This window comes from Humulus lupulus, chromosome 8 (genome assembly GCF_963169125.1).
Source record: "Humulus lupulus chromosome 8, drHumLupu1.1, whole genome shotgun sequence".
In the NCBI taxonomy this organism is placed as follows: domain Eukaryota; kingdom Viridiplantae; phylum Streptophyta; class Magnoliopsida; order Rosales; family Cannabaceae; genus Humulus; species Humulus lupulus.
In genome coordinates, this window is record NC_084800.1 from 1,730,911 (window position 1) to 1,863,911 (window position 133,001).

Sequence of the window (133,001 nt, forward strand, 5' to 3'; positions counted from 1 at the left end):
TGTAGTTATTTAGATCGTCATGCAAATTTTTAGAAAATTTTAAAATTTTGCAGTCTCAAAAACTAGATTCAAACATATTAGTATAAAAAAATTACTCACTCGTACAATAACCTATTTTTAAACTAATTTTCAGCATTATAAATTATTCAGAATTTTCTTAAAATTTGCAGATGCTTTAAATAACAATAATATACACAATCATAAAAGAAATCGCAACAAAAAGATTATTCACGAGTTAAGAACACAAAAAAATTTCGCCAATAAAATTATTTTTGAAACCTACCATAAAATTTTCCTATAATATATAATTAGTTTGGATATTAAAAAAAAATTACATTTGAAGAATTACGAGGTGAAACACACTAATTCTGCATGTAGAGGAAGGCTGTTTTAATAAGATAAATAAAATAATAAAAAAACAATATAAAAAGTTGATGTAAGAATAAAAAAAGATGAAGAGTATTAAGAAGTGTTGTTAAAAATAGCTTCTAATCTAGGGAATTTTTTATTAATAAGTATTTAATTTGTTTAATTGGCATATCACATGGTGGTCATTACCGTCGAACATTACCCACTAGAAGAGGAAAGACATAGTGATCACTAGTAAATGACACGTACTTTCCACATTTATTGATTTTCTTTTTGTGTCTTAATTTTTAATTGAAGCCTTACTTTTCTTAATGTGCAATAATATATATAAAGGATAAAAGACTCAACTTTTAGAGAAACTTAACAAATATTAAACTTTTTATTACTCTTATATATACATGTGTATGCTTTTGAATTCTAAAGTGGGGTAATCAATTCCATTGTAAAATTGATATTGTACGTCTAATTATCCATGGGCTATTAGCGAGTTGAGAGAGCATAATTATATCAGCCAAGTGGATGCCATGTACCCGGAGATTCTGTTACAAGATCATATCTCTTTAGCTCGAGATAACCAAAGGCTTAATGAGATTATTAAGGAGTCGAGTTAGAAGTATGGACACCACGAGCTAAGACTACGTCAAGCTCGGGGTACGAGCTTGAGTTGGCACCTCTGACCTTTTATAAAGTCAACCACGCAATGTAAACGTGCATATATCAGACATCACGTGTCTGATCCATCCCTGAATTCTCGGACACGCAGCATAAACGTGCGTGGTCAGGCACCCACGACTGGGTTAGGCCGTGCAGCCCATTATCCCCTTTCCTATTGATTATACCACACTTCATTGTCAGGTTTTAGGAATTAATCATGAATGTCACAGAAGTGACATGGTGGGTAAAAAGGTCACGGGATGACCTCCCTTGCCAACCCCCAGGTGCCCTCTCCCTATAAATATGGAGATCCTAGGAGTTGCAATGGGTTGGATTTTAATTTGTAAGGAAATACCCTGTAAAGAATATCAGAGATATATCAATAATATTGGCTGGTGGACTAGAAGGATTTTAACATTTGAATCACCTAAAAAAACATTCGTGTTATCATTTTACTTTGAGATCATTCATCTATTACGGTTCATTATTTAGCACTAATCCCACTCTTTATTCTATTAATTATCCGTTGCCGAAGAACCGCGTCAACGGATATAATTAACATAAATTAAGCATTATTTATGACTTTAGTTAATTAATTTATAAATAAATAATTATACGTGCACCAAAATATTACATATATTGTGTTTTTAAAATAATGGATTCTCAAAAGAATCCCCTGTTCTTCCATTAAATATTTTGCTTTTGTCTGGATACTCAGGTTCAAATACATATAGATTCGTTGTTTGCTTACTGGCTTCATATAATTCAGAAAATACTAGTTTTCTCGAGCTATTCGATAATGTCTATCTAACAACGAAATACTATCGATTTTGCATTAAAATTTCATCGAAACACCGCCTAAAAAGCATCTAAATTGCATCAAAACGATGCATTTTCAATGCAAAATTGATGCAATTTCGATGTTCTGTACTGAAATTTGACAAAAACTTTAGAGGTTCATATTTTTTTTCATTCAAATATGTGTTTCAGATGATTTTTTTTTTTAATTTTGGTATTTTGATGATTTTTTTTTAATTTTATCTTGTTCATATTTCTCATCAAAAGGTGTTATTCGATAATGTCTATCTAGTAACTCCCCGCTAACTCGAGCGAGCATTCAAATATCTGCCATGCATTCATTCGTGAAGGTACTCCTAATGAGAGGAAGACCATATCAACCGATATTCCATCTTGTAAATAAAGCATATCTTGTCCGAATAAATTTTTTGAAATGATACATTTATTTCCATGTCTTCCCGTTAAAATAAATTTAATTAGTTATTCATAAATTTTGTGGAGTATTTTATAATTTTTGCAAATATTTCATTCCACTTTATAAATATACATATCTCCTTATTGGATTGGCTAGATAGATAACACTAAAAATTTGTACTGCCTGCACCAAACTTTGCTTTTCCAAGTTGACTGAACTTTTTGCCACTGTAATTACATTTTATAACCATGATGTCATTTATTCACCTTTACAAAAAGCATATATGTTGATTCACTTTGCACTCTCACCCAACTTTATTTTTTTTATTTCCTTTCACAAAAAAGGAGGCACAGACTGAGATTCGAAAGCTTGATAAGAATATATAAATGAAAAAAGATGCTTGCGGCAAATTAAGATTGCATACGATCTTGTGCTTGGTTTTTTTTTTGGTTACTGGTTCTCTAGCTCACCACCTCATAATCTTTCCACATATACTAAAACATATAAATCAGCTTTTGAGAGTTTGTTTCTTTATATAGGATCTTTTATACACTAGCCATGAGCTTATGACCTATTAGGTCAGCTTTTAGACCAAGTCACAAAACACCCATCTCATATTTCTGTGCCACTTTGTGTTGTGCTTTGTTTTATTATTATTTTTCTACTTTCTGCATAGTTTCGAGAAAACTGCTTTTAAAGCATTCAAATGAGCATTATTAATGGGCATGGCCAAAATGGGTGCTTCCCAAAGTCATAATATATATTCAACTTTAATTTTTGACAATGTTGTCTATTGTTGGTAACGTTGTTTTTTTTTTTGTTGTTGTTATTTTTAGTTATAAATTATATTAATTAAATAAAATATTAAATTTTATATTTTTCCCAAAATTAGCATCGTAGCCAGCAATAACAACACTGGAGATGCTCTAAGAAAGCTTTGATTAATTTTTACAAGAAATTTGACCTTTTGTCTGAGAAGAGAAAATAACACAATTATTAGTGCTTTCTTTCCCTTCTTTTTATTCTTTGTTTACTCTTTTCGTCAAAGACATTAGTGTTTTGTTTGTTTGAGCAAAATTGCTTATTACTGATTTTTTATATATATATATAAAAAATTAATTTGACCTTACTAAAAAACGGGATTAGTTGTTTTTTCTAGCACATGATTCTAATTCTTTAGAAAATATTCCAATTTTAGTCAAATTATTATATATTGTAATTAATGCGTTGTGTGAGAAAGTAACTTTTGAAAACGAAATTTAATTAATACGTGGTATGCACAAAACCTAATTAACCACCTTTCACTTCACCACTGCTTTGAAATTATAAAGATTATTTAATTTTAAGCAAAGCTAGTGCCTTGCCTATCTATATTAGGCACTATCTAATATTAGAATCAAAAGCATAAGAATAAGAGTATTGTTAAGGGGCACACCACCCACTAATATGATATATTATTATTGTTTCAATTTAATATTGATTCTAGTATATTTTAATTAAAAATAGAATAAATAGAACTCAATATTTAATTGTACTAATTAATGCAAGGTGGTGTTGGGCATCATAAGTGTCCTATAACAATGCTCGTACGAACGATGATAGCCACACACTCAAAATATACGCAATGATATGACATGCATATTAAACAATTCAAAAATATTTAGAGTGAGACTCACTATTTTTATGCGTGGTTGAAGATACATGTCACATTATTGTGAGCATTTTCAGTGGATATAATCAATGAAATATATCTCGAAAATTAAGGGAAACTAGAACGGATAGTCCCCATAATTTGTTACACTCTTTATAAGGGTTAGTTTATAGTAGGGAAATTTCATGTTATATACATGATAACTTAGTGAAATTTTTTAATATGTCAACATAAGTTATTATCTCAAATATATGACAATTCAATTTTTTAGACAAAAATACCCCTAACATTCAAACAATAATTTTCTCTCTCAATCCGAACTCTCTCTCTCTCTCTTATTCTAATCTTGTAGATATCGAAAAAACACCAAAATTTAAAAAAAATAATTTGAAACACACATTTGAGTGAAAAATATGAACCTCCAAAGTTTTCGTCAAATTTCAGTGCAGAGCATCGAAATTGCATCAATTTTGCATCGAAAATCCATTGTTTTAATATAATTTAGATGTTTTTTTATGGTATTTCGATGAATTTTCGACGTAAAATTGATAGTGTTTTGATGCTCTTGTGATATAATCATGAAAACTTATTTTTTTGGCCAACGATACTTTTTTTATGCAAAATCGATAGTGTTTCGATATTGTTGCGATGCAATCATAAAAACTTTATTTTTAGCCAAAACGATGTTTTTTTGATGCAATTTCGATGTTCTGAACTGAAATTTAATGAAAATTTTGGAGGTTCATATTTTTTCACTCAAATATCGATTTCAGATGATTTTTTTTTTAATTTTAGTATTTTTTCGAGATCTACAAGATTAGAATGATGAAGAGAGTGAGAGAATGAGAGATTTTAGAGAGAGAGAAAATTGGTGTTTGAATATTAAGGGTATTTTTGTCTAAAAAACATAAATTGTCATATATTTGGGATAGAAACTAATATTAAGATATTAAAAACTTTTATTATGTTATCATGAATATAACATGAAATTTTCCTATTAGATAATGATATTAATGGTGAGCCCTCCAACTCTCGAACGATTGGTCCTTCTATAAACTGTTTTGCTTTCATTTTTCTGCCCTAGCCACCGTACCTCTATTAGTTAGCCTATATCATTACTCAGAGCATATAAGTTCTCCAAAATGATAAACAATGCTAAAAAATATTTTTTTATATAAAAGATATTTATATTAAATAGTTAACCAAATGTAATCCATGTCAAACTTGTTTAAAAGGGTAAAAATAATTTTTCAAAAGAGATGATGAATATAAACATATCAAATCATTTACAAGTAAACATTCTTAATTTTTTTTTTTTTTACAAAACTCCAACTCAAAATCTAATATTTAATATCATAAATTATATTTGTTTAGACACCTTGAATATCATAATTAATAATCATTTACAAGGCATGTAAATGGATTTTAAGAGAATTCTAAGTTGCTTTCTATTTTCTAGTTAAATTTTAGTTATTTTTGTCTAACACTATCTCAATTATGCCCCTTATTTAAGCTAACATAATTTTAATTATTATTCTTTACAAATATGAATATCTACTTTTTTTTATTAAATACCTCACAAAAAGATAAAATTGATTAAGAAAACTTGTGGAGCGTGGTTGTATTTGGTAAAATTTTATTTTTGAATTTTTTAAATACAAAAATAGAAATATTATTTTTATTTTTGTTTCTTTATTTTAAAAAAATAAAAATATATTTTGTAACTATTTTTGTTTTTAAAAACAAAAAATAATAAATGTGTTTGATAATTTTTATTTTTTGTTTAACAATATAAAATGAGGTATTGATTTGAAGAAGATAATATAAAAAATAAGTCAAAAACAATTTAAAAAAAATTAAAAGTGAAAAAATTTAATAAATTTTAATTAAAATTTTTAAAAATAATAAATAAAAATAAAGTAATCAAACACTATTTTATATTTAATTATTAAATTTTTAATTAATTAATTAAAAAATTATTTTTTAAAGTGTTACCAAAGGCCCCCGTTGCTTTTGAAAAGTCAATTGGATGGTCTAAACCAAGTAAGATTAAAAAATAAATAAACTTGATGCAGTGGTGGTTATGTCCAAGTTTCAATAATTGTGTTGTGATGAAATGTGATATTCGTTGCTTTAATTTGATCGCTTTCGCGTGCTAAGTCTCCGAAGACGCTCTCTGCACGAGAGGAAAGGAGTTATTAGTTAAGTTAGTTATACACGTGTCATTATATGTCTACACTTAAGTATATATTATAAGCTAGTTTGTTTAAAAAAAAAAATACAAATCCCCAAACACAAATAAATGGCCCAAGACACACAAAAAAACTAATAAAAAAATTGTAATATGAATAATCCAATAAAAATTCAAACCGTCAAATTATTATATTAGGTGGTTTGAGAATTATATCAATCTGCTTAAATAATTCGAATATATAGATTAATTTTTTTTCATTTATACATACATATATTACTAATATTATATGTAATATTAAATATTATTTTTAAAATTTTAACAATAAATTTAGAATGATATTTTAAAGGGTTTATATTTTTTTGGACCCTGTATTTTGTCTCATTACTTGTTTGCACTCTGTATTTTGAAAAATTACTTTTTGAACCATATGTTTTATAAATGATTAAAATAGAACTCTAAACTCAATTTTGATAAAGAAAAAATTAAATATAACAACATAGTTTTTAATCAGAATGATTTTATTTTTGTTCTGAATTATTAGTTTGGTAAATTATGTATGATTTTAGTTGAAAAAACATTGACCAAAATCAGATTTAGGGATCTATTTTAACTATTTTACAAAACACAGGGTCCAAAAGGTAATTTGTCAAAACACAGGGTCCAAACAGGTAATGAGAAAAAATACAGGGTCCAAAAAAGTATAAACCCTATTTTAAAATTTCAATTTAAAATAATATATTTTATTTTAGAAGTTTGTAGAATCTAATTAATTATTTGAACATTTAAAAAAAATTAAGGTTGGAACATCAAATGAGTTAATTTTTCTTTTTAATTTGATGGGTTAAAGTCAAATTTTTACATTAGCTTAATTAAAATACATTATAACCCAATCAAACCGACTAATAAACAACTCCGAGCTAGTTTTGTTAACATTGTCAATTTATGAATCATTATACACAAAATTTTCAAGAACTACTCAATCATCAAAAAAAAAATTATTTTATTTAGAAACAACGAACGTTTGAAAAAAAAAAGTTGAAGGTTTGACAACAACTTTTGTATCAGAAAATAGATTTTTGACAGATTTCTATATTTATTATTATATAGGAAAATAATTAATTATTGACTTACCACTATCACAAAAAAAAAAAAAAGAAATGGATGGAGTATTGGGTTCGGCTTTTTGGGATTCCCTGTCGTTAAAAAGATGTGTAATATGTAATTAATAATGGATGATCGAGGATACATGTATGTACCCCAACTTTGCCTGCCTTCAGTATATATATGATTTCACACGAAGAAAACTAGGGCAGAACAGAATGTCTCGTTATCATATCCATCGATTTTAGCTATCAATACAGCTACATGACACAATATATTATCATGTGAATTCTTCTCCAGCACGGGCTCCACTTTAAGAAAATTCCGAATAATTTATATTAACGGTAGAACTCTCAGTATTCTTGACCTGTAGATAGTTTTCGGCGCGATTTTTTTGTATGACTGTGTATATTATAGCTATTTAGAGCATCCTGTAAATTTTCAGAAAATTCTAAATAGTTTACAATACCGAAAACTAAATTCAAACATGTTGTTGCACGCGTGAATAATTTTTTTCATGCGCGTGGAAAATAACATACTTGAACCTAGTTTTCGGTATTGTAAATTATTCGGAATTTTCTGAAAATTTGCATGATACTCTAAATAGCTACAATATACACGGTCATACAAAAAAATCGCGCCGAAAATTGTCAACAGGTCGAGAACACTGAGAGCTCCACCGGTAAGGCTTAAAGTGAAGCCCCTATAGAAGAATTGTCATATATTATCCATATCCCATTTAAACCATCTCCAACCATATCACTAAATTTGTTGTTGACCAACACCAAATATGCCGTTATATATTTTTTTTCATTTCAACCACAACACAAAAAGTTATACAAAAAAAAAAAATTATTTATTATTATATTATTTTACTAATATACAACTCATAACACCATATATGGTGTTGCACTAACACCAAAACTAAAGAATTTTAGCACTACATTTTTTTTCCACTCCAACCACAAAACCAAAAAGTATATTCTTTATTATTAAATACTAATATAAAAAGCAAAATATTGTAGCTTGACAGCATAATAGTGGGATAAATGAAGTTGAGTTGGATATAATTTTGTGCCACTATATTTACTGTTTTGCAGTCCAGTTGGAGATGCCCTAAAAGCATCACAATTATTATATACAATTAATTATTTTAATAAAAATAAAACTATTAATTAATTACATGCAATAATACTATAGAATATTAAAATATCATATTACATGTGCTAAAATAAATATTACATTACAAGAAATTAAATCGAAAACATAACAGACATTTGAAAGGATTAATGAAATTATATTAATCCTACGAGTTAGTATATTCGTCCTACATGTGTTCAATTAATGCATTTCAAAGTTCAATATTATGATTATTGCTTTCAAATGTATGTTATTGCTTTCGGTTTGATTTTAAATTTTAATGTATGTTTAAGTTTCTAATGTTGTATTGTAATGTTTTATGTTTGATTTTAAGTTTGTAATGATATTTTATTGTATTTTGTTAGATGTTTCTTCAATTAATTTCAGTTTTAATCTTCATTTTGTTATAAGTATAAATATTAACTAAAAAGTTAAAAAATTATACAAAAATTTAATTGTAATTAAGAAAAAATTAATCACAACTTAACCCACTCAAAATAAACCAATTTCTAAACTTTATTAACATAAATAATATATATTTTTAAACATTATAAAATATAATATAATAATAATTATAATTATATATATGCTGTAACTACAGTGCCACTTCAAATACCACTGCATATATGCATATGCATATATTGGTGCTCGGTTGGAAATAACCTCATAAGATCACCTAAGATATATATCTCTTCTATATAAAAAAAAATGTAAATAACGAAAATTTGTTGTTTTAATAATTTTTTTATTAACTTTAACGATATATTATAAATATTTAAAGATATATATTTAGATATTTATTAATTATATTAATTTTAATTCAAATATAATAAAATATCGATATAATAATATTATATTAACATAAATTCAAATATTATAATATATTTAATAATTATATTAATATAAATTTAAATATTATAAAATATCATTATTATTATTATTATTATAATAATAATAATAATGATAATGTATTATTGTACTATAATAATTTGTTTTTAACCGTACATTGATTTTCATTATTATTAGTACTCAACTTTATTTGTTGTGTAATTCTGATGTAATATGACAATTCGAAACTAGTTTACTGTACTATATTGTGTTATTCAAGTAAATAATATCAATATAAAGAGCCGCGCGCATAGAATGCTGGTGAATTGCTTACATATGGTTTTGTGTACATCTATTATTAATATATAGATTATGCAAATTTTATGTTATTAACTATATTATTGTTTAAGTGGTAGTTTGGCATGCTGTGTGTGAAAAAATAGATGTAGTTGTGATTTAGGAAAAAACAGTTGTAGCTATGCTATAAGAAAAATTGTTAAATGTTTGATAAATTATAAATTTTAAAGTGTTGTGATTTAAAAAGTTGTATTACAGTGTTTGGTAAATTTGTTAAATATTAAAATACTAAAATAAATGTCATATTTATTTTATTACTAGATACAAGCAACGTGCATTATGCACGTTTGCTTAGTTTAGTTTGTAGAATTTATTAATTATTTTTATTAAATTTATATTAATGTCATATAAATTTTGAAATAAATATCATATTTTAATTAAATAATTTATTTATTTTTGTTTAAGTTTATGTTTCTTCTAGTTTTTGAATTTGGGAGTGACAACAAGAGATTATATATTATATCTTTAATGTAATATTAAATATTATAGGTGGATTTTAAATTTAAGTTGCTAGTATTTAAAAAAAAAGAATTTGTTGCTAATTCACGGTAGATTATATTATATGTTTAATATGATATTATTCTAATAAGTGAGTTTAAGTTTAATTAAATTTTATTTAAGTTATAAAATGTATGATTTTATTATTTTTAAATAATTATTATTATAAAATATCTCAAAAATATCATATTTTAATTTGTTTAATTATTTATTATTTTAAAATTATTATCATTGTAAAATATTTGAAAAATATTTTATTTTAATTTGTTTAATTATTTATTATTTTTAAATAATTATCATTGTAAAATATCTCAAAAATATCATATTTTAATTTATTTAATTATTTATTATTTATTATTTTAAAATAATTATCATTGTAAAATATCTCAAAAATATCATATTTTAATTTTATTTTATTTAAGTTTAAGTGTTTACAAACTACCGTTAGATATAAGAATATTCTGTTAAATATAAGAATATTCCGTTAAAGTTAACATTAAAATAATAAAAAACCGTTAAAACTAAGAATTTCCGTACACTTATTATATAGAAGATATATAACAGATTCACGTGTAATAATTATACTCAATAGATTTCAATATAAATATTGTAGTTACTTAAATATGTTAAAGTTATAATTATTTTATTTTTTATTTTTCTAAAACATGAAATTAATATGTGTTTGATAAATTATAATTTAAAAATACTATGAGATGCAAAAATAATATTATAATGTATAATAAACTCTATATTGAAGTGATTTGTTAATTTAAAATTACTAAAATAAAAAATATCTAATAAATATAAATTATAAAAATATTATTTGAAAAAAATAAAAAATTTAAATAGTATTTATTTTATTATCATATTAATTTTTTTATATATTTTTATTTTGAGTAATATATAATAAAAAAATATAACATCTAGATAAAAAAAGTACATTTATTGTAAAGATTTTTCAAAAAGTTACTTAAAAGAAAGCTAAAAGCAACTTCCTCGTAATTTTTTCAAAAAGTCTAAATATAGTTTTTTGAAAAAGCAAAATTTACCAAAAAATTTTCTATTATATAAATATATATGATGTCATTATATCTTCAATTTTTTTTTTAAGGTAGGACTCAAAATTTCAAGGAAAAATGATGAGTATAATATCTTATCGAAAAGTCATAATGACAAATTTTAAAGGATGACAGCAATAAAAACCATTCGACCAACATAAAAATGCAAACACGATAAAAATATGATCGGTCAACACCAACTACACTATTCGAAACAATAGGTAACAAAACAAAATTTTGATAGTTTCTACCAATACCAAGGAAACAATTCAAAATTAAACGGAACACAAATCAAACACCAAAATGACAAATCTCAAATTCTTTAAACACTTGAGTTTGAGTTTGAGATTCCCTTAATCTCAATCTTTCTCGATTAAAGTAAAATTCTTATACCAAACGGATAAACCCATCAAGAAAAAATTATTCTTTAGAATATATGGGAACAAATTCTAGAGACAAGTGAAAAGACAAATATGTAATAATCCATGTACTGAAATTTGTGGTTGGTTTTGGAAATTAGGTGGGGATGTGTCTGCATCATAATACTGTCGTCTTGATGTTTTTTCACTTGAGATATTTGAGGAGACATGTTCGTAGCAAGTGTGATGTCCAGAAGAGTTTCCATTGCTCAATTCTCTTTTTAGCTATTAAAAATAAAAATTATGTAGCAAAAGAAAAAAGAGTGGATAAACCACTCCTCATTGGTTCGTACAAACTATTTTCACTTTGTGCATGTGTGTGTGTAGAGCACTCATATTGGATAAGTTAAAATGTGTTATTATTTATAATATAGAGAAAAAATAGTTAAGTAGTCTTCTATTGGATGATGTAAAGTTATATTTTTTTACCTAAATGAATAGTATTTCTTTATATGTAGTGAAATACTATTCATCAAGCTATAAATATTTTATTATTTTTTTATAAACTTTTGTATATATATATGAGTGTGATACTATTATTTTAATTATTTTATTTCTTAAAATAAATAAAATATTTTTAAAAATATAATATATAAATAATGTAAAGAAGCAGATGTATGGTATAATGTAAAAGTTTTGAGATAAATTATAAAAATGTATGTTTTTGTGATATATTTTATACTACATTTTCTTTATAATATTTAGCTAAAACTCATAAAAACATATTCTATAAGCTCCTTTATACATATATTTATAATAGTTATGCACAAACTCCAATTAATCCATATCTACATTTACATAACATTTACATATCCTTTATATAATATTTTAATATTTTTTTATAACTTTTCTCTCTCTATTTAGTATATATATTTTTTTTTTTCTTTTTCAATTATTTTATTTTACTTTAAGTAATAAAATATGTTTAAAGATATAATATTTAAATGATGTAAAGAAATATATAGAGAATCTAATATATGGTATAATGTAAAACGTAAAATAGAAAAATGTGTATTTTGATGAGGTATTTTAAAAGACGGAGTAGAGCACCCAGTGTGAGTGCTCTTAGTGTGAAATATGGATAAAGTCCTCCTCACCAAGAATAAATGTCATTGTAACAAGAAAAGAAAGAGAGCCCATGTTGTCAGATTCTGGACCAAAAAAATCTTTATTCCAAATCCAAAACTTTTGTTGCTTTCACGTGTGTGAGTAGGAAACAACAAGAAAAGACTAAGGTGTCCCACCATGACTTTTTTTTGCACCCAAACAACTTAAAAATCACTCATATATTCCTCCCTAAACGCTATGAGATACTCTTCTGTCTAAGCCAACTGACCTGAGTTTCTGCTATAAGATGTGCTCAAGATTGAACTCCTTTACTTGATGGGAAAGATCACATTCACTCTTCCTCTTTTTCTTTTCTTTTCTTTTCTTTCTTTCATTTCCTCCAACTATAGCCCTTTATTTTGTGGAATCTCATTCGAGGCTATTGACAACCACAAACACTGAAATGTATGCACTTCCCTCTACCTTTATTTCCAAATTTATCAATAAAAATTCGAAAGAAAAGTGAAACTTTCCCATTATGTAATAAAGATTATTATTAAACAACAACCGTTCAATTACAACCTATGATGGGCCTAAAATGAGGTGCACTAATTTAACTTTAACTTTTGGTAAATTACATAACATACTAATTTTTGTTAAAAAAAATTGCATTTTTAGGGTCACTTTTTTTTCTTCAATTTTAAGATTTGAAGATAATTTTTACGGTTTTTTCTTATTTTTTGTGTTGTTTTTAGGTTTTTTTTTTGTGTTTTTGTTCATCCCAAAAGAGGGTGTTTTAATAATTATACTCGTAAGTACACGAATCGTTTCGGAATATAATGTTCATGTAAGTACGAGGTCGAACTCATGGGAGTTGACTAACATCAAAAGAAACTATTTCAAACAAAGCAAGAATATTCTAACCTAGTTCCAAATATTTGATGAGATTTTGTTTTAGAAAAAATAAAAGACAAGTAATAAAAAGATTTAAGATTAAATAGAAAAATAATTTTAAAATGAGATATGTAAAATAAGATTATTAAGATATTAGAATACACAAAATGCAAGTTCAATAGTATTTATAAGTATATTGATTCCCAAGTTTAGATATAGTTGAAATAAATCACACTATATTTTTTTCCAAAATACATTTTCTATTCAAGCACAAGTTACTTTAAAAAAGGTAGGATTTTTCTTCACTTATATAAGATATAATTTCTAAGCATTAGTTGTGTTACAACCTAATGAAACTACAAAAAATCAAAGAGATTATGTTTAGGCAAAATATGATACTTATGCTCTAAGAATTAGATGTGAACAATTTAATGAAAAACATTTAATCAAAGAATATCATATTTTTGCATAATGAATAACTAAGTGTAATATGCTTTAACAATCAATAATAGATGAAAAATGCATATCTTTGATAGAAAAATCCATAAATAATGTTGTGCAAATGGGAAATCAACATACAACAAAAAATACTATCTAGTTACATTTTGCTTCATCATCATCTTAATAACCTTTGAAAAAGATTAGAAACTCATAACTAAATAAAAATTACAAAATGACATACTTGACATGCTCTTCAAAAGATGAAAATGGTAGAGAAAATAGTGAAAAGAAGAGAGAAAAATATGTGTAGAAGATGTTGAAAAGATGAAGAAGAAGAGCTCCCCAAATGGTCTTACAAGACTCTATTTATAGGCAAAATATGGAGATTAAATTAATCAAATTAAAACAAATAAATTGATTAATTTAATTGTGTTGGGAAGTGGTAGGATAAATAGAGTAAATGTAAGAGTATTGGAAAGATGAAATGTTTGGTTGGGTAAAATATTAGTGAAAAGCTAGGGTAAAAAAAATGAATTAGGAATGTTTATTTAGGTAAGAAAAATAGGGAAGAGTGAATTGATATTTAAGTGAAAAATATTGGGAATGAAAAACATGCTTTTTGGCATTTTGGTGGCTATTTGACAGCTGGTTTAGACAGCTCTGGCATGTGGGCCAATGGGCTATGGGGCTGCTTTGTGTTGAAGAGGGAATTGGAGGAGCTCTTGGGCCCAAATGAGGCCTTGGTGGTTGACGCAGGCCCACGGCTGGCAGGAAGGCTGGCGTGATGATATATGCTGATTGGTCTTGCTGGTTGATGATTGGAGAACGTGAGTGGCGTTCTTGTTGACGAGGGAAACTTGATGCTACTGAATGGAGAGAAACCAGCTAGGAGACAAGGTCTTGGAATGGGCCTGGGCCTGGCGTGGGCCAAAGGCCGGAAACTTGGGTTTGATTGCAGAAATACTACTTTTATTTATTATTTTCCTCACTTTTTAAAGCCCAAAAATACCATAAATTCCCTACAAAATAAATATAAAATAAATCCTAATAAATTATTTTTAACTATAAAATAAATCAATTTAATTATTTGAAAATATTAATTATAACTTAATTTATATTTAACAATTAAGCTCAATAATACAACATTTTTTACCACTATCTTAACAATAATAATTCAAATAATTAACTACAAAATTTTACAACAAAATACTTATAAAAACACACAAAAGTATACAAAATCATGATAAGACCACTAAATTCTAAATTACTTAAAAACTTAATAAATCAATTAAAAACTCAAGAACTAAGCAACAATTAACACATAAAAAGTGGTAAAATAACTCTATTTTGTAGAGTTATCAGTTTTCACGTTCTTTTTAAGTTTTTTTAGTTGATATTTAGTTGGTCCAATGAATTGTTTTTCTTAAAAACTGTATTTTCGTAATTATGAAATTTTGAAAACTTGAGTGCATATTTTTTAAAGAAAAAAATATAAGAACCGTTAAAAAATAAAATAAAAAACCAAAGAAAAATATATATTTAAAAAAAAATCTCTCTTAACTTTTAACTTTTGCTGGCTTGGAATTTTCGTTCGGGTTTACACCAAGCCATTGCTAATGCTAAAACTCTCAAAAATTCCAAATCAGCTAGTAGTACTTTATCTCTTGTACCCAATTCTAATAGTGATTGATAATTATGAGCCCAATTCAAATTTATCTAATAAGATAATTTTTTATTTCTTGAAGCTCGATCTCTCCTTCTAGTTTCATCCATCCATATAGCCAAGATAAACCATATCAAGAACAAAAGAGGTTGCCCCACCTATGACCCATGAGAACATATTGAAATTGTTAGAACAGAATAGTTAGTTGGTTTTTAGTAACAACAAAAAAAGAAAAGAATAGTTAGTTGTTAATCTTGTTATTTTCTGTTTCTAATTCATTTAGCTTTTTCTGCTCATTTTCCCTCCTTTCCTCTTGTACTGTTCTACAATATAAATAATAAAGGCTTTGCTTCTGATCTCATTGATTAATCAGAGCCCTTTTACTTCAGTTTACGTTTGTTTTAACTCGTGTCATGATAGCCTTGCAAATATATGATTTTTTTTAAATTAAATTACGTGCAGGTATTTAAATTAAAAATTGTTCCAAGAAAAGAAAAAGTTGGATTGAAAAATAATTGCTTAGAGGCATAATTTGCATTGTCTCGTGATATTATACAAAATATGTTTGAATGTCAAGTGTAATTACATATCAATTACTATTATTAAGTTTGACAAAACAATTAATAATTACTATTTAAAAATTTAGTAATTACTCGTAATTGAGATACTTCAATTAACTATAATTACATAATTACAGTGTAATTACTCAGTTAAACAAACATGCTTAATTTAATAATAATCTGGAATTACAATCAATTATAATCAACTTTATTACATATAAATATATATTACTTTTATGTTTTAATGTGTTTGTGTTTAAATACAATTCAATATAGTATTTTATTTTACATGGTATTTCATCAATTAAAAACTTTTTTCTAGTATGTATGATTAACCAAAGAGATAATAATTATCAAGTGTCGAATCTGTCTCACATTGTAATTTCTACTTCGAATGCAAATGCAAACAAGACTATATGATGGTATACACACAATTTTCAAAATAATAGAACAAATCCACAAGGAGATAAGTGGTTGCTGAGCTGATTTTTCACCGTTGTAGAGCCTTGTCCATTTCCTAGCTCCCTAAGCCCAATTGTCAAAAATAAGTGGCTACCTTCCCTATAGCCACCCATCTAGTTCCTCACCAAGTTGCCAACCTTTTTCAACAAGCTACTCATCTCATCCAAATCTATCTAAAACACAAATTAATGAGTCAATAACCTTGATCACACGCACTAAACATGTGTTAAAATAGTACAATAGAAAGAATTGAACAAAACTTAACTATGCAAAAACAAATTGAAGGTTGTCGACGATTACCCTCGAGGCAAAATCTCAGGAATCCTTGGAAGCATTCTGATCACACGGTAGATGGCTTTGATTGTTTGGCAGCAAATAGGGTGGAAGGAACGATGGGACGAAGAATGCCAAACATAGACAGAGTAGCACCATGGCTGCAACCCACCAAGCTTTGTGTGGAATCCCCAACAATAGCTCGTCACAAACTAAAATAAATAGGATGTCAGTTAGAACGTAATTCACAACGTCCAACGCGTAACAAGAGAGAATATACCTCATGAAATATAGTAAGAACAAGGCATAGTAAATAGGAAACATGACAGAGAGAAAGTTGTAGTAAAAGCCAAGAGTTTATACTTTTTTAGACCCTGTGTTTTTTCTCATTACCTGTTTGGACCCTGTATTTTGACAAATTATTTTTTGGACCCTATGTTTTGTAAAATGTTTAAAATAGAACCCTAAACCTGATTTTGGTTAATGTTTTCTCAACTAAAATCATAAATAATTTAACAAACTAACAATTCAGAATAAAAATAAAATAATTCTGCTTAAAAACTGTATTGTTATATTAAATTTTTTCTTTATCAAAATTGAATTTAGGGTTCTATTTTAACAATTTTACAAAACATAGGATCCAAAAAGTAATTTGTTAAAACACAGAGTCTAAACAGGTAATGGAAAAAAACACAGGGTCCAAAAAGGTATAAACCCAAAAAACAATCATTTTCTTCTATAGATTTGGTTAATTCAGGTGATTGAACAAGTTGTTTTTCATTTCATCGCCAGAAATATAAGCAGGAAACTGAAAACAAACTCTTAGAGAATCCAATTTTTGGTCTGAAACAATTCTATCGCTCTACTTAATATAAGTAGAGATAAAAATTGAAAGGAACAATTGTTAAGCTGAAAACAAAGAATGAAGGTTAACAGTAAGAAAGCAGCTTGGTAAGAAATTATCTGTCAGAGAGACTGAACCATTTAACAGAAAGTACCTATGTTGAAAATGATGAACTCCCTCTCGGGAACATTCGGTTTAGCAACAAACCCCTCAGGTTCCACGGTCACCAAGATATTCATTCCATCCTGCAGATTCCAAAGGTTTAGATTTTTTATTGACATGACACATGAGATAATTCAATCTAATTTCCAAAAGGAATATTCAAACCTTTTTACTCAAGTCAAGACTCTCGGTCTTGAAAATAAGCTTTTCCGTGTTAAGCAATCTTCTATTTGTGTGTAGTGCCAAGTTTGCTGAGTCCTTCAGTTCTAAGGAAAAGCTGGCTGGTATCTATCAACAGATAAACCCCATTGAGAAAATCACTGACAGATTGTTGAATGCAGAAAAAGCAACAATACAGCGGCATGAAATACATACAGAAGCTGGGTATGATATCTTTACTTCGTACCACGTATAAGATTTAAGTCCTTGTAACTGATAAAGGCGAGAACCCGATTGAAGAGACAGTGTTTCCCTCCATAGTTCCTCCCCAACTTTCAGAATTTTGTTGTCAACCCTATACAATTATCAAGCAGTGAAATATTAACACAGATTGACTCGACCTCAGCATTGTTACATTCTAGCAATGATCAAAGAAAACATAACATACTTACGTATTTTCACAATTGCAAATTCGACCACTGATAAGGGAATAAAAGATATAGAGTGGAATGAACAAGTTAAGAGTTTGAATGAGACGCATCTTATACTGGACAAGCCAGCAGCCACCTCAAGTTCTTCACCTTGGATTTAAAAAGCTGCAAAATGGGGGGAATATGATTATAGTATTTGACATCTACGCTGCAACAGGAAGAATATAATGCCCTCTTGTTTATCCACGAAAATGGGGGGAAATATGGTCATTAAAGAAAGAACATAAAAAAAACCATAACATAAAGAACTTCCACTCATAACCCAATACATGTTTGTCAAAAACATTATTTGCATGAACATTGGCTATGGTTTTATAAGTGGCCAAGCACAATTATCCATAATAATATAATTTAGTCTGCTTAGAGTAACCAAATTATTATCTTACCAATTATATAAATAGCTATCAAACGGGGCTAAACAAAAATTCATATGGCTTTAACAGAATATGTTTTCAAAAATCTAAAACTTTAACAATGCCGGTTAATCAGTCATCCAAACTGAACAATTGCTTCTACTCAAAAAAAAAATCAACAATTGCTCCTTTACACAAAATTAATTCCCAAACAATGCAACAATTCAGCTCAATCTTTCGCATTTACAAACACATTACAAATGCAGAAAAATTATCTCATCAACAATTCTCTCATCAGTAACAAAAAAAACCCAAAATAAGAAAAACCAACTCCTAAAACAGAAATTCTGAGAATTCAATATGGCTATCAGCTCCTTGAACAAAAATTCTGAGATTGAAAGTGTTGAAGTAATACAATCTGATTTCAACCCTGGATGCTTTAAGAAACATTGAAAAGATTAATTATATTGTTTTAAATATGCCTACAGCATATCAATATTAAATCAGTACTTAGGCAAGATTCAAATTAGTATTCCTGCAAAAACTAAATAGCTACATATGTTTAAAGAAACAGAGATGAAAAACTAATTGTCCTTTACATAAACACAGAAAACTAAACTCGACACCGTGTATTATATTTAGATTTAGAAATAAATAAGAGTTTACAACTTAAAAAATATAGAAGAATTAAGAATAGAAATATTTAGAAGTACATAAAAAAAAAAAATTCTTAATTCCCGATAATAGTAAAAGACCTGAAAGATAAAATTCTTCTACAACCAAACAACCAGTTTGAATTTAATAAAACTTATAATCAGTCAAAGAATTTGGAATTAATATGAGTAGAGAAACAAACAAGCAAAAAAAACTGCACTTAACCTCTACCAAAACCAAAATCAAACTTCAAATGAATAACCCATATGATCCAAAACATCAAAAAACTTGTTCATTTTACGAACAACATTAACAGACCACAACTAAAACATATACAAAGAAAACCAAAATTTGTCAAAAAAAAAATTAAGCATACTCATATTTACAAAATCACGATAAGAGCAAGCCTGATTAAGAACAAAAAAATGCAGATCAAATCATGCACAAAAATACAAATGCAAACCCCTTAACGTTTTCCATTGAATAGAAACAACAAACATCAAACAATCAATACCATCAAACCCTTGACAGGAAGAGAAAATATACAAATACCTTGTCTAAAATAGAACTCGCCACCAAAGCCGAGCAAGATTACTTCGAGGACCGATGGAGAGAGTAGCGGAGTCAGGAGGAGATAGATAGAGATAGTTCAGAGGTGAGGGAGATACGAAGTGGAAACGAGACGATTGGGATCTGAAATTTGATTTAGATAGAATGTGGGCTTGGGCTTGTTATTTTTGTTTGAGGAAATTACATCTTTTATAAGTTTTTTTAACAAGTTTATAAAAATATGGCTTTTTCAAAAGAACTTGACTTATTTTATGGCTTTTTTTTTTAATTTTTAATTTTTTGTATTTAGTTTCTCACCGTATGAAAATTAATTTATGTCGTAGTTTTACTCTTAATTAAGTTTATTTAAATTAGAAGACTATTTTAGTAATTTAAATATTTTTTATTTGATTATTTTTATATTAGTTTCATTATATAATATTGACTTAGTATTTTAAAAAGGGAATTTAATCTACTTTTTGTTTTTATATTGTTTAATGTTTATTTTTCATAATTTAATATTATGATTCAAAATCACAAATACATTTTTAATTTACTATTTCTAATTTTTATCAATTCAACTTCTTTTCACGTCTTATTTCTCCTTTGGAGAAAGTTTCTTATTAAGTTAGCTCGCCTTTAACTCAAAATATATTATCATTTTTTATTATTGTACTTGTTTTTTACTATACATAAAAAAATTAAATCAATTTTTATGTTCTAACTTTATTTTTACATTTTTTTAAAAGTCATGGCTATTTTTTTCTTTGTTTAGGTTAAGTAACTAATAGCAATCACATTTTCATATTTGATATTTTTTTTAAATTTGGATGTTCCCATCAGAGTAACCATGTACCCATTCACGTTTCATATCAGATTTTTTTTTATTTTAATTTAAATGTTTACATCAGGGTAACTGGTTATTCATTCATGTTTTTTATATCTATTTTTTTTCTTTCTAAATTTGGATATTCCTATCAATGTTACTGGTTACTCATTCAACTTTTTATATCTATATTTTTTTCAAATTTGGATGTTCTCACTGTAGAACCTGGTTACCTATTCACATTTTCATCGAATTTTTTTTTAAAAATTTGAATGTTCTCATCACGGTAACTGGTTACTCATTCACGTTTTCTTATGTATTTTTTTTTCTTTCCCAATTTGGATGTTACTATCAGAGTTACTAGTTACCCATTCAAGTTTTCATATATATTTTTTTTCTAGATTTGGATGTTCCCATTAGGATAAGTGGTTATACATTCACATTTTCATATAATTGTTTTTTCTAGATTTGAATGTTCCTATCAGAGTAACTGGTTACTCATTCACGCTTTCATATTTTTATTATTTTTCTTTCCAAATTTGGATGTTCTTAAAAATGTTACAGTAAAAAGAAAAATACTAAAAAAATTGATTTGAATTAAAAATTATAAAAACAAATAATTATAATAATAATAATAATAATAAAAGGAAATAAATAATAAGAAAGTAAAATAATTATATAATGTTAAAATATGTGTGAAAAAAATAGAAGGAGAAAAGAATAAGTACAAAAAAGAAGATAAAATAGAAGGAAAAATGAAGAAAAAAACAAAACAAAAGAAATGATGAAGGAAACAAAATAGATGAATGAATAAAAATGAAAAGAAGAAGAAAAATAATGGAAAGAAAAATAATGAAAGGAAAAAATTGGTAGAAAAAAATGAAAAAAAGAAGGAAAAGAAGGTCCGTGTGAAAAAATACAAAAAAAAATGAAAGGAGAAAAGAATAAATACAAAAATGAAGAAAAATAGAAGGAAGAAAAGAAATAAAACTTAAAAAATATGAAAAAAAAATACAAATGAAAGAAAAAAAATAGATAAATGAATAAAAATTAAAAGAAGAAGAAGAAAAGAAAAACAGAAAGAAAAAAAAATGTTCGAAAAAATTAGTAGAAAAAAATAAAAAAAAATGAAAGAAAAAATAAGTTTCGGGAAAAAATCTGAAAAAAAATGAAGGAAAAGCAATTAAAAAAAATAATATTTATGATAAAAAATGTGGCATAATTATATATTTTTTCAAATTTATGAGAAAGAAAGTCTCATAAATATGAATTTCCAAATAAAAAAAGCATAAAAAATAAAAAAAATAAATGTCCATATTTTTGTAAAATAACATTTAAAAACCCATAAATATGAAAAAATTCCTTTTTGTTTTAGTACTCCACTAACTAAATTTAACAATCTTTAAAAAAACAATTTAATCAATTTTTTAAAAAATTAATTATTAATTGATTTCAGAAAATTATTCAATCAATACCAATTAATTGAGAAAATTAATATTACAATTTAATCAAACAATAATACCCTACTCATATATATATATATATATATTAAAATTATTTTTATGTTTCTAAAATTTTATAAAAATAAGCATAAAATATTACAGAATAAAGTTATTTCACTTTTGAAATAATTTTTTTCCAAAACCGTTTTAAAAAACAACAAATAATTTTATAAATTTTGTCAAAAAATATTTTATTAATAAAGTTTGCAATTTAATCAAACAATAATACCCTCTTTTCATATAGCTTAAAATTATTCTTGTGTTAATAATATTTTAGGCTGTTCCTGTTTAGGTTTAGACTACAAAATAACAACTTATTGCACAATAAGAAATCTTCTACCTTCATAAAAAGATTTCGGGTTGTTGCGAAAAACTTTTATTGGTGAATATCGGTTAAATATCAATACAACAAGCCTTAAAAAATTTCAAATTGCCAGATCCTAAACAATTTGCAATCCCAGACCACAAATCCCTAAACTAAAAATACACATATCAAAGAATCCCATACCCTAAACTAAATGCAAATATAAGACCATAAATCCACAATACAAAAAAAAAATAGAAAACTTCAAAAAAATGCATATATATACTTTCATTTTAATACAAATAATTAAATAGCAAATACATAATTAAATTTACACCAATTATTTAAAACAAAACTATTCTAAACTCTTGATTATAATTCAATTTTTTTAAGAAAAAGTAATGCATTTTTTTAAATGGAAAATACTATGATCCTTTTCTGAGCCCCTCGGAAACTCTAGTCACAACAAAAATCTAAGTACGAACTCGGAAATTAAACTTCAACTATTGGGTTCTCTAAACCCCGCTAACACGCTAGGGGAAATGTTCCTCGAGCCCCCAAACGAGTCCCCAAGACAGATCCCAAAATCTCACTTGAATGCACCAAAAATAATAAAGGTGGTATTTCAGGGCACCTGGCGCGGTCGCGCCCATAGAAAAATTGGGTTTTCTAAACCCCGCTAACACGCTAGGGGAAACGTTCCTCGAGCCCCCAAACGAGTCCCCAAGACAGATCCCAAAATCTCTCTTGAATGCACCAAAAATAATAAAGGTGGTGTTTCAGGGCACCTGACGCGGTCGCGCCTATAGAAAAATTGGGGTTTCTACGGCACTAGCGTGGTTGCGCTACGTCTCCATAAGCGCCAATCGCTCCCTATAAAACTCAAAATTTCCCCCTACGATTTCATAACTTCATTTTCGACCAAAGTAATTTTCGACCAAAGTGACTCAAAACCGACCCTAATATTGTGCCAAACCCAAAATTATGCACCAAACCCAATTCAACACTCCATATCACCATATAAGCACCCATTGAACATCAAATTCCCAACTACAAATTGGGATTTTAGGGTTCTTAACCCATTTTTCCCCTAAATCCGAAAATTCAAACACAAAACTCATGATTCTAGCAAAAATTCAAGCTTTAGATTAGTTTATAGACGAATCATATCTCTACTACATAAATCTACACACCCTAGAAGCATGAATTTCTAATTTAAACCCGAAATTCCCAAATTCAACTCAAGAACACACTAAGCAGAAAGAAGAACAAAGGAAGAGTTTATACCTCTTCTTGTGATTCAATTCTCTATTGTGGGGTGCTGCTAGTAGCTGCCAATTCCTCTTATGAGAGCTTGAATTCCCCTTAACTTTGGCAATTATTTAAGAATTTGGATCCTAGTCTTGGAAGCTTATGGTGAGGACAGTAAGAACAATCGAAGAAGGAGAGTGAATGGGCATGTTTGACATAGCTTTTACTTTTACTTTTATACATAAGAAAAAGAGAAGTAAAAGGTTGAGCTTTCTAATTCCTGTTTGTATTTATATTTTGAAAGAATTTTTTTCTTTGTTGAAAAACTTTTCAGAGTGTTTGGTATATACGGTATAAAAACACTGATAAAATTATTATCAAATTTAAGCATAAATATGTATATTTATAATAATAATAATAATAATAATATATTATGTCTGAACTCATTTGAAAATTAATTGTTCTTTTAAAGAAAAATATCTAATTACATACATATATAAATTAATAAATAAAAAATCATAAAAATATAAATGTAATTAACAAAAAATTTTAAATTAAATATTCAAATATAAAAATCTAAATGTAGTTAGAGAAAGAAATTATATATATAAAACAATAATAAGAAAAATAAAAACTAAAAAAACCGTACTTAGATTTGTTTAGAAAAATTAGATAGAATACTTTTTAAGAAAAAATAAATCGTATTATATAACTGTTTTCTTCACAATTTAGGAGAAAGATGTAATTTATTTTTTTGTTTTATAAAAAATAGGGGTAAAATAGGTATTATGAAAGATTCATTAAAATAAGAAAATAATTTCTCATGTTTTTTTAGAAGTCCTTCCTGAAAAAGCTGGTGAGTCAGTACTTCTCTTAAAAACTCTTCTAAATTCAAAAAGTTATTTTTATATTTCATCCAAACACTCCTAAAAGTAACTTTAAGACTTCAAAAGCTCTTCCAAAGCCATGCCAAACAGGGCCAATGTAAAGGAGAGAACGTGTGAGAGAAAGAGTCATTAGAATTGAACAACTACCACTAACCATAAGACCAAATGACCATTCTGCCCCTCCATCTAATTCCCTCTCTTTATTAACCTTAAGGGTGGTTTAGTCATTTTACACTAATACTAATCTTCCACTAATCTCCAAACTATCCACTAATGTCTTTAAATCATAAATATTCCATCAATTAATTTCATTTCACCACTATCCTTAAAATGTGAAAATCCCCATAATATCTCTAGGCTCGTCCCATGTCTGATATTTTTTTCCATTGTAACATTTCTACTACTATTGCTCGAAAGGACCCACTCATGTCAAAAATCACATATATCCCCATAATAATGTGGTCTCAATGCACATAGCACAAATACACTATTATTCATTTGTAGCCAAAATTAAATATCTAAAATACCCTTAACAATTTCTTTAAGTGAAAATATATCCTCTTATATAATATTTTATGCTTCAATTATTTATTTTTGTTATTATAATTATATTTCAGTTTTTAAATTTTAAATTTATATTATACGAATGATTTAAATAAAAAAATATTCAACACAAAAATTAATAACAAAAATAAAAAATAAACTTATAAATTATCAAATTTAAAATTATAAAATTGAAGATACCAAATGAAATCTACAATAATTAAAAAAACAACAACAATTACTATTACTATTACTATTACGACATAAACTAAAAACACTATTTAATAATGTGGAATATTATTAGATACTCAAAATATTATTAGATGTAATATTATGATTTTGATAATGCAATAATTTAAATTAAGTATAAATTTCAACATGTTTTGTATTTTTTTATTAATCGATATAAAATTATTTTTACTTAATTATTTTATTAATATTTATATAAAGCATTTAAAAGAATAATATATATTTTGAAGTATAAATTAAAATAATATTTGAAGTAATTACTGAAGATAAATAGTAATTTAAAGTAAAATAAGTAATAAAATTAATTTAAAATGAATTAGTGAATAGAGATGAACAAACTAAAAAATAATGAAAATGTAACAGAGAAGAAAAAAGCACCTACTTTGGTGATTGGAGATGGCCACATATTGCTTGCTCCTGGCAAGGGAGATGGATTGTAATTTTTACAAAATTAGCCTTTGTAGAAAGTAAACTACAAATACTTTATTAGAACATAAAGGGAAGAAAAAAAACTTCATTTTTATTATTATTAACTAAAAATGCATTTTTTTAAACAAAGAAAAGTACATAAAAATATTAAAATTTATTTTAGAATATCATGTTAAGGTGAAAAAAAAACCTAAAAGTATGTTAAGAAATCTTTACTGGAGAATGTTTACAATAGGTAATTGAATTATGAGTAAATTTAAAATAAACTCAAACATGAGTTGTTCCTTCCCAAACATTAACATAATATATAATGAAAATTTTCAAATTTACTATCAATGAATTTATGATTTAAAAAAGTAAACACAAATAATAATTTTGACACCGTTTTTCGTTAATTTAAATTTGAAGAACACTAAATAATATTTCAGAAAAGAAGAAAAGAACATTAAAATTTTACGTGGTGCAGCAGTTAAAATCTGTCTAATCCACGAGTAAATATTATTTATTCGTAATACTATCTCAAACCTTTCTCAGAGCAATTAAACAGAGTAATCTCAGTGTTAATTTGTATTTGAATACAAATGTAAATACCAGGCTATTTATAGACTTGGTTAGGAAAATATGTTCCGCAAATTCAGGGAAGTTACAATCAATTATTCAAATTTGAAATTAATGTAAATATATACATTAATTACATAATATCTCATGATAATTGAGATTTAATATCTTGTAACAATGAATCTCTAAGAAATAGGGATTTCCTAACGACTGTCATGCATGCATTGCTGATCTCGAATGCAAAGTTAACACGCTTTCAAGGTCGACCAAAACTTCGAGCTCGTTATTCCAGTTAGTCTCCTTCTCACCTTGCGGTTTCTTTGAACTCAGTCTTCGGAGACCAACGCCTTCGAACTTACAACTAAGGCTCGAATAATATCCACAAACGCCGAAGAAGATTCTTTATTTCGAGCTTGAAACTTAAAGTCGAACTTTTCAACTTGTGCTTGATCACCAACAACAACAAATAACAAACAACAACAAATAACAAGTGTTCAACCAATACTAGTTATTTTCGAGCTTAGCTCATTTGTTCATTCTCGTCGAAATTTGGATGCAACAAATAATATTGGAAAATAAGTTTGAAATGTTATCACTTCAATTTTACTTCCAATCCCTCCCTATTGCCATTCATATATATTCCTTTCCTTCATACATTCCATCCGTTTCTTCATCTACCAAATATAGCCTAAAAGATAAAACTTTATACAAGGGTCTTGGCATTTTGAAATTCTAGACTGCACAAAGTAATAAATTACTGGCAGCAGAGCCTAATCAATACAGACTAAGAATCTAGAAAACAAAATTTTGGTAAAGAAAATGTTAATCTCTATTTCAATCAGAATCTACTAGTCAGTGTCCTGAAATTTACATTTAATCTTAGAAAGCTATAGGAGGAGTGATATATAGACATAGAGAAGTTAAGGTTCAACGGCCACACCAGCTCTGAGTGCAAGGATCCTCGATCTTTCACAACAAAGACAACATAGCAACATTAGTAAATCTGTAAAATAATCTTAGCAACATAATTAAGGATCTTATAGGAAGAAAAGAAAGGAACACAAGCATACCAAGGAGTTAACTTGATTCAATAAGAAGCGGCCTAGCAGTATGGACTGTAAGGGGATTGAAATCTGATATATAAAAGAATGAAAAATAGTTGTAAGGGATGATAGATTCAGCATAGGTAAAAACTTGGGAGTTGAATTTAAAATAACTAAAATGTACCTAGTGGCTCCACCTCCAACCAATCTTGGGTGCAAATCAAAGCCTCTCGAGTATCTGGACTCAATGAACTTCGAGATTGATCAAGCAATCTACCACTAGTGCTGAATGCTAATTCGGAAGCAATTGTCGACATGGGAGTTCCAAGAACATCACGAGCCATCATGGATAAAATAGGGTACCTTGGGGTGTGGACCTTCCACCAGTTTAACACATTGAAATCACAATTCCGAGGAAACACTGGTTCCTCTAGATATTTATCCAAATCAGATATTGAACTCTGACTGCGAGAAGTTTCATGGAGGAACTTGTCAAAGCCCTTAAGTCTATCCCTTGTATCATTACTAATGCTAGGCAAGCTGCTGCCGGGCAAAGCAGAACCTTCATCAACCATGGTTGAGCAGATAGAGTATGCATTGAAAAGTTCCTTAATTCCATCAGACACTTCCTTGATTCGATCCAGAGCAGTACTACCGTAAATTTGGGAATAGTAATATTCCACCAGCCTCATCTTGAACCGGGGATCCAAAATTGCAGCTATAGCCAAAGCCAAACTACACTTGCTCCAATATTTATCGAACTTGGCTTTCATTTTCATTGCCATAGAGCTAAGAAAATCATCTGCACTCTTGCACCATCCAATTAATTGCATGTGTATATCACAAATTTCAGGAAAATAAATGTTTGCCGTAGGAGATTTGTTGCCAGAAATGACATTGGTGATTTCAACAAAGAGTTTCAAATAACCAGTGATGGAAAAGGTCCATTCCCATTCTTTGTCAGTTAGAGATGAATTATATGTAGGGTCATGCTCTTGCAAGATAGAAAAGGCAGCCCTGTACTCTAAGGCAGTTTCAAGCATGAGGTAAGTTGTGTTCCATCGAAGTGGACAATCAAGGAATAATCTCTTCTGACTGTCGATTCCAGCTTGTTGAGCCATATCATCAAACTTTCCTTGCGTGAGTTGTGAACTTCTAACAAACCTCACACTTCCTCGGATCTTCTGTATCACTTCTTCAAGAGCTTCCATCGAATCTTGAACGATTGAATTTAGAACATGGGCAGCAGAGCGGACATCAAATAGTTGACGGCCCAACAGTGGCCTGTTTTGAGAGATCTGGTCTTTAATCTTTAGAACAATTTCATCGTCAATGGAACAGTCATCAAATGTCAAGGCAAATAACTTACTGTCAATTTCCCAGTTGGTTAGACACTTAATAATCACTTCTGAGAGTAAGTCTTCTGTGTGAGAAGAATCAAGTGTGACAAAATTTGTAATCTTCTTTTGTAACTTCCAGTCTTGGTCAATATAATGTGCAGTTAAACACAAATACTCACCATTTTCAGCAGAAGACCACATTTCAACAGAAAGGTTAATTCTCCCATGAAACTTATTTATCATCTCAAACACCTTCTGTCTTTCTTTCCCATAAATTTCCATACAGCAATGTTGGACATCATTGTTTGGGACAACCTCAAACAGAGGTTGAAGATTCTTGACAAAAACTTGGAACCCAACATGATCAACCATGGCCATTGGGTAACCATGATATATAATCATACGGGCCAGATCAGATCGACTCCGTTCCTGGTCAAACTTGCTACTTCCAAGGTTAAAAATTTCATCTTTTCTCTGATCTTGGTCGAATTTTATCATAGCTGGCTTGATATAGTCATCTTTTCTCTGTGATTCGTCACAACTGATATTTGCAGGGCTAATGGTGCTATCTTTTTTCCTCCTTTTCGCTGCAAGTAGTTGGGACACATCAAAGTTAGATCTTTTCAGGCATCTCATCAAGTGGTTTCTCAGATGCGTGGTACCACTATTACTCGACCCACTGAGTCTCTTGTTACAGTGAACACAAACAGCATAACAAATGTCAGCCTTTCTAACCCTCTCAAAATGATTCCATACAACAGATGTCAATCTCTTTGGTTTTTTAGTAGCCGAATCATTTGATATTTCCATCGCATAAGCTGAAAGTTTACCAAATTCGCTCTGTCTGAACAAATTAAAATGAACCAAGTAAGACATAAAAACAAAGCATGAGTATGATCATATAAAATTAAATGAAGACTCTTCAGAACGTCATACTTTATTTCATAGTGAGTCTTCGATGTCTTGAACAACCAATAATCACTCACAATCAAAAAAACACCACAATCATGCTATACCCATGTGGAGAATTTTCACTTCAGGACCCCAAAACTAAAAAAATAAGACATTTTTAACTTTTTGGAAAACCAAACAAGTTACATTGGTACTCTCATAGATGTAAAACAGAAAAGTTCTTAATCTACACAAATTTTAAACTAAATATTTTTGCGCTTAAATCATTATATCTTTTTTTGTGGCACTTAATTCATTATATCTTGATCATGGACAATCATGAACAAAAACTGAATAATTTTTAAAATAAAATAAAATTCACCTAATTAAATCAAAGAAGAGCAAAATCCAGCTTCATCAAACTCGAAAATTCAACAAAATAAATCATGAAATTACATCAACAAATTCCAAGTAAAACGCTGACCCAGGAATGGAAAAGGGCTAAGAAGGGTATTGAATTGACAAGTAATTCGGAATTGGGTCTTACAGAGATTGTTGCAGAAGCTTAAAAAGCTTCAATTCGTTCTCGTGTCCGATCGGATGATCCGAGAAGGTTAGGGTTGGATTTTGAAGAACCGTGCGTGGATGGGTGAGGGACGAAACCCGATATGGGTTCGAGTTGAGCGAGGGAAACAATGGGTTAGATCCGATAAGCATGTGCCCACTACCCAAATTGGTTGGTTCTAACTTTGGGTGGGTCAACCCTAAACGCATGTTTAATTTTCGGACCTTTATTTTTTATTTTCTTTTTATCTCTTTTCTTTAAAAAAATAATAATAATATATTAACACCCGAAAGTTGATTAAGAGTCAAGACCACTTATTTTTATTAAAAATTAATATAAAATATATATCTTTAAACTTATGCTCACTTTTGTGTTCTTTTCTTTTTTTCATCTTTTTTATATTCTAAAAAATTCATATAAATCAAATATATTTTATATATTTGACAAAAAATATATACAAAATCTTGTCCAAATAAAAACAAAAAATTATAAAAAAAAACTGAAATTAACATACAAATTAAATGTAAAAATGTAAAAAAAAAATTGAAATAAAGTGTTAAGAGTAAATTTCAAAAAATAAATAAATTTGATATTTTTTAATAAATAAAGCCTATATATATATATATATTTTTTTTTTTTGACAAAAGCCTATATATATTATTAGAGTGCAAATAAAGTTATTCATTTTGGTGATTTAGTTTTTTAGAATTTTTGTTGACAAACAAGTCCTAAGTTTTAAAAAAAAACAACAGTAATAAAGTCCTATTAGTTAATCATTATAGCAAAATGTATATATTTTTTTGAAATAAAATTAATATATATTTATTTTTATACTAAGTTATATTTTGTATGTTTTTAAAAATTATGTAATTTTCGGAAAAATTAATCAGATAATGTTTTTATATAATAGTATTTTTTAAATAAGTAAATTCCATAATATTTATTAATAATCAAACTATAAGCATTATTTTTCAATTATTATAATTTTATTAATTATAAATATTTAAATAGGGAATATAACCAATTGTTAGCATGTGTTTTATCGAAATATAGATTTGACCAAACTGTCATCAATTATATATAATTAAGTAATTAAAATTTGAATTTGAAACTTATGTAATTAAGGAAATTTTGGTCATATTGAGAAAATTTAAGTCTAGGGTACCAAATATATATGATTTCAAATAACAGAGTATATTATTGTAAACATATGGTACTAAGTATGTATTTCGATAAAACACAAAATACCAAAATAAGTATTTACTATTTAAAACAATAGTTCATTGTAAATATTAATTTAGTTACAACAAAATAAAATAATTGAGATAAACAAACTGGGCAAGATAGATTCCTACGAAGTTAATATAGTTCACATGAAACAATTACATACGAGATAGATTCCTACTTTAAATTATTCCAAACAAATTGTTCAACTTTGTCCTAAGTATTTATGACAAGAATTATGGGGCTCCATCTAAAAACTAATTGGTGATTAGTGGAGTTACACATGTTCTTATTAATGATTCAATATTCTTAGACTTATTCCATGTGGGACACAATAGTCTAATATCTCACCTCAAGATGGTGACAATTTTTCGCTCACTAATCTTGAATCACCTGATCACAAGTGACCCATTTTTTTTCAGCTCGCTTATTATTTTGGATTTCAAGTGTCTTTTCGCACTATGCGGATCTCGTGCGGCTTGCCTCACTCTTTTGGATCGGTGTGGATCAAATGTCCGCTAGGGAATTAGTTCTTGATACCATGATAAGAATCATGAGGCTCCATCTAAAAATAAATTGGTGATTAGTGGAGTTACACATGTTCTTATTAATGGTACAATATTCTTACATTTATTCCATGTGTGACACAATAGTCTAATAGTTTATCATCTTCTAAGATTCAACTCTACAATCTACATATTATCTTAATCACCTTCCACATTCCACACTCCTAAAGACCTATTATATATATAATGAATTTTTGTGTGTGTCAATACTAAAAAAAATTGGAAGCAAACACCTTTTAGAAATTTAAAAAAAAATAATGCAAGATAAATGTTTATTTTAAAAAGAGTAAGATAATTTTTTATTAAAAAAAAAGCATATTTTAGAATGAAAATCATACATAATAATTAATTATTTTTTTTAGTAGCTTTCTTAAATTAATTTAAATAAATGTTGTTTCTTATAATATTAATTTAGAGAAATATTATGAATTTTTTTATAAAAAAATGACAAAGAAAATATTTATTAAACTATATTTCTAATATAATTTTTTACTTGTATTTTATTAATTTATTTTAGAGCACATATGGAATTTATATAACGTGAGGTATACTACTCATTTAATAAATCAACTTTCAATTTTGGATAATTAATTTATATACAAGTAACATTAAACCAAAAAAAAAAATATTTTATTTTGTTTGTGTTAAAACAAAGCTTTGTGGTGTTCCTTAAATTCTACAAAGAGGAGACGGTAATGGGGAACAATCTTGAGAGAAATATTGAAAAAATAATTAATTTTTATGAAATTACAAGTTCAACTAAAATTAATCTCAGATTCTAAACAATTTTGCTTCAGTGTTGGAGTTTCTTATTTTTCACATTTAAATAATTCTTTTGAAAGATAAGTTTGTTAATGAGAAAAATTGTGTCTTTTTATTAGGGGTGTTCATAAAACCGCACAAACCGTCCATACCGCACTATACCACACCGCAATTTACGGTTTAGAATCCTTCGCGGTGCTGTTGCGGTGTGTATTTTTGCCAAACCGCGCGGTGCGATGCAGTTTGCGGTTTTAAATTTTATAAATACGGTTCAAACTATACCACACTACATCATTATATATATTAACTTTTTTATATTACTTTTTTTTCAATTTTACTACATTTAAAGTTAATGCATAAATATTTATTTAGTATAATATAATATACACAATACCTATAAAGAAATATAATGTTTCATAGGATGATAACACATATTCTACTTCAATCTAAAGATATTCTTCATTAATTAAAATAATATTTACTTTTATATTATATTTTTTATTTATTATTAGTTTGTTATATTTTTATTGTTTTGCTTAAAGTTTATTAGCTTGTTGTACATTTAACTACTTTGTTAAACACTTTATGATTATGAGATTTATTATGAATATTTCTTAATTATAATATTTAATTGTTAAATTATTTAGCGATAGGTATAAACTGCCAAAACCGTACTGCACCACACTGCATTTTTGCGGTGCAATTTATGCGGTTTGAGGTCTATGCACTACGGGTTGCAGTTTGGAAAATTGTTCAAACCGCATATGCAGTGCGGTCAAAAAAATTTAAAAAAAACCGCACCAACCACACGAATACCCTTACTTTTTATATTAGAGTTGTTACAATAAGAACTTCCATTACACCCAAGAATTCATGTTAGATAACCATTAATATAATAATAGAGATATATAAAAATAAATAAGCAATAAAAATTTGATTTATGTTATTTATAAACCAACGAAAAATTATGCTAAAACCCTTAATAGTGAATTGGAGGAAATGGCTGTCGTTTTAGGAATGGGGATGTCGCACGATACTGGGGTGGAAGTGTGAGCTGGCCTGGTCGTATTTCAGGCCCAAAAACAACCAACTCCAAGCCCATTAGGGAGCGGTTATGAACTTATGTGGGTGGAAGCTACACTACACGAACATAGATTACAGAAGTACGAGTAGTAGAAGAAGTAAGCAGTAGTAATGGCGATGAGGAAATTGCTTCTGTTATTGAAACCGTTCGACATTTACCCAGTTTGGCAAACAGAAGGACTTTCTCGCCTCACTAATCCTCAGGTAGTTGTAAGTTTTTGCTTCGTGTTATTGATTTCCATCATGTGATCGCTGAAGCTTTAATCTAATTGACCAGTTTGGATAGTTTCCAATAATGGGTGATTAATACTATTATTATTATTATTTAAAATTTATTGTTTTTTTATTGCTGTTATTATAATTGTCTTTGTTGGTTCTTTGTGAAGCTTAATCTCTCCAAATGGTTTGAGTTTTAGTTTGGGGTCCAAATTTGCTTATGTGCGTTTTATTATGCATTCAGGGTGTTTGATAAAATGCCTACGAGAAGATGATTTTGTTGAATATTAGGAGTATATGAGCAGAGATTCCCAATCTTTTGGAAAAGTATCATTTAGGTCCTCAAACTTACTAAATTTGTATAGGTTATTTATGTTGTAGTTATTTATGATCCAGTTCTGTAAATCATTTTCTAATAGAATAGACTTATGTGATAATAATTTAGGAAGTTTGAGGATTTAAGTGATACAAAATCAATAGGATAACAAATAGGATACTTCATGACATACGAACGATAGAATAGCTCTATTTCGTAGGACCAGTTAAAAAATGAGAATCAACATCGAAACTTTAATATTCTATTTTGCTAACCTTTATGTTTTCTATTTTTCTTTTGAAGGAATTGCAGGTGTTGCGATACTTGGAAAACAGGCTTAAAGTGCACAAGGATGCCATAAACTTTTGTCAGGATGTTTTACGGAATAAGCCTGTTGAGTGGAAACCTATATTTCGTAACGAACTATCATACCCCATCCGCAATGTCGATTTGGTTATTACTGTTGGAGGTGATGGCACACTTTTACAGTCCAGCCATTTCATTGACGATTCTATTCCAGTTCTAGGAGTAAATTCTGACCCCACACAAGTTGAAGAGGTTAGATTTTTGCTTGTTTAACTAAGGACTTTAATTCTCTGTATTAGCCTTTACATAATATCTCTTTACTTGGGGGCAGACACCTTCCATTGGGGAAGCTTGTTACTGTACTTTTTTGTGGATAGGTGGAAGAGTGCAGCAATGAGTTTGATGCTACTAGAAGCACAGGCTACCTTTGCGCGGCAACCACCAACAATTTTGAACAAGTAAGGATACCTCAGCCACCAGTTTGCTATTGGAAAATTGAATCACACAAAAGTAATTTTTTTTCTCTTTTGTTAAAGGATGTGTATGAAAGAAGGCAAAACACTAATAAGAGAAGGATAAATTTAAGTGAGTGAAATGAAATAAACTTTTATGGGATTGGAAAGTTTATACTGAAATTTGTGTATAAACTTTTTTTGTGCACTAGAATTACAGGAAATGAGACAAGTAGAAGAAGTTTAGTAACTTTTGACTATGATTACCTCTACAAGCACTCACCAGTCATCACTTAGTACTATAATTCATATTTTGGCACATTCCTCCTGTTATGATGGTAAAGTAAAGAGCCAAGGCAACTTAGTGCAATGTAATATTGTTTTCAAAATTTCACTCCCTACTAAGTTGAAACACCCTAGGAAGACTGTGTTGTGAAATTCAACAAAGTTGTCCTGACATTTTAATGTCAATGTTCTTTTCGGCCCAAAACACAAATTTATTGTAGATTGGGACCTCATATTATATCTTTATAAACAATATACTTCTTCCAGGTTCTTGATAGCATCATCGATGGTCGAAGAGCTCCTTCTCAGTTATCAAGGATGTTGATAAGTGTAAACTCGCAGCAGCTATCTTCGTATGCCCTTAATGACATATTAATTGCCCATCCATGCCCTGCATCAGTTTCTCGGTTCTCCTTCAAGTAAGGTGTTTTCCATGTAACATTATATGAACATAAAAGCCGCGTTTAAACTTTCACTTTTGCAGATTAAATATGGTTCCCTTTTTACCAAAGGATGATCTTTTGTTCTCATCTCTTTATTCCATTTTCTGCAGAGTTAAAGGGAATGACCAATCATTTTCCCCCATGGTGCACTGTCGATCAAGCGGCCTTAGAGTTTCAACAGCTGCTGGATCAACGGCTGCAATGCTCTCGGCAGGTGGATTTCCTATGCGTATTTTATCAAACGATCTGCAATATAGGGTGAGAGAACCCATTTCCGCCGGGGAAATCTCGAGTTCAATGCATGGATTAGTAAAGTCAGATCAATCCATGGACTTGAAGTGGTTTTGTAAAGAGGGTATGATATACATCGACGGCTCGCATGTTTCCTACTCTATTACAAATGGGGATACCATTGAATTATCTTCCAAGGCCCCATCACTGAAGGTCTTCTTGCCCCACCATTTGTCACTGCAGACAACCGAGCCAGAACACTAAGGTTTTCTATATGCCGTAGATTTGGAAATTTTGTACATGCGAGCAGCGTATGTCAATATATGAGAAATTTTGTTTAGATGTTGGTACTCATAAAATATTTTTTATTGCATAGAAAAGATGCAAGAATTTGATTCTTGACCTCTAAACTATTGTCTCTTTGACATGTAAAGAATTTTACAAGGAAATCTCTGACGAACTGAGTGCTATTCTTTATGACATGTGATGTTGGTTGGTAGTGATAAACCTGATAAATAGAATCTAGTCTATGTACGTTCCGTTTATTTTCTTTACCAGCACCATATAATTGACTTTTGTGGACTTGTATAAACGATCTTTGAGATCACTCTTTTTCTTCATGAATCGACACATGTGCTTCTAAGTTTTTTTATTGACATGACAACCACGTGGGTCACACTCACAATGAGAGACCATCACTAAAGCAGATGGGGTTCATTGAAAGCTCTCGAGTACTGCGTATTGTGGTGTTTGCTTAAGAGCAACTCCAATAGGAGTTGCTAAAAAAAAAGAATGCCTGTAAGTCATGGTAGGGGTAGAGTGATGATGTGGAAGAGCTTAGTTTAGAAGAAAACTAGCAACGTTGTCACTGTTGGGCAACGTTGCTTTTATTTTTTTTTATTTGATTGGTTAACTTAATAAAAAAATGTTGATTTGACCATATTTAAGCATTCTTTTGAGCAACTCCCATTGGAGTTGCTCCAATAGACTAGTATTGACTGGCGATAGAATATTTGATTTGTTCGCGATTAGAAAACTGTATTTTTAAAAAGTGGGATTCTGAAATGAAAATCTGAATTTAGTGACTAAAAACATGTTTCTGAAAATGTGATTGGTTCAATGTCAGTAAATTTTTTGAGTTTAAAAAAATTAAATTTGTGATTGGTATTAAATTTGAAAATATAACAAAAATTAAAATAGGTGAGATTTTGGAAAATAATTTAACAAAATTTGAATTTGATTTTAAAAAACAAACTACCAATTAATAATTATAATCACTAATTATAATGCGTCTCGCTAATTTTAAAAATTTAAAAACATAAAATTGGATCAAGCAAACGACAACTGATCGCTCTGACATTCGCACTCAATCTTTATTTGCTACAAAGGTAATAATAAACGTTGGATCAGACTGTACCATCATTCAAATATCTACGAGGATAGAAGCCGTCATACCGTGGTTCACAAAAAAAAAAGCTACTGATTAGAGTTTCTGCGATCTGCCTTTTCAACACAATTACTTTTTGGGAAAAAGAAAGGTAGCAGTGTTATTTTTCACATGAAAAAAAGGATACATACTAAGTGGATGAAAAGTTGTTAAACTAGTTCATTAGTCTAGTGAACAGAAAATCTTCAACCTTGCTCCTACAACCTGAAAAACGAAGTCACGAAGATTTAGAAATTGAGTTGGTCAAATCAAGTTGGTAGAATTAAGTTTGTGGCTTACGTAAACAAATGTGCTCTGTTACGAGAGAGTTCAGGCCTCTTGATAGGGGAGAGTATCAAGTTCCTCAAAGTCATTGAGGGGTTTCCTGTTCCAGTTCCAAAAACAGAATGAGCACCAGCTCTTCTGTTTCCGCCATCGACTGGAACACCAGCTTGTTTTGCTGGTGAACCAACAGAGATATCAAAGGGACCAACGGAGTTTGAGCTATTCTGCCGTGCTGTCCATATATCCTCTCGAGGCCCTGGAGTTTGAGGCGTAACCCGCCAATCTGCAACAAATAAGTCAAATGGTTTTGGACATTTTTAAGCAAAGACAGGGTACTTAGTTTAGTGTCAAGACGGTGTTGACAAACCAAAAACTACAAGATTTTAAATTTTAAGTAATTTCTAGACCAATGTTTCTTTCCCTTATCAGCATGCTCTTGAGTATATTGTATAGTACTTTTGTAAACTTGGACATTAGGTCAGGTCTTAGGAAGTCTTCTGTAACTTTGAAGAGAAAAGAATTACCTCTTCTCGGACCTTCTCTGTTACTTGCAATGTTCGTTGGGTTGGAAAACAAATCATGTTCGTTTCTTGAATAAAAATTGTTTGCTGGTTGGATGGCAGATCTTTTCATAGACTCGTACTCACTTCTTAATTGATCATACAGTTCGTCTAATTTCCTCTTCTGTCTGAGGAATTTAATGACATAAAAACATCAGGGTTTTAAAAATGGAAGTGTTGAGCCTCAGGAAATGTTAAATACATACCGAGATTTTTCTGCAAATTTATCCTGGAGCTCCTGCTTGTCTTTAGATAAGCTCTCATTCTCTTGCTCCAGCATTTGGCACCTTTTTGCCATTTTCTGATATGCAGTGTGTACCTGCTCCAGTTTTTCTGTAAACTTTTCATGCATTGCTTCACATTTTTGCTTGCATTGAGCAACTAATCTGTTCATCTTGTACTGCATTTCCAAGTCCCTTTGCCCAACATAGAACATTATGCTTTTGTATGTAGCCTTCATCACTAGGATTGGTCAAGGAGTGTTTCCCGGCATCCTCTTGAAAAAAAAAACTATACTTTACTCAAGCCAGAAAACAAACCTAAATTGGTTTGATTAATTCCAGACAGAGCAGTTATAAAAGACATGCACCATATACCATCTCACTATTCTATCCAAGGAGAATAGTTTGTGCAATGCCATCAATATATTAATTTGAAAAAAAAAACAATAAACATTATCAGAATGCGGAAAGGATACATATCTGGGGATTCAATCCAGCGAGGGCCATCTGCAACATATGAAGTTCCAAAGATTAACGGCATAGCCAGTTAACAGAAGAAGAAGCGAGTTAAGAGTCAAGAACAGAGGACAAACTTCAGTATAAGTAACAAAAAAAATCCACTCAAGTACATGTCTTTATGAAAAGGAATAATACTTACGTTTATCCATTCATCAGTTGGATTGACATCCACAGGTTTCATAAGACTGCCACAGGTAAAGCAAGAATTAGTCAAGTCCATCAGAATTCCAGAAGTGCTGAATGCAGTCAAGGAAACATAGTGCGCATGACATATCTATTTTAGCATCCGAAGGCCATTAAAACAGAAGAATTTTCCTAATATGTATGGTAGCTAAATTCTTAAATATTTAATTTTGCTTGGAAACCCTTGAGGTCCAAGAAAAATGACCTAGAATTGTACAGACATGAAACATTTCATAAAAGACAAGAATCTTAAACATCATCATTACTACTCTTTTACCTCTTAGAGAGCACTTGATCACAAATAGGACATGCTCCATCGTTGCTGAGAATTTTGCTGGCATCTTCTGTGCCTTTTAGAATGCAAACTTTTATAGATCAATAAATAACCCAAGTTTCGACAAGGAAAAACGATGTACTTATAACAGTGAGGCAGAGTTTCTCTATGCATACATAAAACGTGACCACACGTGGTGGAAATGGCTCGCCCTTCCAACTCTCGCCAGCACGCATTGCATCTCATTTCAGCCTTTAAAGATTACCAACAATTCCATGGCATTGTGGGGCATACAAAAGCAGGGTAGCTTCACCAGAGATAAAATCAAAATAAAGCTCCGTCAAACTAAATGTGTCAATGACAAAGTGCAAATAATCAAAATATTAAATACAATAAAGTGATAAACAAATAACAATCAACAGATGGTACGGAAGTAATTCATTTAACACCCAGGCATGTGAGGATGGAGAAATTCATCAATTTGAAAAATATTTCACAATTAAGATATAGAAGTATTCAATTCATCAAACATCTATCCCGGTGTTAAAAGAAAAAAAAAAACTGAAACAATATAAAAACTGAAAATTCTCCTCAGAAGTGCAGTCATAAAACCTGAAATTGGATTCTAAAAAATTCAAGATTCCATTCATTCTTCTGAGTTTCCGTAAGTGCTTCGGTAAGTAGTGGTTGCAACAAAAGTTTCTTATCTAGATGAGTCAAAAAATACGATAACTTCACTATTGGAAGTCAAAGAAACTTTTCTAAGCTAAGAAAACAAAATAATTTAAAGATCAATAATGATATAACTTAAATCCGAAAGGAAAGAATAAATAAATCCATCATGTTCATTACGTAACGCATTTCCTTATGTTTCATTACCCTAAACATTAAAGAATATTTGTGCTTCATTTCAGGGATTTAAATGCATTTCCGTTTCTCAGCAACCAAACACATGAATTATCTCGTACACGTTTGATTAGAGTACCCGAAAAGTTAACCATAATCTAATTCTTCTCACCCAAACTATCGAGACAATATCTGAAAATTAAGCAAAAATTTAACAGATGAACACAAATGCGCAAAATGAAACTTAGTATCCATGATCTTCCATTACCTGAAATTTTCCGATTTATATCGTGTCCAGCAATTAGAGAGATCAATCTAGTAAGAAATAATGAAAGAACGTCGCAACGGAGCCGGCGATTTTCTTATTCTTCTCCGACTAAAAACAGAAAACGAAATTCGAATCAAAACAATGACAGAAAACGAAAAATTAAAGAGAGAGAGAGAACTCACAGTGAGATCAATGATCGAAACTTCAACAAATTGTTGGCGAATGGAGTCTGCAGAGAAAGAATAGCGAATTTCGTGAATGGAAGAAACCTAGCGCTTGGGGATGAATTTTCGCGGGAAAAGTCTTCTCCGAATTCTCGCGGCTGAACTGGAACTGTAACGACGGAAGTCGATTCGAATCAGTGATGCATGGCGGTAAAAACTACTGGTTTGGGCTTTAAAGCAACACACTATAGGTGGCCTGGCTTTTATTCAGACACGTCAGCTAAATATTATATTTTTTCTTTTTTTAATAAATATTTTTCTATTTTCAATAATTCGTATTAAATTAAAAAGAAAAGTTTATTACTATTATTTTGAACAATAAATAATGTCAATTATTATGAGTAATATTGAAAATAATGTTGATTCTTATGAGTAAAATTGAAACTCGAGTAGTTAAAAATGGATTAATAGTGCACCTTTTTGTGTAAGAGTCAAATTAGCTAATTTTTTAAAAATATAACTAAGAAGTTTTTCATTGATTGCTTTATTCTCGAATTATTTTGATTTATTTTACCTTCAAATTACAATACCCACACCAAATTTGGTCACATCTATATAATATTATTCATTATGTTAACTATATTTTATTATTTTCTCATTTTTTGACTTTTTGAACGTAAATTATAAAGTTGATTAAACTATGGATAAAATGCATGTTCAAGAGTGAAAATATATTAAAATATAAATTATGATTTAGTTTATTATTATAATAATAATGTTATAGGCAAATTTGGCTAATGCTATGTTATAATAATATATTTATGTTGTATATATTAGTTTAAGTTAATATATGGTTGAATAGTAAAATTTATAATATTTATATGATGTAGAAAATTATAGAGAATTTCATATATAGTATAATGTAAAAGTGTGAGGTAAAATAGAAAAAGTAGCGTTTTGGTGAGTTTTTTTTTAAGGGGAGTGCTCTTAGATAGTTATAACCTATAATCATGCCTGGTCTTGGGCACACGCAGGTAAAGCCTGTGTCTAGGGCCCCCACATAATGACGCTTAATTTTTAAAAAAAAATACTATTTGTTTATCTATACAAAGATCGAAATTTTTTGAAAAATATCATTTTATATATAATTTTTTTTTAAAATAACAAATTTTGTATAGGACTAGCTTCTACTTAGGCCTCACCTTGCTTATAATCCTAATTTTTTGTATAAGATGGTTGTATTTTGTAGTTGTAACAAACATCTTACCTAATTTTGATAAATTTCGAATAATTTCCAGTGTCGAAATCAATGTTTAAATATTTTATTGGATGCGTATATTAAAAACACTCACACTTGCAATATAAATATTTGAACCTTCTTTTCAATACATTAAATTATTTGAATTTTTTTAAAAATGAGTGGGATATTTGTTGTGCTAATAATGTTATATTATTGAGTAATGATATGTGCACCAAAAATATATACTCAAATATTACACACAATGATGTGATGTGGTAGTTTAGCCTAGCCGATTACATTTATTAAAACTGGACCCACTATTTTAAAATGTAATATTTATGTGCATATTTTGAGTGCACACATCATTACTTTATATTATTTCGATATAAAATGAAAGAAGGATGTGAGAGAACGCTTGAGAGGTATTTGCACTAATCTTTTATTATGATTTATATATTTTGCAATTAAATATTAACAATACGGTTAGACAATATGCTATGCATTATTGGATGTAACATATGTGGTGAATGTTTTTTTATGTATATTTGTGTATATTTTGCACAAGACTTTTTATTTATTTATCTATTTATTTATTTTTGCCTACAGTTTTGGTGTGAAAGCCAATTTGATATTCTAACTAATTAATTAGGAGTTATGTCTGAGTCACTTTTAAATATTTTATAAATAATTTTCTTTTATTGAATGTTTTCTTCAAGGTAATAGATCTTATATAATTTATCAAATTTATTTTTATAATTATTTACTGGAGAATAATTTTTAGGATTACCTTGTTCGAAAAATATAGAAATCAACTGTAGATAGTATTATATCGATCGATTGGAATTTAAATTAAAATTTTCATACAAAAACCATTTTTTTTTAAATTTACTATTTTTCAAGTTATAGATTTTTTTTATAAAAAAGAAAAAGTCGTGGCTTTGATCAAATTTATGTAAAATCCTACATTAACATGCCATGTTTGCATTTGTAAAAAAAAAAGCCAAAGTACAATTGCAAAATATAAGAGATTTTTTCTTAAATACATATTTTTTTTGTTTTTTGATTTTACTTTTTTAAGGTTCATTTTTTTCTTTAAAAAATACACACTCAAGTTTTAAAAAATATGATTTTTAAAGTTTCATAATTACGAAAATAAAAAACAACTTGAAAGTAACTCACTGAACCAACAAAAAAAACTAAAAAATAATATATATCACAACAACTAAACATAAAAACAACGTGGAAACAACATAAAAAAAAAAGACAAAATCGTAAAAATGTAAAAATTTCCTTAAAATTGGAAAAAATTAATATTTTATGTAAAAATCTCAAAATATAAAGCATATAAACAATATTAGACACAAACAAGAAAAGATTTTGTATTATAAAAGAATACGAGGTCAAATTTGATATCACTATTTGATAATGAGTTCGAGCATTAAATTTGGGTCGTGTTTAGTGAAATTTTTATTGTATTGCTGCAACAACGAAAATGTATTTCTATTCCAAAATAATCTTAAAAGTAAACTGAAATTATTATTTTGCCCAATTTTACATATTTTAAAAAATATTAATAGAAAAAGTAAACTAGGAATATTTTTGTCAATACATTACTTATTTTATTCCATTCCCACACCAAATTAAACATAATAAACTAAACATAATATCATTCTCATGCCATTACTATATTCTCAATATTTCCATTCCTCCGAACCAATTAGGTGGTTGATACAAACTTGATGGGCTTTTTTTTTACATAGTTTTTGCTTTTACTTTTAGAAGTAGAAGAAGTAAAGTAAAAATATAAAAAAAAAAAAAAATTAAAGGTCTTATTGGTTTGTGATTGGAAAATTGTATTTTCAAAAAGTGTGTTTCTAAAATAAAATTTGAATTTATAGTTTGAAAATATGATTGGTTAAATATCTTAAAACTGTTTTTGGGTTTTAAAAATCTGAATATGTAATTAGTATGGAATCTAAAAATAAAAAAATGATAGATTTGTAGGATTTTAGTATACAATGATTTGGAATCAGAGAAAATGTGATTTTCTTGTTTTTTATTTTATAACACAAAATTGGAATACTTATTTGAATTTTATTTTCAAAAACATCTTACCAATCACTTATTCTTGCAGGTTCCACTGTTTTCAAGTTTTTAAAATGATAAAATTAGATTTGGAGACTCTATCAATCACATTAGTTACTATTTGGATATTATAATTTTAAAGAGTGTTTAAAATAATAAAAATATATTTTTAAATTTGTATTTATTTACATTAAATGCAATAAAGATAAAATAGGAAGTCTATTATTAGAATATGAAATTACATTAAATCTTTTTTTTTAAAAAAAACTTTAAACAATTTCAAAATTGACCTAAATCCTCTAAAAAAAAGTAGCTTCGAAGATCTAGAAGAGCTTTGCTAATTAATCACGATTGATAAGTTAGAGAGACAATAAAGGTGAAGTAAATGCTTTGAGGATTTTAGAAGTAAATATAGAGCGTGAGACTTTAAACCTCAATCTTTTAGGTTTTTTTTTATATGGGGTTGGGTATGGTTAGGAGTATAGATTAACGAAACGTGAACTTAAGTAATTAAAATGTTCAAGATTACTATTAAATCAAGTTAAAAAATGAGGCCAATTTAAAAATAAATATTCTGAGTTATAAAAATAAAATTACTAAATATAGTTTAGTTTTGAAATTTCCATTCCTACCAAACATTGCCTAATTTTAAAGAGAACGTGGTGGTTGAGTCTTCTTTTATAAACAAATGACACCATTGCTCTTTACTAGTAGATCATTTTAGGCATCAATGAGTCAAATATGGGTTGTTGATCAAGTGGAGCTTAGGCTATTCGTAGTTGTGCATGGATTGTAGCCTACCGAGATAGATAAGTGATGAACCTGTATCCGAAGATCTGGCGCAAGTAGGGTTAGCTAAATAATTACTCTCGTGGCTAGCTAAATAATTGGCCTCCTAATGAGTTCCTAATCTAGTAGGGTTATAAGAGCATGCCCGTAAGCATACTCAGGCTGAGGAACAATTCATAAAGTTAAAAAGTAAAATTGTTTCTTTTGTTTATCTGCCAATTTTGATAATACTTTACTACTATGCCACGATTTTTTTTTTTTTGAATGATATATAAAATAATAAAAAAAATCGGGAAATAAAAGAAAAATGTAATGTGATTATGAAAAGGGAAATTTTACACTATATCTCCTATAACATACTTAATTTTTTTTAAATGACAACATAACTCTCTCTCCCAAAGATATGTCATTTCTAATTTTTTGGACAAAAACACCCCTAGCATTAAACACTCCCCTCCCAGCCGAAGTCTCTCATTTCTCTCCCAGCCGAAGTCTGTCATTTCTCTCTCAGTAGAAGCTCTCACTCTCGTCACATTCTCACCATCTCTCTCAGGCGTAACTCTCTCTCGTCATAGCCGCCGTCGCCACCTTCTTCTCCATCGCTGGCAATGGTAAGTCAGTTTTTGTAGTTTTTTTTTTTAAAATTGAATCGTAATGTATAAAATCGATGAAATAGGTTTGATTTTTAATCTTTATTCTACAAAAATGTAGCTTTAAATGGGTTTGATTCTATGTGCATCATGTTGGAAGATTATGTTTAAATTATACAAAAAATTTGTGGGTTGATGTTCATTCGATTCCACATCGATGCCATTTCGATGCTTCATCGATGGTAATTCGATGACATACAGTGCATGTGTAGATTTTTAAATTATTGAAAGTAGTTCATCGATGCGCAATCGATGCTCCATCGATAGTATTTCGATGGACCAATAAATGAAGGCAATAGTCCATCGATGCATAATCGATAGTATATTGATGTCATTTCAATGCTTGCATGATTTTCATTTTTTTTTTGTATAAAATCGATGAAATTTCGATGATATGTCGATGCTGACTTCGATGCAATTTCGATTATAGTTCGATGGTATTTCGATGCTTTCTTAGTTTTAGTTATATTTTGATAAATCTATTAATTTCGATGCTATGTCGATGTTATTTCGATGGTTGTAAGAGCACATTAATTTGATGGTGATGCATCGATGTTATGTCGATGCGATGTCGATGGCTTTTATATGTTATCTACTTGAAAGATATTCGATGCTCCATCGATGCTATTTCGATGGTATATCGATAGTATTTCGATGGCACATTGATAGTTTGTTTGTTTATTTGTAAGTGGTTTAGTTAGTTGTATATCGATGGCATTTCGATGGTATATCGATGTCATTTCGATGGAGTATTTCGATGGAACATCGATGATAACAACAGACTGAGTATTTTTTGTAAATTCAACTAATTCTCTATTTTTTGATATTTTGCAGATGCCACCCAAACATATCCCACCGCTTAAGATCCCTATAGAGGATCATTATGTCGGTCGTATGACCTATAGGGGTTCCGGGAGGTTAACAAAATTGAAGAAAATGTTTGAGGAGCATGGATTGTTGGGGAGGGTGAATGAGTCTGTTTTTGGACCATTCTTCACATCCTCTGTCTTTTCATTCTCTTGAGCATTGGTGCACACACTGCTTTTGTGGAAGGTGAAGTCTCCGCGTGGCGATGAGGTGCACTTCTTGATGGGCCCAAACTTATGTAAGTTTGGGGTGCACGAGTTTGCCATTATCACTGGCCTGAGCTGCTTCTGTCCACCACTTGCCGCTGACATTCAACCTCACCTTACTTCCTCCCGCCTAGTTGATACATATTTCAGTGTGGAACCCGAGAAATACATTAGGTTCAATATGTTGGAACGAGCTTTTAGTATGTGCGATGTACCTGATGATTTATACAAGCTCGATTTGGTTTACTTTGTGGAGGGGATACTATTGGCCGCTGATAACATCAATGCTATTTGGCGAGATTCATTGTCGATGGTCGAGGATTTATATTATTTTGAGAAGTATCCGTGGGGATCCCTTTCATTCGATACAACTATGAAGCAATTTAGTAGAGATATGAAAGCGATTGGTGCTACAATACATGGTAAGAAGGCGAAGAAGATCACCGAGGAGGAGTCTTCTAAGGGTGTTCAGGTGGAGGCAAAGTACACCTGCAAGGGGTATCCATCAGCCTTACAATATTGGGCATACGAGACAATTCTTGATTTGCAGAAGGAATACGCCAAGACCTGTGGATTCAAGTTCCCTAGGATGCGACAGTGGGAGAGCACAAGCCAGCCGAAACATTTGCATTTGAAGGATGTACTTGTGAGGAGACATGTAAGTTATATTAAATTTAAATAATTCAAGAACTTTTGAATTATACTAATCAACTTATGTCATTTCTAATTTGCTTGTTTTGTTTCCATTATAGCTCTCCTACATTTCTATCCTAAGGCCTTGACCAGACGAGCGAGAATTCTTCGGCAGCACCATATATAAGAGGACAGAGGGGGATGCTCCTAGGTATGCGATGCTACAGGATATGATCTAGCATGCACCAAAGGATGGAAGACCTTACGATCCTGAGGCAGAGGCTGCTGCGGTGGCTGCGATAGCTGTGGAGGCTGGCATATTTGTGGACGATGCCCCGACGGAGATTGCTCCAGATACTAGTGCAGAACCTACTTTTGCTCCTGGGGCTTATGAGGTTGTGTTGGGTGAGATGGCCAGACTATCAGGTGCGGTGGACGAGGTTAAGGCCACTCTAGGTATCGTCCTTAAGAATCAAGAAGTCATATTAGAGAAGCTGGCAACACTTGGTGGTATACCTACTCCTGCACCTACTCCAGCAGAGGATGTAGAGTACGACATTCTCCCCACATGTTACGAGCCTCCTGTTGTAGAAGTCGCACCTTCTCAGCTAGTGCAGATGGTCTTAAGTATGACTAATCCATGAGTTTTTACGTGTTTTAAAGAGATTAGATACTAATTGCTCCCGTTATAGGTAAGCGCACTAGACAGAGACCAGTAAAGTACGAGGACTATACTCCAGCAGCCAAGAAACCAAAGTTCAAGGACCCAGTTACGATCCATTCTTTAAAGGTGTTGGATCAAGATATGTTGACAACTTTTAACCGATGGGTACTCGGTGAGATTGACAACAGCAGACCGAGGAAGTTGGAATGTTGTGATGGCACCCCTGTTTGGTTCTTGAAGTTGAAGGTGGCAAAAGAATGATTGGCAGAAACTGTAAGTCTTTTATATTTGTAAGAACATTTATCTCATTTTAACAATCCACTATTCCTTAACGATACTCTATTTATTTCCAGCATTTCGACGCTGTGAATTATCTTATACGGAGACGTCTTTTTGAGTTGCCGAGGACGTACCCCGTGAAAGCCACCGTACTTGATTTATCATTTGCACAGTATATTCCTGCTATATATAAGGACTTCAAGAATAAAAGAAGGGCTTACCAATGGGATGAGGACATTCTTAATTTCGTGAAAGGAGATGCTAAAAAATACAAGAAGCCTTGGAGTGATTGCAACGAGGTCTACTTCCACTGTTGCTTGGAAAATCGTCATTGAGTCCTTTGCAAAATAAATTTCACTGATTGGATGATCACTGTATTTGACTCAGATCATTACAACTTTAGCCGTAATAAGTTGTCTGAGTTAATCGAGCATTGGACTAGGATGCTTCCATCTTTACTCAACGCTTCTGTTATATTTAAAGGACACCCCAAGTTGAAAATAGCTAGACTGAAGATCACCGTTCCAAACTTTGATTGGCGACGCATGTCCACTGATATTGTCCCACAGTCTAAAAGTAGGTATTTAGACATACTAACTTTAGATTTTCGTAACATTGTTCTCCTTTAAGTTTCAATACACTCACAAATGCGATTTCTTGGTTTCAGCGGAGATTGTGGCATATTCGCTATCAAACACTTGGAGTTTATTCTTGGAGACATTCCCTAATCATATGCCATCGACGACCACATTCAGTATTTCAGGGATAAATTATGCATCGACATTTTTTATGAGAATGTGTACCTTTGATGTTAGAAAATCTATTTTGATTTCTATATGTTAGAAAATTTATTTTGATTTCTCCTTACTTTTGTATATAAAAAATGTCATTTCGATGATACACAATAATATATTTCTCCTTAGTTATGTATATAAACAATGTCATTTCGATTGACAAAATCCATTAATACACAAATAAAAAGATTAACAAGGTCCATTAATACACAAATAAAGCAAACGCCAGGTCCTCAACTTCCCCAAATAAAAAGATTAATAGTACCCAAATAAAAAGTTTAACATTGATGCCATAAATTTCAAACACGAACTTTACAAGTTGCCCTATTATGGCCTAGACCTCCACAAGTGCTGCACTTGCGTTTTACAACCAATTTATCTCCATTGGAAGGATGGCCTTTTTTCTTAGGCCTACCTTGTTTCTTCTTTGGACGACCAATCGGGTTTTTTTACGCAGGTGTTCTCACTTTTATTGTCATAATGTCATGTGGAACAATCCATTCTTCCTCGTTACCAGTAGGATATATAGATTCTGTGTAAGATGATCTCCATGTCTCAATTTTATAGTAATCTGAACACAACAAATAAAAGTTCACCCCTCGCTTAAGGGATCCAGATAGTGCATGAGTGATAACTCTACAAAATAGAGTTATTTTACCACTTTTTATGTGCTAATTGTTGCTTAATTCTTGAGTTTTTAATTGATTTATTAAGTTTTTAAGTAATTTTGAATTTATTAGGTTTATTTTGATTTTCTATATTTTTGTGTGTTTTTTTATAGTTATTTTGTTGTAAAATATTGTAGTTAATTATTTGAATTATTGTTGTTTAGTTTGTGGTAAAAAAATGTTGTATTATTGAAATTAAATGTTAAATATAAATTATGTTATAATTGATATTTTCAAAGAATTAAATTGATTTATTTTATAATTGAAAATATTTTATTATGATTTATTTTGTATTTATTATGTAGGGAATTTATGGTATTTTTGCTCATGAAAAAAAAGCAAGAAAATGAGAGAAAAGTGGTATTTTTGGGAGAAAGCTAAGGAAGTAGGCCTTTTTCTTCAGCAGGCCCAAGGCCCAATGCCACAAAGCCCAACTCCTCCCAGCAATCATTTCTCCTCCAGCCACCACGTTCAAATCCCCTGCCATTTCTCCAAATGCCACCTGCCAGCCTCAAATCCAAACATCAACCTGCCTTCTTCAGCAATCAGCCAGCACGCCAAGCAGCCTCCAGCAGCTTCTCCACCTGGGCTGAACCAACAAGCCGGCCCACCTGCCCTACGCCAGGCATAGCAGCCACCAGCCCCTTGCACCCCAAGTGCCATAAAGCTGTCCAATTTTATTGAGCCCAACATTGTCCCTTTTGTCTAAAAATACCAACATTTTTACCCCACTTTTTACACATTTTACCCAAAAACATTATTATTACACCCTATAATTTACCCCTATTTGCCATATTATAATTAATTCAATTAATTTAATCAATTTAATTAATTTAAATTGATTATTTTAATTCCCATTTTTTGGCTATAAATAAGGGAGTTTGGTGTCCATTTGAGGGGGGAGGTTACTCTACACAAAGTTTCTACACATTCGAAAACCTCTCAATTCTCTTCATCTTCTTCTTCTTTTTATTTTTTTCTATGTATTTTTAGAGGAAAATTTGGGGGTTTCTCCTCCAAATTTTCCTATTTATGTTTGTAATTTTTAGTTTGTATTTGTTATTCTAGTTATGTGTTTCTAATCTTTTTAAGATTATTAAGGTGATGATGAAACAATGTGTAACTAGATAGTGTTTATTTTGTATCTTGATTTCCCATTTTGTGCAACAAAGTTTATGGAATTTTCTTCTTCATATATTTATTTCATCTTAAATATCTTGTATTTTAGATTGTTAGAACATATTTACACTTTGTTCTTCATTAGTGCATAAACATAATATTCTTTGTGTAAGATGTGTCATTAAATTGTACACATCCATGCTTAGAACAAAAATATTATGTTTTGCCTTATAAATAATGTTCATTGATTTATTTGTTATTTCATTAGATTGATTTACACTAAATGCTTTGAAATTAGAATTTAGAAAAGTGAAGAAAAATCCTATCTTTTTATAAGAAATTTGTGTTTAAAATTATAAATCTATTTAGAAAATGATAGTTTGATTTATTTTAACTATCACTAAAACTTGGGAATCAATATACTAATAAATATTATTAAACTTACATTTTGTGGATTCTAGTATCTTAATAATCTTTTCTTTTAACACTTATTTTCAACTCATTATTGCTTTATTTTTATTCTCTTAAATAGCTTTATTTTTCAATCTTTTATTTTATGTTCATAATATTAAAACTCATCAATCTTTGGAACTAGGTTAGAATTTATTACTTTTGATTTAAAATAGTTTTCTTTTTGATTTTAGACAACTCCTTTGGGTTCGACCTCGTGCTTACACGAAAACTATTCTATAAATACGATTCGTGCGCTTGCGAGTATAAATATTTAAACATACCCGATTTGGGTCCATCAATGAGCACATGGGATACCAATAATCTGAAACACGCCACATGTGCATGTCTTATTTAGGAGGTCGACTTCACCATTCAACTCACCATCTAACACATGAAACTCATGCCTCCCTATTGCATAAGGGATCAAGAATCGAGCTTTCTCAGTCATATCCACCAAATTTTTCTCATAGGTCGGTGCAAGAGTTGTAGTTGTCTTCTTGCTAGTTTCTCTCCTATCACAGAACCAAGACTGCAGTGTGAAGCGAATAAATTCGACGAATGTAGTTATCGGAAAGCTCCTAGCGTCCCGGGTCTTATTGTTGAAACTTTCAGCGTAATATGCCGCATTATACATCAACACATGACAATGATCAGTCTTAATTTAGCAACCACATTCATACTAATGTGGTGGTAGCAAGCACCGTGATAGGCATCGGGGAAAATAGTTTCCAAGGCATGTGCAGTACTTGCATGCTTGTCAGATACAAACGCCAGGTCCTCAACTTCCCCAATCGCTTCCTTTAGCTTTGACATGAAATACTTCCAATAATCATGATTCTCACTATCCACAATACCAAATGCAACTGGATATAGATGGTTATTTGCATCCAGCGCGACTGCACATAACATCTGTCCACCGTATTTTGTCTTTAAAAAAGTGTCGTCCACACATAACACAGGACAACATGTACGAAACCCTCTTCTACTAACTCTGAGTGAGAAAAAACAATATTTGAACCAATCCTCCTCAGTGACAAAATCTGTCAACGTCCCGGGATTTTTTTGTTGAAACATGAACAAGTACGATAGTAGCTTCTGGTAGGATGCTTCCAGTGTCCCTCTAACATAAGAAATAGTCTTCTCTCGACATCTCCAAGCTTTTCCATATGAAAACTCAATGCCATAATCATTCTTAATGTCTTCTCTTATGTTGTTTTACATGTACGCATTCGATCTAGTCTGATATTTTTTCTTTATGCAATGACCAATAACCCAAGGTGCTGCTTGGCAATGGCCTTTATGTCGGAGGTCAAGTGAGCAAGTGTGTTTATCGGTGAAACGAGTTATCTCGAACATATCAAATTTATGCATTCTCTTCCCCCTCAATCTCCACCCACAATTAGGATCCTTGCAAGTGATATACCAAACTTCAGTACCTGACTTCTTCACCACAACTCGAAGTTCTGCTTCATTGCACACAAGTGTGCATTCGTCTTCAACTCTAACATGTTCTCAAAATCCTTCCCAACTTCTATTACTCCACAACTCACTCCAGATAACGTGGGGATAACATAAGAAGGGCATGAGATATCTTCAGCAGTATATGCCGGAGAAATCCATCTATTTTTATCGTCTTGTGTAGTTGGACGATTGCTCTCTGAGCCAGCAGTCCTCCGTCCTTGGCTTTCTTGACGTCTTGGCAAGGGTCGTACATTTAAGTTATCTACTTGAACCACATGTATCATCAACAACTGATCCTCGGAGTTATCATCAGAGCTACTGCACCCCTCAACTCTTTCATCATCATCACCAAAATGGGCAACTGGATCGTCATTGACATAAGGCTCATACTCATACCCATCATCATGCAGGAGATTTGTTGGGGGGAAAAAAGTTTCATTATGACTAGGACCTCCCATGCATACACTTGGCCCAAGAGCTGTAGTTTGTGGAACAGCCGTGCAGGATTGATTATGGTTTTCCACATTAACACTTGCTCTAGGAGATGGATCAAGAAAAGCAATGTTCTTTGCAATCGAACTAACGCATAAAGGAACCCGATGTCTTAAGGACTTCGAATTGTCAAGAATAAGAGCACTAACTCCTTCATCATCTATGATTTCAATGGGATCTACGCTAAAATCATTGCATGTAAACGTCACTTCCGCCTTTAAGTCAAACAATAACCTATCCACTTTCAGCTTTGAATACAACTTCTCTAATAATTCTATGTAACCAACATCAATTGGTACATGTATTATAGTGTTCAAACCAGCTTTGAAATTCCATTTCTCTCCTTTCCGTTCCCAAACACTGTTGTAAGAAACAATTATATTAACTCTGGAACCTGCAAATTTACAAAAAAAAAACATAAGAAAATTATAACAATAAAGTGTAATCGATGAAGAATCGATGCCTATGAAAATCTACATTGCAATTCAACATCGATGACATTTCGATGCATAATCGTTGCTTATGGTTGCCATATGTACATGATTCCATTTCGATGGTATATCAATGCTGAACCAAATCAACATATATGACATTGATTCAGCATCAATATACCATTGATATTATATAGAGCATGACATCTAAATTATATGTTCGCCCCAACATTGAAATTGCATCGATGTACCATCGATATATCATCGATGCTGATGGTTGCCATATGTACGCGATTCCATTTCGATGGTATATCAATGCCATATCGACGCAGAACCAAATCAACATATATGGCATCGATTCAACATCGATATACCATTGATATTATATCGAAAATAACATCTAAATTAGATGTTCGCTCCAACATCGACATATAATCGATGTACCATCGACATACAATCGATGTACCATCGACATACAATCGATGTACCATCAAAAGGCTATCGATTTTGGAATGGCACCCACATATTTCCAGATCCGAAGAACATATCAAAAAATGCAGAAAAAATACCACACTCAACAACAGAACAGTTCGAATCTAATATCTAACGATGACATTTCAAATTCACAAGTAGATAAATGAAATGATACTTACCCATGATTTTTCTCTCAAAAAATGTCAAGAATGACAATTTCTTCACTTGACATGAAACTTCTAGATCCGAGCAGTACAATTTCTTCACCGGTTTGACTGTGAAAATCGACAATGGTTGCTGTGAAAATGGCGTAAATGATGGATGAGAGAGAGAGATAGAGAGAGAAAATGAGGGTATTTTTGTCCAAAATAAGGGAGGAGGCACATTAATGAGAGAATTTTCATGATGACATGTTAAAAAATTTAACTATATTTATGATGCATATAGTGTAAAATTTCCCTATGAAAATCACACTTTATCCATTCAATAATAGTTTATCAATATATTTGGGAAAGTGTGTTATATCTATATATTTATAAAAATAAATTGCATTTTTGCCTCCGAACTATGACCACTATATGATCGTACCCATGAATGATTCACGATGTTAAAAATTCCCCATGAACTATGCACGATACTTAAATACGAGTCTTCTGTTAGATTTCGTCCTAGGTGGATAACAGATTGATGATGTGTCATTTTGTTTGTTGATGTGACACTACCATGTGTAGAATAATTAACAATTTTGCCTCCCGAACTTTGACTGTTACCAAATAATACTCATTTTATTAAAAAAATTAATTTATTTTTCTAAAAATAATAATTAAATCCTTAAAAAATTAAATTTTAATTAATAACAAATGACTCATTTGTAGTTTTACTTTTTCTTTTATTTTACAATATAAAATAAATATATTTTAGAATGAAAATTTAAAATAAATACTAAAACAAAGAAAAAATATTAAATTAAAGAAGAAGACGAATGACGAATAACTAAAATAAATAAAAAAAACTTTTAATTTAAGAAAAGGAGGACGAAGGGAAACAAAACCTTGTTTTATGATTTATTTTTAATTTTTATTTTAAGATATATTTATTTTATATTGTAAAAGAAAATAAAAAGTGAAAAAAATGATTTGTTATTACTTAGGTTTTATATTTTTGAGTTTTTAAAAATTTATTTAATTAGTTTGAAACTTTTAGTATTGTTTATTTTCTTAATCTTTTAAAATAATTTATTTTTAAGGATATAATTATTATTTTTAAGAAAAAATATGAGGTTTTCTTAAAAAAAAATTAGTTTTAATAAAAATGGCACAATTTAGTAGTGGTTAAAGTTTGAGGGGTAAAATTGTTAATTATTCTACACATGACAGTGTTACATCAACAGTCAAAATACCACATCATCAATCTGTTAGCCACATATGATAAAATCTAATATTTCAATAACATGTATAATTTAAGAAGAATTTTTAATATCGTAAATTATTTAGAGGTACAATTATATAGTGATAATAGTTTCGAGTATAAAAATACTATTTATTTATAAAAGAATCATGATATATGCAATTAAAATTTAATATTTATTTACAAATTTTGGTTGGAGATATAATTGTTCTTTATAAAATTACAGTTGGAAATGAAAGCCACGGTTGAATTGAATGCGAACACCAAACCAAGGCAAGAGAATTGACTCCGCGTTTGGCGAAATGGGAAGCGGGTGGACCCTACTTCTACACCACCCTCGTAATAAGAGCGTGGCATCCACTGTCCAAAAAAGATATTTGTTTCCCGCGCCACGACAGACTGGAGAAGATGCCACGTAGACCACACCTTAATAGCCTCAAAAAAATATCAACAGTCCCAAATTTAACTTATTATTATTGGATTATTTCATGGTAGGGACTTTAAAAATAACAAACATTGACAGGTTCTCTTTTTAAATTTTATTTTTTATGTGTAAATAATTTTTGACATGATTTTTGTAATAATAATAATAATAATAATAATAATAATAATGTATATTACAGTTATTTAGAGTATTTTATAAAATTTTAAAAAATTTAGAATAATTTACATTAACAAAAATTAAATACATAAAAATATTAATCACGTGTGTAACAAATTTTTAATCTTATAAACTTTTAGAAAAATACTATAAATGATTTATATTTTTTTGGATACTGCGTTTTGTCTCATTACTTGTTTGGATCCTGTGTTTTGACAAATTACTTTTTTGATCATATATTTTGTAAAATAGTTAAAATATAACACTAAACTCAATTTTGATAAAGAAAAAATTGAATATAACAACATAGTTTTTAAGCAGAATAATTTTATTTTTGTTCTGAATTATTAATTTGGTAAATTATTTATAATTTTAGTTAAAAAAATATGACCAAAATCGAGTTTAAAATTATATTTTAACAATTTTACAAAATATAAAGTTCAAAAAAATTAATTTATTGAATCATATAATCTAATTAAATAATAAAAAAAAAATACAGGTACCGAAAATGACTGCAATATATACAGTATAATAAAATAGATCCGAAAACTTTTGTGGGGTTTGAGAACAAAAAAGAACTTTTTTTTTTGAACCCCGTAGAAATTTCCATTATTATTATTATTATGTACTAACTAGCGCACACTTCCGTGTAAGAAAATCACGCCCCTTTTTCTTTCTTTCTCGCTCCTCCTCCTCCTGATTTTAGAGAGAGAGACTACAACTGGATTCTTCTTCTTCTTTCTCTGTTCAGGATCTTTCAGAGAGGAAAAGAGACAAGGAAGTTAGGATCGAGGGGGGAATATGAAGATACAGTGCAACGTGTGTGAGGCGGCGGAGGCGAGCGTGCTGTGCTGCGCGGATGAGGCGGCGCTGTGCTGGGCTTGCGACGAGAAGGTTCACGCCGCCAACAAGCTCGCCAGTAAGCACCAGAGGGTTCCTCTTTCTACTTCTTCCTCTGACATGCCCAAATGCGATATCTGCCAGGTACCGATTGAAATTTGCAGTTTTAGTTTCGTATCAACAATTATTATTACTCTTACTGTTTTTTTGCAATTTGATCTGAACGATTCGAATTCTGATTAGTTTTTTTTAGCAAGTATTTTCTTATTTTTATGTGAGATTTTTACCAGAATTGAGTCCTTTTGAGAATAATATTTATAGAGATTAGCTGTGCGTGATGTTCCTTGGTTTCTGGAGAAATTAGGATTATGTGATTCTGCTGGGTGGCATTTCCATAATAAGTAGGAAACTAGAGGAACGCCATAATTTTTTTTTTAAAATATAATCAAGATTTTCCTGCATATATATATATATTGAATAATAGGAGAATAGTTATAGATTAGTGGTATTGTGTTCCTGAATTCTGGATAAATTATGATGAGAGGTCCTCTGGGTGAACTTTCAATTGTAAAAAAGAAAAAAAAAACTTATCACTAAATATCATATCATTTTTTTTATTAACATGTGGACCCCTTAGAAAAGTGCTAAAGGACACTCTAGAATGGTGCTGGCCTGGCCATCACTACTAATAAGGTGAAACTCACCTAAGAATTTAAGGGCTATTTGGTTGGGTGTAATGAAAATATTGAAATAGATTTTGTAATTAGAATATGAATAGGAATGGAATTAAATAAAATTTAATATGAATAAGAAAATTTAATTAACAAAAAAAATATTGCACACCTATTTTTTTTTTTTGGAATAGTTCCACCAAAATAGTAGAAAATCGTTCCATTTGATTGACATTTCAACCCTTTAGATTGAAACCAAACAAAAGAATTGTTTTCTATTTTAATTCCTTATTTTTGTCCAACCAAACATGATGGAGCCACTTGTATTAGTATGTGCCACGAGTATCTTTGAGCAACAATAGTTTATGTTGTTGTATGATTAAATAGTAAAACAAGCATGCCTTTTTTAGCTATATACGAGCTCCTCCTATGTGAGCGTTGCCTCAATGAGCTTCCAAAATGCGAGTGTCATCTCAACAAGTTCTTCCTTTGAGTTCCTCATGTGCGACCACAGGCTCCCAAAGTGTGTGGCATCTGAGCTCCTCTTGTGTGGGCATAGTCTCAATGAGCCCCCAAAGCGTGTGTCGTCTGAACAAGCTCTCGTACGAGCGTCATCTCAACAAGCTCTCAAAGTGCGAGTGTCATCTTAATGAAATCTTCCTACAAGCTCCTTATGCGTGAAAGCAAGCTCTTCCTACTAGCCCCTCATACGCAACCTTGAGCTCCTAAAGTGTGAGTGTCGTCTCAACGAGCTCCTCCTATGCGAGCGTCGTCTCAACGAGCTCTCAAAGTGTGAGTGTCATCTGAGCAATAAGAAGAAAGACTTCAAAAAATATCATAAAACTCATAAAATTCATAACAAGCAACACATAATTCTATAACAAATTAATGAAATTACTAGTTATAAGCCTTTAAATCATAAACTAAGTTCATTAAAGGTTCAAACGAAAAATCCTAATTAATAGATGAATGGTAGAATTAAAGTCTAAACATAAAGAAAGACATATTCCAACTCAAATGTCCAAGAACTCATCCCTATTGTTTGTTGGGACTTTCTGTAGAATAATCAAATTGTATAGCTTGACCATCATCTCCATCACTATTGGAGGGGCTGAGAATGTTAGTGTGTGAGATGAGGAGAGCGAGAGAGGGTGCTGAGGAAGATGAGAGGAGGGAGAGAGCGTAGTGAAGCTCCTGCAGTGAATGAAAAGAAAGAAGAGGGAAAGGTTTTTAAAATCCCATATGTGCCTTAAAAACAACCAGGGCTATGTAAAGTTGAAGGGTAAGAATAGAAGCCTACGCCTCACGGACTTGAGGCGTAAGCCTCACAGCAAACGTATGAAGCATTTTTGAATTACCTCGTCTCAAGGCGTATGCCGTGACCGTTTTTTAAAACCATGCTTCCTGCGCAAGCACGAGCCTCTTGTGCGACCAGACTAGATGCCCCACTCACAAAAGTGCAATTAGACCCCTTAAGAATGCAATCAAACTAAATGTCACACTTACAGAAGTGTTACCCCCTCATCAGGCCAGGCGAGCATAGGTGCGCGCAGACAGGTGTGTGCGTGCGCAGGCGCGCGCATCAGGCAGTTGCACGCGCATCAAGAGGTTAGCGCGCGCGCACATGGGCGCAGGCTTGGGTGGAACGGACACCACCGAGCCAAACAATTATTCCTTGGGCGCTTTATGGTGGAAAAGGAGCCTAGAGGGGTCTAGGATGGGAGGTTAAAAGGGCTTGATGATTTGAGCTTGGGAAGGTTTCCAAAAATGGAAATATGTCTCCCAAGAAAAAATCATATATGTTCCTGCCAGAGGGTTAAATCTCCAGAATCCTCCTTAGAGGGGGTGACCTTGGTGCCCCCAGGGGGGGTTCTTCGGCCAATGCCTAGGGACGGTGTCTAGGCCATTTTTAGGTGTTGCTAAGCTTTGGAAATGATGGGAAATCATGTGTTGGTATATTGGTGCCTTATGGCACCACGTGGGTTGGTGCGCACGCACCTGTGCGCGCGCGCGCGTCTGACTGGTGGCGTGCCCCTGGGCGTCCCCAAGGCGTCTGATGATGGTGTCCCTACGAACAGGTGCATTTGGGCAGTTTACATGACGGTTGCTAGGGAAGATCTGAGGACGATTCAAGTGGAGCGTCGCGACCCTTGGAGGAGATGCCAACAGTTGATGTCCCATGAGCTTGGAGCTGGTTGGTCCAGCAGACACCTAGGTGGTTGGGGTTGTCAACCATTGCCACTGTTGGCATGTTATTTATATGGCTTGGGCGCCTGAGGCATCAGGGTGTGATGTCCAGCGCAAGTAAACTTGTATTCTTTGTTATTTCTGAGTAATATACAAAGATGGGAGAGAGCTCCTGTAATTGTGGTGTGTGCCTTTACTTGTGTTCGTGCATGTTTATTTACCTGATACATGAGAGTGTGTGAGTTTGTGATCCGAGTATTGTTTGTGTGCGTTTGAGTGTTGGGTTGGCTGACTAAGTTGGGGAACTTAGGCCATCACAGGAAAAAAAATACATAGTATAGAGTGACCCTGTGACAACTGGTATCAGAGCCAGGTTTCGTGTTGGGAAACTAGCAACAATGGTGACAATGTCAAAATTGAGAGAAAGGGTGGAACGGCTTGAGGAGTGCGTTGGTGCCCCAGCGGAAGATACTGAAGTCAGTTTGTTCGTTCGTGGTGATGAGCATTCGGAGCAGCTGACTCTTCTGGGGAATGCTATCACGGACTTGCAGAAGGATGCCACTGAGAGGATCGGTGTTATCGGTCAGGCGATGACTGAGATGGAGAAGGATCTGTCCGAGAAGATCAAGACGTTGTCTGAGGACGTCTTAGTTCTTTCACGGTCTCTGAAGGACCGAGCCATGGCATTGGATGCGGATATGGCTTTGTTGAAGAGGGTTATGGCTAATCAGGGCTTTGAGTTTTCTGGTAGTTCCTCCATGGTCAAGGTTCCTGAACCGAAGACCTTTAATGGCAGTCGTGATTCAAAGGAATTAGAGAATTTCCTTTGGGATGTCGAACAATATTTCAGAGCCGCGAAGATTCCGGATTCTGAGAAAGTATCGATAACCAGCATGTATCTTCAAGGTGACGCCAAGTTATGGTGGCGCACTAGGATGGAGGATGATGCTAGCGCGGGCCGTCCCAAGATTGAGACATGGGATGTCTTGAAGAAGGAATTGAAAGATCAATTCCTCCCTTGCAACACAGCGTGGGTTGCGAGGGAGTCCCTCAAAAAGTTGAAGCACACGGGAACCGTAAGAGATTACGTTAAGGAATTTAGTTCCTTATTGCTGGATATTAAGAACATGTCCGAGGAGGACAAATTGTTCAACTTTCTATCAGGTCTTCAGCCTTGGGCATAGGCTGAACTGCGAAGGCAAGCGGTGACGGATCTACTCACTTCCATTGCTGCGGCCGAAAAGCTGGTAGATTTCGAATACACAGCCCAGACTTCGCAGGGGAATGCGAGCAAGAAGTCTAACAATGGTGGGAAGAAGAAGAAGAACAACAAACCCTCGGGTTCTCAGGGAGGACAGAGAAACGACGGGAAGAAGAAAGATGGTGGAGGAGGGAACGAACGGAATAGTTCCTCCAACACATCTGACAATCGTGGCAAAGGGAAAAATGGGGGCTGCTTTATCTGCCAAGGCCCACATTTTGCGAGGGAATGTCCATTAAGAGGCAAAGTGAACGCTATGGTTACCAAGGAGACTGGAACCGTGAGCCAAGAAGGACAACCCCGTATGAACCCTCTACAGTTGTTGAATGCTTTGACAGCGGGTCCGACTACCCAGTTCAAGGGATTGTTGTACGTTAAAGCTTTTGTCAACGGAAGGGAAGTGAAAGCCATGGTTGACTCTGGTGCGACGAATAATTTTGTTGCACACCGAGAGGCGGAGAGACTGGGTCTCGATGTTGTTCAGAGTTCCAATAAGTTGAAAGCTGTGAATTCAGAGGCAAAGCCGATCCAGGGTTCGGCTAGGATCACCTTGAAGGTTGGCTCATGGGAGACAGAGAGCAATCTAATGGTGGTGCCTCTTGATGACTTTGATCTGATCCTTGGAATTGAATTTCTGAGTGCGGCTAAAGCCATGGTGGCGCCGCATCTGCGTGGAGTGATGATATGCGACGAGGCCGTGTTTCGTCGACGCTGTTGCTGGGAACCAAAGTAGGGAGAAGGGTATTGAGCTGCAGTCGGCCAAGCAGTTCAAGTCAGGTTTGAAAAAGGGAAACAAAGCTTATGTCGCGGCGTTGATAGAGATCAAGCCAGACCAAGTTGTTGAAGTACCAGATTCTGTGGCTGAGGTATTGGCGGAGTATGCTGACGTGATGCCGCCTGAGTTACCAAGGGAATTACCACCAAGGAGAGCCATCGATCATAAAATCGAATTAGAACCAAGGACAAGGCCACCGGCCAAGGCCCCTTACCGGATGGGTCCGACAGAATTGGCTGAATTGAGAAAACAGTTGGATGACTTACTCGACGCGGGGTTGGTACAGCCATCCAAGGCTCCGTATGGTGCTCTAGTTCTTTTTCAAAGGAAGCAAGACGGATCGCTGCGTATGTGCGTGGATTACAGAGCTTTGAATAAAGTAACAGTGAAGAACAAATATCCAGTGCCGAATGCTGCAGATTTGTTCGATCGGTTATCTAAGGCCTCGTACTTCACAAAGCTAGACCTCAGATCGGGGTACTGGCAGGTCAGGATCACGCCGGGGGATGAGTCAAAGACTACGTGCGTGACGAGGTATGGCTCTTTTGAGTTTTTGGTTATGCCGTTTTGGCTGACCAATGCCCCGGCTACGTTTTGCAACCTTATGAATGATGTTCTGTATGAGTTTTTAGATCGTTTTGTGGTGGTTTATCTAAATGACATTGTTGTTTATAGCAATACTTTGGTAGAGCATGTGAGACACTTGAGGCAGGTGTTCTCGAAGTTGAAGGAATTCAAGTTGTATGTTAAGAAAGAGAAATGTGAGTTTTGCCGGCAGGAAGTCAAGTTCCTCGGGCATCGGGTTAGTAAGGGCAAGTTACGAATGGATGGAGATAAAATCAGGGCAATAGTTGATTGGGCCGCTCCGAAGAAAGTGGCAGAGTTACGGTCATTTTTGGGTTTGGCAAACTATTATCGGAAGTTCATCAAGGGGTATTCAAAGAAAGTGAGTCCTCTAACAGATCTTCTGAAGAAGGACAAGCAGTGGTGCTAGTCTGAAGAGTGTGCGGAAGCCTTTGAAAAGTTGAAGGTGGCAGTATCTTCAGAGCCTGTCCTTAGGCTCCCAGATTTTGAATTACCATTCGAAGTACACACTGATGCATCCGACAGAGCATTGGGTGGAGTATTGGTGCTAGAGGGTCACCCAGTTGCATTCGAGAGCAGGAAGCTAAAGGATGCAGAGCAAAGGTACTGTGCTCATGAGAAAGAGATGGCTGCAGTGGTACATTGCCTAGATGTCTGGCAACATTACTTGCTGGGAACGAGATTTACGGTGGTCACCGATAATGTGGCCAATACGTATTTCAAGAGTACTTGGCTGAGTTCGATTTTGTGTGGGTTCACAGACTCGGGAGGCAGAATCAGGTTGCTGATGCTCTGAGCCGAAAAGACGTGGAGACTTACATTGCGGCGTTGTCTCAGGTGGAGACAACCTTTCTTAGCCGGGTGAGGGAGCAGCCCCTGCTCGATTCTGAATACGCCAAGTTGAAAACTCAGGTCACCGAGGGGGTGGTGCGAAGATATTGGCTTGAAGACGGCTTGCTATACTCCAAGGGTAGCAGGTTGTTTGTTCCGAAAAGTGGGAGTTTAAGAACAGAACTGTTGCGGGAAACACACGATCCACAGTGGGCAGGGCACCCAGGTGTGGAGCGGATGATGGCTTTGTTAGCTAGGTCCTACTGTTGGCCTAAGATGGAGGAAGACGTAGAGACGTATGTCCGGACTTGTTTAGTTTGTCAGAAGGACAAGACTGAAAGGAAGAGAGAGGCAGGCTTGCTACAACCTCTGCCTATCCCGGAGCATCCGTGGCAAAGCATCAGTATGGATTTTATTGTGGGGTTTCCGAACATTGAGGGGATGAGATCGATTTTGGTTGTTGTCGATCGTTTTTCGAAATATGGTATTTTCATTCCCGCACCACATGCGTGTACAGCAGAGGTGGCTGCTGGTTTGATAATGAAGCATGTGGTGAAATACTTCGGTATTCCAGTTGATATCATCAGTGACAGAGATTCTCGGTTTACGGGAAGGTTTTGGACCACTTTGCTTAATATGTTGGGGTCAGATTTGAAGTTCTCCACTGCAAATCATCCCCAAATTGATGGTCAGACCGAGAGAATGAATCAACTGCTGGAAGAATACTTGAGACATTATGTTACTGCAAGCCAGAGGAACTGGGTGGAGTTGTTGGATGTGGCCCAATACTGCTACAACGTTCATCAGTCTTCGGCCACAGGGATGAGCCCTGCAGAACTAGTGTTTGGGAGACAGCCACTGACGCCGCATGAGGTGGCGAAGCAGAAATCTCAAGGTTCTTGTCCGGCTGCATATCGGTTTGCGAGAGATAGGACCGAGTTGTTGGAACTAGCGAGGGATAGTCTTGCCAAAGCTTCGAAGAGAATGAAGAAATACGCAGATCAGCGTAGGCGGGATGTTGAGTTTTCTGTTGGGGATAAGGTTTTGTTGAAACTTACACCCCAGATTTGGAAAAAGGTGACTAACAAGCGTTACCACAAAGGTTTGGTGCAGAAGTACGATGGGCCTTTCGAGATTGTGAAGAAAGTGGGAGCGGTGGCTTATAGGCTGAAGTTGCCAGAAAGATTTAAGGTACACCCTACATTTCATGTAAGTTTTCTGAAGAAGTTTCATGATGATGGTTCAGGTTCGAGGCAACAGGCAGTAAGAGCTCCTCCCACTGTGAGGAAGCAATTCGAGAAGGAAATTGAGCGGGTGCTTGAGCATAGAGTACTTGGTGCCAGCAAGAAGAATCAGAGGACGGAGTATCTGGTTCAATGGAAGGGCGAGGATGTAGCTGATGCTACTTGGGAGAAAGCAGTGTCCTTGTGGCAGTTCGAGGACCAGGTGAATGCGTATCTCCAAAACATCTCGACGAGGACGTCGAGTTCTTCTGGTGGGGGAGGTCTGTTACCCCCTCATCAGGCCAGGCGCGCATAGGTGCGCGCAGACAGGTGTGTGCGTGTGCAGGCGCGCGCGTCAGGAGGTTAGCGCGCGCGCACATGGGCGCAGGCTTGGGTGGAACAGACACCACCGAGCCAAACAATTATTCCTTGGGCGTTTTATGGTGGAAAAGGAGCCTAGAGGGGTCTAGGATGGGAGGTTAAAAGGGCTTGATGATTTGAGCTTGGGAAGGTTTCCAAAAATGGAAATATGTCTCCCAAGCAAAAATCATATATGTTCCTGCCAGAGGGTTAAATCTCCAGAATCCTCCTTAGAGGGGGTGACCTTGGTGCCCCCAGGGGGGGTCTTTGGCCAATGCCTAGGGACAGTGTCTAGGCCATTTTTAGGTGTTGCTAAGCTTCGGAAATGATGGGAAATCATGTGTTGGTATATTGGTGCCTTATGGCACCACGTGGGTTGGTGCGCGCGTCTGACTGGTGGCGTGCCCCTAGGCGTCCCCAAGGCGTCTGATGATGGTGTCCCTACGAACAGGTGCATTTGGGCAGTTTACATGACGGTTGCTAGGGAAGATCTGAGGACGATTCAAGTGGAGCGTCGCGACCCTTGGAGGAGATGCCAACAGTTGATGTCCCATGAGCTTGGAGCTGGTTGGTCCAGCAGACACCTAGGTGGTTGGGGTTGTCAACCATTGCCACTGTTGGCATGTTATTTATATGGCTTGGGCGCCTGAGGCATCAGGGTGTGATGTCCAGCGCAAGTACACTTGTATTCTTTGTTATTTGTGAGTAATATACAAAGTTGGGAGAGAGCTCCTGTAATTGTGGTGTGTGCCTTTACTTGTGTTCGTGCATGTTTATTTACCTGATACACGAGAGTGTGTGAGTTTGTGATCCGAGTATTGTTTGTGTGCGTTTGAGTGTTGGGTTGGCTGACTAAGTTGGGGAACTTAGGCCATCACAGGAAAAAAAAATACATAGTATAGAGTGACCCTGTGACAATAAGTGTGATCAGACCAAATGTCACAGGAGTGCAACCATACCGGATGCCACCATTTGTAATAGGAAGATTCTTCTTGGTGTACTATTACTCTAGAGAATTCTCTCTCAATAAGAGAACCGTGGACTGGGCCAAAGTTTGGACCGAACCATGTTAAAAAGATTAGTGCCAGTGTCCGTATTAGACTCCACCTATTGTGATGTACATAATGTTTTGTATGAGATGCCTTTCTTCCTTTTTTAATGGAGGGATCTGTTCTTGGTTCCTTGTATTTTAAGGCCGGTGTCTTTGGTCTACTCCTTATGGGCCATTATGTCTTTAGAAAATAAGATTTGAGATTGAGGAACATTGAAGCAATTCTGCTTGAAATAGGCAATTTGTAGGCCTCAAGGCCATTAACAAGTGAGATTTATGGCTTAGAGACTTGCAACCCAGACAGGATAGGCATAATAAGCTTTATCTAAGCTTCAAGATCTTACATTTCCTCAGGCAGTCCTTGGGTCATGCGTGCTGCTATGATGACATGTCCTTTCCACTTTTCATTTTCTTTGCAAATCTTTTATTCTTGCGTTTATATGTACTAGGTCATATAATTTTTATTCCTTTCTTTAAATTTTGTTGGAAGTGATGATCTTACGCTTCGTGATCCATTTATTCCATCAATTTTAACATTCAAAGAACATCAATTTTTTCATGGCTAAAAAAAGGAAAATCATTTTTGTTTTAATTTCCTACTTTTGCATTACTTCCTGATTGTTTATATATATAAATTGTTTAACATCAATTAAATTATGCCTTTTTTATTTTGGTCAACTTAAATAAATGCGCCATGTCTTTGCAGGATACAGTTGGATATTTCTTTTGTTTAGAGGACCGGGCTTTACTCTGCAGAAAATGTGATGTTGCCATACATACTGCGAATTCCTTTGTGTCCGGTCACCAAAGGTTCCTGCTCACTGGGGTGAAAGTTGCTCTAGAGGCAACTGAACCCGTTGAGTCCTCTTTAGGCAAGTCAGTTTCTGGGGGAAAAGGGCCCGAAAAAAAAAATTATCCTGTGTCAAAGAGTGAAACCCAAATTCCACCAGTTGGAGAATATAAGGCATCGACTGTCCATGTTGGCAGTGGCGTTCAAGATTTTACAGCACCAAAGATGTCATTTACTGGGGGTTCCACTGCTGAAAGCATTCCCCAATGGAACATAGATGAATATATTGGATTAACTGATTTCAATGAGAATTATGAGTTCTTGGGTAATGGGGGGACCTCCAAGGTATGCTTCTACTTTTTAGCGATAATTCAATTTTGAATACATTGGAAGAATGCTAATTTGGCTACCTTTGACTTGAGTATAGCCTACTGGTCATTAATGAGCGTCCTAGAGTGTATATGGGGAAGGGATCTTGTTTGTGTTTTTGTGGTTTCTCTCTCTCCCATATCCCCTCTGTTTGAAAAGATGGATTATAATTGTGTTACATTGTACTTTTACTTTGTTTATAAAGTCTAAATATACTATTCTTTAAGGTTGATTTATTAAGGGAGTGAAAATTTCTTGGTTGTCCAAGAACAAGGTGAAACATTGGGACAAAGTGGTTTGACAGTCATGTAATGAACCATAAAAGAACATTTAAACTTACAGTTGCTTTAGCAGGTTAAACTTTGAGGATAAAAGAACATTAAAACTTACAGTTGCTTTAGCAGGGTAAACTTTGAGGATAAAAGAACATTTAAACTTACAGTTGCTTTAGCAGGGTAAACTTGAGGCTGTTTGATTATGCTCCTCTTATAGGCATTTTTCGGTGATTAGGACAAGCCAATGCAGTCCTTAGTTACCTTTTTGCCCACAGGAAACCTTTGAGGCAAAATCCTTTATATGGTTCTGCACTAATAGGTGACACTCTTCTATGATCGCTTAAATTTTCAGGACACAGACTTTTGATTTACTTGTAACACAATAAGAATTGCTATATGTTTGAATTATCATTTCGGTGAAGCGTGGTTATATGCTTCTCAACTATGTTAGTTGTGAACGGACTTACTTATAGCCTTACAAGTTTAGGCAATCATATTCTTTACTTGTAATTGTTTTCATTTATCTGTATCTACAGTTGCACCCGTCAATAACTGTGTATTTCTTGTGATAAACTGTGCCAGGCTGATAGTGGTAAGCTTGGAGAGTCTGAGTCCCCAATTTTAAGGGCAGGCGAGGAGGAACTTGGCGATGATGAGTGCTTAGGTCAGGTACCAGATGCATCCTGGACAGTGCCACAGATGCCTTCCCCACCGACTGCCTCGGGGTTGTGCTGGCCTAGAAGTTCTTATAGTTCATCAGATTATGCTATATCTGTTCCTGATGTGAGCTACTCGCGGCTGCAAAATGCATCCTATTCTCAATCTAATGGTACTATCTCAAAACGTCAGAGGCAATTCTAAACACCGCTAAACGTTCCTTCTGAAGTTTAATTTTCGTAGGATTTGCTGAGCTGCAGTTTGGCCATTGCCTTTTTCTGCTTTTACTCGTGAAATCAAAGCAATTGGGATGGACAATATTCACGTGGTTTCCAGGAGAGGAGAATTTGTCATCTCACTTGCTATAAGCATATTCTAAGGTTCATGCATAAGTGTATACGTATTATCGTCTCACTTGTTTTTGTTTTTTGTTTTTTGTTTTTTAAATATATGAATTTGTTATCATATATAATTTCGTTGATGTATATATGTAATGTAGGGTGTCTTAGATATACATCGACATATTTATGTAGTGTAGGTCTTCACTTGGATAGGAAAGTACACTTTATTTTCTCATTCATTTTAGTGGAGATAGATTGCTTGTTGCTGTTATAATAAAAAAATATTTACTTTTGTATGTCTAATTCTGTACAACCATATTACAATGGCTAGATTTAAAATCGGTTAAAGGCCATAATCCTATCAAAAATCAAAATCAAAGGTTGGTAACTGAATCATGGTTCCCAAAGATAAAGTCCTCATTTTTCTATTTTTTTAAGAGTAGGTTTTGTTTTCAATAATGTTTATATATTATCCTGTATTTTAAAATCGTACATATTTTGTACCCTAAATTCAAATTTAATTAATAAAATCTTACCAATTTAATCAAACTGTCGTCAATTATGTAAGTTTCAAATTTAAATTTAATTACTTAATTACATATAACTGATGATAGTTTGATCATATTGACAAAATTTTATCTATCAAATCTGAGTTTAGAGTATCAAATATGTATAATTTTAAAATACATGGTACCATATGAGCATTATTGAAAACAGAGAGTACCAAAATGATACTTTGCAAAAACATAAGGTACCAAATGAGTAAATTTCTTTGTTTTAATTTCTTTTTGGGTCTTTTCCACTATATTTTCTTAATGAAAGAAATTATATAAGTAGTGTACGTTATTGTTATTATTATTATTATTATTATTTTCTCGCGTTTTCTTTTTTAAAGAAAGGTTATGTTTCTTCTGATATGATGCACAATCAGACCCAAAAGAGCCTGTTAAAGATTATGCATGGCCTACTTGTAGATTTTTTTAGCAAGAAGTGAACCCGAAAGATGGCTTGAAGAGGGGTATAAAGACTAAACAACGGAGGAAAATGCATGGACTTTCCTCATTCAATTCATAAAAAAAATTCATATATATGTGTAGAGTAGAGACATTCTTTAATGACATACTATTGTGAGTCACATAAAATGATATTTTTCAACAAATATGGCTAACATTTTAATTTTTGCAAGATGTTGTTATGTATGGCTATTCTCTTTCTTCTTTGGCTACTTCTTTAGTGCAACTTCCAGTATTAGAAGCTCTTTTGGCTTCTTTAAGAATAAGCTCCAAAAGCCTCTCATACATAGCAATGGCGGACTCTAGCATTTCAATTGCTCTGCTCCGATCCTTCTCTGCCACCGCCAATGTATCTTCCATTTCCATCGTTTCCTTCACATTTAAACAACCAACCCCTTCACTCCCAAACAACACATACTCATACCCAACTCCCATTCCAATCTCTTTCCCGCTTCTCATTCCCGAAGCCACCACTAAATCACTTATGCCCACTCTCATCTCATTCCCAAGACCCAAAACCACTTGCCCATTTTCAGATTCCCAGACCCAAACGTTCCCATCTTCAGAAGCCGAAACCAGATTCCTTCCATTGTTCACCATTGCCAAAGATACGATTGCTCCGTTATGATGATTCTGAGCCCATTTCACCAGCTCGTCCTCTGTTCCATTCCTGGGAGATTTTCTCTTCCCCATTCTGATTGAGCCTTTGTAGATTGACCCATCTGAGCCCGCGGCGTAAAATTCTGATTCCGATGGGTTTACAGTGATTCCCAGAATGGAGCAAGGGAAAACCACGGTCCTGAGATGGGTTCCTCGGATGAGGCTCCAAAATTTACAGGTTGAATCCATTGAGCATGAAATGATCTGGGAGTTGCATAATCTAGTACCGGAAAGAATGGCAGTGACTGAATCGGAATGAGCTGAAAACTTGTGGTGTGTTGAGTGGTTTGTAACTTCTTTTGCTGACCCCAGAAGTTGGAAGATTGGTGTGAGAACAATGGTGCCATCATCACTTCCTAAAAGGTAACTTGCAAATGTTACAAGGCTTTCCTTGCTAGCATTTTTGTCTTTTTGTTTACATACATGTGTAGTGTTTTGCCTCAATGCTTGCCAAGGCTTTACTTTGTAGTTTTGGTGCATAAAACAAATATAACTAAAGCTCTAGGACTCCCACTGAGGCGATCTTTTGCATATAGAAACAATAAGTGAAAACAACAAGGATGAAAGTCTGTGTAACCATTGGGTATCCTGATTTTGAATATTTAATGACTACTTCAAATATAGTACTCCCAAAGTTAGAGCCATTAAATTATTTTCAATGGAGATATGGTATTATTTTGTTCGATATTGATGCCTATTAAACTTTGACTTTATACTTTCGAATAAAAAGAGAATATATTGGACAATTTTATACTTTCAGTGTTTCTCGACCCGTGAACAGTTTTCGGCGCAATTTTTTTATGAATGTGCATATTGTAGCTATTTAGGGCCTCCTGTAAATTTTCAGAAAATTCCGAATAGTTTACAGTACTGAAAACTAGTTTCAAACATGTTTTCCACGCGCATAAAAAAAATTAGTCACGCGTGCAACATGTTTGAACTTAGTTTTCGATACTGTAAACTATTCAGAATTTTTTAAAAATTTGCAGGTGATTCTAAATAGCTACAATATATATGATCATAAAAAAAATCGTGCTGCACAGGTCGATAATACTGAGAGCCCTACCGGTAGAGCTTAAAGTAAAACCCCTGTAAGAAAATTCTTCGATGAAGATTTTCTCAGGACTCGAGAGACGTGTTTTTGTTTAAATTTAACAAAAATAATAAAGTACGTATATGTATGGAAGTATGCTATTCATGAATCATTTATTTATTTAAAGAAAAAACCCCTTTTTTCAGAGCTAATCAGAGACATGTATTAGCTCTAACCTGAGATGAGAAGTGAGCCATCTTCACTGATAGTAAGACAAGAAACTGGCCTATCATGAGCAGGAAGTGAGTTGAGGATATCCCCTGAAGCGACTGAGAGTGTATACACGCTGCCTGAAAGGCCACCAGCAAAGAGATAAGAACCATCCGGAGTAGCAGTAAGAGGGGCCACAAGTTCAGGGACAGGGAGCTTATGAAAAGCTGTAGAAGACCACCAGTTATAGAGATGAATTGAGCCAGAAGCAGTGATAGGAGAGATGTGGGATGCTGCAATGGAAGTCTTCCCGACGAGGGTGAGGCCTCGCCGAGGCGATCGGCTGGCAGAAAAGCGGGTTACAGCCGTGCCAGAGGAAGCTTCGTAGGCAATGATGGGGCCATCAGGAGAGCTTGTGAGAATGACTTCATGTGGGGAAGAAGTAGAAGTAGAAGAAGAAGAAGATGACATTTTTTTTTCAGTTTGGCTGCATGACAATGTTTAATAAAAGCATGGAATAAAAGGAAGAAAATAGTCTACAAGTGGTGGCAAAACGAGAGTTGCATGATTATGGTTGGTTTGTTCTTAAAAGGCGTTCAAAACAAGGTGTTTTCCTCATCTAAAAGATTTGGCTGCTTCTGTAATTCTGTTTTCACTAGAGGGCATTTTTTGTGTGACGCAACACTTGATCAGGTCCTGTTGTTTGGACATTTTCTGGGAAGGTTGTTGGATTGAATTTTCCTTGAATATCGAATCTTCTTTAGTTTGGTTGTCAAGAGATGCCTGGCACTAGTGGACAATTATATCTTTTGACTTTTGATAGTTGCTAAAGCAAATTACCATTCATTCTCAACGATTTCACAGAACCATCTTTTTATATAAAATAAATCTTAAATGGAAGTATAATTTTATAAAATTTAGAACAGTTATAAATATAGACATTTTTTTATACAAAAAGTCTCTTACAAATAATTTTATGAAACTATTTTTTTCCAAACTCTTTTCTCACCAAATTTACCTAAATGTAGTTAATCAATACTGAGATTATTTTACCACTTAAACATTCACCTTATCGAAAAAAATAGAGATGTTTCAGTGAATAAGTGGAACTTTTTTTACCATGACAGAGTGAAAAAAGAACAGAAAAAAGATTTACATTTATCTTGTATTATCAGTGTTGCACCGTTTTGACTAACATTGACAACTATGCTTTACAATGCCCTTAGTGCAATTCTTTAGTGACTGATTTCTTTAAGCACTTGTTGGCATTGGCACAGTGTCAAGACACCCGAAGTGATGCCCGCCGGGAATGGCCTAATAAAGGTTACATCCGCCAGTTTTGAAGGACAAATTGCTGCATCAACACTGCCAAAATGCTGCCCATTGATATGTTTATGACATTCACAGTGTCGTTGTTGAGCTGCAATGAAAAGATAAATAGAAGCGGCTTGTAAGACACTGAAACAGAGGCACACCACAAAAGTAAAGCTTATCTCATCAGATCCTAAACCCTTGTCAACCAGCAAAGCAAAAAAAGAGGGAGGGTGTTCTGCAACAAATTGCAGTACTGGCACCCAGTTGCAAAACCAGCAGCAAATATATACCTCAGTGCCAATGTTTCAATATCTCAATTGAGGCCAGCAACATGTTTAGTAATCCTGATTCAGGCTGCCCATATCAAACTATTACGCAGCCCCAAAAAATATACAAATTCATGCAAAAACCAACTAGTTCTTCTACCGCATGCGAACTGAATCAAAAAGTGATAGGACCAACAGAAAGCAATAGTCTTGACATGGTTGCTTACCCATCGAAATCCTTCCTTCTCTTGAAGCGCAGCACCAATTATGCTCTCGCCAAGATTAGCAATTTGGGATGCTATTACGCATATAACAGCTTCAGGTGCATTTATCTGTTCGAAAAGTAAATTACAACAGTGGAAAAAAATGTCAATGTAAACGATGAGAAAATGTCCAAAATAACACATAGGTGCAAAACAAACAACATTTATTCAGATAGAAGTTTGAATAAAGTAATGAGTACCTCACCAATGAGACAGCTAACAAATGCAAGAAGAATTGACGCTAAAAGTCCAGCAAAGGTTCCTTCAACACTAACAGCCCCTTCAGTACCTCTTGGAACTGCCTTAAATGTTGTAACTAGGTACCTGGACATGAAGCACAGCTTATAAAAATTGGAACTTTTATTTATCTAACATAAAAGCAAAGAACAAAACACGAGAAAGTATTGCCTTTAAAACAAACATTTATTGGTTATTAAAGCCCCTATTTTTTTTATAAATAAAAACAAATTTACTCAAATAAGCAAAAAAGCCATGATTTTACCATTTCTAATTTGAAATACTGATGAAAAAAAAGGATCAGATACAAGAAATTTAACTCTTAGCAACTTGGTAGAAACCATAACAAACAACCAATGAATGATATTTGATTTCAAAAGTTTTCACCTACGTGATACTTGGCGAATACGAGAGCTGAGGTAAATACTAATGAAATAGATGAAGACAATCCAAATCAACACTCACAAAAGCAGCAAAACATAACTTACGTTGTTTTGCCATATGCCTTTCCTATCTCACTTGAAACTGTGTCGCTTAACTTAGTACAGAAACTGGCAACAAACCCTAATTGCCAAAGTCGAGAATAAGCCACTCCCCCTACTCCAAATATTGAGAGAAAAGCACATATACAACCAGCAGTGCTGGAACCAACAACACTGCCAGGTCCTCGTCTTCCTTTCCTCTTCTCAGCGACTCCTTGAGCCTCCTTTTGTGCCATTTTCACCTTTGTTGCTGCTGTGCCCTGTTAGAACAGGTCACACAATTACAAATTAAGCAACTATTTGCTTGAATATTGGAGCCACTTAACAATTAATCCTAATATAACAAATTCTACATGAAGTGGGGAAGATAGGAGTGAACCAAATCTGATAGCAAAACAAATTAGATTGGCTGTGATCTAGAACTAAAATTACAACAAGTCAAAGTGCATGCAACAATAATTCTTAAATTAAATCGACGAGTCTTGGATCACCCACAAAGCCAATGAATGACTACAACCTACCTAAGATCTTCAAATTAACCATGATTCTCCAAAAATTATGAGATGCGTCAAATGCACGAAGGATCAATGATATTCTAAGCAATCAAATGAGTCAAGATTATAATTTAATCACTATCTGATATGAAGGGTTCAATTTTTAGAGTCTGATTTCCACATGGATTTTGCTATAAAATGGTTTCATGACAAACCGACCAGACAATCTTCCTAATTCGATCATTTACAATGCTGGTTGTCTTCACCCAAAAATTTAAAAAGCCAATGAAAATGACAAGTCCGTAATCAAATTATATAAACTATCAAAACCCACCAACCAACTGTTTTTATTAAATATAATATATACGTATAAAAATATGATTGTTTAGAAAAAAGGAGAAATCTTGCTTACAAGGACGAAGTATGTGGCGACAAGAAGGAAACCAGAGGAGCCAAAAGCGCGCCAAGTGAGAGTGCCGAGCAAGAAAGCAGCAGCAATGCCGGAAAGCGAGAGGCCAGTGACCAAAATCGGGGAACCCAAAACGAAGATGACGAAGTTGCTGAAAATGGCGGAGTGCCACGTAGGAGGGGAGGACTGAATAAGGTTGACTGCATCGGATAGGAGGGTTTGAAGGTTCAGCGCCCGGACCGTGGTCGACATCTTGAGTGGGGTGGCTGGCCTGTGATTGGGATTTGGATTTGGGGTTAGGGTTTTTCTGGAGGAGAAGAGCGAGGAATGTTGGAATTGGAATGAAGGAATTGGAGAGGGTTTGATGGGCATCAGCAGAAGACTTGACAAAGCCATTTTTAAATGTTTTACATTTGATTTTGAGTGTGATCTGTTATGCTTCTTAGTTAAGATATAGAAAAAGGGAAGAGGCTTATATAGAGGCACTACACATTTTCATTGAATTTTTTTTTTTCTAATTTAAAATTGATCAATTTTGCATAATTTTTTTTCCAAACTAAGCAAATAATTTTTTTTAACCTTAATGTGAAGATCCTAATTAAAGTTGTAAATTGATGATTACATTTCATATCATTTGGAGTGTGATGTTGGTTAGAGTTCCTAAACCTAAATTTAAGAGTCTAAGTAATAGATTAATCTAGGCTCTATTAAGGATGATTAAGACTTAACTAAAGTATTAGCTAGGCACTAACTTATCTAAATGTCTAGAATCATTTATTTTGCTTTGTTTTGACTTTTGAGGAAAGAAATATGCATAATTAAAGGTGGTGCTAATTTTTTTAATAAATATCTTTAATACATTCTAATTAAAAATACTATTGCAAATAACATTTTCAATCACACTATTCAATTACTAAATTATAATTGTGTATGAACCCTCTATGTTTGTAATGCATAATATATTAGTTACTATCAAAACGATATGTCTTTAATATATTTATGCATCTCTAGAAACCATAATTTTTAATAAAGTTTTTTTTTCTTTTTTTTTTCTCAATTGATGTAATTTGTATTTTTGACAAAAAAAACTTATTGATATTTATGTTTTTGTGGTAAACTATTCCTTAAAATTTAAAGATGATGTTAGGTAGATATTGTGAGTACACTTTTTAAATCATATAGTGGTAATTAACTTTAATTGTTTTAGTTAAATCATTATATTATATATACGGATTATCAATTTGAATACTTTTCACAAATATTTAAGAATTATTATCATAATTCAAATATATATAAAATTAGGACAATTCTTCTATAGGAGCTTCATTTTAAACCTTATTGGTGGGGCTCTCAGTGTTTCTCGACCCGTGAACAATTTTCGGCACGATTTTTTTTATGACTGTGTATATTGTAGCTATTTAGAGCATCCTGCAAATTTTCAGAAAATTCCAAATAGTTTACAGTACCGAAAACTAGGTTCAAACATATTGCTTTCCACACGCATAAAAAAAAATTATTCACGCGTGCAACAATATGTTTGAACTTAGTTTTCAGTACTGTAAACTATTCAAACTTTTCTAAAAATTTGCAAGAAGCTCTAAATAACTACAATATACACGGTCATAAAAAAAATCGCGCCGAAAACTGTTCACGGGTCGAGAATACTGAGAGCCCCATCGGTAGGGCTTAAAATGAAGCCCCTATAGAAGAATTCCCCTATAAAATTATCGGTTGCAAATAAAATTGTAGACTAGGCTACTCTAACTTTGGGGGAATCATGAATAAAAGCAAAAATCAATTGAAAAAGATAACATCAAAATTACAATGTATGGAGTAATGTAGATACATTTTTTTAACAAACGTATGAAAAAATCACTATGTTGAAAATCAACTATGTAATGTCTCAATTTCTCTAATAATGCTTAGTGTCTTGATTAGGGGTTTAAAAGGACAATAATTGAATTATTATGTGATCATATACATGATTATATGAATTATGTGAGTTATATTATAATATGACTATATTGGCATGTTTAAGTGTATTAAGCATGCATGTGAGCTCGTTTCTTATTAAAATTACATTTTCGTAATTTTGGCTAGTTGATGACATATTTAAATATATATATATATATGTGTGTGTGTGTGTGTTTTATGATTGAGACCACATTATTATGTGAATATATTTTGGTTATTCGGCACGAGACGATCCTAGGGAACAAGTTAGTAGTTTAGTCATAACGAGGTCAAATACTCGGCTTGGGGTGAGCCTATGGATATTTTGTAGATTTAGTACATTACTGGGATTTATCGGGTAATGGGAAATTATTTGGTGATTATTTGAGGATATTGGAATTAACAAAAAATTATGAGGCGTTAATTGTGATTAGCGAGAAGTGTGGCAAAAGATGATTTTGCCCTTAGTGGGCTTTGAGAGGAAAGTTTAGACCTAGGGGCATTTTAGTCTTTTCATGCCCATGGATAGACTTAGTCTATCAGAAACCTCAAAAGTAACCAGAAAACACACAAAAACACTCACTATTTTCCTTTCTCTCGTTACTCTCTCTCTTGTTCTTGTGCTTTGGCTCCAAGTGGAGATTTGGAGTGGCTTGCTGTTTTGAGGCTCAGATTGGATTAGAAACAGCTCAGGGGTCGTAATTCTTAGTTGAGGTAAGATTTAAACCCTGTTTTTGTTGAAATTTTGGTTTGGAGTTTTCTTGAGTTTTGGAACTCAAGGCTTGAATTTTGTATTTGGTGGATAGTTTGTTAAGTTTAAGGTTGGATTTTGATGTTTATAATGTATTGATGATGTTTTGGGACTCAATTATGGGTTTGGTACTGCTTTGGGTTGAATTTTGAGGGAATTGGTTTGGGGGAAATGTTTGAAAAATTGGGTTTACAAGGTCGCGTCACGGCCCTGTTCTTGGGGCATAGCAACCCTCATGAACTCAAAGGCCAAGACAGTTATCTGAACCGCCATGGCGCTGTGACACTTGGTGGGCTGCGCCCCGACGCGTGTCCAGTGAAATAGGGTCAGGGCTCTCTGACTTGAGGAGAGTCGCAACACTTAGTGAGGGGCACCGCAACTCAAATTGGGATTCCGGAAGTCTTTATTTACTCGATATTGATGGATATCGCTTATTATGGTTGTGATAGGGTACCACTAGGGCTCGATATGGGATCGTTGTAATGACCCAAATTTCCTAATAAGGTTTATGACCTTTATTAGGAGGCCAGGAGGGCCATAATTGATTTATTATGCCATTAAATGATTATATGCATGTTTATGTGAATTATATTATTATATGATGATAAATGCATGCATTTGGGTCCACTTTTAATTATAAGGGCATTTTGGTAATTTGGCCCGTTAAGGGCGTAATTGTGTATTTTCATGCATGTTGGTGAATTGTGAGTAAGACCACATTATATGTGGATTTGTTCGAGCTTTTTGGCATGAGACGATCTCGGAATGCAAGTTATCAGTTTGGTTATAACGGGGTTAATTTCGAGGCTCGGTGTGAGTCTCGGGGGTAATTTGGTGATTAGAACATTACCAAGAATTAAAGGGTAATAGGATATGATTTATTAGTATTTGAGAATATTGGGAATAACGAGAATTGGATGGTGTTAATTATGATTAACGAGATAGGTGGGAAATGACGATTTTGCCCTTGGTGGCTGTTAAGGGTTTTAAATAGGCTTGGAGGCATTTTGGTCTTTTGACCTTAAGATATATATGAACCATTAAAGCTGTAGAAGGCTGTAGAAAATAGAGCATCACCTTCACCTTCTCCCGATCATCATTTTCTCTTCTTTTTCTTTTGAATTTTGAAGCTTCTTTTGAGGAACCAAGCTAGGGAACCAAGCTTTGATGATCTAGAGTTATGTTCTACCGTTGAAGAGGATGTGATATTGAGATTGAGGTGAGTTTCTAGCCATTAAAACTCATGTTCTTGCTCTGTTTTTCTTATTGAGTTCAGTTGGTTTGAAAGTTGAGAATTCAATGGGGTTTTTGGCAAAGTTTGGTTAGGTCATGATGCCTAGGACATGTAAAATAGATATTTGGGTTCATTTGGGGGTTTGGATGGATTTTGGAAGCATGTTTTTCAGGTTGGAAATGGAAAACTCGAAGGAGGAAGAACCAGGGTTGTTTCAACCTAGTCTTAGCGCTGTAGCGCCCAAGGGAGGGCGCTACAGCGCTGTCCAGGGCCAGACTGCCCTGGTTGTAGCGTTGGGGCGCTAGGGGGGCAGCGCTACCCTATTTTTCCTTATGCATATTTTGGGCACTTTTGAGGGTTTTTGGCTTGGGGTTTCAATTCCTAAGGTTCGGGATCGAATCTACCAACCGTTTGAGTACAATTTGAGGTTTCAAGAGTGAGGTTTAGATCTTGAACCTTTTGTTGCTCATTTTCACTGATGGAAGTTATATTTGGTTATGAATGGGTGATCGCTAAGGGATTAAAGGATTGATCGTTCTCAAGAATCGTTCTTAACGTATTTCTCGCTCGAACCAGAGGTAAGAAAACTACACCCAGTATGTAATGCATGTGATGCATGAGAAACATGTGATTAGGGCATGACATGAATGTTGAATATGAGATTGTTCAGAGCTTGAGTCTCTCCATTTGTGCATGATCATAATTATGCTAGCGACTGTTAAGTAAGCATGCTGAATGCCTTACATTTGGATATTTGACATATGATATATGCCTGGTTGCATTGCTTACTTGTGAATGGCATTAACTCATTAATCAGAATTGGCAATGGTGTCAGTATTACTGTGAAGTTGTGACTTACTAGTCAAGTTCGGCAGTAGTACTGAGCACTGGTCGTATGGTATTGGCTTAAGAGTCAAGAACGGTTTTAGCGTGTTTAACACAAGTCGAAAAAGATTAGATCTAATCGACATAAGCATTGAATGACTCATCATGAGCATTAATGTTTGACTGACCTCAAGTTCGATGAAAACTAAAAGCGCTTGTCTAGTCTAATGGCTAGTCATCCAGAGCCAGGGCCAGGGCCAGGGCCAGAAAGCCCAGGTGACTGCATCGTCACATGGCTAAGGGTGCGGAACCCATGTTAGTGACTCACTCATTTGAGCCAGGGTCAGAAGGCCCAAGTGACTGTATCGTCACATGGCTAAGGGTGCGGAACCCTTGTTAGTGACTTACTCCTTAGTCACTCATCTGGTTTGAGGCTATAATCCCAACATGGTTATCAGAACCTCAAAGTGTTAATCACTCATCTGTTTTGGATTGACTTGATAGTCATCCATATAGGAGGGCAGGGCCCACAACCATCATTATTTGGACTTATTTGCATGCTTGAATATGGCTATTATTGCTAGGCATGCTTGTTATGATTTTGTAACATGTTATTACTATTTATGAGCATATTGAGTTTTATTGCTAAACTTCGGCTCACGGGTGCTATGTGGTGCAGGTAAAGGCAAAAGAAAGCTGGACCATCCTTGAGTTGGAGAGTGTATATATGCGGCTGCTCGACCGCCACGACCGAGGGTTTAAAGAGGAACTAGGGTTAAAACCTATTTTGCCGCTTAGGTCGGCTGGTTGTAAATCTTTTGTTGTAATTAACATTTGAATTATATTTTTGGGATCCCAATGTATATGGTAAACGTTTTAGTGAAACGTTGTATCTTAACCAAAATTTTTAACCCTAAACTGCTAATCATACTTAGTTACACGATTATGGCCAAATGACTCGATTAGTGAGTTTAGCACTGTTTAAAATGCTCACCGTAACGGTCCCTGGAGTTTAGGGCATTACAATTGTGCTCAAGGGTTGTTGTTAATTAACTTGTTCTTGGACCATAGGTAAGAAAACTACACCCAATACAATATATATGTGATTAGGGCTTGGCCTGGTTGTTAAATATGGATATGATTAGGGCTCAGGCCACTATGAATGTGCATGATTATGATTATGCATATGATTGTTTGATTAAGCGTGTTTGAATACTCTGTATCTGGATAATTGTTAAATGATGTATGCTTGTCTGCATTATCTGATTGAAAAGGCTTGACTTATAAGTCAAGGGAGGCAATAATGCGCTAAGTGCTGGTCGAAAGCATTGACTTATAAGTCAATGGCGGAAATAGTGGGCAGAGCGCATGCCGATATGGTTAGGCCTAATTAGGAGAGTGATATACGCTTGACCGACCTTATGGTCGCTTGGAAAATAAAGCGGCAGGTATGCTGGGCCAGCTTTAAGGCTGGTTATGCAGAGGATAGGGCAATGGACCCCAGGGTGACTCTATAATCCTATATCCTAGGGCAATGGGCTCTGGTGTGACTCTATGGTCATGTATCTAGGGCAACGGGCCACGGTGTGACAATGTAGTCACTTATCTGAATAAAATGCAAGCAAGAGTAGGGTTATTACGACTAGTCATGCTTATTATGATTATGTGATATGTTATTAACTGTAACGTCCCTAAGGTAGGGTACGTCTGCCACATACTCGTAATTCTAGGGTTTACGAGTATGTAAGGCACTTGACCAAAAGAATTAAATAAAATGATACGAAGAAATACAGAAAAATTTAAAACTTTTATATAAACTTATTAGAAGAAATTATTACACGTATGAATACTTTAAATTTAAGGCAGCCATATGAAAACTCTAAACCATTATTGCATTGCTACTGAGTCCGTGCTCCACAAGTTGCTCAACAGCTAAAGCCACACCTGGAAAAATGTTGGAAAATAACATAATGAGCTAACGCTCAGTAAGCAAATCTCATGCATACACATACACATGAATGTCGTGAGTTTGTAGTGCACATATACTAATATGCTGACTTATATACTTATGCATTTCATTTATTGCTCATGCACTTTCAAACTTTACTTTTATGCTCTTTCTTTTAGTTTCACATTTTTATGGGCCCAATATCACTTGTGCACACTGTTTGATTCAGCCAATGCCTGCAGGGCTTGTTACACATATCATATAGAATCCCATGGGTTCTCCTCCGGCTAGCCATCATCTCAGCTAGGCTCATCATAACACTCATTTCATCGTTGCCATAGCTGCCATACTTATTACACATATGGAGGAGAAAGACGGAAACATGGCAAACATATCTGAATGGTCAACTCTGACCTAGCCCACACTAGTGGGCAGCCACTATAAGTCTTATAGACTTCCGTCTTCTTTACTGAACTTACTTGATTGCTCCATCAAAACAGTGGCACCCTTTTTAAACATCTTATTATCACTTTGCTTAAGCCTTGTGTCATTAAAATGTTTAACTTTACATAAGACTTTTCAAGACATTTCATAACTTTTCTCATATTCATATGCATGGTCTTATATCACATAATAATGTATCACATAACTGTACATGCCATGCATACATGCTGATGCTGAAATGCCAATGTTCGTGTTCATGACTGATGTTGATGGTATTCAATCAAGGCATTGTATCACATCTCATATAACTCAAAACATCTTTAGTCATAATACATGAAGCTTTGGGTTGGTGGCGTTGTTATACCTTAACGTAGAGCTATGGCTCAGGTCTAAGGTTTCCAGCCTAAAAACTTAAACGCTTCATATATCATAACATATAACAAATCATGAACATAGAGTAATCCACATATCCATCAACATAAGAACACATACTTGCACATAATTCATATCATTCTTAACCAAGTAAGACATCTTTCACATATCACAGAATTCATCAAAGTCATATCACACAACACTATCATGATATTCATATAACCATTCTTCACATACTTATCATATGCATCATCATCATACCATACTTAACTCATCAGATGTACACAATCAATGTAGTCATGCATCTTACACTTAAGCACAAAAGGTGAGATTTACTTACCTTAGGTCCTTAGCTTATTTTAAAATTCCTCACCAAGAGTCAATCAATCAAATCCATACAAATCCTATTCAAGGCACATCATTTATTAAATTCTATCAAAATCATAAATATACACTATTGATAGTGTATATTAATAATACCAGAAACTATATAAATGATAATAATAAATTATTATCAATGTAATGCAATTAACTCTTCATATAAAACCATGCTTTAAACCTTGCTCATAAGATAATGTACCCTTATGATAATAATAATAATAATAATCCCAACAAAAATAATAATTATCGTCTATAATTAAACTTATTTCGATATTAATAACAAAATACTTCAATAGCAATACGTATATGGATGTATATATTCAAATAGTCATTTTATAAAAGAAATCATATTTTTAACATAAAGTTGTCATAATCAATATAATGATAATAATATAAATATAAATATTTATATTATTATTAATTAGTCATAATATCAATTCCAGTGATATAATAAATATACTTTCTCCAAACTGCACTGGTCTTACAAATATCAATAACTGTAAGAAACTAATATTTGATATTATTTTAATATTCAAATATTAATATACAATAATAATGGTTAGATAATAGGTTTACTATAAATCATACTTTTCATATATATATATATATATATATATATGAATCTGTATTCTTGATTTACTTAACAAAATAATAACAATAATAATTAAAATTACTTAATCATAATAATTTCCATATTAATATAAAATCAATTAAATATGTATTTTTATACTTTATTTAATATCTAATATTTTCTAGAAAATTAGACAGCACAACGGCTATAAAGTGGACAATTCCAAAATCAAAACCTGTATCAAAAATATATATAATCCCAGACAGCCAGTAAATTACAGAAAATATTCCATATATCAATAATATATAATTATATACCATAAATACACATAATAACAATTACTCTAATCAATCACAATTAAATCACAATATATAGGTTAAAGAAATTATACCAAAATGATCGGGTTCCACAATAAGTCAAACGATGATTTTCTGAGACTCAAAACGTACTTCGGAACCTCGAACACTAAGTTTCGACCGTCGGTCTACGGTGGATCGCGGTGGCTCGTGGTGGGCCCACCACCCAACTATGGTAGATGTAGGAACAAGTTATTGGGTTTTGAAGCCCACAACACGAGGAGCACGATGGTGGTGACGGATCGGCAAACGGATGCCCAAGGTGGCCGAATCGCAACTTTGAAGTCGCGGGGTGGCCGAACTTAAATCGAGTGGTTGAGGCGTTTAATCGGCGAGTGAGCTCTAGATTCCCGCGTGAGTCGATAGTTCGGAGGCCTCTGAATCCAACGGTCCGGCGCGTGGCTAAAAATGGTGGCCGGAAAGTACTCCTGCGTCGTCGGCAACAGTAATACGCAGAGGAGAGAGAGAGAGAGAGAGAGAGAGAGAGAGAGAGAGAGAGAGAGTTTCTGAGGAGAGAGAGAGAGTTTCTGAGGAGAGAGAGAGAGGGGCTCGGGTAAAATGAAAGGCTGAAGCCTTTTATTTTATTTTATTTTATTTATTTATTTATTTATTTTTAAAAATTACACTTGGACCCAAAATACTAAAATTCTTTTCAAATAAGCCCTTTAGCCAAACTTTCTTAATTTTATAAAAATCCCCAATTAAAATTATATGACATTTGGGTCCAATACTTGACTACTCAAGTTTCTCTTTCTTTAATCTCATTAAAAACATAAAATCATATTTTAAACACTATTTTTCCATTACTATTTCTTAAATTTGTAAAGTTGTACATTTTATGTATTAAAACTTTGATTTATAATAAATAAATGTATTATGAAAATGTTGGATATTACATTAACTGCCTATGAGCATGTTTAAGTTTTCTTGCTGAGCCTCGGCTCATAAGTGCTTTGTGGTGCAGGTAAGGGGAAAAATAAGTTGGACCAACCATGAGTTGGAGAGCTTCAGCGACGGCGTGTACATATGCGGCTGCTCGACCACCACGGTTGGGGTTTCTCGAAGGAACTAAGGTCAAACCCTATTTTACTGCTTAGGTCGGCTTGTTATAACTTTTTGAGTTGTAATTAACCTTTTAAATGTTATTTTGGGATCCCATGTATGGAATTAAACGTTTTAATGAAGTGGTTGATCATTTTGACCAAAATTTTTAACCTTAAACCGTTAATCACGTTTATGCCCAAAAGACTCGTTTACAGAGTCTAGCACTATTTAAATACACAATGTAACTATATTAGCTATTCAGGGCATTACAAACTAATTTGTTACAATAATTGTAAATAAGTAATTATATTTTAAAATTTTAAAATTATTTTATTTATCTTTCAATTTATTTTTTATCTTATTCCTTCAATGATTCTTATTTTTGTTGTATTAGATAACTTAATTAATTAATTGAAATTTATTAAAAAAAACAATTTCTTTTTAAAAAAATTGAATAAATTATATAAAGTGAAAATTTTTATTTCTATCTTTTGATTCGAATCAACTTCAGAAATGGTTGGTTTGGACTTATTCGGAACAAGTCTGGAACAAGTTAAACTTAAAAGGTCTGAATTTGATCTGAACAAGGTCTGAATTTGATCTGAACTTGGTCCAAACCTAGTCCGAACTAAGATTGAACTTCAGACATGTCCGAACAGGTTCACATCATGTCCAAAATTAGCCCGAACTATGTCCGAACTTAGTCCAAATTAAGTCCAAACTTAGTCTAAACTAGATCCGAACTTCAGACATGACCGAATAGGTTCTCACTATGTCCAAACTTGGTCCGAACTAAGTCCGAACTTGGTCCGAAGGATGTCCAAACCTGATCCCAGCATAAAAATTGCATATCACAAAAATCATATAACATTTTTCATCTCAACTTAAAAATCATATTATTTTGGCAAAGTGTCAACCCATAACACTTCCAAAAGCTAATATATACTGCTATATAAAACAACCATAATTTATAAACTACAATTACAATTACTCTTATCAACAACTTTCTTCCTTCAACTTTGAAAACTTCTCAAATAAAAAATAGTCATAATTTTATTTTCTTTTATTTTTTAAAACCCTTAAAAAAAATAATAAATAAAATAGCAAGAGGGCGAAAGTGAGCGGTAGTGTTTTGGCTCGGCAATCTTATCCGCTTTATCATCCGGCCAACACTATAACCCAAACTAAGAGAAAGACCAGAGACGAGAGAAAATGACGATACTCTCAGTCTCAGCTTCATCGTGTTCGTACATTTTACCATCGTCGTCTTCATCACTACCTTCGTCCTCAAGGCCCTCCTTCTCCCCTTCTTTCAACAGCTCTCAGACCCCTTTCCTTGGCTTCTCGGTGAGCCTTTCCAAAGGGCCTTGGCTCCCTACCACCTCCGCCATAGCCAAACTTCATCTAACTGGTGACAATGGGAGAAGGAGTTTACAGGTCCGTAGCCAGGAAATTTCTCGTGTTCCCCTTGACCAGCGCTGGATGTTCGATGAGGATGAAGCTGGTGGCCCTGTATGTTTTTTTTTTTTTTTAACTACTACACCGTCTTTCTTTTATGAATTACCTTTTTGTTTACTTAGAAAATGAAGATATGGGATTTTTTATGTCACATTCTGGACCCAGAAAGCGAATGTGACCTTAGCTAAGCAAAATGCATTTGAATTTTCTGGAATTCTGAAGCATTATAAAGAAAAATGGGTTTAAGTTATTAATTTTGTTTCTCATTTTTTAGGGGATTCAAAGTCATAATAACTGGTTGCCTATTCAATCATTATCGTCTAATACCATTTATTTGAAAGTAAATTGTACATGGTGTTATAATGTTCTATTTTTCTGAAAGTAACTTCTTTTAATAAAGTTCATTACCAGTCTGTAGGAAGGATTTGAACTTATGTGATGCTTTTAAACTTGCTTAAAAGGTTTCAGTTCTTTATGAGTGGAAACTGAAGGTGGAGAAGCACAATTAAGAAGATATAGTGCTGTTCTAATACTTTTTAATGTGGACCCTTTGCATAATTCACCTAAAGCTGAGATTTTGCAGCTCTTTTCTGCAAACTTGCTTCACTTAGATATGTTTTAAAAGAACCTCTCTTCCATTTGATGTTGCAGGACATTTGGAACAAGACTTGGTATCCGAAAGCAGTGGATCACATCAACACTGAAAAACCATGGTATATTGTTGATGCAACAGACAAAATTCTTGGGAGGCTAGCATCAACAATTGCAAATCACATCCGTGGGAAAAACTTGGCTACATATACTCCTAGTGTGGACATGGGGGCATTCGTTATTGTGGTAAGTAGTTTACTTAGTTATGTATGCATAGGTAATTTCTTCAAAATTACAGGGAATAAGTGTAAGCTGTGTCACAATTATTTCTTTGGAGTATATGAAATGATCAACACATACTTGTGGTGCTTGCATAGTGCTACATCTCATGAATTTCAGAATACTGTTCAGATGGATTGTGTGACTCCTGTAGCATCTCTCTCTCTCTTTTTATTAGCTTGTACTGTTATTGCTTTTAGTTTTTCCATTAAATAGCCGTAACCTCTAAGTTTAATCATTGTCATTAGCATTTGCTTATACTAAATACCATTTTTTAGCAACTAGAACTAGGTACTGGTTTCTCTTGACCAGAAGTAGATGCTGTGAAACAACTATTTTTTTCTTCTCATCCACAAACATAAGTGGATAGGTTTACATATTGATGCACATTTATTAGTATATCAATACGTCTATATATATTAGTAATGTCAAAGAGGATGAAATAATATTTTCGAGCTTGAACTACAGGTGAATGCAGAAAAAGTAGCTGTATCTGGAAAGAAACGAACCCAAAAGCTCTACAGAAGGCATTCAGGAAGACCTGGTGGTATGACTGTGGAAACTTTTGACCAGTTACAGCAGAGAATCCCAGAAAGAATTATTGAACATGCTGTTCGTGGAATGCTTCCCAAAGGGAGGGTGAGTTCCTAATCTAAGTCTGTCTATATTTGTTGTCGTAACTGATATGCATGTAGATAATCGGAAACACGCACTAATTATGGAAAGTTATTTTGTGTCTTTTACGGTTAGATTACTGAGTTTAAGATGAGGAATGTACTAAAATTTGGTAATTGGTGTTTTGTGTGATAAAAACTGGATGAGTTATGTGCTTTAAAGCAGTTACTTTTTCATGAAAGCCATTATTAAACCTCTGCAGTTTTAACTACCATCCTGCCACAAGAAATGAGATAGTCTTGCTTTGCAGTATTATGTAGTTTTGTTGAATGTATTATTTTGGGTTAAGCATAATCATAATTAATTTTGTGACCGTATAGTCTTGCCTTCATCCCATTACCTTAGGAAGGATAGTGCAGGAATTGTCAAATAGCTGCCCCTATTCAATTCTTAAGTGGATAATGGTTTGTGCAGCTTGGCAGAGCACTCTTCAACCACCTGAAGGTTTACAAGGGCCCAGATCATCCTCACGAGGCCCAGCAGCCTGTTGACTTGCCCATAAAGGACAAAAGAATACAGAAGCAAAGATAGACTTGAAGCAACAAGTCTAGAACAAGATTCAATGAACAGTACACTTTTAGCCCATGGAAGCAACGCCTTCGTGTTTTTGGTTACTGTCTTGAGTTTCATGCCTCAACTTACCATGTGGAAGCCTTTTGCTTATATTGTGTCCTGTTTGGTGATGCTTGTGTTATCATTCTATTTTCTTTCCTTCCATTGTCCAGCCAATTTGAGAAGATGCTTATTTTGTAGGTGTCAGCTACTTACCTGTATTTGTATTTTGATATGCAATTAATATTACAGCATCATTTAACTTATTCACTCAGCAATAAACATTTATGTTTGTGACTGTACTGGGGTATGAGGAGGCATTCCCGACCTTTTTTCGAATATTTATATCGGATTAAATCACTAAATTGGAAACGAATGCACCGATTGATCTAGTTTTTTATACTATGTTTAATGGCTACCTTTAGATCATGATTCTATTTAGTTTAAACTATTATTCTATTTTCATAAAAATTCTCAAACCAAAACCCGTTGCCTTACCACTTGGGTTATATGGATACGGTGCTTTACCCGTAGACGCTTCTCCAGCTCTCGCAAGAATTGTATGGGAGTCGTCCTCGGAGGGACTTCCCGAATGACCGGAGCCTCTTCCCTCATTTAATCAATGTTATTGTTAACTTGTACAGTTCACACTCTTTGGCTCTACCCATAATTATCCAGTAATAGGTCTTTCACAACCTTAAAAATGGCTCTTCAACAACTCTCATCTTTGCTTCCCAACCAGAAAGCAAAGTTCCCATTGTCTAAGAAGCTACTTGGACTGGCAATACGCCTTACCGATATTTTAGAAAAGAGAGTTTTTATCTAGCTCCAACATTTTTTTATCATTGACTAATCATGATCTAGACTCAAACATGTGAAGATTTGTTCTTCGGTGCTTGCCTTGCAGGTGTTAATGATCTCATTCCAACCAAGACCAGGACCAAGACCAAGACCAGGTTTAAGTTTTTGCTTTATTGGCATTTGAACAAAAGACAACTGTTTCACTGCCTAATTATGAGTTCAATTCTAACTGCTGAGCAAAACTGCATACAAGATTTCATTCCAAACATCAGGAACACCAGGTAGACACCAGTGGCTGCAGTCCACTGAGGTCTTGTTTATGGTACCATAGAGGGAAGGATGACCATCTTTTCTCAGCTGTGTGAGCAATGTAATGTCCAGCAAATAGACCTTCTTTCCAAGGGAACTTGTTACATTCTTTACAATGACTTCACCTGGGTGGGTAGGGCCTGGATACTCGGAACCCTTGACAGGTTGGGTTTGCCCTTGGCAATTCCTTGCCTTTGGATCACCCCATTCCGAGCCACTAAAAGAAGTGAATCCATCAATATACATGCTTATAAACAGAGATCAGCAAGCTAGTGTTGAATAACACAAGTAGAAGAAGGGCTCACTTGATATGAACAGCTGAAACTCCTTGGAAAAACACTCTAGTCCTTGAAGTGTCAATATTAGTATCGACCCATTTAGCCCATGTTGTTAAAGCTATTTTGAAAGCCAATAAACGATTCATTTCTTTCACTATCTTATCTCCCACTTGAAAATAATCCCATCTGCAACACCAAAATAATAAGACTGTTTAGTTATTGATTCCAAACTAACAAAAAAATTTGTAATGTCTGACAGTAAGTAAGAACAGGTATTGTTCAAGGGTATAAGAGTAAATTACTCATCATGAATAAGGATCATATGATAAAACTCACATGAGAAAGATATTGTGCTTCTCGATGCGTAAATGTATCACTATAGTTTCATATTGACATGAATGAGTGAATGATGGTTAGGCCCTACAACTAAGTTTTCACATACAACTCACATGAGTATTAGTAGCATCCTATATAGTTTATAGGGTTTTATATATTTTTTATATTGTGTTTTGTCTAATTATTATCTATTTGTATTCTGTGTTTGGACAAATTATTTTTTTGGATCTGTGTTTTGCAAAATGGTTAAAATAGATCCTTAAATCCAATTTTGATGAACAAAAAATTAAATATAACAACACAGTTGTTATACAACATGATTGGTTGTGTTTTTGTTATTAGTAGTTAGTTTGGTGAAATATTTGTGATTTTAGTTAAAAACTTTGATTAAAATTGAGTTTATAAGTCTATTTAAACTAATTTACAAAACACAAGATCTAAAAAGTAATTTGTCAAAATAAATGGTCAAACAGATAATGCAACAAAACACAAGTATAAAAAAGTATAATCTTATGAGTCTTTATGTCTTTAGTTTTTTAGTATAAAACGTACGTTTTAGTGCGACCAGTATGAGTCCACCAGTGATAAGTGTTGAAGATGACCGTGTCTACTTTCTTCCATTCTTTGCCGTAGCTGATGGAATCCAGCTTTAGCACTGTCCCTATTTTTTCTTGAACCAAATCTACCAGAAACCCATTTTTTTGAAACATAATTGACACATCGTATTCCTACATCACAAACAACAAAGTTGAAATTATGTAAAGATATTATGATTAAAATGATATGTAGTCTTAATTAACATTACAGATAGTCAGTCAAATAGTATACCGGAAATGAAAATGTGTGAAGCCAACCAGACTGAGTTAAGTTGTACTTAGAATTTGGGACTGCGGTGTAAAGCATGCATGTGAGTGACTGCCACATATTGTTACTGAGTGAGTCCCCAACAAACATTATTTTTTTCCCTCTGTTTCTCTCCAACATATCTCGACCATCAAACCTGAAGTAACAATTTTAATCTAATTTAATAGTGACATTCACACTAATATTTTTTTTTTAGAGAAATTGACAAGAATGAACTTTTTTTCTTTTAAGTAATTTTGTATTCTAACATCCTTTTGATAATTTTTTGTAAAATGTTATTCATATGAAAAATTCGATTATTTGTCTACTGAATTTTTTGACAAGATGTCTAAAATTGTCCGAAACCAAAATAGCTATAAAATATTGGTTATTTTAAAAGAAATGATACACTAATTACACACGAAACATGAAAATTGTAAAAACTTATCATACATTGATATAAATTCATAGTTTTGCAATAAAATCATTTTGTGCTTTACCAGTGTCAAAATCTGAGCTGAACTAAAAATCCATGCATGATGCACCCTTTGGCTTTGAGAAAATGGGATTTGAACAAGAGATTTTTATCATTACCATTCACTAAATATAAAAAGTAAAGAAAAAACTCATTGAAAAAGTTAAGACTAAGAGAATATATGTACATGTATATTATTATACCTTGGTAGATAACAATCCTTGGGTTTCCATATATATTTGAGGTAGTCCTTATCAGGTCTACCATTTTTGAGGCAATTGAAACCAATGAAGGGGCAGCTATTTTCATCATAAAGAGGAGAAGATGATGAGTTATCCAATACCCAACTCCCTTCAAAAAAGTCACAGTTCTGGCCATTTTCTTCAGAAGAAACTAGTTGCATGGCTGATAAGATTACCAGCACCACCACCATAGAACCAAACCACCAATATTCCATTGATGATAATGAGATTATTGCCTATAGCAAAACATAACAGCTTATTGGAATGTCTGATTTTTACAGTCTAATTCAATTTCAATGTATGTATACATACAATGTAAATTAATCAATCTTTAAGACAGAGAAAGAGAGAAAGATTTGGGAGCAATTACCAAGAATTTTTTGCTATATGATATATCCTCTTTTGGAAAGAGATTTTATAATATTCTAGTTTAGTTTCTATTAAGATAAAGTAAAATATCTCTGTGTTGTTGGTATATATGGAAATGTACTCATAGATTTTATGTTTTTCCAAAGAAAAGGACTAATTTGTCTGAGTAAAAGGATATGTATAACAAAGTTTAAAATAGGAAATATATTTTCACAGCCGGCAATAGTATATGTGGATGGACTCAAATTCAGTATATATTTTCTGTCTAATAATGTTCTACCAATAAAAAAAAAAAAACTTTTATTTAAAATTATAACGTATTTTGTTTTGCTGTTATTACTTCTCCACATTTTGTTTTTTAAATAAAATTATAACATTGATTTAAAGAATGTTGTTTTTGAATCAAAGAATAAATTTTTGTTGGGGAGTTTTTGTTGTTGTGATTTATTGGTCTCTTTATTCATTGGAATATGTTTGTTACTAAGATTTGTTGGCCCCTTGTATCCACAATCCATTGAAAAACACTGTAGAAGACATTAAAAAAAATTAACAATATAGAAAGGGAATGTAGAGAAGTTAACAGAACAGTTATAACTTATATGAGGTGAATGAGTTATTATTTTATATAATTTGATTTTTTTTTAATTGGCCCTGGGCCTAACTCCTAAGTCAATCTTCTTGTGAAAAATAATAATAATAATTATATATATTAATAAATAAATAATAATTTTTTAACAATGAAAGCAGGAGTGATTAATAGAAAAAAACCATTTCTACCAAAAAAAACATATAATGAATAAAATCTAAGACAGGAAATAATAAATAAATATTACACATGTTTTTTTCCTCCCTAAAGTAATACAAAAATAACTTTTTAAGACTTTAGGTAAATATTTAAATTATTATTTTAAATCTTTAATTCTATTTTTTTTTTTAAAAACTACACTTAGTACAATCTATTTTATTTTAATAGAATTAAGACTATTTTTTTTTCTTTGTTTTAAGTTAAGTTTTTTCAAATTCTTAAAATTATAAAACAAATTTTTTTATAAGAAATAATACAATATATAATATATAAGTAATTTTTTTTTTTATCAAGAAAAAGAAATTTTATTGATCAAACAGACAATACAACTGCAGGCCAGAGCTAAAGCTGCCCCTCAATTACAAGCTAGAAATAAATTGTATCTTGAGTATAGCTCTAGAAGACAAATTCTTGAATCTAAGATTAAGATCAAGAATCCTAGCTATTACAGAATTTTTAATCAGATTAACAACATAATAAATCGTGAGGCAACTGTTGTCAAAATAACATCTATTACGGGTATACCAGATGAAATATACTGAAGCAGCAAGAGCAGCTACAGTGACCCAGTCCCTAGAGCTTTTCCTGTCTGCAGACAACCAATTACACCATTCAGTAAAATTTGAGGGCCAACAGAGACCACATAACCACTCAAAAACATACTGAACCACTCTCTTTGAAAAGACACACTCAAAGAAAATATGAGAATGACTCTCTTCTTCAAGCTCATAGATCAGGCACACCAGAGAAGGAAGAGTTATGTGACAGTGATGCAAGAGATCTCTAGTGGGCAACTTTTGATGAAAAGATTGCCATAAAATGAATCTGTGTTTAGGCACTGAAATATTGCACCAGACAGATTTCATACTTGGGTTTGGCGTGCCAGGAAGAAACAAAAAATAAAGCCTGTTAAGATTCAATTTCCCCTGAATTGTAACTGATTCCAGAAGAGAAGTAGACAAAGATTTACTTATCTTGAGCAGTTTTTTCCAAAACCAACTTGAATCTTGGTGCAACCAATAATCCCAAATCTGAGTCCCTTTCAAGTAAATTCAGTTAACCCACTTACCCAAAGAAAATCCTGTTTAGAGGAAATAGCCCAGATAAATTTGGCAATCATTACTCTATTCCAAAGAGACCCCTCCTTGAAACCTAAACCTCCATGACTTTTTGGGCTATAGATTTGCTCCCAAGAAGTAAGATGAAACTTGCTCCTAGTACCTTTTCCTCCCCATAAAAACATTCTACAAAGGTGGTCAATCTCTCAAATGACACTCTGAGGTAAGTAAAAAATAATCATCCAATAGTTCCTAATGCCCAACAGAACAGTTTGAATCAGCTGGACACGCCCTGCATAGGAAAGGTTCCTGCTAGCCCAAACAAACAGTCTCTGTCTAATTTTCTTAACGATTAAATCACAATTCATTGCTTTCCATTTTGTTGGTCTCAAAGGCATACCAAGATAAGTCAAAGGAAACTCCCCTTCAGCCAGCTGAGAGAGATTCAGCAGAATACTTTTATCTGGGTCCGAAACACCACCAAAGTAAATTCTAGATTTATTTTTATTGATAACCATTCCTGAAGCAGAGGATAAAGCATCTAAGGTATGTTGAATAATCTAAATAGAGCTGGTATTAGCTTTACAAACAATAAGAAGATCATCAGCAAAACAGAGACTAATTATGTTTAAGGTTTTGCATAAAGGATGAAACTTGAAACCTTTATCCTTAGCAGCTTGAAAAAGAGATCTGGTAAGGTACTCCATAACTATTACAAATAGTAAAGGTGAAATGGGGTCACCTTGGTGAAGACCTTTACCACCTTGAAAACTATCTTGAAGCCGCCCATTCATCATTAGATAGTAGGAAGAACCTCTCATACAGATCATGACCCATCTGATAAAACGACCAGGAAACCTTAATGCTTTCAGCAAATTCTCCAAGAAATCCCAATCTACGGAGTCATAGGCTTTGCTCAAATCAATCTTCATCAGACAACGGGATGAACTATGTTTCCTTTTATATCCCTTAATGAGATCTTGGAGAATAAGAACATTATGAGCAAGAGACCTATCATTTATAATAGCCCCTTGGTTCTGGTTTATCAGATTAGGAAGAATATCCACCAGCCTATGACAGAGCATTTTTGAGATGCATTTGTAGATAGCGATACAGGCAATCGGTCTATACTCAGCTGCAGTAGTCAGGTGGTCAACCTTAGCAATGAGGGTAAAGATAGTGTTATTCAAAGATTTAGGTATATGTCCTGTGTTAAAGAATTCAAGAATAGCCTTAGACACCTCCTTTCCTATGTCTTTCCATAAGCTTTTAAAGAACCCAGCCCCAAAACCATCTGGGCGTTTAACTTCTTGGCTTGAAAATATATAAGTAATTTTATTGTCATTATTTATTTATTTATTTATTTTTATTATAATTCTATATTTAATATTATATTATATATATTTTTGTTATTAAAAAATTCATATTTGTCTTTTAAACACTTTAATTTTTAATTATGAAGTCCATATTTTATTTTATTGTATAAATATGTAATCATAAATTAATATTTTTTATTTATGAAATAAAAAATAATATTTTTGAACAAATGAAATAAAATATATTTAATTTAGGGTGAATTTGTATAATTATGAGTTAAAAATATAACTCTTCTAATATATTTATTCAAATTGAATGATGAATTCTACTAGAGGATTAGTTATATTTGAACATAAATCTTATGTATTTGTGTAAAAAAAAAACATAAATCTTCTGTCAAATTACGTGTCTTTTTCTTTGTGAAATGTAATGTTCTAGAAATATCATTTTCTTAAAATTGGCTTGGTCGCGAAGAAAAGTGCTTCGGAAAGTTAACAAAACCCTATATAAATAAATACACTAATATATTATTAACGGTATTTAACAACACTCAAAACCCGCAATTCTCCTAATCGGATTCACCAGCTTCAAATCATCTCAAAATGGTGAGGAAATTTTACTAAGTCATTGCTTTCGGTTTTGGTAATTCTAATTTGGGTCTTGAAATGTTGTTTCGGCGATTTGGGTTCTCTATTTTGTGTTATTTGATTTCTGGGTCTTGCTTTTCTGAAGAATTTTGTTTCTTTTTAGGCTTAAATCCTAGGGGTTTCGTTTTTTAACTGAATTTCTCGATGAAGTTTTTGTTTTGATTGAGTGAATTCCTTGACGAATCATGTTTATTCTGTGTAAAGTTTGCACCTTTTCTCCCGATAGAGGTGACTGATTTGCAAATTTTGGTCTCAGACTTCAGCAATGATGGCGGGATTTGCAGTAGCTGCAGCAGCATATGCTGGTAGATACAGCATTCTGGCTTGGCAGGCCTTCAAAGCAAGACCACCCTCTGCAACACTACGCAGATTTTATGAAGGTGGTTTTCAACCCGTTATGAACCGAAGAGAGGCGGCTCAAATACTTGGAGTCAGGTACCCATTTTCATCTCTATGATGTTTTCCGTTATATATGTTATATGGCCATGGTGATGAATGGGCTTGCCATTGGATTGTGAAGCTCAGCCTTGTTGTGTAGGATGGAGTAGCTAGCGAGACCCTGATATTCAAATAACAGAAGTTGATAACGTTTCTGATATTGCTATGTTCGAACTTTTTTGAAATGGCGTTTTGAACTTTAGTCTTAACAACATTGCTACTTTTATTTGTTCTAGTACTTTGAGTTATATGAATAATTATTATTATGTTTTGATTTCTAATCTGTGAATAACATATTTTCGCGTGATTTTCTCATTGTGTGTAGTAGTATGCCAGCCGTTAGGGATATGTCGGTCATCCATGTCTAGGTTGGAAAACAAATGATATTGGTGTCGTTGTTAATGTCACAATATTGGAGCATTTTGAAATGGTTTTTCGATTTAGTAAATTTTTAAGTGAGGATCTAGTCTGGGTGCGGTAAGTATAAGAGTTCATCTAGTTCCAGGTCCTTGGAAATGGCTAATTTAGTGATAAATTTGAGCTTGAGCTGAATGAATTACTTTATTTTGTGGTTGTGGCACAAGGAGATTAGTTCATAAGCCTCGAAAGTTCCCACTAGCTCAAATGGTCAGGCATGTATGTGGTTTGCTCCCACTAGGTCTTAAGTTCAAGTCCTTGAACCTACATAGCAGTTACTATAGTTTTTTACTCTCCAAATATTGTAAGCCTCTTAGTCTTGGGTTAACTCAAATGGTCAGGCATGTATGTGGTTTGCTCCCACTAGGTCTTAAGTTCAAGTCCCTTGTACCTACATAGCAATTACTATAGTTTTTTTTTTGATAAAGCCCAAGAGCCTACAAAAATCACATCTATTGTAAGGTTAGGTGGAGAGCTTAGTTTTTCTTTAAAAAAAGAACAAAGTGAGAGATTAGTTCATACTTTCTTAAACTTGACTCTTGAGCAGCCATTTAGCCAAGAATGGTAGCTCAAACACAGTGGATTGTTCCCACAAGATTCGAGGATAGAGTCCCCCTTTGGCATCTACCTAGTATTTGTTTTAGTTTTCTGTTTTTTATCTACCTAGTATTTGTTATCGTTTTCTGTTTTTCAAATATAGTAGGGTTAGGTGAGGGGGGCAGTTTCAAAACAGGAAAAAAAGAAAAAGAAACTTGAGCAGCATTACAACCCTGTTATTCATTCCCATTAATCCTGCTGTTCCTTCCACTCTGCATTGACTTCATCTTCGTTACATGTTTTATTTAGTATTTTTATTTTTGATGTATTTTCTCTCCTTTTGTATGATCGGCTATTAGTTAATGTAACATTTTTTTTTGACAGGGAAAGAACTCCGATAGAAAAGGTTAGGGAAGCACATAGAAGGGTGATGGTTGCAAACCATCCAGATGCAGGTGGTAGCCATTACCTTGCGTCGAAAATCAATGAAGCCAAAGATATTTTACTTGGAAAAACCAAGGGTGGTGGTTCTGCCTTTTGATGCGTTTTTCATGATCTTACTAATGCTGATTCTTCGAGAGTTTGGAAATATACGAGTTTGAGGAGGTTGGGCTTCACTTCATATCATTATTTCCGTGTAATTGTATACCATAAGACCTCTGAATTATAAGAGAATTATTTTTAGTCATTCAAATTATTTTTGGGGTCCTATAATTGTATTCTGATTGCTTTTCTTTCATTTTATAAACCCTGGCAAGAAAAATGCCAATTTACTTCTACAACTACAAGGATATCCCTCAAAACATTATAGGAATATACTCATTTGGTACTTTATGTTTTTACAAAGTATCATTTTGGTACCCTCTGTTTTCAATAATGCTCATATGGTATCTTATATTTTAAAATCGTACATATTTGGTACCCTAAACTCAGATTTGATAGGTAAAATTTTGTCAATTTAATTAAACTACTGTCAAATATATTGTCAAATATATAAGATACAAATTTAAATTTAATTACATAATTACATATAACTGATGACAGTTTGATCATATTGATAAAATTTTATTTATCAAATATGAGTTTAGGGTACCAAATATGTACAATTTTAAAATACAAGTTACTATATGAGCATTATTGAAAACAGAGAGTATTAAAATGATACTTTGCAAAAACACAGAGTACCGAATGAATATATTTCCAACATTATATGATAATATGAGAATAAGCTTGAATAGGAAACACAAAATTGGTAGCATTTCTTTTTGGTTGATGTATATGTATCATTTTGGCAAACAATGATGTTATTAAGCCAGACTAAAGTAAGCATAAAATGCAAGTGTCAGCACTAGAACTCAATTATTCTCGTACAACAAATTTTCTCGTCTCTATTCATGTCGAGGGATTACTAATCAAAACTTTTGAAACATAAATATTAAGCTAAAACTTATCTTTCAGGCTCCACTAAGGCTCGGAGCTACCTGTGTGGTATTTACATGTGAATGTGGGAAATTAAAAACCTATGATATCCACTTCACGTATTATTATTATTACTGTTACAGTGTGTGAGACTGAGAGGCAAGCAATTCATGGCTTCTCTTGTTCATTTTCTTCCAATGGAGTTTGCTCCAATTCCTTATTATTGAAGATTGGACCTTGGGGAGGTCCAAAGAGTGTGGAAAGTATCTTCCGATGGCATTCATCACAGAAAAAGTAGTAGGAGAAGTGGCCTTCATTAGGGAGCTTGTGCACTATGGCTTCTGGTAAAACCCGGGCTATATAGTCGGCCATTGATGATGGAGCCACGTGGTCATCCATGCCCTGTTCAGCAATGAAACAAAAACCATTTAAAACTTTTTAAGATATCATAATACATTACCAAGATATACCTCAGATTTCAAAATTAATTTTAACTAGCAGAGTTTCACCAAGGTCCAGCGTCCAAGTATTGATAAACTTCATAGACATTTCCAGGGATTCAAGTAATAGGCATTATAAGTATATTTACTGATCCTTAACGAAAATAATTGCAACATAAAAAGATTTGGAGATGAATGAGGATTAAGGAATAAAAAACTGAGTCATCCTTCCTCAAATTGACCAATTATACTAACTAGGTGAACGCATGAATGGATAAAACAGTGGAACACTTTTACCATTTCTTATTCCACTCCTGATTAGTAGACATGGCTTATTTCTTGGAAGTGAAAATTTTCACATATCCAGTCAGTATTTGGCCTAGAAACCGGGGAGATTTGCACAAACCTGCCATATGTGTATTTGGCCTAGAAATCCCGTCAGTTCGCATTCTGCCTGACTGTACATGGATTTGAGCCAAGGAAGAATTCCTCTACCTTGACACCTTCTCTGCACCCGAAGTTCTGACAACTTAAAACCCCAATCTGATACTTGCAAAACTGCTTCTTCTATGAATGGTTTTACGTTTCCCTGGCGGATTGATTCCTCCATATTTCTATCCCACAGTTCTTCAAATACTGGCTCTTCAATTAGAACTTCGTCCTGCAAATGTCAAGATTAAGATATGTTATACATAATAAGCAATCAAATGAATTTTCCTAAGGGGTATCTACTATCATATTCTACAAAATTACCAATGAACTATGTGAAGACCAGCAGTTGCTAGCTACTCTTGCAAAGGCAGAAAAAAGTGCACATTTCTTTTTTCTTACTAATGAACCAAGTAAAAACCAACAGTTATACTCTTACAAAAGCAGCAAAAAGTTCATATTTCTTCTTTTTACTAATAAACCATGTAAAAACCAGCAGTTAATACTTTTTCAGAGGCAGAAGAAAGAGCATCTCTCTCTCTCTCTCTCTCTTAATAAATAAGCAACCACTCAAAATATTAACAAAAACAACAAATTTTTATGTTTTGTAGTAAATATAAGATGAACAGCAACTCACCTTCTTTCCCAGCGAGACAGATAACCACTTATCAATCCGCTCTAGTTTTCCAGATAAAAAGGTCCGATGATAGAAAGAGGAGAGAAATCTAGGAAATCTGCGAGCTAAGAAATACATAAATTTTCTTCTTGGCATCCAATTCTCCCATGTCCTTTTCATCTCTTCTCTGGTCATGCCAGGCTCATATGGATTCATAATTGGGGCCAACAACGCTGCACCTGAAAATTCAGTCAAGATTTCTCAAAAAATCAATTTCATGCTTAATGTGGCATCATAACAAAACAAAAGATCAAATGTGCAGAGATGGACAGTAACAACAATGGTAGGCATAGATTGGACACACACACTTTAATATTCTACAGTAAGACACAAATTAATGATATTATCAGAAATTCTCATTAAAATAAAGTTGCCAAAATAAAAAGGCAGGGACATCATTTGTAAATATGAATATTCTCAAGTACCTAACACCACCCAAACAGAAGTTAAATCATCATACAAGATCTATGCAAAAAATGATCATATACCTGCAACTTTGTCGGGAATGTATTTAAGTGCAGCCCAAGCATGCATGCCTCCGCTTGAGTGGGCTAGCACCCAAAACTTATCTTCAACACCGACAGCATTGGCTAGGTGCAGCATATCCAATGCTGATGAGTTGAGATTTCTGTTGGGATGAGGGTCACTCTCCCCAAAACCAGGAAGGTCAAACATGACCAAGCGAATACCAAACTCTTCAAGTAAAGGCATCTTAATTCCAGGTATACCTTATGAAAAGAGAATGAAAGATTCAATGCTTAATTTTCCCCAAAAGAGTGAATTGCAGTATCACAAGTAAAATTTAAATTAGGGGAAGAATTTTACCTGCAAGCCGAGATGAAAGGAAAGAATGTGGAGTAATTATAGTAAATCTAGCTATGTCAGCTGGGACACCTTGTTCGTGATAAGCCATGTGTCTCCCATCTGGAAGTTGTATACGGGAAGCATTTGGAGGATGTATTCTCACTTTCTTCATTGGCGGGGCCAAGCTTCCATGATGATTATTTAGATTCATAGCTGCACATTTATAAATTGCAAGTAAAACTTCTACATAGATTATACCACCCAAAAATGGCAAAAGAAAAACCAAGTTCAGTCAGTACTGAATTCTCCACCGACAACGTCTCAAGCTACCCAGAGAAAGCCTTGCATATTCTATAACGGACTACCTAAAAAGTTAGGATCGAGGGCAATAGCTAAAACGGGAAAATTCCGTACAAGCAGACTATTCAATATATTCTGTCAAGAAATCTTCAAGTCCTCAGCCGGAAACGAATGAAATCCCTTTTATTTTTCACTTTATTCATTGGTGTATATATAAAAATAAATCGCACTCACATCTTTGCTTTAACACTTAACAGTGATCTGCTATTCTACAAAACTACATTAGTGTTATCCTGTATCACTCAGAATCATCAAAGATTAGAATCAAATAACTGAATTCAAATACAAAGAAAGTACCTCTGCAACTCAATCACCTAGAGAATCAAAATCTTCATTAACCCCAAAAGAATCACGAGTAGTTTACCTGCTAGTGCGAGGATGAAGACAAAGAAGATGACGGGCCAAGCGTGAGCCGGATCGCGATCCTCAGGCAAAAACTCATTGAAGTAACTCAACCTGTCCGAAGCTTTAGCGATCGGCTTCTCAAGCTTTCGCACAATGTACGAATCTTCAGTCAGGAAGCTCTGCTGAACAATGTCCCTGCATCCTCTCCCCAAATCCAAGAGAATCTCGCCCCAAGCAATGGCGAAGCCTTTCACCTGTTCCTTCAGGCTCTCGGCCGGAGCCTCCTCCGATTTGTCGTTTCGCGGCTCGTCGGAGGAGGAGACGAACTCGGTCGGTATCGTTTCTGTATCAAACGACGGCGTTGAGAGAAGGATAGGATCAGCGGCGTACCGTACTCCGGTGTCCTCGATGAAACTGGCGAACTCGTCTCGCCACGTGTTGGATCCTCTTACCTCCGCCATGTTTGTTCCCCACTGAAAAAGAGCATACAGTCAAGCAAGACGAACCATGTGAGATTAGGCACTACTAGTACTGCTACTTCACCTATATATATCTAGAGAGAGACAAATGCCTTGGTTTTAGTGAGGAAAATTCACAAGGTAATTATGTCAATAAAAAGCACAATTAGAACAGAGCTAAAACTGCAACTTTCCAAGCGTGACATTCAAGCTACTTTTGTTTATTCCATTCCATTCCATTCAAAGGAATATAATTATATAAAATAAAAAAGAAGAAAAAGGGAAAAAGTAGCAGTTGAATGCTCTCAATTAACTTTCCAACACTGAAAACCGTTAGCTACTCTCATAATCTGATATTCACCAACCTTTTTTTTTTTTTTTTTGAAGAATAGACTGGTTAACTGATCGTGTCCGCCATTGCTGGCTTTTTAAGTTTCCTTTAATGTTTCACGGTTTTGATTAAGACTGGAAGATGAGCTTGAGTTGTTGAGATGACGTCACATATAGGATGTGTGTTGAAGTTGAACGGTGTGGATTCTTCCACGTCATCAACAGCCACGCCGTACTGTTAACGGCTGACAACCGGTTTGGCCGGTGCGTGTCGTGTGGTCCAGAGCTTGCGGTGTGTCCAGTGTCTACCTGATATTGCCGGTGAGCGAGTATTGTGCGGTGGTACCATGTGGCTTGAGAATGTTCTCTTCTTTTTACAACTTTTTTTTATTAATTTTTTTTTCTGCCATGATCAGACGAGAGTACTTTGCCCTTGAATATCCACCGTAGGATCAAAGCCCCATAACAACCCTCATTCTAATACTAGAAAATCATCACTACCAATAAATTTCACCATAAAATAGTGACAACAGAAGCCTTCTTGATTAGAGTAATAATTAAAAAAAAATACAATAAGTCAAAAGCATTTTTTTGGAGTTCAATTTTTTAAAGTCCTTGAATAAATAAATGACCTCAATCTAAGAACATCAATTATTCCCCTAAAATTGTGTACAAATTAGCTTTGTATATTCTTTAAATAGACGAAAAATCTTATTTAATTTGAAGATGTCTCCTTTCTACTCAATGGTGTATTGTATTTGTTTGGACTCTGTATTTTGATAAATTATTTTTTAGACCTTATGTTTTGTAAAATAGTTAAAATAGAACCATAAATCAGATTTTGGCCAATGTTTTCTCAACTAAAATCACAAATAATTTACCAAACTAACAATTCAGAACAAAAATAAAATCATTATACTTAAAAATGGTGTTGTTATATTCAATTTTTTCTTCATCAAAATTGAGTTTAAGGTTCTATTTTAATTATTTTATAAAATATAGGGTCTAAAAAGTAATTTATCAAAATACAGAGTCCAAATAGAATAGGTTATGAGACAAAATACATGATCCAAAAAAGTATAAACCCTATTTTAATTCTCTTAAATGAAATTATAATTGCTGAAAAATATATAAAATAAAATAAGTATTATTTGAGATTGAGATTGAGATAGTGGAGAATGAGATAGAGTATTGCTATTTGACAACTTAAGGTGCCTAATAACACATAAATTGTCACTCTATGATTGTTTAGCCATACTTTATCTATAATGCTTATTAAAATTAAATAAATAAGATTCAATATTAATCAACTGCATGTTTGTGCTGTTGGACATCAGTTTAGCAATTCTCAACGAGATAAGGACAAAAATATAAAGAATGCATGTGAGGCAGTAGACAGATAATATGTGCATTGTTTTCCATAATCGAGTTAAGTGAGAAGAAAGTGGGAATGGTGACGTGGAGCTGAGTGTACTAGCTACACCTAACACATCACAGAGAGATTGAGAGAGTCGGTTGTTTTCTCACTCTTTCTTTAAAACACTTTTGTGGTCCCCACTTGTAAATCTCTCTTTTCCCTCCTCATCCTCATCCACATTCTCATGTAGGGCTATGTAAAAATTTTTACAACCCACCCAATCTGAAAAAATCGTCAAAAAACACAACTTGAATAAACCAACCAAAATTTAAACCGCCAAATTATTACATTGGGCGGGTTGAAAATAATTATCAACCCTCCCAATATAACTCAATCCGCCCAATTAAGAATTTATTATTTTTAATATATTCAAATAAATATATAAATTAATTAAGTTTTGTTTTAATTTTTTTACTATAAATTTAAAATATTGTTTTAAGCTTAAAAATATAAACTTCACACTATTAGTACTAGTATTTAAAAGAAAAAATTACAAAAATATTAAAAAAAAAATTACCACTTTTGTTTGGATGGGTTGACCCGACCAACCCACAAAAAAAATATACCATTTCGGTTTGGGCGGGTTAACCCGACCTACCCGCCCAAATTATTGGACGGATTAAATTTTTTTTTTCTTAATTAGGCAAGTTACGAGTCACTTTTGCTAATCCGATTATGACATTGAACGGGTAAAAATGCCTTGTAACCCGACCAACCCACCCGATGCTCAGTCCTATTCTCATGTATTACGCATGGTGTCGTTTTCACTAATCGTCAACCAACTTTAACTTATTTATCAAAGGAGGGTAAAATATGACACTCAGAAGTGTGTACAATCCACAAGGTGGGACCTTTTTTTTTTTGTTTTTGTTTTCAAAGGAAAAAAAAAGAAAAAGAAAATAGAAAAAAGGACGGTTTGGAAGTCGGGTACTTGACTGAATCAGCCGACCATTGAATTTTTAAAGTTTTTTTTTTTATAAAATTAATACTTGTAAAATTGTGTTTGGTTGAATTCTCGAAATTGTAATACCATCGAGTTATGAATCAATAAAGAATAATTTGAAAAAAAACTAAAAATTTAAACAAAACAGAATTAAAATCTTAAATAAATCTTATACAAAAATCCTAAATAAGACTTAACGGAAAACTAAAATAAATTAAAATTAAAGAGGGTGTTTGACACTTTAATTAAAATATTATATTTTGTTTTTAAAAATTAAAAACTATTTTTTGAAAATAAATTGGGATGTTTGACATTATTTTCATAAAACAATTTTTAAAAATAAAGTTACAAAAAATAAAAAATTTTGATAATAGCAAAAAATTATTTTCTGTTGTTCTCAAATTTTCATTCTTTACTTTTTCACTTCTTATTTTTCATCATTTTTTCTTTCAAATTATTTTATCTCGTTATTTATTACAAACTTTTAAAATATTTTTCTCTTTGTAAATATATTTGTTAAATTTTTATTTAAGATTTAAAAAAAATAAAACTTAAAAATTATTTTTAGAAAACATTAACCAAACACTTATTGTTTTTTGAAAACTACAAAAACAGTTTTATGTTCTCATTTTTGATAACACAATTTTGAAAACAAAAAACATAAAATAATAACAAACAGGCCCAAAATTAATTCTTTTTTTTCTTGTTCCTCTTTTCTTGACTGTGACATTCACCTTCTTCTTTCTTTCTTCATTGTGACCCTCATCTACCTATTCCGTCGTTTACTTCACGCTGAAGTCAAATCCTACCGTGAAGTCGTTGTTGGAAGGAGATCGACGTCGACGTCGTCGTAAATGGCTAGATCAAATTTCTGGTGACCGAGGCCGCAACAAAGATAGGCTATGGGTTTAGGTTCTCGGTGTATAGTCCCTACTTCGTTGTTCTTGAGTTTAGATTAAAAAATCTAGGTTGTAATGTTCTGAATTTGTTATGGGTTGTAGATTACGTTCTTATACCCAACAAATTTTGATTTATTGATTTGTTTGTTATGGGTTGCAAGTTATTGGATTTGTTGGTTCTAATTTTATAGATATATTCATGTTGTGATTTTGATTTTTGTTGATGTTATGAGTTTGTGGGTTCTGTGTTCAAGAACTTTGGGTTTATTCTTTCTAGATTTTTATGTTTTATGATTATTATAGATGAACAAGTTTTGGAAAAATTTTGGGATGAACGTGGAGGGAAGTGAAAGAAATTTAAAATTTGTATTTATTTTTGGTTTAGGATTGGTTTTATTATCTTTTTATTAAGATTGAAGATTAATTTTGGTTAGATCAAGGTTTAAATTTTTTTTAATTATTTTTATTTAAAAACTATTTAGTTATTTTTTATTTTAAAATATATTTGTATTATTTAATTAAACGTGTGGATATTCTGGTCATATTTAAAAATTATATGAACAAAATCAGGCTCAGGGTTATTTAACAAAATAGAGGGTCTGATTGATAACTTTTGTAAAACACAACATGCAAATTAATATTTATCCATCAAGAAACGTTAAAACTAATTTTATATTATAATACTTAGTTAAATTTAAAATATTTATTTTAATTAATTTTTTTTTATATATAAATATCTTGACTTAAATAATTTAATATAATAAATTATTATTTTTTTCAAAATTAAGATCAAATAAAACTATAAATATTAATACCGTTTTTCGTCAACTTAAATTTAAAGAGAACTAATAAATATTTCAGAAAATAAGAAAAGAATAGTAGAATTTTTACGTAGTTCAGCAGTTAAAATCTGCCTAGTTCACGAGTCAATATTATTGATCTTAACACTCTCAGAATAATTTGAAAGTGTATTCTCACTCTCAATTTTTGCGTGAATACAAATGGAAATTTTTAGGCTATTTATAAGCCTGGTTGGGGGAATATATTCCTTGATTCAGGGAAGTTACAATCAATTATTCAAATCTGAAATAAATGTAAATAAATACATTAAATACATAATATCTCATGATAATTGTGATTTAATATCAGATAACATCGAATCCCTAAGGAATAGGGATTTCCTGACAACTGTTGTGTGTAAAACGTGTTGCTCACCTCGAATGCAAGGTTAACGCGCTTTCGAGATCAACCGATACTTCAAACTTGTTATTCCAATCTAGAGCTGTAAATTGTTGGAAAAAGCTTATACAGGATCTTTATTTATTTTCTTGTATATCTAATATTAATCAAATTAATACAAGATAGCCTAAAACATGTTTCTAAAATTGAATTCAAAGAGAAACAAATAATATAATACTTACAGTATATGCAGCGGAATTAAGAGTCCTTCCTTCAGTTTCTCTAACTCTTGTATCCTTTCTGTCGCAGAGTATTATCAAGAAACTGAACCGATCTTTCTTCACGATCTTCCAATGTATCCTTAGAACCACCTAGACTAGTGTGGGCAATTCTCAACACATGAGATAGATATAGAGAGAAGAAGAGAAAATAACAAAGAGGCTTAGAAAATGACTTGTGTTTAGAGAGAATCTAAAACTATCAGAAAATTTGACTTGTCAAAAACCCTTGTTTTGACTTCTCTATAAGCACTCCTTTTATAGACTCAATTAGGCAATTTAATTTAATTAAAAAATCAATAAAATAACAGCCATTTTGAAGCCCTAGGTCGAAATTATCATGGGCTATAGGCCCGTGAAATTTCCCATTTGATTATAAGCCCATTGGACTTAAAATCAAGGCCTGTATTATTTTCTATTGATTTAATTAATTAAATAATTATTTAAATCATTTATCAAATTATTTATTTATAATTTGAACATTGATTTAAACTTATTTATTAATTTAGATACCAATTTATCTTAATTAATAAATCTGCCATAATTTCTCTTTTCTTCTCAAAATTACACAACTCTGTGAAACTATCCAAAATTGACCTGGTCAACTTTGATAATTCTAATTGATAATTATATCAATTAATTGAGACTATCTAGATAATTTTATCCAAGATACAATGGGGACCATGGGCCTATGAAATCAAGCTCCAATAAGTTATCATAAATCTAACAAATAAATTTACTAACTTATTAATTCCTCATGACTCCACTATAGACTTGGAATTGCACTCTTGAATTCATAGAACGCTCTATAACAAATATAGATACGCTATTAATTATCCATTGTTACAACCATAATTTTCACTCAATCCTTTATAGACGGTCTACAATAAGATAGGACTAAAATACTGTTTTACCCCTCATTGTATTTTATCCTTAAAACACTTAGTTCCTTGTAAATGATATTTCAGTAAACTAATTTAATTACTGAAATGAGATATCTATCATTTAACACCTTGAACCAAACTAAAAGGAAACCATCATTTCATTTCTTCATCAGAAGCTGTAGATGTTCATATCTATGATTAACACTCCCACTCAATTATACTACCGAGTTCCCAAGATGTAAGTATGGGCTAGTCCGTAGGGTAAACTGGTAACGAACAAGTCAAAGAACTCAAATAATACAATCAGTTAGAATACTAACCACTCAGAATTGAGAATGAATTGACCTATGGTCAACTATATGATATGACTAGAATAGATAATAACTGTATGTTTACTTATCTTATCAACTGTCAATATCGGTCCTGTCCGATGTAACAAATACATCCGATCTTATCTACTTTGCTAATGTTCTGGAAAGAACATAACACTGTAATGTGTAAGTAGATCATATCGTAGATTGGCAAGTCAGTGTAAATCCGGTGCACTGACTAATCTTAAGACTAACTTATTTTTGAACATATAATCATATTTATATTCCACTGTGATTACGTCACTATAAATAAGATTAGCTATATGCTCGGGATTTAATAGAAGTTTATATTAAACAAATAATCATGAAAATAAAACACGTGAGCAAAGTGATTGACGAAGTCAAAAAATGATTTCTATTCTTTTATTGATAATAAAATGAGATTACAAAGAATTTGAGTTTTAATTAGGGCAGAAAACCCCAACATAAATACGAGTCGAGATTTCTAGTACGGCACGAGCCTGGGAGGCACGAGCACAACACGATACGACATGAAAAAATATGGGCTTAGGCCAGGCACGACACAAATTGAAAATTGGCACGACACGACATGGACCTGAGCATGACACGACACGACAAGCCCGAAGGCACGACATGAAAGCACGAACAAACTAGTTCGAAAGCACGACACGATAAAAAGCCTGATATTTTGACATTAATAATGATTAGAGCTGTAAATACGGGCTGGGCTTTCTAGCACGGCACGTAACCGGCACGAGCACGATACGCCACGAAAAAATATGGGCCTAGGCTAGGCACGACACGAATTGAAAATTGGCTCGGCACGACAAGCCCGAAGGCACGACACGAAAGCACGAACAAACTAGCCCGAAAGCACGACACGATAAAAAGCCCGATATTTTGACATTAATAATCATAATAAATTTTTATTTGTCAATTATTAATAAATTAAAATGATAATAGAAGTCTTATTTTTCTCAATGTTTATATTTTTATAATTATATTAATTTATTTTAAGATTTGTGAGTTAAATTTTTTAGTATTTATTAGTAGGTATTGAAATTCTAATAATTATCTTTGATATAATTTTGTATAAAATATTGTTAAAAAGTATATAAAAATATCTAAAATTATAATTTAACAAAGAAATGTATTTGGTTTGATGGTAAGTCCATTGATGGTTAAAAATGAGGTGTAGGGTTTAATTATCCATCCTCACATTTTTTGGCAATAAGGAAAGTGGGCTGGCCGGGCACGAAAATATGGGCCGGCTCGGCCCACATTTACACATCTAATAATGATAATAAATTTTTATTTGTCAATTATCTATAAATTAAAATGATAATAAAAATCTATTATTTTTCTCAATGTTTATAATTTTATAATTATATTAATTTATTTTAAGATTTATGAGTTAAATTTTTTAGCATTTATTAGTAGGTATTTAAATTCTAATAATTATCTTCGATATAATTTTGTGTAAAGTATATAAAAATATCTCAAATTATAATTTAAACAAAGAAATGTATTTGGATTGATGGTGAGTCCATTGATTGTTAAAGAGGAGGTGGGGGGTTCAATTCCTCATCCTCACAAATTTTGGCAATAATAAAATGAGCTACAATTTGAGCCCAAATAAGGAAAGTGGGCCGACCCGATTTGGGCCCGACACGGTATGACATGGGTCGTGCTGGGCTTACTCTTTCAAATATAGGCCCACCTGACCCAACACAAATTTGAATACGGGCCTAGCTCGACCCGACCCGAATTATCTGGAGGCACGAAAATGTGGCCGTGCCAGGCTGGGCTGGGCTGACCCACATTTACAACTCTATTCCAGGCAGCCTCCTCTTCATCTAGTGGTTTCATCGAACTCAATCCTCGGGGACCAATATCTTCGAACTTACAACTAAAGCTCGAATAACAACCATATGCGTCTGAGAAGATTATTTCTCTTGAAACTTGTGCTCGATCGCCAACAAGAACAAGTCAGAAATCATGTATATTTATACAAGTGTTCAGTAACTGTTTGTTATTTTTGAGATTACGAACCTACATTTCGAGTCTTATTTATTTATCATCGAAATTTGGATGTAACAATAAATAATTCAAAATAAAAGTAAGATATATGAAAAAATCTCAAACTAAGAAAATGCATCTTTCATCCACAAAGCCAAAAAAAATTATGACCAAATTCACATTTTTTTTCTTCATGATTATGGAAGAAATACATAAACTTCTTATTTTTAAAACTTTTATTGATCATTCACTAAAAATTTACTTAAATTGCAAATTTGATGATAGAATTAAACGCAGTTTGGTTGGATAAAAGGAATGTAATAAAATAAAAATGAGTTCCTATTTACTTTCTTTCTTATGTTTTGCTAGAAATTAAAATATTATTTTAATAGAATTACTTTTGCATCATTTTGATAAAAAAAATTATTTCACAAAAATACAAATAAAAGGCCATTTTAACGCATAATTAATTTTTTTTATTCATATTAAATTTTAATTAATTAATTTTTGATTTTATTCTCGTTCCTGTGGTTTTATTATTCACTGCCAAACCTTCCACTAGTATTGTTTGTTTGGGATTTGCCACTTTCATATTTTTGGGGAGTATGAGAGTGACATGCTGAGGTGGAAGGAATAAATGAATGCATAATTATTTTTAAGTTATTTTTATTTTTGGTAGTCTTTTAAAATTATTTTTGTAAATAATTTATATGATAAGTATAATGAGGTAACTATTTGGTATCTTGTGTTTTTGCAAAGTATCATTTTGGTATTCTCTATTTACAATAATGCTTATATAATACTCTGTATTTTAAAATCGTGCATATTTTGTACCCTAAACTCAAATTTAATTAATAAAATTTTACTAATTTAATCAAACTGCTGTCAATTATGTAAGTTCCAAATTTAAATTTAATTACTTAATACAGTTTGATCATATTGACAAAATTTTATCTATCAAATTTGAGTCTAGGGTATCAAATATGTATAATTTTAAAATACAGATACCATATAAGCATTATTAAAAATAAGTACCAAAATAATACTTTGTAAAAATATAAGGTATCAAATAAGCAAATTTCCTTTTAATATTAACAGTTGTATGGTTGTTTAAGTGATTAATTAATTTTTTTTAGAAAGTAATCATGAAAAGTTGATTGTGATGAGACAAGTGTTCTTCAAAAAATTATATTATTTTGAGCGCGAGATTTTGTAAATAATACCAAAAAAGTTAACTGGGATGCGACACGTGTTCTTCAAAAAAATAAAAATGAAATAATTACAAAACCGGTTCTAAAAAGACATTATTTTGAGTATGAAATTTTATAAATAATGCCACAAAAGGAAACTTCCTGTGAGCTTTCGTGAATTAAAAAAAAGTTATTAAGTTATTTGAATTTGTTATCGGTAAGAATGTATATTATTTAATTTATCTATGGTAAATAAATAGGCTTGATTATCTGATTTTAAGCTATTAATGGCTACAGTAAATTTAAAATATATACAACTTTTTTAATAACGTAGTAAAAGAGAAAACCAACTAGTAATATAAAATGCCATAATTCGAAAAATACCACATAAATTACAAAAAAGGGTAGGTAATCATTTGGTACCCTGTGTTTTTGTAAAATATCATTTTGGTACCCTCTGTTTTCAATAATGCTTATATGATACACTGTATTTTAAAATCGTACATATTTGGTACCCTAAACTCAAATTTAATTAATAAAATTTTACCAATTTAATCAAACTGCTGTCGATTATGTAAGTTCCAAATTTAAATTTAATTACTTAATTACATATAACTGATGACAGTTTAATCATATTAACAAAATTTTATCTATCAAATCTGAGTCTAGAGTATCAAATATGTATAATTTTAAAATACAGGGTACCATATGAGCATTATTAAAAATAGAGGGTACCAAAATGATACTTTACAAAAACATAGGGTAGCAAATAAGTAAATTCCCTACAAAAAGTGATAAATGTTGAAAAATGATGTAAATTGAAAAAACGACACTTGAAGAAAGTGACAAAAAAACTTGAAAAACGACGTTAAAATTGAAAACGACATAAATTGCAAAAATGACAATAAACTTGATAATGGCATCTTATGCAGAAGACAACATTATACTATAATATAGAACAAAACGACATTGAACTTAAAAAACGATTGACTATAACCCTAAAAAAGACCTAAATTAATAGAATGGGCATGAAGAATAAAAGCCCTAAAAATACTCATCAATTAAATAAATATATATTTTTTTAAAATTTAGAAAAATGATCCAATACACTTTTTTAATACTATAAATTACCAAATATACCCTTCCAATATAACAAATTACATTTATACTCTCTAGTTCTAAATATTTTAAAATCTTGCATATTATATTAATTTTGTTGAATTAAATTTATTTTAAATATTTTAATATCTTGGAATATCTCTATTTATTTTGTTGAATTAAATTTATTTTAACATTGTACTCCTAATTTTTTTAATGTATTGTTGGTATATTATTTTACAAGTAAAAAAACCCTCTTTTTAATTGGTACATTAAATTTTTCACCTAGTCTAGTACCTTTCCTTTTCTTAGATTGATGGCATATTGATTAAGATCTTTTTTAGTGTTATAAAAACGACTATAGCTAAAAAGTTTTAAGTGTTGCTATTTGATACTTTAAGTTGCCCAACATCATATGAAGTGATATTCTATAATTGGTTAGCAATACATTATAATACTTATTAAATTCAAATGTGTGAGACCCCATATTAAATTGCACTAATAACAGCTACCTTTTTGTGTTGTTGGACACCCATGATGCCGGTTAGCATTTCTCGCAAGTTTTCTCTTTGGTTTTAGTTATGCTATGCCAATCTTAATATTCTTTTTAGCTAGTCATTACATATTTATATATATTTATGTAAAACCAATTTTATATATATATATGGGTGCACTCTTAATGGTTACTACCTATGGATGATTACTTTAATATTAATCATTGGATTAAGATCAATGGTCCATATTTATAGTTATTAATTAATATTTCTAAAAATAAATTTTGATTTTTTCAAATTTTTGGAAGGGTTACCTGATGAAAAACGTGTATTTATTATGAAAATATAATATTGTAAACTTTTCATTTTTCAAATGCATGTAAATTTCTAAATATAACTAGTGTTTCTCATTGGTTGGAAACATCATTACTTGTGGCAAAAAAAATAACTAAATTCAAAATTAATGTAGAAAAAAAATATTTACCGGTTGGTCACTTACTATACTAAGTCACTATTTTGCCCCATCATCATAATTATTGTTACCCATCTATGGACAATAACCATTTAGAAATCTTCCATATATATATATATATATATATTCAAAAACATAACTCAACACAATGCAATATTCATTTTTAGAGTCGGGAGCGCAAGCGAAACACCAATGACTGCAACCATTTCTCTCATTTTCTCAGTTGTGACAGCGTGACATGTTGAACCGCTTCCACTCAAGTTCTCCCTTTGCAGGTCGTTGACTTTGAATAATGAAAATCCAAACAAATGGGATGCTGCCGACCAATGGAATCTGCATACGAACCCTCTTCGCCATGCGCGCGCTATACAATTGATCACCCTCTCTTCCCCGGAAAATAATCAATTTAGCGCTTCTCCCATTCTTTCATTGATTATTATATTGTAACACAGACAGAAAAGAAAATCTGATGTGAGAACATTATTCAATTTGCACTAAAAAAAACATGCTAATGGTTTGTATAGAATCACTACTACATCTATAGACAGAGAGAGATAGATAGATAAACACGTACCGCTTCTTTAGGAGCTTCATGTGCTGTTCATCATTTTCTTGGACTTGTTTCGAGCTGTGAAAGTCTGCAACGACATTTGTAAATTTTTGGCAGTTTAGCACATGCAGGTGCTCTAAAGAAGGGCACTCCAAAACAATTCCAGGGCAAAAACCGATTAGCATTGGCAGATTTTTGAGACATAATGTCTTCATTTTGGGTAGTTGTACTCTGTTCACCACACTGATTCCTGGGTCGTCTGAAATTATTTCCACCATTTCCAAACACTCCTCCACCCATAGATCTTCAAGTTGCAAAAGACCTCGAGAGAGAACCGAAACCGAGAATAAGTTGCTCAATTCCTTACACTTAACTACAGTCACAACCTTAAGATTTGAGAAATCTGCCAAGTGAGCCGGGCCTTTCCATATGTTCTCGAGTTTAGACAAGTTTTGCAGTTTCATTTCTCTCAGCCTACCCAAGTACAATGTCCCTGCATTATTATTATTATTAACTTCTAGTCCTTCAGACCCAAACACCTCTTTCACCGAGTCCCCACTCACCCAAAGGGTCTCGAGATTTAGTAGCCTCTTTATCAGATTCGACGGCAAGAGCGACCTCACCAAGCAATTACACTGTTTAACCTCCAAGAATTTCAGTCTGGCAAAAGTCCCTCTTGGTAGTTCCTCAACGCATATCCCCTCCATGGAATACATGTGGTGAATCTTTAACTCCTCCAAGCTTTCGAACAAGGGCAGTTGGGATTGGGAACCTTCTCCCAAACGCATGAGGTGGCGTACCTCATCACACTGCTCAACATCTAAAGACTTCAAACCAGTTAGCCTCCCTCGATGTAACTCTTCCACCAGGTTCAGAGCCGAGCATCCTGAGTAGACCAGCTTCTCAGCTTTCTCCGAAACCACCTCAATGAACCAATCCGGTAACTTGTTCATGGCAATATCAAGCATCAATGCCCTTGAGTATTCAATAGTACTAGTCGTTTTTCTCGACAAGCTAGCATATATTAATCTCTTGCCCGGGTTGCCACATATGGCTACGTCAAATTTCACCCATTTCGGAACACATTTAACAATCAGAGGCAAACAATTAACATCCGCAATATCAACTTTTACGATGGATAAGCAGAGCAAATCTACTAGCTCTCCAAAGCAAGCAGTAGAACTACTGGTATTGCCGGCCTCCGACGAGGACGATCCATCCTCGACTTTCCATTCGGCGAAGCTTCCTTTCAAATATAACTCCTCTAAATAAGAAAAGCTTGAGAACAAGTTTGTTGGGATATTTTTGATGAGGCAACACATTGTAAGATCCAGCATTCTCAACTTACTCAGCTTTCCCAGTTCTTCTGGCAATGTTTTGATGTAAGTTTCCTTGAGACTAAGTATCTCGAGCTTCTCCAATGCTCCAAGCAATGCAACATCTTCAAACTTGCTACGGTCTAAGTACAAGGTCCGAAGGTTCTTTAGAAGCTCGATCGACGAAGGGAGTGAAGAGGCCTGGATTCCATTCAAATCCAACACCCTGAGAGTAATCATACCTCTAAAGAAGGTGTCTGGGATCTCCTTAAGAGTACTGTTTTCTTGCAATAACAAAGCTTGGAGCTTTGGACAGTCTAGGCCATCGGGTAGCCTTTGGATTTCATTAAACATACACGAAATGGAAGTGTATTTTTCATAACTTTCCCTTCTGGGCCAGTCTCTTTTTCCACTGCCAGCTTCCACCATGAAAACATAATGTTGATGATCGTTTCCCGACGATGACAACCAGAACGGGTCGGACGACGTTATCAGTATCGCAACATCACGAATGACATCGTGCATTTTCACTTGCTCCTTCTTATCGCCATGGAGCAGTAGTCCTGAAGCTATTAGCTTCTTGGCAATGGTGTCGGCTTCACCTCTCGCCTTTTCTATCGAGTCAATATTGTTTTGAAACAGTCCTATTCCCATCCCATACCTTGCAATCTCTTCCTTGGCAATGTTGTGATCCTCCGGGAAAAGACAACAAACCAAAAAACAAGCTTTCTCAAGTCTTCCTAAGAAATCGTAGCTCAACTTTATGCAGTTGAATACGGTGTAATCGTCGTCCCCGTTCACAGGCTCAGATCTCTCAAGTCTTTCCAGGGCACTGTTCCATTCATTGATGTCTTTGTCCCCGAGTGCCTTTGCTACAGCAACAAGGGCTATCGGAAGCCCTTTGCATTCCCCGGCGACCTTGCGGCCGACTTCCTCAAATTCTGGTTGGTCAAAATTTGTGCGTGATGTCGTTTTGAAGAATTCCCACGAATCTGGCTCATTCAAATGCTGAAGATTAATCTTTTCTTGGCATTTCATTCGATGACAAACGTTTTCCAGTCTAGTAGTGATCAATATCTTGGACTCGCAATTCTCAAGTTCAGCATTACAAGGAATTCCAACGCTTTCCAAGTTCAGCATTTTCCAAATATCATCCAAAATAATAAGGACCCTTTTCTCGCTCATTATTTTCTTCTTCAACTTGAGTGCTCGCCATTCTTGAGTCCCTGCTCCTAAATTGAGACCGAACCCTTGCGCAATTTGGGTTTGAATTCTTTTCAAATTGCGATCATTTTGGGACACAGTCGCCATCACAACATGATCGAAGAGCCTCTCCTCCGAAACTTGGTCAGCTAACTTAATCACCATGGTCGTTTTACCGACTCCGCCCATTCCATGAACGCCAATAACTCGAACCACGTTGCCCTTCAACGCTTCCATAACCCTTTTCATAGCTACTTCCGTGGAGGAAAATAGCTGAAACTTCTCCATCCCTATGGTTGTAGGAATCGTCAGACCTTGCGGAGGTGGGGCTTGAGCAAGCGGTATAGAGACACTGAGAATCTTTTCTTCTCTTAAAATGGTGTTGATGGATTCCGCCTTTTCCTCCGCTTGCTTGCTCATCTTGAGGCGCCAGCAGCAATGAGGGAAGCCCCAGCAGCTGTTCTTGGGTTTTTTTGCCGTCTCATTCAGTATTGACTTCGACTCATTCAACATTTTTTCAACTCTGTTTTGCCAATCTTTGGCTTCTTTTTTGATAATTTTGTTGTTGGATTCGTCCGTTTTGATTTTGATTTCAACATCATCCTTACGAGCTTCAAGCGTGGCAGCGCTCTCTTTAAGCTTGTCCAGGTTCGTCTGGTAGTTTTTCGAGTGTTCGTATTGGCTGCCTATTGGATCCCACAAGCACATTGCGCAATCCCTGACGAAGCTTGCAATGTCCATAGCTACTACTTCAGATCAGAGCGTTTGGTCAGTATGGCAAGAAAATGATCAATGAAAAAAAATACAGAGAAGAAGAAGAATGGTAAACAAGTTGGTGAGATGGGACTTGGGAGAAGGAAAAGAGGGTGCGGTTGCTGCTAGTTATATAGATCATACTCGGAAATAGTTTCCCATTTTGTAGCAATTTTTTAATTTAGAAAATTAAATACACACTTTATTGCTGTTCAAATAAAGTGTAACGATTCAGTTTTTTTAAACTAATTAAAAATAAATATTTATAAATTATATTAATATAAATTTAAATATTGTAATATAAATTTAAATTAATTCAAATGTTATCCAATATCATTTTTATAATAATATATAATACAAAATTAGGACTAGATATTTAATAATTATATTAATATAAATTTAAATATTATAAATATTATTATGATAATAATATATAATCTTAATTTTTTACTAAAATAATATTATGATAATAATATTTAATACAAAACTATATATTTAATATTTATATTAATATAAATTTAAATATTATTATAATAATAATATATAATACATAATCTTAATTTCTTTTTATTTTTATTAAAAAAATTATCAGTTTCAAAAAGTTATCATATTATATATATATTTTTAAAAATCATAAATAATGTTTTGATTTAATTTTTAATTTAATATGTTTATGTCATTCTTATATTAATATAATAAATAAATATTTATTTTTAATTGTTATATTACTTTAAATAATATAATGTTAGATTGAATAATATAACAAAATGTTATTTATCACACAAATGTGATTTGTCACATCTTGTAATATATTATTGAGAGTCACAAAATTGGACACATGTATGTGCCCAAATGTGACATATTTTGGAGTTACAAAATCAGTTACAAATTTGTAACTCTCAAATATTATCCAATAATGTGTAGATTGTGTTTTACACATTTGAGTTTGGATTTCACAAATTCATTATGAAATATGGCTGTTGAAAACATGTTTTTAACTCACATTAGGTGTATGGAGATTACAAAATCATGTGGGAAAGGGTTTGAGATGTTTTGGAAAAACTGAAAATTTTGTTGTCGAAATTGGAGTTGTGGTCGCAGCCACTGATAATCCCTGCTGCGGCCTGGGGGACAGAGGCGAGTGGATGCGACCACTATACTCCTGGCCGGGGCCAGTGGTGCTGACAGCCAATTTCTCTTTTTCAGTTTTTTCCAATTTAAACGGTTCTAATATTCTAAGTAATTCTAAAATTTTCATTTTAATTCCATAAACATTCAATTAAACATTGGTAACAACCATAGGGGTTGGTAGAATTTGAAATTCAAAGGGTATCTAAAATTCTATAAATAAGAATCTAATACTTACTTATAAAATAACTCTATTTCTATCTACTAGAACACTTAGTTGGAAATACACTAAAATGCTTGATTATTCAAGAGAGTTATTTTCAATATCGAGAGAATCCCCTAGTGCTTGTGATAGAGGAAAATAAGCTTTTGGATAAAAATTATATACTTTATTCAAGTTGACCATCTCCGATACTCCAACATTAGTTGTATTAAGTAAGATCAGCCAAAGTTTCAAACAAGGTGTCGCTTTCTTCAATAATACTTTTTAAGTGGTATGACTTTTTTATTGGTCGGTGCCCAAGGCCGTATAATATAGAATATTGTTTTGTTTCGACTTAGGGTGACCCCAAGTCTCACAATGAGACTCTCATTGCATTTATTAGTAACTTTTTTTTCTTCCCATTCCCACGCCATCTCCATTTTCGTCTTCTGACTTTAATACCTTTTCTAGAAAAATCCTGGAACATTCCAAGAGTGAAAAGTCTGACTCTATTAAGTTTTTTTTCTTTTTATGTTCATATCTACTAGTGCCAAAACTTGTATCTAAAGAAGATCGATCGAAACATCGGTAGATGTTCTACTTGTATTGTTAAATGATTATTTTTCTTTTATTCTAGATATATTATACTTTAATTAATTGAAACTTCAGTAGCGATCCCCATTTGCAAGATTATCTAAATAAAAAAAAAATTTAGGCTCCATGGCCCCCTCATATTTTTTATCGTTCAATTCATGAATGGAATTGTAAGAGTCTTTAGGGGTGTTTGATACGGAGGTTTGGTTTAGTGGGAATAGAAATGTTAAATCTAATTTATGTTTGGTAAATTTATTTTTAATAGTTTGGGGGTTTGTGTTTCCAAGTAAATCTTATTTTTTAGCTTGATTTGAGAGTAATCTTAACTCATTTAAACACTTGAGTTTCACATTCCCTTAATCTAAATCCCCTCTAACTCTACTCCCTCAAACTCAAACTTCATACCAAACACCCCCTTAATTTATTATTAAAGCTAACTTTTGATTTTTGTAATTGTTACCAAGGCTAACTATTTGACATTTAAGGTGTCCAACACTACATAAAGTGATACTTTATGATTAGTTAGCAATACTCTATAATACTTATTAAATTCAAATACGTGAGATTTGATATTAAATTATACTAATTGCAGTTTGACATTTCATTGTAGTGTTAGCCATAGTAATTCCCTTAGCAATTCTCAGAAATAAGACAGTTGAACAAAGAGTTCAGATGTTAATATCAACTTTACTCCCTAAATTCATGGTAAAAACTTCTATATATTTTGTATTTTCTTTAAATGCTTGCTACGCGGCTCATTCATTGCTTTTGTTTACATATTTGTCTCATTTTTTTGTCGAATTATAACTCTGCTTAGTGTGATTATACATAATATAGATTTTGTATACTTTAAATTTCATACTTCCTTAAAAATGTTATTATTTTTTAATTCGTTTAGGCAGGAGAGTTAATTATTATATGTAGTGATTTTCCCTTTTAGTTTTTTAAACTTTTTCTCTCTTGTGTGGTTTAGGTTTTGATGCCATTTCTTTGTGTTTTCTTTAACCGTGAGGAAGAAAATAAATGACCATTCCAAAATGTAAAATTCCATATTAGATTACAACAATTGCATAATTATATTAAATGGTGTTGGTCACTATCCATATCAATATCGTGTCTCTATTAATTAAATGATATTGATACTATATTACTATATATATAATCATGAGGTTAAGATGCGTTTGACTTTTTCTTATAAATAATAAGAATGACGAATATGATGACTCTAACATGATGATTGTTTTGAGTAGTTAATTTGTTTTGTTTTGTAAAGTATATAACAACTCAGGATTAGGACGGAGGTAATATTAAATTCTTATATACAAAATGATTCAGTTTATTCTTAAAATACATACGGGGCTCACACAAATTATTAATTTTACCTTATTAAAATTTGAACCAAACATAAGAAGGAATTTAAATTCTCATTCCCACATTTACTTTACTCCATACCAAACACACCTTTAATTGTGAACTTGGTACGGTGGTTTGATTTAGTAGAAATTACAATGTAAAATCTATCTCATGTTTGGCAAATTTATTTTTAATAGTTCGGATATATGTGTTTTCAAGCGGGTTCCATTTTTTTAGTTTCACATTTCTTTATTCTAAAACCTCTCTAACTCTACTTTCACAAACTCGAACCTTTTACCAAACACTCCCTTGGCGGTGAACTTAGCAACTTGGGCATCTCTACTCATTTTCATCTCAGCAGACTAGTATATATATAAGATAAATTGTGAGAAAAAGTACCAGACACAATAATTATCGATCTCCATTCTATAAAAATACTAAGGAGCTACAATCATATATATATATATATCAATGGCCGGTAGTAGTAGTAGTGGTAAGAGGAACAATAATCTGAGGAAGTTGGTGGGTGCATTTGAAGAGCTGGCCGGCACAGTCAACTCGGCCGATCCACACATCAAAGCCATCCAATTCGCTCATGCTTGTCGCCTCTTTGCTACCTCAAACTTCAACTTTGGGGTTGCTTTTATGTTTGCTGATGTCGAACTTCTAAACAAGGTGAAACTAATGCTACCTGTTATTACACCTAAATAATTACTAATTATTTCTCATATTCATCATTAATAATACTTAGTAATTAATTAAGTTTAATTATTATTGTTCTGTGTATATGTGAAGGTGGATAACGTAGAGAAAGCAGCACAAGCAGGTGAGACAATCAAGAGATTAGTGGAGCTAGATGTTGAACAAGGTTCAGTTAAGGTCAACAGTGGCCCTTCCAGAAGCTTAAATCGATTAAAGCGAGTTGTTGATTTGGCTCGAATATTCTTTGAGCAAGTCCTTGAAGACGACGAGTAAGTCATCATCATTTTCTTATTAATTTCCTTTTAGAATAATGAAAATGGTTCTTCGATCGATCTGTAACTTTTTTGTACAATGCATGTCTAAAGTAATCATCATTCTACACTAATTGTTGATTTTCTATCTGTTTAAAACATTGATTAATGCCATTATTAGCAATCGTTATTACTAATTTGTCTTTCAAATCAACTTGGTTTGAGCTTGACATTTACAGAGGATCAGATTCAATAGCTGAGCCAATAGGCAAAGCTTATGACCAAGTGTTTGCTCCATACCATGGGCCCACTGTTAGGGAGGCTGTTGCTGTTGCAAAGTACTTTCTTCCAAACAAGTCCAGTCTTTGGAATATGCTTGACGAAGATGGTACCTACTTAGTACTTACAAAAACTTTTTGTTTAATTTTCTAAACTATTACCAACAAATACTACACATGTTTTTTTTTTTTGTCAAAATAACATATTTTTAAAATTTATTTTGCATCCTAATTTAATTTTAATAATTATTTATAAAACAATCTTTCATAATTCAGATAGTTAACCGAAAATTTAAATAGATTTATCGAAAAATTCATTCAGTCGTTCAAAATTTTTAAATAATTAGTAAAAAAAATCTAAACAATCAATCAAATTTTGTAAATTAATGAAAAGTAAAAAAATCATTTTCAACAATATATATATATATTAATTTATATAGCTATAATTTGTATGGATGATTATTAATTTTGTAGATGAATCGATAAAGGAGCCACTGGAAAAGTTTGTTGCTGCATCAAAAGTTGTGACGCAATACATCGAGAGCATCTTCCTATCAAATGAAGAAACTGCTGAGTTACTTAGGTTAATTTGATTGGAAGCATAGCAGGTCGATACATATAAATATATATATATATATATAGCCTGCTTGATAAAACTTGTCCTTTAATATAATTTCGTGTTGATTGTAATTGGAATTATTATATTTATATTATGTTTGAAAATAAATTGATGAGTTAAAGGAGTGTGTAAAAATTATCTATTACAATTAGAACTGACCAATTATATTACAGTCGATCACTAAAAATTGGATATCTAATTATGATTTATTCGGATTGGTTGTTGGATGATATATGCAAAAATTTAATAAAACCGAACCAATCCAATTATGTATTAGTTTTAAAAATATATTTATTTATTTAGAATTATGCTTATAATTTATGTTGTATTTGTATGGTGTTGTGTAATTTTGAACAAATTAGTGTTTCTATTAATAATATTATGAATTATTTGAACAAATTAAGCTAAATAAATGTTAAAAAATATTAGATGGATCAAATATCATCAAATACATAACCAATGGGACACATCCAATAGATAAAATTGATCTAATCCAATGGATAATTGGATCGGATCGGTTGAGACAATTTAATTGGATTTGATCCGTTGTAAAAATTCAATATCCAATGAATAATTGGATTGGATTGGATCAGATGGATATGATCTAATGAATATCCCTATTCCATGTAGTTCTTATACATATAAGGAACGACTACAACGCATTCTTTTTTTTGCAACACCGGTACATCCTTTTTCTATTCTCAGCAACTGGATAGATATATTAAAAAAAAAATTATATGACAGTGTACATTGTAGGCCGAAAACAGAGTTCAAAATGTCAAATTTTACATGCGTACACAAAAAAACAGGCTCGCGTGTAACAGACAGTTTATACCCTGTTTCGGTACCATAATTTATTCAGAATTTATTGAAATTTTGTAGGATGCTCTAGATAGCTATAATGTACACCATCATATAAAAAAAATTGAGATTATAACTATTCAGGTGCCGAAATATAAAAAAAGATGAATCAGTGTTGCAAAAATAAAATATGCGTTGTAGTCGCTCCCTATATATGTTTTAAGTTTTTAACTAATGTGCGACTCTTAATAACTATTTTAAAAGGCAATGAGAAAAACTCAAAATAAACTGCACTTAGGCGTTAGAAAAAAGGCTTTCGAGAAGAAACTAGGCCCTCATCTACAAAAAAACAAACCAACGCCATTGACTAGAGGGAAATATACAAAAATATCTAAGGTTTTAAAAAATATACTAAAAATATGAAATCTAAAAAAAAAAACTACAAAAATACAAACGGAGCTTTTTTTATAAACAAAGTTTACAAATTTGTATTAATAAATTTTTTTTTGTAACCAAAGTTTACTAGTTTGTAACTATATGTTACAATTTTGTAAACAACATTTACAGACTAAATAGAAAATCGTAACTAGCAATTTTATATAACTCTAACAAACTGTTATCTATAATTTTGTAATTTTTAAATTTTTTTTAAATTTACATGTGTAATTTTTCTTTTACCAAAAGTTAGATTCAATCGGCCCAAATTTGATACAAATGACCTTCGATTATAATTTAATGAGATTTTTTCTTAAATACACATTTTTTTATTTTTTTTACAGTTTCTAATTTTTTTTTTAAAATACGCACTCAAATTTTCAAAAATACAATTTTCAAAATTTCATAATTACAAAAATATGGTTTTTAAGAAAAACAACTTGAAAACAAGTTAGTGAATCAACAAAAGAAAAATAATATATATATTAGAACAACTAAATATAAAAAAAAAAACCGTAAAAATTGAAGAAAAAAAATATTTGAATGTAAAAACGTAGTTTTTTTTGCAAAAATGAGTATTTTATGTAAAAATATATGTCTCTAAAATCTATAAATTAGTAAATGTAATTGGAAAATTCTCGACATTTTATCTATTTAAATATATTTTATTCTTTTATTCAATATTTTTGTTAAAAAAAACTATAAAATAAATTATTATATAGAAACATTAACCCAACAATATTGTATTTTTGAAAACACTAAAAATTATTTTCTATTCTCGTCTGTGAAGACACAACTTGAGAAAGAAAAATAAATAAAGAATAACAATGCCAAAGAGGGTATGTTTCTGTCATTTTTGAAAATGCATTTATAAAATTAACTAATTCTTTAACGCGGATATTCATAAATGAAATGAAATTATACTTCAATCATAGAACTCTCTATTAGAATTTTCCCAAAAGTCAATATACAAAGTACAAATTCCTTGTAATAATTATATATATAGAAGACAATTCTTTTATAACGCTTTACTTTAAGCTCTACCGATAGGGCTCTCAGTGTTTCTCGACTCGTTAACAGTTTTCGGCGCGAATTTTTTTTTATGACTGTGTATATTGTAGCTATTTAGAGCATCCTGCAAATTTTCAGAAAATTTCGAATAGTTTACAGTACCGAAAACTAGGTTCAAACATGTTGTTTTCCACTCGCATAAAAAAAATTAGTCACGTGTGCAACAATATGTTTGAACCTAGTTTTTGGTATGGTAAACTATTCGGAATTTTATGAAAATTTGTAGGATACTCTAAATAGCTACAATATACAGTCATAAAAAAATCGCGCCAAAATTTGTTTACAGGTTCTAAACACTAAGAGTCCTACCGGTAGGGTTTAAAGTGAAGCCTAAGAATTCTCCTCTTTATATATATATATAATTAATTTAATAAGAAGGTGTAATAGTATATTTATATTTGAAAATTATTCAATTGGAGAAAAGAATAGCATACAAGAGCTGGTTCCAAGAATCAGGAACACCAGCAAGGCACCAATGACTACAATCGTTGCCCTTTGTTCCGGCAATGCCGTACACCGAAGGATGCCCATCTTTTCTCAGCTGTGACAGTGTGGTTATATCCAGAAGCTTCACATATGTTGACATTTTAGCCAACACTTGCTCTACCACCGCCGCCGCCGCCGGCCGCCGCCAACTTCTCCGATGTGTTGAACCGCTTATTGCCGGTCTAGTTTCCCCTTTGCAGGTCGTTGACTTTGAACCAATCCCCTCTTCTCCACTTCTCTCCCCAAAAGTCAAAAACATGCAAAACAAGTAGTAACTTGGGTAATTAGCATTTTTTTTCTTTGTTTTTCTGATTTGATATTAAACCAAAGTCTGGTGCTTGCTCAAAAAAAAAAAAATACAAAAAACCGAAAAGAGAGATGTCAATTATCTGATTAAAGTGGTTTATGTACGACAGTAGTACTTAGCTGATAAGTTATTAGATTATAAATAATAGTCTCTTTCTACTTTATTTTCTTAATTATTAATTGATTTCTACAAAGATGGACTAATGTGAAGAAGTTTTGTAAAATGTAGGGCCATGCGAGTATAGGCGGGCTTGGCCCAACGTTTAGAGGCCTCAAATTTTAAAAAAAAAATTATAGTAAATGACAAAACAACAATTACATCAAAAAACTAATAGTTCATTTTTAATTTATGATAAATGCATTTTTTTTTATATTGTTGATTTTCTAAATTGTCACTTTTTATAATTAATTCATTTATTAAGTAGTGTATGATTTTAATATAGTTGTATATGTATATTAGTTTTGTTTAATTAGTTTTTATTTTAAATTTATATTGATTTTTTAAAGTTTTTTATGGGTTGTTTGTTAGTATATTATTTTCTAACTAGTGTATATGTTTTTTGTAGTAGGATATATTAATTTTTTTTTAATATTTAGTTTCTATCTTATTATACATAATGTTAGTATCTAATTTTGTATCATGGTATATACATTTTAATGGGAGTAGATAATTTTGTTAGCATAGTATATACATTTTTTAGTAATAATTTTGTAAGTTTTGTTGGTATATTATTTTTCAACTCAGTATATGTATTTTGTGGTATGATATATTATTCAACAACTCATAAAAAACAAAAAAAATCAAAATAAATTTAAAATAAAACTAATATACATATACCATAATATTAAAATATTTAGAACAAAATAACAATTTTCTAGAGAGTATATTTCGTAATATATAATACTAAAAGTGCGATTAGACTATTTTATTACAAAATTAAAAACATTGACATTTTCTTATTTTCACACACTATTAAAAGTTATTTTGCACCAAGCCCTTTTTAAAAAAATATCAATTTTTACATACAAAAAAATATCCAAATTTTAGAAAAATATCATTTTATGTGTAAAAATTAGAAAAATAACATTTTTTTTATTTGTCTTGGATCTCATCGTTCTCAGGCACGCCCCAAGTAGTGCGGTTTTATTTGGACAATTAAGAAAATTGAGTTTTGGTATATATATATACATAGAGAGAGAGAGATGTGATTAGAAAAAGACAAAAATATTTACCTGTAATGAGTTGGAGAAATGGCTTGAAAGAAAACTGTGGTGTTTATAGGATCAACATTAGAGTCTATCCAGTTGGACCAAGTTGTTAAACCCTCTTTGAAAGCTACCAAGCGGTTCATATCTTTCCTTATAGTTCCTCTTATCTCAACGTAATCCCATCTGTTAAACCTCAAAATAACATTAATTACAAGATTGAATATAATTAGAAGAATGAATTAAAATTAATTATTATTATTTGAGTTTATTATGATCTATTCTGACGTACGGTTGTTTGGTTCCTTTGTGGAGCCACCAGTGCCAGGTATTGAAAATAAGCATGTCGTATCCTCTCCAGGCGTTGCCGTTTTTAATGGAATCAAGCTTTAGAACTCTGCCTATACTTTCTTTAACGACATCCACTAGATACGCACTATGATATATCATCACCCACACTCTATACTCCTGAACAAAATTAAAAAAAAAACACACAATATTAATAATAAATAACTATAAATTTACTGAATCATCATTTGCTAAAAAAAAAAGAAAAAGAAAAAATCTGTGATAAAAATTGTTTGAACAGTATAATATAGTCACATATAGTATGTAGTACATTGATTAATAATATATATAAATCTACCATTACTTATACAAATAATGTATAGTATATACTATATTGTGTGAATTAATGGATGGCATATCAAGATAAATAGAAAAATAATAGTAATAGTAATGATAATAGGAATGGAATGGAAAAGAAAGAAGATTATTTTGTTTGTTTAAGTTTTGGAATAGAAACTAGAAAGATAAATAAATGAATATATTTTTTTACAAATATACCCTTAGTATATTTTAATAAATATATTTTTTAGATAAAACAAATAAATAAATTTTATTATAAATAATTAAATAAATATAAGACAACTTATCATATCTGCATATATATATATACCCATATTTAAAATAGTGCAATTATAATTTTTTGTTGAAAGAATGAGTAATTATTAAAATTTCAATTTATTTATATTGATTTTTTTATTTCTTACTTGTTATTGTATTACTCGTTCTTTCTTTCTTTATATATATATATATATATATATATATACATATGTATATGTATATTATAGTAGGTTTCATGTTTGACCATCTAAAACCGAAGCAAATAATAATAATAAAAAAGACTTGCAAGGAGGTCAGAAATTGCATAAAGATAAGAAAAAAAATAAGGGCAAAAATGGAACATAAGAATATATTAGTGGGAGAATAATTTTTCTACTTAATATCAAATGGAATTGTAATTACTTAGTATTGTTGAAAAGTCATTCATACGGAAAATGAATTCCAAAACAAAAATTGAAACCAAACAAAGAAAAATGATTCGATTCAATTCCATTCTTACTAACCAAACATACACTAAATCTTCTTGACTACGCATATCCGAAAAACTACCCTTCATAACAATATTAATTTGGTCACTATGATATAATTAATAATAAGAAGAAGAAAAAAAACTTACTCGAAAATAAAACTTGGAGAAGCCACCTTTTCTTGTTAATGTAAACTTGGATCGTGGCACTGAAGTATGGAGCATACATGTTAGTGATTGCCATTGATTGAGGCTAAGGGAGTCCCCTACGAATAATATCTTCTTTCCCTTAAATTTCTTCAAAAATTCTACTCCATTGAATCTGCATGTACACACTACTAGATATAATTAAAGGTCTTGCCGGAATGATCTATTATTTAAAATTATTCTACATTCTAGTCTAATTTTAATAATTACTTGCAAAATAATTTTTCATTATTTAAACAACTAGTTGAAAATTCAGACAGTTAATTGAAAAAGACAGATTTTAAATCGATCAAAAATCTTAAACAGAGATCATTTTACAAAAAAAAATATTAAAAAAAATTAACTTTGTGCAAAATCACTTAAAAAATATAAGCCATTCTCACAAATTTCTCTATAGTTAATTATCATTTATATATTTAAGATATACATATATGTGTGCTTAAATTAATAAATATTTATAAATACACATTAACAGATAATTACGTAAACCTCCATTTTAATTAATTTATGATATAGAAATATATATATATAATTTTTTTGCTAAGTATTAAATGTGTAAATATTTATAGAGAAGTGTGTCGGTGCAAGATATAATTAATTTGTTATATGTGACAATAAGTTTCTACAAAAATAAATAAATAAACAAACATATACCGACTGTCCATACATGTGTTTGTCTCCCAACCAAAATACAATGACAAAATTCATTCATATTTTGCTTACACCTTTAGACAATCTTTCTAAGAAGAAAAAACTTGTAACTATATATAATTTTTTGATGCAGAGAAAAAAAAATCAAAATTATTATTTTCATGGTTTGGTTGGAGAAAGAAATAGAAAGAAAGTGGAGAGGTTTCTTTTTTCTTCTACTATTAGGGGTTAAAATAACCATTCTATTCTTTAAGTGGACAATTTTTTTGAAAAAAATTAATTAAAAGAATTGAAAACTTTATTAAAAGTGAAGATTATTTTAAAAATGTTTCAACTAGTTTCTTCCCTCAAAAATTCCCTTCACACCAAAAATATCTATCCTGTACCACAAATCCATCCTATATAATAATATTCTCCCTAATCTTATTTCATTCAATTAATTTATATATCTCTCCCACCAAACATATATTCTTGTAAGAAATATATATATATATATATTGTCAAGCATAAAATACAATAATTAAATTAAATTATCAAATGAATTGATTCTCTCTCCAATCTTTTTTAATCACTCATTAATTACCGCTCATAATAAAGATCGATTAATAATTTATAATAATGACATTGACATGCAAATTAATGCAATGCGATTAATAATAATAGGATTTATACTTTTTTGGATCCTGTGTTTTTCTCCATTACCTGGTTGGACTCTGTATTTTGACAAATTACTTTTTAGACCCTATGTTTTGTAAAATAATTAAAATAGAACCCTAAATCCGATTTTGGTCAATATTTTCTCAACTAAAATTACAAATAATTTACCGAACTAACAATTCAGAACAAAAATAAAATCATTCTGCTTAAAAACTGTGTTGTTATATTCAATTTTTTCTTCATCAAAATTGAGTTTAGGGTTCTATTTTAACCATTTTACAAAGCATAGGGTCCAAAAAATAATTTGTCAAAACACAAAATCCAAACAGATAATGGGAAAAAACAGAATCGAATAAGTATAATCCCATAATAATAAATAAACTTCCTGTTGGACCTGTATTTTTCAAGATCATCATATATATTCATTTGCAAAAGACAAAATAAGTAGTATATATATATAAACTTAATTTTTTTTTTCTAGTGCTAATAATAATTAATTTGATCAGAAATGAATTATATGTAAATTAATTATATAGATAATAAGTACGTACCTTGGCAATTGACAAGAATTTGGTTTCCATCTATATTTGAGATAAGCATTATCTGGGCGTCCATTGTTCTGGCAGTCAAACTCTTTTTCTATGAATGGGCAAGCTGAGGTGTCGTAAAGTGGATAAGAATTGTCGTAAACCCAACTCCCTTCAAATAAATCACACCTATTACCCTTTTCTAAACCTATATTACTAATACTATAATTGTTATAGTTCATCAAATAACCATTGCAACAATAATAATGTTTCTCTACGAATATTATTATTGTAACAATAGTTAACAAAATGGATATTGAAAAGTTGGGAACAAGAAACCCACGAAGCCAATTATGTCCCATTTTCATATTGAGTGAGCTAGAGAGAGAGAAGTGGTGTGGAGAAATGTGAGAAGAAATTGAGAGCAATTTATAAGCTTAAATATGGAGATGTTAGAGAGAGTTGGTAAGAGTTTGTTAGTTTAGGTTCACTAAAAAGTCAGAGACAGACAGAGACAGTTCTCTCTCAACAGGCCATTTTTACTTAATATATTTTTAGTTACTGTAATATATTTGGTGACGTAAAGTCTCAAACTCTTTATATATACTTTTTTTATGTTCATTTTTTAGCTTGTTCTTCTGAGAAAAAAGCCTTCTTTTGTAGTAAATACTAAATACCCTTTGCATGAAAACAAATCCAGAAGTTTGCATCAATCTTGTCCACACGCAATAATTAACTAATGGGAAAATTACATAAAATACTAATTTTTGCTAAAAAAAATTACCGTTAAACATTTTTTTTAATTTTATAGTTTTAAATAAATTTTTATATTTTTACGATTTTGTTTTCCTTTTTTGTTGTTGTTTTTAGGTTTTTTTGTGTTTTTATGTTGTTTTTAGATTTTTTTTTGTTGATGTTTAGTTGGTTCTGTGAGTTGTTTTCTAGTTGTTTTTCTTAAAAACTGTATTTTCGTAATTATGAAACTTTGAAAATTATATTTTTTAAAACTTGAGTGTGTATATTTGAAGAAAAATAATAGGAAACGTAAAATAGTAAAAACAAAAAATAAAAAAAATGTGTATTTAAGAAACCATCTCTTAACTAAGATTGGATGGTTTTTTCAAAAATTTGTTTTCACATGTATGTATAATTCCTAATTACAATATATAATTGGGGAAAATAAGTTTGATTATATGTGATCAGTAGTTTTTATTGGATATATACATATATGTCGATTGTTTGATACAAGGATATGATTTTCATATTAAAAAACTTTTCAGACCTTTATTTCCAAGTGAGTAAATAAATAATTTAAACTTTGAGAGTTGAGAATTTGTTACCAATGTAAATTTTTGGTGTCTGTATAAGAATTAATGCATTTGATTCCTGTGTGACCATCATCTTGATTCACGATCCTTACCAAAAACATGGAAATGACATGTTATTTTTCTAGTGTACCAGTAAAAAAAATGTCGTATAAGTAGTTGTGTTTTAATGTGAATTGAAAAAACATAATAATAAAAATAGCCCAAGCTAATTACAACTCAGTGAGCCCATGATCAGCGAAAGCATCAATATGGGCCCAATGGATTCTTGGATGGATTTTGGGCCGGAATGGACCGGATCGATGACTATTCTAAACTGATTCCCGATCTAAAGCCTAGTTAATTTTTTTTCAGGAGTATTTCTCAGTCATTTTTCTATGAGTAGTTTTAGTTTATATTGTTTTAATTGCGATTACTGATCAAAATCTAAATTCTTCTCAGGTGGTATTTACAAATTAAATGTGTAGAACTTATTTCGGTATTATTTTTTTCCTTAACCTATAAGAAATTTTCTATGAAGCAATATAATCTATAATTACAAGTTGAGTAAATTAGGCCTTCTAAAATATGCTATCGTTAGGAAGAGTAATGATATGTGCACCAAAAATATGCACTCAAACATTACACACAGTGACTTATCACTGCTTTTTAAAACAGTGGGTCCCAATTTTAATAAATGTGATTGACTAGGCCAAACTGCCACATTACTATGTGTAATGTTTGGGTGTATATTTTGAGTGCACATATTATTACTCCGTTAGGAATGACAATGGTGTGGATGGGGGCAATGGTGTGGATATGATTAACCTTACCCATTGACAATAATAAAATGAAAAGAAAAAAAAAATCTTGATTAAATGAAATAATTATCAATTTAATTTTATATTTTTATAATTTAGATACGAAAATAAAATAACATACTAAATAGTATCAAACTTAAAATATAATAATTATTTCTTTTAGTAATTAAAATTTAATCATCTTAAAATATTATATATTCAAATTTTTAAGTTAAACATAGAGATTTTGTTTTAGTTTTTATTAATATTAATATTTCTATAAGCAAATTATATATTTAATAATATACAAGTACAATCAAATTAAATATTTATAAAATATAAAATAATTATACATTAGGGTGGGTATGAGACGAATTATGATGATACCGTACTCATACCATACCCGTATATATACAGAGTTATTATTCCCGAACTAATCATTTTCTCAACCACATTCAGATAGAACAACCATGGCTACCGGTAAGCATGGATTAT

The 133,001-nt window shown here is 32.2% G+C and overlaps 14 protein-coding genes across 24 annotated transcripts; 5 read left to right on the plus strand and 9 right to left on the minus strand.

Moving 5' to 3' along the window:
* Positions 1 to 16,382: 16,382 nt before the first annotated feature.
* On the minus strand, positions 16,383 to 20,195 carry LOC133794096 (uncharacterized). 4 transcript variants are annotated; one of them, XR_009875115.1, is made up of 7 exons: positions 20,038 to 20,195; positions 18,440 to 18,583; positions 18,204 to 18,342; positions 17,994 to 18,116; positions 17,821 to 17,911; positions 16,815 to 17,034; positions 16,383 to 16,718 (listed from the first exon to the last, which is right to left on the minus strand). XR_009875115.1 is itself a non-coding variant. In XM_062231284.1 (7 exons), exons 2-6 carry the CDS (start codon positions 18,526 to 18,528, stop codon positions 16,865 to 16,867), a joined length of 612 nt encoding a protein of 203 aa, XP_062087268.1. In that variant the 5' UTR covers positions 18,529 to 18,583; positions 20,038 to 20,195; the 3' UTR covers positions 16,383 to 16,718; positions 16,850 to 16,864. The 4 variants fall into 4 exon arrangements, 2 of the variants coding, with proteins under 2 accessions (XP_062087268.1, XP_062087267.1); XR_009875114.1 differs by having other exon boundaries at positions 16,383 to 16,722; XM_062231284.1 differs by having other exon boundaries at positions 16,850 to 17,034.
* Positions 20,196 to 26,866: 6,671 nt separating this feature from the next.
* LOC133794097 (zinc finger BED domain-containing protein RICESLEEPER 1-like) lies at positions 26,867 to 30,605 on the minus strand. Its single transcript, XM_062231285.1, has 4 exons — positions 30,405 to 30,605; positions 27,811 to 29,810; positions 27,654 to 27,716; positions 26,867 to 27,549 (listed from the first exon to the last, which is right to left on the minus strand). Exons 1-3 carry the CDS (start codon positions 30,572 to 30,574, stop codon positions 27,661 to 27,663), a joined length of 2,226 nt encoding a protein of 741 aa, XP_062087269.1. The 5' UTR covers positions 30,575 to 30,605; the 3' UTR covers positions 26,867 to 27,549; positions 27,654 to 27,660.
* A 3,504-nt stretch (positions 30,606 to 34,109) lies between these two features.
* On the plus strand, positions 34,110 to 36,926 carry LOC133794098 (NADH kinase). Of its 2 annotated transcripts, none has more exons than XM_062231287.1 (5): positions 34,110 to 34,261; positions 34,893 to 35,147; positions 35,273 to 35,353; positions 35,900 to 36,051; positions 36,186 to 36,926. In XM_062231287.1, exons 1-5 carry the CDS (start codon positions 34,169 to 34,171, stop codon positions 36,568 to 36,570), a joined length of 966 nt encoding a protein of 321 aa, XP_062087271.1. In that variant the 5' UTR covers positions 34,110 to 34,168; the 3' UTR covers positions 36,571 to 36,926. The 2 variants fall into 2 exon arrangements, with proteins under 2 accessions (XP_062087271.1, XP_062087270.1); XM_062231286.1 differs by having other exon boundaries at positions 34,127 to 34,267.
* A 914-nt stretch (positions 36,927 to 37,840) lies between these two features.
* Positions 37,841 to 41,264, minus strand: LOC133794099 (E3 ubiquitin-protein ligase CCNB1IP1 homolog). Of its 6 annotated transcripts, none has more exons than XM_062231290.1 (10): positions 41,071 to 41,264; positions 40,889 to 40,996; positions 39,951 to 40,081; positions 39,778 to 39,850; positions 39,457 to 39,502; positions 39,275 to 39,305; positions 38,784 to 39,039; positions 38,542 to 38,705; positions 38,033 to 38,300; positions 37,841 to 37,957 (listed from the first exon to the last, which is right to left on the minus strand). In XM_062231290.1, the coding sequence occupies exons 3-10, from the start codon at positions 40,018 to 40,020 to the stop codon at positions 37,951 to 37,953; spliced, it is 915 nt and encodes a 304-aa protein (XP_062087274.1). In that variant the 5' UTR covers positions 40,021 to 40,081; positions 40,889 to 40,996; positions 41,071 to 41,264; the 3' UTR covers positions 37,841 to 37,950. The 6 variants fall into 6 exon arrangements, with proteins under 6 accessions (XP_062087274.1, XP_062087276.1, XP_062087272.1 ...); XM_062231292.1 differs by having other exon boundaries at positions 38,033 to 38,273; positions 39,778 to 39,865; XM_062231288.1 differs by having other exon boundaries at positions 39,778 to 39,865.
* A 15,719-nt stretch (positions 41,265 to 56,983) lies between these two features.
* LOC133794101 (B-box zinc finger protein 22) lies at positions 56,984 to 68,877 on the plus strand. Its single transcript, XM_062231295.1, has 3 exons — positions 56,984 to 57,349; positions 66,856 to 67,284; positions 68,166 to 68,877. The coding sequence occupies exons 1-3, from the start codon at positions 57,167 to 57,169 to the stop codon at positions 68,442 to 68,444; spliced, it is 891 nt and encodes a 296-aa protein (XP_062087279.1). The 5' UTR covers positions 56,984 to 57,166; the 3' UTR covers positions 68,445 to 68,877.
* A 357-nt stretch (positions 68,878 to 69,234) lies between these two features.
* Positions 69,235 to 72,162, minus strand: LOC133794103 (protein ROOT INITIATION DEFECTIVE 3-like). The gene is made up of 2 exons (XM_062231297.1): positions 71,524 to 72,162; positions 69,235 to 70,610 (listed from the first exon to the last, which is right to left on the minus strand). The coding sequence occupies exons 1-2, from the start codon at positions 71,966 to 71,968 to the stop codon at positions 69,784 to 69,786; spliced, it is 1,272 nt and encodes a 423-aa protein (XP_062087281.1). The 5' UTR covers positions 71,969 to 72,162; the 3' UTR covers positions 69,235 to 69,783.
* Positions 72,163 to 72,522: 360 nt separating this feature from the next.
* On the minus strand, positions 72,523 to 75,419 carry LOC133794102 (protein VTE6, chloroplastic). Its single transcript, XM_062231296.1, has 5 exons — positions 74,966 to 75,419; positions 74,066 to 74,319; positions 73,541 to 73,664; positions 73,305 to 73,409; positions 72,523 to 72,917 (listed from the first exon to the last, which is right to left on the minus strand). Exons 1-5 carry the CDS (start codon positions 75,356 to 75,358, stop codon positions 72,822 to 72,824), a joined length of 972 nt encoding a protein of 323 aa, XP_062087280.1. The 5' UTR covers positions 75,359 to 75,419; the 3' UTR covers positions 72,523 to 72,821.
* A 10,545-nt stretch (positions 75,420 to 85,964) lies between these two features.
* LOC133794104 (large ribosomal subunit protein uL13c) lies at positions 85,965 to 88,694 on the plus strand. Its single transcript, XM_062231298.1, has 4 exons — positions 85,965 to 86,353; positions 86,951 to 87,136; positions 87,638 to 87,808; positions 88,259 to 88,694. Exons 1-4 carry the CDS (start codon positions 86,054 to 86,056, stop codon positions 88,373 to 88,375), a joined length of 774 nt encoding a protein of 257 aa, XP_062087282.1. The 5' UTR covers positions 85,965 to 86,053; the 3' UTR covers positions 88,376 to 88,694.
* Positions 88,695 to 89,216: 522 nt separating this feature from the next.
* Positions 89,217 to 94,997, minus strand: LOC133793594 (protein trichome birefringence-like 42). Its single transcript, XM_062230907.1, has 8 exons — positions 94,574 to 94,997; positions 94,313 to 94,432; positions 93,394 to 93,443; positions 91,642 to 91,916; positions 90,949 to 91,120; positions 90,673 to 90,848; positions 89,812 to 89,970; positions 89,217 to 89,723 (listed from the first exon to the last, which is right to left on the minus strand). The coding sequence occupies exons 1-8, from the start codon at positions 94,995 to 94,997 to the stop codon at positions 89,423 to 89,425; spliced, it is 1,677 nt and encodes a 558-aa protein (XP_062086891.1). The 3' UTR covers positions 89,217 to 89,422.
* Positions 94,998 to 95,678: 681 nt separating this feature from the next.
* On the plus strand, positions 95,679 to 98,050 carry LOC133794106 (mitochondrial import inner membrane translocase subunit TIM14-2-like). Its single transcript, XM_062231301.1, has 3 exons — positions 95,679 to 95,834; positions 96,133 to 96,311; positions 97,653 to 98,050. Exons 1-3 carry the CDS (start codon positions 95,832 to 95,834, stop codon positions 97,807 to 97,809), a joined length of 339 nt encoding a protein of 112 aa, XP_062087285.1. The 5' UTR covers positions 95,679 to 95,831; the 3' UTR covers positions 97,810 to 98,050.
* A 541-nt stretch (positions 98,051 to 98,591) lies between these two features.
* On the minus strand, positions 98,592 to 102,681 carry LOC133794105 (uncharacterized). 2 transcript variants are annotated; one of them, XM_062231300.1, is made up of 7 exons: positions 102,565 to 102,681; positions 101,761 to 102,214; positions 101,058 to 101,249; positions 100,721 to 100,960; positions 100,194 to 100,411; positions 99,534 to 99,788; positions 98,592 to 99,089 (listed from the first exon to the last, which is right to left on the minus strand). In XM_062231300.1, exons 2-7 carry the CDS (start codon positions 102,200 to 102,202, stop codon positions 98,856 to 98,858), a joined length of 1,581 nt encoding a protein of 526 aa, XP_062087284.1. In that variant the 5' UTR covers positions 102,203 to 102,214; positions 102,565 to 102,681; the 3' UTR covers positions 98,592 to 98,855. The 2 variants fall into 2 exon arrangements, with proteins under 2 accessions (XP_062087284.1, XP_062087283.1); XM_062231299.1 differs by lacking the exon at positions 102,565 to 102,681 and having other exon boundaries at positions 101,761 to 102,517.
* An 11,028-nt stretch (positions 102,682 to 113,709) lies between these two features.
* On the minus strand, positions 113,710 to 117,610 carry LOC133794107 (probable disease resistance protein At4g27220). The gene is made up of 2 exons (XM_062231303.1): positions 114,309 to 117,610; positions 113,710 to 114,157 (listed from the first exon to the last, which is right to left on the minus strand). The coding sequence occupies exons 1-2, from the start codon at positions 117,542 to 117,544 to the stop codon at positions 114,136 to 114,138; spliced, it is 3,258 nt and encodes a 1,085-aa protein (XP_062087287.1). The 5' UTR covers positions 117,545 to 117,610; the 3' UTR covers positions 113,710 to 114,135.
* A 3,641-nt stretch (positions 117,611 to 121,251) lies between these two features.
* LOC133798776 (accelerated cell death 11-like) lies at positions 121,252 to 122,847 on the plus strand. Its single transcript, XM_062237253.1, has 4 exons — positions 121,252 to 121,508; positions 121,629 to 121,804; positions 122,026 to 122,174; positions 122,539 to 122,847. Exons 1-4 carry the CDS (start codon positions 121,305 to 121,307, stop codon positions 122,655 to 122,657), a joined length of 648 nt encoding a protein of 215 aa, XP_062093237.1. The 5' UTR covers positions 121,252 to 121,304; the 3' UTR covers positions 122,658 to 122,847.
* A 1,994-nt stretch (positions 122,848 to 124,841) lies between these two features.
* Positions 124,842 to 130,795, minus strand: LOC133798777 (protein trichome birefringence-like 41). Its single transcript, XM_062237254.1, has 5 exons — positions 130,427 to 130,795; positions 128,511 to 128,682; positions 127,281 to 127,456; positions 127,016 to 127,174; positions 124,842 to 125,709 (listed from the first exon to the last, which is right to left on the minus strand). The coding sequence occupies exons 1-5, from the start codon at positions 130,768 to 130,770 to the stop codon at positions 125,400 to 125,402; spliced, it is 1,161 nt and encodes a 386-aa protein (XP_062093238.1). The 5' UTR covers positions 130,771 to 130,795; the 3' UTR covers positions 124,842 to 125,399.
* Positions 130,796 to 133,001: the final 2,206 nt, after the last annotated feature.

Bases quoted from the DNA above. Each gene is read 5' to 3' on its own strand.
- LOC133794097 (XM_062231285.1), bottom strand. From the start codon at position 30,574: ATGCTTATCGGATCTAACCCATTGTTTCCCTCGCTCAACTCGAACCCA. The intron at 29,811-30,404 runs GTAAGACCCAAT...TAATTTGTTCAG, and splicing joins AAGCTTCTGCAACAATCTCT to ACAGAGCGAATTTGGTAAAC. The intron at 27,717-27,810 runs GTACATTTTAGT...TTTATATATCAG, and splicing joins GTTGGAGGTGGAGCCACTAG to ATTTCAATCCCCTTACAGTC.
- LOC133794101 (XM_062231295.1), top strand. From the start codon at position 57,167: ATGAAGATACAGTGCAACGTGTGTGAGGCGGCGGAGGCGAGCGTGCTG. The intron at 57,350-66,855 runs GTACCGATTGAA...ATGTCTTTGCAG, and splicing joins CCAAATGCGATATCTGCCAG to GATACAGTTGGATATTTCTT. The intron at 67,285-68,165 runs GTATGCTTCTAC...AAACTGTGCCAG, and splicing joins GTAATGGGGGGACCTCCAAG to GCTGATAGTGGTAAGCTTGG.
- LOC133794105 (XM_062231300.1), bottom strand. From the start codon at position 102,202: ATGGCGGAGGTAAGAGGATCCAACACGTGGCGAGACGAGTTCGCCAGT. The intron at 100,961-101,057 runs GTAAAATTCTTC...TCTTTTCATAAG, and splicing joins CCTTTCATCTCGGCTTGCAG to GTATACCTGGAATTAAGATG. The intron at 100,412-100,720 runs GTATATGATCAT...CTGAATTTTCAG, and splicing joins CATTCCCGACAAAGTTGCAG to GTGCAGCGTTGTTGGCCCCA.
- LOC133793594 (XM_062230907.1), bottom strand. From the start codon at position 94,997: ATGCTCTGTCATAGGCTGGTGGATATTCTTCCTAATCTGATAAACCAG. The intron at 91,917-93,393 runs GTATATTTCATC...GTTTTGCTATAG, and splicing joins TAGCTGCTCTTGCTGCTTCA to GCAATAATCTCATTATCATC. The intron at 91,121-91,641 runs GTATAATAATAT...TTGTTACTTCAG, and splicing joins AAGGATTGTTATCTACCAAG to GTTTGATGGTCGAGATATGT.
- LOC133794099 (XM_062231288.1), bottom strand. From the start codon at position 40,020: ATGAGATGCAATGCGTGCTGGCGAGAGTTGGAAGGGCGAGCCATTTCC. The intron at 39,503-39,777 runs GTAAAAGAGTAG...TACCTGTGGCAG, and splicing joins GATCAAGTGCTCTCTAAGAG to TCTTATGAAACCTGTGGATG. The intron at 38,301-38,541 runs GTAATTCTTTTC...TATTTGTTGCAG, and splicing joins CAGAGAAGGTCCGAGAAGAG to ATTGGCGGGTTACGCCTCAA.
- LOC133798777 (XM_062237254.1), bottom strand. From the start codon at position 130,770: ATGAAAATGGGACATAATTGGCTTCGTGGGTTTCTTGTTCCCAACTTT. The intron at 128,683-130,426 runs GTACGTACTTAT...GTGTACATGCAG, and splicing joins AATTCTTGTCAATTGCCAAG to ATTCAATGGAGTAGAATTTT. The intron at 127,175-127,280 runs GTACGTCAGAAT...GAGGTTTAACAG, and splicing joins CACAAAGGAACCAAACAACC to ATGGGATTACGTTGAGATAA.
- LOC133794102 (XM_062231296.1), bottom strand. From the start codon at position 75,358: ATGGCTTTGTCAAGTCTTCTGCTGATGCCCATCAAACCCTCTCCAATT. The intron at 73,665-74,065 runs GTAAGTTATGTT...CTTCATGTCCAG, and splicing joins AAGGCATATGGCAAAACAAC to GTACCTAGTTACAACATTTA. The intron at 73,410-73,540 runs GTACTCATTACT...CTTTTCGAACAG, and splicing joins TTAGCTGTCTCATTGGTGAG to ATAAATGCACCTGAAGCTGT.
- LOC133794103 (XM_062231297.1), bottom strand. From the start codon at position 71,968: ATGTCATCTTCTTCTTCTTCTACTTCTACTTCTTCCCCACATGAAGTC. The intron at 70,611-71,523 runs GTTAGAGCTAAT...GTTACCTTTTAG, and splicing joins TGGCTCACTTCTCATCTCAG to GAAGTGATGATGGCACCATT.
- LOC133794096 (XM_062231284.1), bottom strand. From the start codon at position 18,528: ATGCGTCTCATTCAAACTCTTAACTTGTTCATTCCACTCTATATCTTT. The intron at 18,117-18,203 runs GTATGTATTTCA...ATCTGTTGATAG, and splicing joins AGATATCATACCCAGCTTCT to ATACCAGCCAGCTTTTCCTT. The intron at 17,912-17,993 runs GTTTGAATATTC...TGGAATCTGCAG, and splicing joins GTCTTGACTTGAGTAAAAAG to GATGGAATGAATATCTTGGT.
- LOC133794107 (XM_062231303.1), bottom strand. From the start codon at position 117,544: ATGGACATTGCAAGCTTCGTCAGGGATTGCGCAATGTGCTTGTGGGAT. The intron at 114,158-114,308 runs GTACGTGTTTAT...AATCAATGAAAG, and splicing joins ATGAAGCTCCTAAAGAAGCG to AATGGGAGAAGCGCTAAATT.
- LOC133794104 (XM_062231298.1), top strand. From the start codon at position 86,054: ATGACGATACTCTCAGTCTCAGCTTCATCGTGTTCGTACATTTTACCA. The intron at 87,137-87,637 runs GTAAGTAGTTTA...CTTGAACTACAG, and splicing joins TGGGGGCATTCGTTATTGTG to GTGAATGCAGAAAAAGTAGC. The intron at 87,809-88,258 runs GTGAGTTCCTAA...TGGTTTGTGCAG, and splicing joins GAATGCTTCCCAAAGGGAGG to CTTGGCAGAGCACTCTTCAA.
- LOC133794098 (XM_062231286.1), top strand. From the start codon at position 34,169: ATGGCGATGAGGAAATTGCTTCTGTTATTGAAACCGTTCGACATTTAC. The intron at 34,268-34,892 runs GTAAGTTTTTGC...TTTCTTTTGAAG, and splicing joins TCACTAATCCTCAGGTAGTT to GAATTGCAGGTGTTGCGATA. The intron at 36,052-36,185 runs GTAAGGTGTTTT...CATTTTCTGCAG, and splicing joins GTTTCTCGGTTCTCCTTCAA to AGTTAAAGGGAATGACCAAT.
- LOC133794106 (XM_062231301.1), top strand. The intron at 96,312-97,652 runs GTACCCATTTTC...TTTTTTTGACAG, and splicing joins GCTCAAATACTTGGAGTCAG to GGAAAGAACTCCGATAGAAA.
- LOC133798776 (XM_062237253.1), top strand. From the start codon at position 121,305: ATGGCCGGTAGTAGTAGTAGTGGTAAGAGGAACAATAATCTGAGGAAG. The intron at 121,509-121,628 runs GTGAAACTAATG...GTATATGTGAAG, and splicing joins ATGTCGAACTTCTAAACAAG to GTGGATAACGTAGAGAAAGC. The intron at 122,175-122,538 runs GTACCTACTTAG...TTAATTTTGTAG, and splicing joins GAATATGCTTGACGAAGATG to ATGAATCGATAAAGGAGCCA.